Source organism: Hyaena hyaena, unplaced genomic scaffold (assembly GCF_003009895.1).
Source record: "Hyaena hyaena isolate Hyena2069 unplaced genomic scaffold, ASM300989v1 scaffold_1104, whole genome shotgun sequence".
Taxonomy (NCBI): domain Eukaryota; kingdom Metazoa; phylum Chordata; class Mammalia; order Carnivora; family Hyaenidae; genus Hyaena; species Hyaena hyaena.
This window is the reverse complement of record NW_024081738.1, coordinates 460,437-583,424: the sequence shown is the minus strand read 5'-3', so window position 1 is coordinate 583,424 and position 122,988 is coordinate 460,437. Positions and strand designations below refer to the sequence as shown.

At 40.1% G+C, this 122,988-nt stretch overlaps 2 protein-coding genes across 2 annotated transcripts in view; both read left to right on the top strand.

The window, feature by feature from the left end:
- The first annotated feature begins 1,450 nt into the window (after positions 1-1,450).
- PINX1 (PIN2 (TERF1) interacting telomerase inhibitor 1) lies at positions 1,451-88,142 on the top strand. Its single transcript, XM_039222335.1, has 7 exons — positions 1,451-1,547; positions 1,832-1,941; positions 3,619-3,711; positions 5,514-5,592; positions 20,932-21,024; positions 27,391-27,467; positions 87,463-88,142. Exons 1-7 carry the CDS (start codon positions 1,451-1,453, stop codon positions 87,916-87,918), a joined length of 1,005 nt encoding a protein of 334 aa, XP_039078266.1. The 3' UTR covers positions 87,919-88,142.
- Positions 88,143-119,447: 31,305 nt separating this feature from the next.
- The window catches only part of SOX7 (SRY-box transcription factor 7), a 7,005-nt gene continuing 3,464 nt past the window's right edge, over positions 119,448-122,988 (top strand). Inside the window, exon 1 of the mRNA XM_039222332.1 lies at positions 119,448-119,746. Coding sequence (XP_039078263.1) covers positions 119,509-119,746 — 238 coding nt within the window. The 5' untranslated portion in view covers positions 119,448-119,508. The remainder of the gene's footprint in view (positions 119,747-122,988) is intronic.

Here is a 122,988-nt window from a genome sequence, read left to right as displayed (position 1 = left end):
CTCTTCTTTCATGTTCCTGGATCAGTTTGTCTTTTTTTTTGTCAGCTTCTTGTTTTTCTATAATGGTGTCTTCTAAATCACTTATTCTCCTTTCTCCTCTTCAATCCGTGCATTGCAGGCCTCTAATTTGTTATGTATCTCATTTATCGCATTTTTAAATTCTTCATGCCTATTTTTATTTTCCATTCTGTCTGTAGCCATAGTTTCTTTGATGTCCCCTATGTTTTTTTCAAGCCCAGCTATTAATTTTACCATTATTATTCTAAAATCTTGTTCAGTTATGCTGCTGATATCTGTTTTGAGCAGTTCATTAGCTGTCATTTCTTCTTGGAGTTTCTTTGGAGGAGAGCTCTTTTGTTTTGTCATTTTAGTTAGCTTTCCGGCTCTTGTTGGTTTTAAAGACCTGTTAATCCTCTCTGTATCTATGAGCGCTGCTATATCCAAGAAGACTCTTTGTCCAGGGCCTATCCTTTCAGAGAGTGTTTTTTGAATGGTATCTCTTGGTCTCTCTTGTTGGGACCTTGGTTATTTTATTTTCCTATTCATAGTGATATTTGGGACTCTCCACCTTGTGTACTATGGCTTGTTTCTTGAGGTAGCCATTAGAAGTCTTTCTCAGTGGAATCTGCGTCCTTTCTCTCCCAATGTCTTGGGTGTGGTACGGTTTCCTATGGCTTCAGATCTTTCCATGTGATGCCTGGGCGCGAGTGCAGGTACGGAGCTCCCTACTTCTCCGCCATCTTGCCCCTTCCCCCGGTTTTTATTTATTTCTGAGAGAGAGAGAGAGAGAGAGACAGCATGAACAGGGGAGGGTTAGAGGGAGAGGGAGACACAGAATCTGAAGCAGATTCCAGGCTCTGAGCTAGCTGTCAGCATAGAGCCTGACGCGGGGCTCAAACCCATGTACCATGAGATCATGACCTGAGCCAAAGTCGGACGCTTAACTGCCTGAGCCACCCAGGCACCCCTAGTGTTTTCTGCTTCTTGCAATGAAGCATGAAAAAGGATAATACACAAATGTAAGCCATAAGGATATGATGGTCTCATAAGAAACATAAGAGATGGATATTAAGAGCCATAATACCGAAGAATATGTGTTAAATGCCAGAAAAGAAAGCAGATAATTATTCTGGATGTTCAGAGAAGGAGTCATGTGGCTCTAGGGCATTTCAGTGATAAGGGATGGTATCATTACTATCTGTAGATCACCTGTGTGGAGGGTACAGGTGAGTCTTCCCAAAATCATAATGACTTGTGTGGATTAAGAATATAACCTTTGATGTCAGTAGAATGTTGCTTTATGTAGAGGCTCTGATATTTGTTTGGGGACATTAAGTACATTTCTTTCTCTAAGCCTCAGATTTTCTCATCTGAAAAATGGAGGTAAGAATTTCCATCCTCAGTGGGTTACTGTGCATACAATGTATGGATAGCATTTGGCATGTAACCTATGTCAGTGGAAGCTATAGTGGCTGCTGCTGCTGCTCCTGGTGATGATGACACCGGTGTTGACACGTGCTTTCAGTTGCTGTCTTTAGCAACTGATGGTATATCACATATTTCTATTTGTCACGTTTGGAGGGGACACTGTTATTCTTTTCTTAGGCCCGTTTGTATATTGAGAATATAATTGTTATGAGAAAACCAGGGTGGGTGATCCAAACTGATGATATTTCATTGAATGCTGAATCTGATATCTGTATCTAATAAAACATATTGTTTGTCATATTTTATGCAAATATGTGTATACATATTAGCTTTTGTGTGTATTTGTGTAGTATTTTCCAGGTTTGAAGGATAAATTGCTGATGAGATACTTTGTCATTTGCAGGCCGGCGGAAGCAGAAGTGGGCTGTGGATCCAAGAAACACTGCCTGGAGCAATGATGATTCCAAATTTGGCCAGAGGATGCTAGAGAAGATGGGGTGGTCTAAAGGAAAGGTATGTTGGAGAAGAGCAAAGAAATCGGAGCCATACATAAAGGCAAATCAGGAGAATGCATCTTTCTTAGGACACTGGGAGAAATTTATGTTTTTGATCAGTTAAGTGATTTTGGAGACATAACTAATTTGTAATGATAAAATTAGAATTTAATATAAACGTGAATTTTCTTCGTTTTTCATTTAAACTGCTGTGATTAGTATCACTCATAGTTGTGCCTTTTAATTAGCTGCACTTGGAATCATACTTAACCATCAGTGTTTTATATTGATAAGGTAACATTTTGTTTCTTTTCATAGCTCAGAATACGCATTTTCCCATTTTCCTCACACTCCACTTATCCCTGGCTGAAATGGGATTTCTGCTGATACTTTTCTGTTTAAATAGTTCCTGTGACAGCCTTTAATGATCTTGTTACCAACTCCAGTGGGTCCCTTTCTGTTCTCACGTTACTTAATTTCTTAGCAGCATTGGACATAATGGACTATTCTTGAAATACTTGTGTCTTGGCTTCCATAATACTGCTCTTCCCTGTTTTTCCTTCTACCTCATTGGCCACTCCTCAGAGTGTTGCTTGCTCTTCCTCTGCCGAGCTTTTCAGCCCTGGAATTCCTCAGGGTTCAGCCCTAGTCCTTTTCTGTACTCTGAAAGGTGAGCATTTTCATTCCATACCATACTTCGAATGGTCTAAATTCTGAGAATTGTCAGGTTTCTACATCTGGTCCAGATCTGTCCTCTGAGATTCAGGTTTATAAATCCACTAGCCTGCTTGACATTTCCACTTGAGTAAGCATCTCAAGTTTATAATTTTTGTTATAAAACTCTTGATACCCACCTCCCAGTCTTTTCCGTCTCAAGTTTTCCCCATTTTTGTAAATGGTCTTGCTTGGTACCTCTACCTCTCTCACTTCTCGCATCACCAGTCATTATTTCTCTCTTTTCAGGGCCCCATCCTGGTCCACGCACCATCACTGCCTGACCTCTCAGCTGCTTCCGTCCCTCCTTTTCTTTCTTTCTCTGGACCGTTGGCCGAACAACAGCCAGAATATCTTTTGAAATACAGAAATTAGATCATAGTGTTCCCCAGCTTAAAAGTGGCTTTTCATTGTTTTAAAAAATTAAATCCAAATTCCTACCATAATTTTTAAGGTCTTTTGAGGTCTGGCTCCTTTATATCATCTTATTTTCTCTTTGTCCACTCACCTGGAGCCGCCCGGGTTACCTTTTAGTTTCTTCAGTATAGTAGGCTCTCTGGGACAACTTACAAATGAATGTTAACTGATTCAGGGGCTTGGGGTTTCCTTTCTCCACTCTCAGTGTTGTTTTATAAAATTATATAACAGAGACATAGATTTGTAATATCTCCAATGGGCTCCATTAGTTTGGTAGTAGTACTCTGATTTCGAGCATCACAAAAAGGCATGTTCTCCATGGTGTGTACAGGGGCTGTGAAATAGGTCTCAGGTTGAAGAATTAGCACTCATTATTGTAAATGCATCCTTGGTATTACAGACATACTTTGTAAGATTCCATTAGATTGTGTCCTTTTTGAGGGTAAGGATAGTGCCTCGCTCCTGGATATTTCATAATTAATCGAATAGTTGATGAAGGAAGAAAGATGTGATTCTCTTTATACTTGATAAAAATAATAATTCTCTTTGTGCTTGATCTCCACAGGGTTTAGGGGCTCAGGAGCAAGGAGCCACAGATCATATTAAAGTTCAAGTTAAAAATAACCACCTGGGACTTGGAGCTACAATCAATAATGAAGTGAGCAACAGTATTTGCTGGGGGTTTTCCTTGCATGATTGGCTTTCTTTGTAAATGCACACATTTAATCTAATCAAATTGATGAGAGTTTTTATTCAAGTATGTGTCCTCCATGCTCTGGTTAACTAAAGAGCCCATAACTAAGCAGGCTTTTCATTACATAACATGCCTTCTTCTTGCCTTATTTTCCTTAGAGGATTCTTTACTTGCTTATGTCTAAGAGATCCAAATTAGTTTTGTTCTTAAACTTTGAAAAAAATATTCTTCATAGAAATAATCATTTCGTTTCCCTGATGAGAGACTCTTGAATGCTGACAAAAACTGAGGACTGATGGATGTGGGGGGAGGGAGGGATGGGCATGGAGGAGGGCACTTATAAGTTTTTTCTGAAAGAAAGTGGTGACCTTTTTCTGTCCTTTTGTCTATTTTTAATTTTTTAAAAACATTTATTTATTTTTGAGAGAGAGAGACAGAGACAGAGACAGAGTCCAAGCGGAGGAGGGGCAGAGAGAGAGGGAGACACAGTATCCAGAACAGGCTCCAGGCTCTAAGCTCTCAGCACAGAGCCCGATGCGGGGTTGAACTCAGGAACTGTGAGAACGTGACCTGGGCCCAACTTGAACACTTACCCGACTAAGCCACCCGGGGGCCGCCCTTTTGTCTATTTCTGACTGTTGGTATACAGCAGTTGAATTTATTCAGGTTTCCCAAATACTGGTGCTTTGAAAATATAACACCATAATTAAAACTTATTGGCCTATCATGCTTTTCATTTTTAGTATCACTCTAGTGTCTAAGTATTAAGTATATAAGAGTGTAAGTATTCAGTATTCTAAGCTGAAAACTTTGTTCTTAAATTTTTATAGCCAACAGAATCTGATAGGAAATCTGGAGAACTATTTATCATTTTGGAGAAATACCCTAAATTATTTTGATTCGATATACTGAGCAATGGACTAGAAGTAGTAAGTGTGATGAGTGATAGACTAGAGCAGCTAAAATTTTCTGGACTAACAGCGAAAATTTTAAACCACTAGAGTTTATGCGAGATTGGTTTTGAAGGTAGCTGTTGAGAGATAGATGCACAGATACACTTAGTTTTTAGGAGAAGCCTTGCCCAGTAAACCTATTTAACATGCCTTAACCTTCAGCATTCTTAAAAAAGGGTGCATAAGGCAAATTTCTGCATTGATACTTGCTTCCCATTGGTTGAGATTGTTTTGCAGATGTCCATTCCCTTTTAAAGTCAGATTATTTTTGTTATAATGAACAGATTAGCACCACTTCATGAGGGTGCTGACTGAGGGAACTTGGAGTCTTTCCTACTCCTTCCTCAGTGTTGTTTGTAAAAATTAGGGTCAATGCAAGCATGTAGAATTGGGCAAAGTATTTTAAGTTCACATGAGCACAAAAGAGAGCCCTGAAGCCTGTCACTGGTTTTTTCCTTTGATCCACATAATGTTGCCATAATGAGAGAAAAGTAATGATTTTATTTTGCTTTGTTTTAATATTTAGCACGCAGGTTGCTTGTTAATTATTTGATTATAGCTAGACTGTTGATAAGTTATCCACATTTGAAATCAGGACTCAGTCTTCCAAGAAGCCCATTTTTAAAATTGACATAGATAAATTATATTTTAAATTTATATTATTTCTTCATTCAAATTTATACCATAGTATTTTGATGAAACATTTAAAATTTTGCATTAATGATAGATTTCCTTGATTCCAAAATAAATCTATCTCAACTGGTGTAGGTAAACTGTAAGCTTACCTTTAATTGATGTTTTGGGTATTTTCAGGATAACTGGATTGCTCATCAGGATGATTTTAACCAGCTTCTGGCTGAACTGAACACTTGTCATGGGCAAGAAACAGCAGGTAAGGGAAACCTTTGATTTAAAATATTCTTACCGCTAAAATGAGCAAATCAGAGAACACAAGATGCTGGCGAGGATGTGGAGAAACGGGCACCCTCCTACACTGTTGGTGGGAATGTAAACTGGTACAGCCCCTCTGGAAAACAGTGTGGAGGTTCCTCAGGAAACTAACAATAGAACTCCCCTAGGACCCAGCAATAGCACTGCTAGGAATTTACCCAAGGGATACAGAAATGCTGAGGCATAGGAGCACATGTACCCCAATGTTCATAGCAGCACTCTCCACGATAGCTAAAACATGGAAAGAGCCTAAGTGTCCATCAACGGACGAATGGATCAAGAAGATGTGGTTTATCTATACCATGGAATACTACATGGCAATGAGAAACAATGAAATCTGGCCATGTGTAGCAACATGGATGGACCTTGAGGGTGTTATGCTGAGCGAAATAAGTCAGGCAGAGAAGGACAAATATCATATGTTTGCACATATAGGAGGATTAGGAGGAACTTGACGGAGGAATAAGGGGGAGAAGAAGGGCGGAAATGGTAGGGGAAAAGGAGAGAGGCAAACCATGAGAGACTCTTGAATGCTGACAAAAACTGAGGACTGATGGATGTGGGGGGGAGGAGGGATGGACATGGAGGAGGGCACTTGTGGGGATGAGCACTGAGTGTTATGTGGAAACTAATTTGACAATAAACTATTTGTAAAAAAAAATAAAATAAAATAAAATTTTCTTACCAATTCTTTTTACTGTAAGCATCATATATCTGAAAGTTAATTGATTGAAGCTATTACAAATAGGCATTTCTGTTTACATTTTAATGGTGCTCTCACCATCAAAACCAAACACTTTTTCCCAGTAATAGTTTCAGAATGGCAAGATAAATCTGTTCAGTTCACAATCTCAAATAGTAAATTGACCTTTCTGGAGATCCTTGAGTGTGACTATAAACATGTTTTTAAAATACAAAGCAAAACCAAATACATCTACAAAGCAAGAAATATTAAATGGGACCACAAACCAGCAGCCAGCAAAGGCTTACTAGAAAAGCCTTTTTTGTGTTGATATTACCTAGTGAAATTTGTTTTACCTTTGAATGTATATAAGGATTAAAAATACTTAGATACAGTAAAGTTTGTTACAAGGGGCTCAGTACTAGAAATTGTATACCAAACGTGTAGGAACTGAAAATGAAGCAGTTGAGTAATGGGCATTCCATATTAACAGAACGATAGTACTGTTGAGGGGATGTGGATGGCATAGTCCTCAGACTTTTGGGCCTTTGGTCTAATTTTAGAGTTTAAGGGAAGTTTTTTGTCACGTGGCCATTTGGAAAGCAAGGACGTGGTGTCGGCTAATTCTTGAAGAAATCTAGACTGTTAGCTCTTCTGCAGTTTTTAAAAAAATAGTGATGGGGCGCCTGGGTGGCTTAGTCGGTTAAGCGTCCGACTTTCACTTAGGTCATGATCTCGTGTTCGTGGGTTAGAGCCCCGCGTCAGGCTCTGTGCTGACTGCCAGCTCAGAGCCTGGAGCCTGTTTCAGTCTGTGACTCCCTCTCTCTCTGACCCTCCCCTGCTCACGCTGTCTCTCTCCCTCTCTCCTAGAAATAAATAAAAATATTTAAAAAAAAAAATAGTGGTGAAATACACATAACATAAAATTAACCATCTTAACCATTTTTAAGTGTACAGATTAGGGACATTAGGTACATTCACACTATTGTGCAACCATCACACCATCCATTTTTAAAACACTTCATCGTGTAAAACTGAAACTCTGTCCCCATTCAATACTAACTCCCCATTCTTCTCTCTCTCAAACCCTTGGCAGCCACCATTCTACATTCTGTCTCTTAATTTGACTACCTCATATAAGTGGGATCATATGGTATTTGTCCTGTGTCTGGATCATTTCACTTAGCAAAATGTGCTCAAGGTTCATCCATGTTGTACCATTTCCAGGCATTCAGTTTTGTATCATTTACTTCTTTTAAGGCTCAGTAATGTTTCACTGTATGTACATACCACATTTAGCTTATCATTCATACATCAGTGGAACTTGGGTTGCACTTCTTGACTATTGTGAATAGTGCTGCTGTGAACATGAATGTATAATGTCTCTTCAAGTCCCTGCTTTCAATTCTTTTGGGTATATCTAGAAGTGGGATTGCTGGATCTCATGATAATTCTAAGATTTTGAGGCACCACCATAGTATTTTCCGTAATGTCTACACCATTTTACATTCACAACAGTGCACACAATGTCCAATTTCTCCATATGCTTGACAACACTTGTTATTTTCTGGGTGTTTTGTTTTGTTTTGTTTTGTTTGATAGTAGACATCCTGATGAGTGTGAGGTGATATGTCATAGGCTTTTGATTTGCATTTCTCTAGTGATTAGTCATGTTCGACATCTTTTAATATACTTATTGGCTATTTTTATGTCTTCTTTGGAAAAATGCCTTCAATTCCTTTGCCCCTTTCTGAATTGTTTGTTGTTGATGATGATGATGATGAGTTGTATTCTGCAAATATTCTGCAAACATTTTTGTAAGGAATTTCTTTTTGTTCCCTCTGCATAGTGTTTGGTGTATAGTGAACTGTCAAAAGATGTTTGTTAAACTGAAAGAGGAAAACCTTTGTGGAATTAAATTTAAAAGCAGCCAAGTTCAGCAGACATTTATTGAGCTATATACTGGATACCGAGTTAGACTTGAGGATATGTACATGTATGAGACAGTCTCTTCTTAGGAGGTAGGTAGAGGATATACTGGTAATTGGTAAAATAATAGTGCAAATCCAACTCTGAGATTTATTGCAGTACTGCCTATAGGATGGAACCGAAAAGCATGAAGGGAAAGGTGCTGTGTTTATATTTTCCCTAATTCCTTCTTGTTGGAATCTATAACTTGGATAGTTTTTTAATCCATGGGATAACTATTAAAAGTATCCTAGCAGTTCTATATAAAAAGATATATGGTCCTAATACAAAGGATGCCAGTTTGTTAGCCAGAGAAAAACATAAGGGAAATGTTTTGCAAAAACACTAACTGGACTGCTATTAGGAAATGCAGGATATATGCAATAGTAAAACTCAAGGACATTAGCCCTTACTAATTTTAAACAAAAACATCTTTACATTCAGGATTTTAGTTGAAATCAGTAGAACCACAGATATGAATGTAAACATGATTATCTAAGACTTGTAGGTTTTGACTGTAGAGTAATAGTATCATGGTTTAGAGATGAACACCAGAGCCAGACTGCCTGGATTTGAATCGTGGTTCTGACGTCTCTACTTGTGTGACCCTGAGTACATTACTGAACATCTCTGTACCTTGGTCTCCTATTTGGTGAAATGCAGATAATAGTACCATCCTCAGAAGGTTGTTGTGAGAATTAGTTATATCAGTATAACTAAAGCACCCTAACCGATAGTAAGTATTTAATAAGTATTAGCTGCTATAGTCCTTATGATTGTTATTTGCGGAGATAGAACTCCATAGTAGAATATTTCCTCTTGATTACTTTCAGTAATTAGAATATAGTGCCATCAAGAAAGAGTGATACTTTTCAGGTGGATAGATTTGGGCTCATTACTGAGGCTATTCCTAAGTGTCATTAATGAAATCAAAGGCAATAATATGCTTTCTCCCCAGATTAAAAAAAAAAAAAAATAGAATGCTCTTAAGATAATGAATGGTATAAATGGCCGTACTTGTTGACAGCAAGATATAAATAAAATTTGAAATCTTTACATGACTGATGGATGATCTGCAATTATTATAAAGTAAAAAAAGGAAGATTGAAAACTGTATATATGGCATGAGCTTGTAGAAAAATATAGAGAGGAAATACGTGTGTGTGCTTGGGTATGCATCAGTCGTTTTAAACTGGGGGCAATGTCTGGAGACATTTTTGGTTGTCACAATTGGGGGTGGGGTGCTTTTGGCGACCGGCAGATAGAGGCCAGGGATGCTATTTAATATCCTACAGTGCACCGGATAGCCCCTGATAACAAAGAATTATCTGGCCCCAAATATCAGTGGTGCTGAGGTTGATATACATAGAGTAGCTCCAGAATATGTTCTGTATATATTTTACATATATAAAATATCTGTGGAAAAATACTGAAGAAACTGGTAAGAGTGATTGTGTCTAGGAAGGGGGCTGAGTGACTGGGAGGAAATAGGGATGAGAAGAAACTGAGCTTATACTACAGTCCTTTTGTACCTTCATGACTTTGTACTACATGTGTTATGTCCTACTCAAAAAATGTTTAAAAATTAATTTTAAAATTGTTTCTTGAGCCCATTTACCTCATTTATGTCCACTTCCTGATGCTTCTGCTCTCCTTTGCCACAGAACTCAAATTTTCTATGCAAATTGATTTCAGTTCTCTCTTTTTAAAAACTTTTAACATGCCTTGAGTCAGTCTCAGACAGTCTGTTTAGTTGCTCCGCCTCTCTTTCACCTCTTCTATAGTTGGTGGACACTCAATGTGTGGGGTGGGGAGCCCCAAACATCAGACTAACTTCTCTGGATTTCCTTATCCTTACTGGGACTGTGTAATTCTCTTCTTTGCCCCACCATAATATCTTGGAGTCATCCCTCTTGCCCTCCAATATTTTTTTGCAGTTTTCTTAGCAAGAGAGACCATTAAAATGAGCCAGTTCACCATTACTGGAAGCAGGACTCTGCCTAGAATATTTTTTTCAAAATAAACTTTATTGAGGTATAATTTATATATAATACAGTATACCCATTTTTTTTTCCAAATGTTTATTTTTGATTGGCGAGAGACAGAGCATGAGCATGAACAGAAGAGGGGCAGGGAGAGCAGAAGACACAGAATCTGAAGCAAGCTCCGGTTCTGAGCTGTCAGCACAGATCCTGATGCAGGGCTTGAACTCAGGAACCGCAAGATGATGACCCAAACAGCAGTTGGACACTCAACCAACTGAGCCACCCAGGTGCCCCACGTGTACCCATTTTTGAGGGTACAGTTCCATAAGTTTTGACAAATGTATATACCTCTAATATATAATGTCATTGTAATAATCATGGTAAAGAAATTTTCATCATTATAAAAAATTATCGTGGGTCACTTCCAAGTCAGCCCCCTGTTCCTCTCCTTCCCATGCCTTACTTCATTCTCTGGCCCCAGACAGCCGCTGATTTCTCTATATAGGTTAGGTTTGTGTTTTCTTTTCTGCCTGGCTTTTTTTTTTTTCTCAGTAGGAGTCTGAGATTTATCCATGTTGCATTTATCAGTAACTCATTTTATTCCTGAATAGTATGCCATTATTTATCCGTTCACCTGCTGATGGACATTTGGGTTGCTTCCAGTTTTTGCCTACTATACCCAAAGCTTCTGTGAACATTTCTGTATACATCTTCATGTGGACGTATGTTTTCATTTCAGCAAGAGCCCTGCACTCTGTGTGGGCTCCCTTCCATGTGCCATGTCCAGAAATTGCCTCTTGACAGAAAGCTGGGGCAGTCCTTGAGCTCATGTCCTTTGTTGCCCCTCTGTCAAGGATGACAGTCCTGTGCTGCCTGTTGTCCATGTCTAATGAGTTGTTTCATATCTCTTGTTTTCCCATTGTTTATAGTAGAGGGGCATGCCCCATAGCAGTTACCTTTTGTGAGCAGAAGACAGGGAATCTTCCTCCTGTCTTGTTTAAAACCACGTCAGTCAGACTTTGCCTCACTGCTCCACAAAGTCTGCCCTTGCCAAAGTCACCAGTGACTTCCATGTTACTAAATCCAGCGGACATTTAAAAACAATTTTTTTTAGAGGGAGGGACAGAGGGAGCAAAGGAGAAAGAATCTCAAGCAGGTTCCATGCCCAGCATGGAGCCTGACATGCGGCTAGATCTCAACAACTCTGAGATCATGACCTGAGCCAAAATCAGGATTCGGATGCCTTACTCAGCCACCCAGGTGCCCCTCCAGTGGCATTTTTTAATCCTCATCTTCGCCCATGACATAGATGTTCATTGCTTCTTGGATCGCTCATTTTCCTTGGCTTCCCAGACCCCACCATCTCCTGGTTTACTTCTTGTTTCACCAGCCACTCCTCCTTAATCTCTGTTTCATTTCTCTTATCCCAGGCTTATCATGTCTGGGGCCCTGCAGTTCAGTCCTGGGACCACCCTTGTGAATTATCTACACCAATTCTTCATTACATCTTGGCTGGATGTAACAAACCATGGCTAGGATGTTTGATGACAACTGCCAGATTACTCACTACGTTGTCACCCTCTCTCCTAAATTCCAGACTTGTTTTGAACTCCCAAATCAGTATTCTTCATCAGCTATCAACTTCTCACCCTTAACATGTTCAAACTCCAGTTCTGACTATTTCCCCACACCCACTCTCAGATGGTTTTATCTACCATCTTCCCCATTTCAGTTGATGTCAGTTCCATCCTTCTAGTTGTTCGAGTTCAAGACTTGTGTGCACTAGGAAATGTTGTTGGTTCCACATTCAGAATATATCCACACCCTGACTGCTTCCTGCCCCCTGCACTGTAGCCAATATGATCTGATCATTTTTTCTTGTCTAGATTTATAACAGCTTCTGCAGCTGGCTTTCTCAGCCATGACACTACTGAAGTTTTGGGCTAGATAATTCTTTGCTGTGAGGTTGGTCCTGTGCAAATAGGATGATTAAGCAGCATCCCTGGCCTCTATCCACTAAATGACACTAGCACCTCTCCTACCTGCCCAGCTGGGGTAACCACAAGTATCTGCACACATTGCCAGATGTCCCTTGAGCAAAATACCCCTGGTTGAGAGCACTGCTCTCAGTTGATCTTTCTTCATCCATCCATAGTCTCCTTCTGTATAACAGGGTGATTCTTTCAGATTATAAGTCTGTGCTCTCCTGCTCTCCTGCTCAGAGCTTCCCCCCGACCCCACTCCCCCACCACTGTTTCCTCCTTTTCATTCAGAATAAAAGCCAAAGTCTTTCAGTGGACTTGCAGGCATATATAATATGGACCTTTTCCCTTTATGACCTCATCTCCTGCCACTGCTCTTCTTACCCATTCCATCCTAGCAACCGACCCCTGTGCAGGTTTGTGAATACATCAGGCATTCTCTTGCCTTAGGGTTTTGCACTAGATTCTGTGTCTCTCTAGAATACTCTTCACCACTTAGCTTCTATGCATTTTCTGAGCAAGGTCCACACTTATTGCCAGTTGAAAATTGCTTCTATTTTTGGAAGCCAGTTGGAAATTGGTAAGAAATAGCAGTATAAAGGCATTATTTAGAAATATGAAAGAAGTGAAACCCAGGAGAACCAGCTAAGAGTGGAGAGAGATGGGGCAGAGATTTTGCCATGTTGTTGTTTTTTAGTTTTGTTGAGATATAATTCACATGCCATATAACTTACCTATTTATAATGTACAATTCAATGGCTTTTAGTATATTCACAGAGTTTTCACCAGAACCAATTTTAAAACATTTCATCATCCCTAAAGAAACTCTACATAGTGGCAGTCATCCCCCATCATACCCTCTTACCCACCCTAGGTAACTGCTGATTTACTTTCTGTCTCTAAGGATTTACCTATTCTGGACATCTCATGTAAATGGAATCCTACAACCTGTGATCTTTTGTCACTGGTTTCCTTCACTTGGCATAATGTTTTCAAGGTTCATCTTTGTTGTAACATGTATCAGTAGTTTATTCCTTTTTGTTGCTCAGTAATATTCCATTGTAGAAATATACCATGGTGTATCTATTCATTAGTTGATGGGTATTTGTGTTTCTTCCACTTTTTGGTCTGTTATGAATAATGTATCTGTGAACACTATCAGTTTTTGTGTGGCCTGTATTTTCACTTTTCTTGGGTATAGACACAGAGTGAAATTGCCTCGTGATATGGCTACTGTATATTTAACTTAGTAACTGCCACACTCTTTTCTAAAACAGCTACACCATTTTACATTCCCGCCAGCAGTATATGAGGATTTTAATTTCTATTCATCTTTGCCAACACTTGTTAGCATCTGTCTTTTTTATTATAGCCATGCTAGTGGCTATAAAGTAGTATCTACATGTGGTTTGATTTGCATGTCCATGTCAGCTAATGATGTTGACCATTTTTCGTGTGACTATTGTCTGTGTCTTTGGAGAAATAGCTATTCAGGCCCTTTGCCCAATGTTTAATTGGGTTATGTGTCTTTATTGTTGTTTAGTAAACTTTTTAGTATTTTCAAGTACCAATCCCTTATCAGATACATGGTTTACAAATATTTTCCCCCATTCTGTGGGTTGTCCTCTCACTTTCTGTTTAGTATCATTTGAAGACTAAGGATACAGAAACAGGTAAAAAGACTCATCCCATTCTTGGAAGAAACTTAAAATCTAGTTCAAAAGAAAGAAATGAAACAAATACCAAAATAATTTGATACCCCGACTTTTTCAGTTCCTGAATAGTTGAGAGAGAGTAGCAAAGCTTTGGATGGTAAGGGTTTTCTTTGAAAATTTATCCAAATCTCTTTGTTTTCTAAGCTTCTTATTTCCTATCAGGTATTGCTAAGTTTGTATTACTGATGACTATGGCCGGTTTCTAGCACACATAGGCTTGGATGCCAAGTGTGCTACTGGGTTTATTTTTTTTTAATGTTTATTTTTTTTTTTTTTAGAGAGAGAGACAGAGAATCCCAAGCAGATTCCGTGCTGTCAGCACGGAGCCTGATAGAGCCTGACCCATGAACTGTGAGGTCCTGACCTGAGGCAAAATTGAGTTGGAGGCTTAACCTACTGAGCCACCGAGGCGCCCCCTATTGGGTATACTAACAAAGTGGACACAGATGAAGAAAGTCTAGAAAATAGACTAGAAAACAGTGATCCTGAATGTACTGTGAAAGGAAAACATGGAAAATATGAAACAGAAGTTTAAAGTGAGAAGGTCTAGTATCAAATAGAAGTTCAGCAGCACAAAGAAAAGAGAGAATGGGACAGAGGCAGTATTTAAGGGGATAAGGGCTGAAGCCTGTCTAGAATTAGTGATAAATCCACAGATTCAAAAAATTTAATGAATCCAGGCAGATTACATTAAAAAAAAAATCTTCACTTACAAACATAATAGCAGATGTAACAATGTAGCAGAACATCTCACACGAACACACATGCATGGACGTGGCGCATATGTACACGCACATTCACTGAGAGGAAAGAAGACTCTTAATGCAGCCAGAGAAGATATGCTGATTATCTCAAAGAAGCAACAGTTATAAATGAAAACAGAGTTCTTAACAGTAGAACCCAAAAGACATTGGAGTAATATATTGAGGGAAATATAACTGGCAACCTAGAATTTTACACCCAGCAAATAAATTTTTCAAGAAAGTGGATAGTATAAGTTTTCAGATAAAGCCTATCACCAGTAGACCTTCAGTAAACGAAATTTTGAAGGATGTATTTCAGTCAGGAGGAAAGAATACTTATTATCTGCAGTATTCCCAAACTGGCAGTAACCCAGCTGTCCATCAGCAATAGAATGGATAAGTAAACTGCCATGTTTGTAAATGCAAAGAAGTGAAGTTTACTTACATGCAAGAGCAGAGAGCAGGGGTTGGTCAACTTTTTCTATAAAGGGCCACATAGAAATAATTTGCAGAACATAGGGTCTCTGTCACAGCTACTCAACTTGGCTATGGGTCTGTAAAATCACCAATAAACAATATATAAACAATGGATGTGACTATGTTCCCCTTAAATATTATTTACAAAAACAGGTGGCAGATCAGAGTTGGCCTACAGGCCATTGTTTGTTCCCTGGTGTGGAAGAATCTCACTAACTTAATGTTGACAGAAAGACGCAAGACACGAAGATCACATCCAGTGTGATTCTACTTGTATAAAAGTTGAGAGGGCAGATGAAAATCTGGTATTTAGGTGCAATACTTGGGTGGTCAGGTTATTTTAAAATACAAGGAAGCGATTACTATGTAAGACAATAGTGATTACTTTGGGGGAGAGGCAAGGAGTTGGTGTTGAGAAGGGGCTCACCAGGAACTTTTGGGGTGATATTAGTGTTTCTTTTTTTTTTTTTTTTTTCCTGGTTGGTAATTACATAGGTTATTTGTGAGCATTATGTTTTATGTACTTTCTGTGGCTGCTACTCTCCCACCCTCCCAAAAGTAAATTGTTAAAACCAAAACCAAAAGCAAGAGGAAGGGTAATAATCACAAAAGTCAGGATAATGGTTACCAATAGGACAGTAACCGGGGGCTATTTTGTCCCTTGTGTGAGATGTGGCAATGTCTGGAGACATTTTTGGTTGTCACAGCTGGGGAGATGTTACCTCTGTCTAGTGGGTAGAGGCCAGACGGCTAAGCATCCTTCAGCGCACAGCATAGCACAGCCCCTCCCTCCCCAAACAAATAATTACTCACCCCAAAATGCCAGTAGCTCGAAGTTGACAAACTCCATTCTAGGAGGAAGGGACACAGGACACAGGGGTGCTGGATGCTTCTAGATAACAAGCAGTGTTCTGTTTTCTAATCCAGGAAGTGGTGGTGGGGGTGGGGACTGCTTTATAACTATGGACTTCAGCAGTTCCTATATATGATAATATGTGTCACAATAAATCTAAAAATTACATAGTCCCTTTCTGGTAGACTTAATTACTTAAGTAATTTATGTCATATTAAACCTGTAATGAAGGTTAACTAAGAGTAACATGCAGCAATTTCAATACCAGGGTATCAACTGTAAATGGCAGTCACTTCTCTTACACAGATTCAGTGACATGATTAGGGTGTTACATGGACTTGAGCTGGCTTTGCATGACCATAGTCATGGAGGCAGAAGCTTTTGAATCTGGAGCTCTTTTTCTTAGAGGCATCTACACGTTCTTGAAGAGGGAAAATGAGTTGACTTTGCACTTTGTTTGATATCATAACTTCCTCCTTCATGTACTGAATTAGGGAAAACTTCATAATTTCTTAGGTGATAAGGTTTTCAAGAAATCATCAGATCCAAGATTCATAAAGAAAGGAGCTATGAGATTCATTTTTGTAGGTACTAAGAAAAGAAAGCAGATTTTTGAGCAATTTGTACAATGATAGCTAGAAAGTTACTTTTTCTCTGATATCGAGATTACTCTTTTCTGAGAAATGCCATAGTAGTTGCAAAAACTCTGGTTTGGGACAGATGTACTTTGTTCTATTGCTGATTGCCAAGGCTGAGCACAGTGAGGTCAGGCCTTTGTGATGTATTCCCGGAAGTATAGCCAGTGAAATGTTTAAAGTGACCCAGGGAATCCTGTATTATTTGTCAGGAAGGTAGTGAGTGTGTAACAGCTTCCAAGTGGTAGTGCTTTGTCTTCATGCAGTCTGGTCCATAGATTTATCTGTGTGGGCTGATTCCTTTGTGCATGAAACAAGCAGAAGACAGCTGAAGAATTCCTCATCTGTAGATTAAGTTCCACCTCAAAACCAGTAGAGGGTGCTGGTAGCCCTGCAAATGGGACGGAACAGTTCACAGCTTACTGTCTAGTCCAGTACCGTAGAAACCAGGCCCTGCTCACTGCCGGTCCCACTATTGGAAAGCCTTTAGAATCTTCCTGTAAGGGAAGACCTGTCCAAGGAATGGACCTGGGGAACCAGTAGGTTATTTTTCTGCCATGTCCTCCTTGGTAAATACAGTATCTTCATCCAAGTGAATTTTTGGTCATGTTACTTGCAATAAAGCTGAAGAGCAGATAACACAATGACTCAGTAACATGTTTTTCTACTATAATAATATTTTTAGTTTGTTAAGACTGTGTACCAATTCATACAGTATGTGTTTTAACTAAGCAGAGATCCCATATTGTCCATAGAATCTTGCAAAGGTTCTAGAAATAACCCTTATCTTCTAGTGGGATATAAAACTCAGTATATTCTTCAGAATTTTATTTTTAGGAGTTATTGTATTAATTAGTTCTCTCTACCAGGCTCACTTAGCTTTTCAGTGGACTTCATGGTTTAGGAAATGTTTGTTACTTGCATCAGATATTTTGTCCCTTATGATTTCAGATATTTTTGAAAATAAACTGGGATGTCAATCACCTGTTTAGAACAGGTGTCTTCAAGTTTTTTTTTGCACTTTGATAAACAGTATACCCTGTATCACATTTTTAAGTTTATTTACTTATTTTGAGAGAAAGTGAATGTGCTGGGGAGGGGCAGAGAGAAAGGGAGAGACAGAATTCCAAGCAGGCTTTGCACTCTCAGTGCAGAGCCCATCACGGGGCTCAAACCCATGAACTGTGAGATCATGATCTGAGCCGAAGTCAAGAGTTGGATGTTTAACTGACTGGCCACACAGGCGTCTCCCCCATCTCACATTTAAAAAAAATTTTTTTAATGTTTTATTTATTTCTGAGCGAGAGAGAGAGGGAGACAGCATGAGCAGGGGAGGGTCAGAGAGAGAGGGAGATGCAGAATCTGAAACAGGTTCCAGGCTCTGAGCTAGCTGTCAGCACACAGCCCGACGCGGGGCCGGGACCCACAAACCATGTGATCATGACCTGAGCTGAAGTCGGACGCTTAACCGACTGAGCCACCTAGGTGCCCCATCTCACGTTTATGAAAGCAACATTTGTAAGGTTATTAATCATAGCTTTAAATCATTGCAAAAGATATAATTTCTGGCCTATTTGGGAAATACTAGCATTTTAAAATAAAACCATTACATTATTCTCAAATGTATCCAGTGGATACTATGTACCAGTGCAATTTGATATCCAATGTCATGTATTTAGAAGTATACCAGCAAGTCTTTTAATAGTCAGAAATATTATATTTCATAGTTCCTTTTCCTCTGAAATAATGTTTCCATTGCACATACCCATAATTATTTTATGCTTATACATTTCTTTTTGCTTAAACTTAAAATCCATCATCCTATCCTATTTCTGTGCCACAAAACAAATATATATAAATTTTTGGTTTATTTCTAGTAACCCCAAGATTTTAAGTGTAAATTTTTTTTATTTGGATGAAGTTGTCATTTTACCAGTAGATGACAATGAATAAAATGGGGAAATATAAATTTTGATAAATAATTGTAACAGTACAGTCTTTCTGGAAGTGCATCTCTTGATGAGATAGACTGGTGTGGGGAAGGGGCTGCTTTTGCTGCTTTGATTAAAGAATGCTTCCCAGTCCTTTGGCTTGTACCTTACTTATCCTTGCTGAGAGACAAGTCGTGCCCCTCTCATAAAGTGAGGGAAGGGCCATGGGAGAAGTGGAGACTCACCTGAAGGACAAAAAAACAATTTTTCTGTCCACTCACAGTCAGAGCAAGGTGGGGAAAGAGTGTATATGGACCTGTAGCTAGGGACTGATTTCCCCTGAGATCCGTCCATGCTCCATGTACTGAAGTCTGTGTCCTCGACAGGTGAGAAGCTCCTCTACTGAGACTTAGCATCCTCTGAAGGGCAGGAACAGCTCTGATGGGGACATGATGTAGTGGGCAAGAATGTGGACTGTCACTCATCTCCGCCTGGGTTTTAATCCCTTCATAGCCACCTTCTACATGTGCTTCGTTTAATCCCTCTGCCTCAGGGTCCTTCTGTGAAGTACAGTTAACATTCATGGCCGCTCCTTTGTAGGGCATGCTTAGAAAGCTCTCAGTCCAGGGCCTCGTGCTTCATAAGCCTTCAGTTGATCATAACTACTTATCTAAGTTCGGAACTTACTAAGTGACTTGTGTTTGAAACATCGATATTGAGAATATTATGTACCCTAAGAAGTGTCTGAACTCCAAAAGACAAGAAAAATTTAATCGTGGAATGTCTGGAAAAAAAATCCCCAAGCGCTTCGTGAAAAGTGGCTGCAGGAGAGAATGTTTTGGGTTGCTCATATGATTAACCCGTGCTAAGCATTGTCTGAAACTTTGAGACATCTATACATCCCTTGGAGCCTTATGTAATTCACACTTTGTTTTTAAAATCGCTGATTTCTAGGAGGGAAATTGCTAAACTCCTATAACATAGTGGACATGTGCCGGTTTTGCTCCACTATTAAGGCAAAGTTTTCCTTTCCCCCACTTTCTCTAACCTCGTGTCTGTATTTCTTTATGGAAAATTCAGGCTCTTTTCTATCCATGATGTTGTGTTTCTGTGGTACTCTGCTGCCTGACCTTGACAAATAGATAAAGGTGAGGGAATACAAGCAGCTACTTAACTATCCTCTAATTGATTCTAACCCCAGTTCTACTTGCTCTGATATTTTAGGCAAGGAATTACTTTCTGGCTCACATTTTCCTTTTTTATCAAAGGAATAAAGATGAATTTCTTCCTTAATTTGTTTTTGGTTTTGATTTTGTTTTTTTTTGTCCTTCAGGTGAGTCTCCAGTGAAATCTGGTATTTGAGGCAATGGCTCAGTGCTAGCTCTGCCCTTCATACTCTAACCTGATTATCATCTCTGATCTGTTTTTTGATTATCATTTAACTTGTCATACCTTTATTCACTTTTTAAAAGAATTTTTTATTTTGAAATAATTAGAAACATGTAGAAAATTGCAAAAAAACAATTGTCTGGACTGTTAATCAGACCATAGACCTCATTAAGTTTTCACCAATTTTTTAGCCTTCATGTGTGTGTACACACACGTGTGTGTGTGTGTGTGTGTGTGTGTGTAAGTTCTGTGGAGTTTTATCGCGTGTATGAATTCATGTGATCATCACTACATTTAACATACAGGGTTGTCTCATTACCACAGAAGAGCTGTCTCATGTTGCCTCTTTGCATGCACCCCTACCTTCCACCCCCTCCATCCTCCAGCACTCCTCGCTCATCCCTGACCCTTGGAAACCATGACTGTGTTCTCTGGCTCTATAGTTTTGTCATTTTGAGAATGTTCTCTAAATGGAACATGCAGCTTATAGGTTGACCTTTTTCACTAAGCACAATGAGGGTGTTGCATGTATTGATAGCTCGATTTCCTTTTTATTGCAGAGTAGCATTGCAGTGTAAGGATGTACCAGAATTTGCTTAGCCATTCGCCCACTGAAGGAATTTGGGGTTATTACTAGTACTTTACTACCGTAAATAAGGCTATTATAACATTCGTGTGTAGGTTTTGTGTGAACACAAGTTTTCATTTTCTTCCTTGAGGACTTTATATTTTTCGTGTAAATAGCCTTGTCAGATTCACAGTTCACAGTTTAAGGTGAGTGTTTCTGATCCTATGAGTAGAGTTCAGATAGGACTCCTAAAGATTTTATTTAAATAAGACCATGTCATGGTAAGAGAATAAATGAGGGGATGGATACAGAGAGTTTAATGTAATGCTTTTCTTTCTTTCTTTTTTTAAAGACTCTTCAGACAACAAAGAAAAGAAAACTTTCAGCCTTGAAGAAAAGTCCAAGATCTCAAAAAACCGTGTTCATTACATGAAATTCACAAAAGGTAAAATTAAGCATGTCTTTATCTGTTGTTGAAATCTCCATGTTCATACCAGGTTTCTTAAAGCATTTTCAGCTCTCACCAACATTACTTCTTGGTTTATGTGCAGAATGGACAAGTATGGGCAGCCTGCCTGGATTGATGTAAAACTAAAGTGCTAAACTTTTAGCATTTATTGTGAGTCACCCGTAGATCTTGTTAAATTGCAGATGCATTATCTCTGAGGTAGGGCCCCATTTTGGTTTAGATTACATGCAAGTCCTTTGGCAGAGCTGGAGGTGGAAGTCAGCTTGCTATGTGAAAAAGAATAGTGACTTTACATCGCTAAGTCATAAAATAATTTTAATTTGTTGCTCAGTATTTTTAGTTACAATTTCTTGTTTTTTAAGTTTAATATTGGTGTTGAATAGCTCCAAAATTATGCCAATTTACAGATTTGTACTCTATCTTGAGATATTCAGTATGAGAATTCTCACTCCCAAACTGAATTATATTATTTCACACCATTTCTTCATTGAATGGAGTGTTAACTTAGGCATTCCATGGTCATTGCAAAGTAGCATTAGAAAACATATTCGAGAACTGGATAGTGAATCCCATCTTCCTCCATTCACCACCTCCCCACTCCCTTCCCAATAAAAGCAGCCAATTGCTGCTGTCCTGTGTAACCACGAGGTGGCAGTCTTGTATTGGGAAGAAACAATTGAACTCCACTCCTCCAGATGTTTTCCTGTAGAATAGTATTATGCATTAAGTACACTTTCCAGACACAAAAGCTTATTTATTACATACCGTACTTCAAGTATAACTGTGATGATAATCCCGTTGCGGTATCTAGTCACCATACGATGGCTCTACTCTGGGAGATGGGATGTACCTTTCTATCTTGACATGCCAGGAAACACACATCTCTTTGGTTTAGTTTATTTGGCCTGATTGGGAATTCCCTAACTCCTAAAACTTCCCTCAATAGCAATGGGAACTGGAATTCCCTCTCCTCTTGGTGATAAATGGTGGTTCTTACTTGGACCAGAACCCCAGAGGCTTGTCTGGGTTTGGTTTAAGTGAGAGCCTGTGGCAGAGCTAAATGGAGTCAGGAGCTGAATAGCTTTGGGAATGTGTACAAGGAGAGATGGTCATTTCCCCCTTCCCTCTTTCAGCTGCTATGGTTTGTCTGGCTCTTCATGTTTTCCCCTCCTCTTTCTCTCAGCTCAGAACCATCTTTGTTGTTGTCCTCTGTGATTTCTGATCGGGGTTTCTCTCCACTCCAGTTCTGTTCTGGAGCAAAAGGCAGTCCCTGTCACCTCCTCAGTCTTTCTGAGGAGAGGCTAAATTGCAACTTTATAACCAGTCCTTAAATATCCCTCCTTTTTTCATTAGAACCTATAGGAAAAAAGAGAGATGTCGTAGAAAGATGCTGAGCAAATTCATGAAAAGTGGCCTATAACTTTTTAGATGGCATGGCAGCCTTTGAAGCTTTCACTTTTGCAAATCTAGTTTTCCTTTAGTATCTAGCTACACGCATGATTTCACCTGAAGCATTTGCTGAAGCTGGGATAAACCTCTTTAATCTGCTTTAATCTAATGGATGCTGGGAGTATCTGCTTTCTATTTCTAGTTAAGCCACTTCCTTGCCAGGTGACCCTGTCAGCCTGCTTGGTGTGTTGGGCCTAGGCTTTCTCTGAATGAGGTTTGCTCATTTATTAGCCTTGCCTGGGGTGAAAGGGAGCATTGGTATAGTGGGAAGAGGGTTCAAGATATATTGTCAGAAAGGAAGCAGAGGAGATTAAGTGGAAAAATAGAGGAAATGCAGATTGGGATCAAGTGGAAAAGGTGGGGAAAGGAGGCAGAAATCCAGGTGGTGAAGAAAATAATTACTTACTATCCATCTTAACAATCCATAGTGAAAGCAACATCCAAGGTTCTTTCATTTGACAAAAGAAGTCTTTTCCTGTAGAGCATTTGTTGTCCCTGGATATGAGTGATAAACTCTCAGTTTTCTCTAAGGTGGATATTCATAGATCAACAGGAAACCTGGATTCTGCCATCACTCTCTCAGATCACTTAAGCACTTACCTTCTTACAGACTCCGTTTCCTCTTTTAAAAATGAGGAAAGATTTCAGGGGCGCCTCAGTGGCTCATTTGGTTAAGCGCCTGACTCTTGGTCTGAGCTCACGTCTTGATCTCAGGGTTGTATGTTTGGGCCCCACATTGGGCTCCATGCTGGGCATGAAGCCTACTGAAAAATAAGTAAATGAATAAAGTGAGGAAAAATTTTTCAGTCATTGAGTTCTAAAGTAGGTTCTGTCTTAAATGACCCATTTTATGGAATTTTTGATTGTTCAGCATAATGAATGATAATCATTTTAACCTGTGGGTATGCTCTTAGTAAAAGTAACTAATTCACTTATTTGATGAGGGTGATTCGTGTTGTAACTCCCATCTGTGGTCCAGAGACTAAATCATAGGAAAATGTCATTTTACATAGCTTGGTGTGAAGAGTGAAGATAAAAATTTGACTTTAGTGAGACTCCAATAGCTAATAGCATTGTAAAATATACTGCTGCCTAAATATTGGCTATATCATTTTAGTTCTGATACATAATTATTCTTTTTTCTAGTCCCAAGTTTCTGATTTTATTTGAAACAATTTATTATATAACTTAAAAGTTAATTTCATCTGTTTTTGTTTAACAAGCCTAACTTCAGTGCGCTTTTTTTTAATTTGAAAAATGTTTGTTGAGGACCCATCTACAGAGAGGAAAAGATAGGGAGAATATGATTTCTACAAGACCATTTCGAAGTGCCAACATATGCAGTGGGAAGTTATCAAAAGAACGTTGCTTCCCCTGTCCCCGCATCGTGTGCTGGCTGGAAGAAAGCTTGCATGAATTGAGGTTGTGCACCTTCATCCCAGGAATATTACTCAGGCTTCTTATTCCTGTGACAGTTTGCAGTATCTGCTTCTTAAATAAGCAAACTGCACAGACAGCACATGTCCTGGTAGCCAGCTTGCTAGACCACGAGTGTGGTGACCTCCTCCCCACGTTGGATTCTGCTGGTGACAGGCATCCAGTCTCCTCTTGTGATTATTTTGCCATTTAAATATAAGATAACACCATGGCAGGCTTTTATAAAACTCTGACTCTCTTATTTGTTGTGAGGGTCTCACTTATTTCATCCCCTGCTCTGATTCCTTCAGTTTTCCTGTTTTTCTGACATCACCCTTTCAGTGACGTTGCCATGATCTTCGGTCCTAGGCTTAACAGTCTCATGTATTTTCATTAAAAACAGAAATCAGAATACAGTGTTTTATCTTCTTGATTGGAGAGTACAAATGAACTTTCTAAGCAAGGAAAGCTCCCTGCATACGCCTGAAGTGTTTTTGTATTTTAACAAACGTATTTCTCAGACCTGCATTTCCTTGCCCTTGCCCCTTTACTCTGAGGAGAAAACTCAGGGTTTTTTTTTTTGTTTTTTTTTTTTAAGTCTTTGTTACAATACAGTGCTGTAATACATTTAATACATTTTTTTCCTTGGAACTTGCTGGGTTCCGTATGACTTTTACCCTTAAAGTAAGAGGCTCCATATCTCTGATTCTTAAATTCTTATGTTTATTTTTTGTAGTTTCATCTGCTTCCCTTGTGGACTTCTTGATGTTGTAAAGTGTATCTGACTGTAGTGATAACATCCCTCCTTTCCAAATTGCCACTTGAATAGACTGGAAAACCTGATAATCATGATTACTAGAAAAACAGCCAAAAAAGATCATTAAGTACTCTTCTCTGAAAGTACCTGTTTATCCTTTTATAGACTTAAGTTATATCACCTTGGCTACTGGAAGCTGTTTTTCCTGGTTCTCAAAATCTTATGGCCAGTTGAAGACTAATAGATGAACCAAATTCAGATAGAGAACATGTATTTCCTTTCAGTTTTTTTGTTTTTTTTTTTTACAAATAGTTTATTGTCAAGTTGGTTTCAGTTTTTGATTGTCATTTTCTCTAACATCTAAGTTTATCAATAGTATTTGTTGTGATTTGACCTTAATTCAGAACTGAGACCAGTAAGCTTTCAAACTCTGTTTTAATATATCTATACCTTATTAAAAAAAATGGCCATAATTTTATAACATTGATAAACTTTTCACCCAGGACCATTAACTAATAACTATTTCAGTATCGCTTCCATCTTCACATTTTGATCTATCTTTAAGTCCCTTTCCATTGGTCTCTGACTCTTAATTCTTCTCTGTGTTTTGTTTTCCAGATCAAATCCAGAGCAAGGCCTGTAACAATCCTGGTTTCTACATTTACTTAAGTGAACTTTGCTAAAGGATAAAAATTTCTGATACAAGAACCCATCACCCAAACCTTAGAAACACTTGCACCTTCATTGGTACAGCTTACTGTCTCTCCCAGCTTGACAGTTTGCCCTGTGATGTTCAGATTTGTTTCCAATCTCTGCGTGTTCGTAGTTTGACATCCTGTTTTAGAGTTGTGATCTTGCATGTTCCCTCCCTTCCGTAATCCCTCCAACATTCCTTTTAGTGAAATTGCTATAAATCAGATCTTAATTTGCATCTCTTTAGGGTTTCTGTTTCATTCCAGAAGATAGGTTAGGGATAGATGGCCAATACATATTTTGAACTAAGTATAACTCCTTTTTCTGAAATAGAAACTGCCACCCTGAATGTGCTCTGCAGTGCAAAATGGGTTATGCTGATGACAAAGCTAAGAATAGATCTCTAGACTTCCTGAGGGTTTGTCCACTTAACCCCACCATGAACAGTGTTATTCCCCACTTTTCTGGTTCATTTTCTGAGTTCCTGTCTGGGATATACTTCATTTTGTTCTTAAGTGGGTTTCTTATGGGGTCTTTTGTATGGGTCTGCTTAATAATCAGAACCAGGAAGGCTTTGTTTCTAACTTGGAAGAAAGGAGAGAGTAACACAGAGCCGCAAAGGAACGTGTCTTTCCTGATAGGAACAGGTCATACTGACTGCACCATTGAATCTGGTACTGCTGCCTATGAAACTCGTTATGGTGCCTGGCTTTGCATTAAATCCAAGGGTGTTTTGTTTTTTTAATTTCATGGAGTCACTGAGCAATATCATATTTGAATGCCCCAGTGCTAGTCAGTGAACTAGAACCTTCTGGGTCATACCATTACTTTGCCAAGTCAAAGCTACAGGAAGCTAAGAAGACCAGTGAGTCCATGACATTGGAACTCAGGCTTCCTACTCAAAACAAAAATTCTTGTGTCTAACCCAGAGCCTAACTCCCCCAGAGCCTCAAGACTTCACATGTAGTAGTTATATTTTAAAGTGCATTTGCCATGTAGTTGACAAATGGGAAGAGATTCAGTTGACTGCTCATAGAGTATTATTGGTAGAAGTGGAAATTCCACAGAAGTAAATTTTAAATTAGTTGGTTTGTGGGTTTGAAATGAAGTTAAAGAGTTTACTGTTTTTAATAAGAGGTATAGATCCTTTGGATAGTGCTTTGCCAGAAGCCATTTCATTTCCTGCTCTTATGACGTATCCTTTTATTTAAAGACAGTAAAGAACTTTTTAAAGAGAAAAGTCTGAAATCCTTTCACCCTAATGTAGTAATTTTTATTTGCATTTATTCTTTTAAAATTTTTCATTCAGTTAATTATTGAGCCCTTATGTGTCAAATACAATGTGCTCTCATTCATGTGTGTTTAAAAGCTATATAGTTAACAGCATTTTTGTTCTGCATTTCATAATCCTGAGTAACTCATGTCTCCTTGAAATAAAAAATATCTGTTTTATAAATGGGGAACCAGAGGCCCAGAAATCATACGTGGAAGGCAACAGAGCTAGCTTTGAAATTCAGTTTTCCTCCCATTCTACACACTTTTGGTTGTTTCTACCATTAAGGAGAGAATGTCATGGGTTCTGGTTCTAAAACAGTCTTGAGTTTAAGTCATTTTTAAATTTTTTTTTTTTTCTAGGGGAGAGAGAGAGAGAGAGAGACAGCGTGAGCAGGGGAGGGTCAGAGAGAGAGGGAGTCACAGACTGAAATAGGCTCCAGGCTCTGAGCTGGCAGTCAGCACAGAGCCAGACGCGGGGCTCGAACCCACGAACCGTGAGATCATGACCTAAGTGAAAGTCGGACGCTTAACCGACTAAGCCACCCAGGCGCCCCGTTTAAGTCATTTTTAAATTTACTTAATTTTACTTGTTAACTAATGAGCTGTAGTCTGTGAAGGGGAGACAGAAAGTAGTTTGCAAAATTGTTTCTTTTCCAAAACCCATTTTGCTTTCAGGATTCTCATAGTTTATATTTGTGCTCCTTATTTTACAAAGAATGGTATTACTGAAAGGCACCATGTTGTTTTTCTAGGGAAGGATCTATCATCTCGGAGCAAAACAGACCTTGACTGCATTTTTGGAAAAAGACAGAGTAAGAAGACTCCTGAGGTATTAAGCCACGTACAATTGATATGTTTTGTTTCAACACTGCTTGATTTTCAGCCATGTGTAGAACTATTTTATATCTATTACTGATAGTATTCTTTAGCTAAAGCTCAAAAAAAAAAAAAAAAAAACAACTTTGAGAGGTCTCAAACAAAGGCTAAATGTGACCTTAATAATAGTAGTTGGAAGGTACAAGGATTCTAAAAAAGGGTATGTGTTCCCTGCTTTTTCCCTTGTGTGAGGACCTGGAGTAAACTTGAGGAAGAATGCCTTTGCTGACATATTCAGTGGGGAAAATGTCCCATCCCAGGATGCATCCAGCGGTTTTGTCTGCTCTGCTCAGATTGCATAACTGTTTGGGATATGGCTTGGGGAGGGACAATATCATCTACGTACTCCTGTCCTGGTCTGCTTCCTTTTAGAAGCATTTTGAAAGGGTTGGATCATCATGAGAATCTGTAAGGGAATAAGATGTAGTATTTCCTCCATTGTACAATATTGTTTGTTTTAAAACTAGGTGAAAGCAGTGTGACTACACTGTACCCTACATGAGATGAGTCAATAAGCTTCATTAGTAAATTGGGGTTTATAATATAGCACAGAGTTTTTTGTGCCATTTCCAAAGTAAGAGGCAGTCCTGAGTTTGGATGTCAAAATAGAATTTGTGAACTACGGGTTTCTGGAGATACAGGGGTAAAGATTTAAAATTGGTACTGCCTCCAAATATCTGCAATATGATTGCTATAACGATTACTCAATTAATCTGGTGTGTCCTACTTAGGTTTCTTTATTGGTTCCTAGCCAAGGCCCTTGTTGCAATTTTTACTCACGCTTCTCCAGACTGACAGGAATTTTTCCAGGGCAGTAGCTCTTTGTTACTTCATATTATTTTCAAAGACTCTAGAATAAGCAGTTATTAGAAATTTTGCTTGATGGTTTCCTTTGCAGGTTGGGACTAAATTCCATCTCTCAGGGTTTTTCTGCCCCTACACCTTTAGCAGTGAGGACTGAGGAAGCAGCGCTCCATTGGCTCGCTGAGGGGCGGTGTTTGTAGGTCTCTGCTGAGTCATGTCAAAGGCAGGTGGGTCATTAGGGAGGAGGCGTTCTGACATCAGGCCACACTGGATGCTTCATTCCCAGAGAGGCTGTTGGAAAGAGCAGAGGATCATCAGACAGCACTGCTCCTGGTCACACCTCTGCCCCTCAGTGGTGACTGTGTGACCTGGATTGGCTCAGGCAGGCTCCCGCCTTGTTCAGTAAAGACTTTGCACCTGTCTTATCTGAGTCTTCCTCTTGAATCACTCTCCTTTGGTCTGCTCTGTAATTTGAGTGTCCTAAAGGGTGTTTTATCACCTCTGCCCTGCCCACGCCCTCCTGTGGCCACACCTGGCACCTTTACATCAACCCCATAGTCCACCCTGGACCCCTGAGCATAACCTTTCTGTTCCAACGCTGTCAATCTTGCATTCTTACTGTGCTGGCATTCCAGATCCTTGCATTCTTGGATTACTTGAGCCTCCTTTTTCTCCCTATTGCCTGCAGCCGTGGTCTTTTGTAGCACTCGGTTTTGAAATTTTACAGTTGAACAGATCAGGGAAGGAAACTTTTGGTAGAACCTTAAAAGAATTTCTGTGGTAGTCACAGGAAAGCTCTTCATTATAGGCGATTAGAGGTTTCTAATCCTCTGGCAGACATCTGCCTGAGGACTTACTGATGTTAGGTGCCATGAGGTTTTCAACACTGTCTAGTACTACTTGGCTTTTTGATGGTGGTATCATTCATGGCCACGTTGACATGAGCCTGTATTTGACACAATTCCCTGGTACTAGCCCAGAGAAAATCTATTTTGGTGCAGTTGGTGTGGAGAAGGCCAGCCTTGATAGAATCCTGTGTTTTGTTCAAGATTTTTATCCAGGTGCAGCTCCATTTCTCATTCTAGCTTACAGTTTTCCCCTTGTTGCTGTCCTGAATATCCTGATTGTTTGGTGAGGCAGTTTTATATCAGGATGCAGCACTTGGTCTGTAGCAGTGGTTCTCAGCAGCTCTTGCACTCAGTCATCTAAGGAGCTTTTTAAAAAATGCTAATCCAGGGTGCAATGCCAGATAGGTTAAATCTCAATTTGGGTTAGGGTCTAGGAATAGGTATTAAAAAGAGAGGAAGAAAAATAGTTTTAATATCAAATAAAGCCTACCCAGACAATACAGGTGATTATTGAGAGTAAGGATTGAGAGCCACTAGTAGAAGTCCTGATATATGTGACATCTGGAGAGCTTCTGACTTTAGAATTATGAATATTGCCTAGGACAGGGCTTCTGAAATCTTAATATGGACACAGACCATCTGGGAATTTTGTTAAACTGCAGGTTCTGTTTCTTAAGGATGGGGTGGGGCCCAAGAGTCTGCATTTCTGAGAAGCTCCCAGGTGATGCTGATGCTGCCAGTCACCCTCTGCTGCATGCAACATAAGGACTAGATCAGACCTTGGTGGTATTTGACATTTACTATATGTCTGTATGTATTCACATATAAGATGGAATGTATTTAAATCTAATCACAATTTAAGACACCAAGTAAGAAGTATTTCTGTAAAGTACAGTCACTTTTGTTTAAGTTTTTATTTAAATTCCAGTTGGTATTAAGTACAGTGTAGTATTAGTTTCAGGTGTACAATGTAGTGAGTCAGCACTTCCATACAACACCTGGTGCTCATCACAAGTGCTCTCCTTAATCTCCATCACCTATTTAACTCATCCTACCTCCCCTCTGGTAACCCTCAGTTTGTTCTCAATCGTTAAGAGTCTGTTTCTTGGTTTGCTTTTCTCTCAAAAGCAGAATCACTTTTAAATTTAAGTTTTAGATATGTGTGGATTTTCATATATAGAGTTGGCTTTCATTGAGGCATACCTGTACCTTTCCTGAATAAATTGTTGCTATAAAACCTTCCCGTGTGAGTTACAACAGTCCTTATAGCCAAGGGCAGGAGGACTTTGATCAGATTTGTTTGAAAATACAACCTCTTTTGGCTCCTGTTTGCAGTTGGAACTAGAATCGCTTTGTTTTTACTCCCTTGACCCCCATAGCAACATTGGCCTGAAATTATATTTGGCATTGCCAAGGTAAAGGTGCTGCTAGAGGTCAAATACCCGAAGAATCTTAGACACCATGACAGTATTGAATGTTGAAGTAGTAATCCTCCCTGGGTGCTCTGGGTAAGGTGATGATAGTCTTTGCATCTGGAGTTAACCATGGGCATTGACCACATCTGGCTTGGGCAGTATCTATCTCTCACACTAAGCCTGACTTAATTAATTTCTATAACCCCTGACTGTTGTAGTGATACAAAAGAAACTACAACCTCATGAAGTATCTATGTACTGGACACTGTGAGAGACATGTATGATAGTATTTCATTTAATCCTTATAACACTTCTGTGAAATAGGCATTATTATCACCTCTTTAGCAGTAAGGAAACCACGACTCAAAAGGATTTATTATGAAGGTCCAAAGCAGCACAAATGGGATTTAAATCCAGGTCCTTCTGACTCCAAAGTCATTCTCCTTTTCCCTCTACCACAATGTTAATTAACTTATGTGCATTAAAAAAAAACAAAAAAACAAAACTATGTTTAAATGAGTCTAGTATTGCCTTAGAAGTTTTCTTTGAGATTTTGTTAAAGACATAAGTAGTTATTGGGGCGCCTGGGTGGCTTAGTCGGTTAAGCGTCCGACTTTCGCTTAGGTCATGATCTCGCGGTTCGTGGGTTCAAGCCCCGCGTCGGGCTCTGTGCTGACTGCCAGCTCAGAGCCTGGAGCCTGTTTCAGTCTGTGACTCCCTCTCTCTCTGACCCTCCCCTGCTCACGCTGTCTCTCTCTCTCTCTCTCTCTTCTAGAAATAAATAAAACATTAAAAAAAAAAAAAAAAAAGACATAAGTAGTTATTACTTCATCATAACTTTGTGGGAAAATGATTGGCTATTATTTTGCTGAAAATAATGGTTTAACTTTCAAAACCTCACTACCTTGCCCTCAGTCAGAATTGAACTATGATGGGCTCAGAAGCATATTACAAATGCCTGGCCCAGCTTTGGGAACAATTTACTGTGCTGATAGGAACTGAGTTAAGAGAGAGCCATCTTGGGGCGCCTGGGTGACTCAGTCGGTTAAGCATTTGACTCTTGGTTTCAGCTCAGGTCATGATCTCACAGTTTCGTGAGTTCTAGCCCACAAGCTCTGAAATCACAGTATGAAACCTGCTTGGAATTCTCTCTCATTTTCTCTCTCTCTCTCGTTCTCTGCCCCTTACCCACTCGTGCTGTAAAGGAAAAAAAAAAAAAAAAAAAAAGAGGGGTGCCTGGGTGGCTCAGTTGGTTGAGCGTCCAACTTCGGCTCAGATCATGATCCTGACGTTTGTGAGTTTGAGCCCCGCGTCAGCCTGGAGCCTGCTTCAGATTCTGTGTTTCCCTCTCTCTCTGCCCCTTCCCCGCTCACTCTCTGTCTCTGTCTCTCTCAAAAATAAATAAACATTAACAAAATTTTTTTTAAATAAGAAAGAGCTAGCTTGAGTTTCTGGAGCATACATGCTGTGTTGTGCATTTTTGGTTTCTCATATGAACTGAATGATCTGAGTACATTTATATTCAAGAAATATCTGCAACCCTTAATTAATAACAGATTTTTTTTTTTTACTTTTTGCTTTAAAATTTCTTATTTGAAAATAATTGCAGATGCACGGGAAGTTGCAAAGATAGTTCAGGGGGGTTCCTTGTACTCTTCACCCAATTGCACAATCACACAGTGATTACATCTTCCTTAACTATAGCACAAGACGAAAGCCAGGAAATTGACATTCGTACAATCCGTGTGTGTAGTTCTATGCCACTTTATCATATTTGTGGATCCTGTAACTACTGTCTCAGTTAATCACAGAACTATTCCCTCACCACAAAGATCTCCCTCATACTACCTCCAGTTGTAGTCAGCTCCCTCCCTGCACCTTCCCCAACCTCAGCAACTGCTGCTGTCAACACGATTATTTAATTCAAGATTGAATATTATATGTATGAACCATCTGATCTCTCACAGTTACATGCTGAGTCCACTCACATCTGTAACGATCCATACCCAGGTTTTAAGGGCTGATTGAAGTTTCCACAATCTACTTTGGACACTTATGCTTGCTAGATTTTATGTCTTCTGCTAGATTGTATGTTTTCTATCTTATGGATCTTTAGAAAAGGCTTGTAGAAATCAAATTGTTTGATGGCTTTAAGGTCCAAATGTATTGATGAAGTCATTTACTTTAGTAATTTCAGAATTACATGAAATTATAAAGTGATGGGTAAGTATAAAGTGGCATCGTTATTATGTGACAGGTTTGTCCTGTGTAACATGTCAGTGCAGAAGAGGTCCTTGAGCAGTGTCTCAGGGTACACTCATTACAGTGGGTTGGTGGACTCCTCTAAATTGCATGCAGAATTTGTTTGTGCCTTATGTACATATAGGTATGGATATATAAAGCCCAGTGCTTTCATCGGATTTTCCAGGGAGTCCTTGATCCAAAAAGAATTTTTAAAATCCAGAACTGTGTTTAAATATCTCTTCCCAGTTTAAAAAAATTATATAAAATGAACATTTTCTTTCTTTTTAAAAATTTTTTTTAATGTTTTTATTTATTTCTGAGAGAGAGAGGGAGAGAGAGAGAGAGAGAGAGAGAGACAGCATTAACAGAGGAGGGTCAGAGAGAGAAGGAGATACAGAATCTGAAACAGGCTCCAGGCTCTGAGCTAGCTGTCAGCACAGAGCCCAACGCGGGGCTCAAACCCACAAACCATGAGATCATGACCTGAGCAAAGTCTGACGCTCAACCGACTGAGCCACCCAGGCTCCCCTAAAATGAACATTTTCATTGTGAGGGTAGCAGTAGTGAGCCTTGTATTGTGTAGAAGAGCAAACTGTGCCAGACCAGGAATCTGATTCCTTAATTATTTTGAATATATAGAAATAAAAACCACATCAAAATAACAATCTAAGCTAAACCTAAGATGTCTGGGGCCCATTGATGAAATTTCAATTATGCCTTTTATCCTCTCTCTGACCTTGAAACATCAAATGAAGAAATCAATCCGTATTTTTACATGTGGAGTTTTTCATCCATCACACACACTGGACAGTAAACTACATGAAGACAGAGGATTTGTGTTGTATGCATCTCTGGGACCCTGGCATGTCCTTGAGTCAGTGGTTAGCACATGGTAGAAATTCAGTAAATTGAAATCTCATTGTACTTCTGTTTTTTAAAAATGGACTTAATTGTCCATTTGACATTGCATTTCACTCATCTTAAAAATCATGGTTTGTATAGCTTCAAGGTTGATATTTGAATAATTTTTTCCTTTTGGAATGTTTTAATTAATAAATGTCTCCTCTCTGAGAGCAGGAAGTATTCATCGGTTAACTTTTAATCCCGTGCCAAGCATAATCCACTGGTACACCTAGTAGATTCTCAAGAAGGGATTATTTAATGAATGTTTGCTTATGCCATTTTGTGGGGTTTTTTTTAAATTTTTAAATGTTTTTTACTTACTTCTGAGAGAGAGAGAGACAGTGTGAGCAGGGGAGGGTCAGAGAGAGAGGGAGATACAGAATCCGAAGCAGGCTCCAGTTTCTGAGCTAGCGGTCATCACAGAGCCCGATGCGGGGCTTGAACCCATGAACCATGAGATCATGACCTGAACTGAAGTTAGACGCTTAACCGACTGAGCCACCCAGGCACCCCTATTATTACCATTTTAAAGGTGAGGGCACTTGTGGGATGAGCACTGGGTGTTATATGGAAACCAACTTGACAATAAACTATTTAAAAAATAAATAAATAAAGGTGAGGCAACTAAAGCACAGAGAGGTTAGGTAATTGGCCCAGGAGCTCACTGCCAGCAACTGATGAAGCCAGGATTCAAACTTAGGCATCATGGACCACAATCTGGAGATCTTAACTTTGAAGACAGCCAGGAAACTTTAATTTCATAAATTATCTTGGAGAAAGTGGATTTCCACCTATTGATAAACCTAGACAGTCACAACCAATCAGACTAACAGACATGAATAAGTAGAAAGCATTTATTTTCTCATATCTAAAATCCTATATTTTTCTATCAACAATAAAAAACATAGCCCAAACAGCAAGAGCAGCAGAAAAGAAAAAGTTGGAAAAAATTACAGTCACACAAACTATAGTTAAAAAATGACTAAGTTTCTTTGATATATGAATTTGTTGGAAAACCATTTATCAACAGCCTGTTTCTCTCTAGCAGAGTCCCTCAAGCCGAGAGCCATGTCATTCCCCTTTGACTGATTAATTAGCCAATCAGGGGACATTTTTCATTGTGAGGCATGATGGTTTATTCCAGCTAATGTTTGGTCTCTAATGGCGACATATTAAAGCCAACTCGGCTATTTTAGCCCTGTGGAGTGACCAAAAGGAAAGGATAGAAGATAAATCAAAAGAGCTCCCTTCAGTTTCCCTTCAGTCCTTAACAAAACCCCCAAGGAGCAAATGGCTGGAGGAAAAATTCTCTACCAATAAAGAGAAAAAAACAAAGAAAAGAAAGGTGGAAATGCCTTCAAGCCAAGGGGATCCTTTCCTGTTTCTGAGGAGCAATAATTTATCCTCTGTTGATTAACAGACCACTGATAGAACAGGCACCAAAAAGTCAATATCTAGCTCTTCTTCCTTTTATCAAAAGCTGTGCTCAATAGAAAATCCAGCTCTGCAATGCTTCTTACTCACTTGGAATGATTTCACCTGCACACTGAGTTAGAGGAGGCTGCAAGCAGTATTTACACTCGACTCTCACTCTAGTCAGGCAGCTGCCCACTGTGCTCCAAGTTCTCTAAGCTTCTCAGCCATCCTTACACCTCTGACAGGCACCAAAGCATGAAAAAGTAGAAGTTCCTATAGAAGATAGATGTGAATCTTCACAAATGCAGGAGATAGGAAGTACCTCTTAGATATGTGTCGTATGCTGCCTACTGCGCTCTGCAAGGTGGTCTTAAGCAGCTGGTCTTTGCTATGCAATTCCACACTTGTCCACACTTACTTACATACATAAAACTCCCAGGCTTTCTCACCACCAGCTGAGCCAAAGATGCCAAACCAGCAGTCTGTGTTACTGAGATCACAAACACGTTTCACTTGTCCTGAACAAGATCTACTAACACTGCCATCATCAGCATCATGGTTATTATTTTATGAATCTTGGACACTTTCAGACTGGATATTGATTTCCCTGATTGCCTGTAATTTTACACTTAGACTATTCACACATTTACAATCAGATGCCTAGATCCCATTGACATTTGAGTTTGAGACCCAGGAAAATTTGTTCATGTCACACCTTTTTTTCTATGCTTTGTCCATTCAGATACTCTTGCCCTTTGTGCCAAGATCAGTCACCAGTTCTTTTCTGACATCATGGTAAAAATTAATGGTTCTCTGGTCTGTGTTTCCACAGTGTTTAAAACATACTTCAGTAACGGAGTTCAATTCAACAAAACCTTCACTGAGAACCTACTCCATGCCAGGTATGGTGCTAAATGTTAGACAGTACAAAAATTCCTGCCCTCACAGGGGTTCCAATCTACTGAGGAAAGATGGTAAACAACTTAGTACATCAGATGGCAGAACTGCAAAGGAGAAGGTATAAGAGTGTCACGGTTTTTTATTGTTTGTGTTTTCAGTTATAAATAGGATAAACAAGCAAGGCCAACTAAGATGACATTTGGACAAAAGTACAAAAGAGGCAGGGGCAAGCCAATCCATACAGAGGAGCCACCTTAAACTTGAAGTGGGAGCATTTCTATAGAGAAACAGCAAGGCAGCCAGTGTCATGAGGGGAGAGTGGGTACCCAGAAGATGAGGTAGGGCAGTAGAGTGTGTGTGTGTGTGTGTGTGTGTGTGTGTGTGTGTGTGGGCAGTAGAGTGTGCGTGTGCGTGTGTGTGTGTGTGTGTGTGTGTGTGTAAGAGAGAGGGCCTGGGTGGGGGTGGGGGAGGACAACATATAGGACTTTAGGCCATTGTAACGATTTGCCTTTTACACTGAGTGTGACAAGAAAACATGGGAGGGCTTTGAAAAAAGTAGTGACATAATCTCAATTACATTTTCAAAAGATCACTCAAGCTGCTATAGAAAAAATACACTGCAGAGAAGATTCTTTACACTCTCCTCTATAGAGAATTTATTACACTATATTCAAGATATTTCTATCCCCTCTAGCAGAGGACCATGAATTTCATGAAGGGGACCAAATCTTTGCAGCTTCAGCAATTAGAGTAAAAATTGGGACATGCTAGGTAAATTTTTGTAACCTTTGAAGTTTTGCCAGCTTTTCCTTTGTTAAATAAGTACCAACAAACTATGTTTATTATGGAAGAGAAGAAAACAAGTGAACGTAACCTGTAAGGATATCTTGTGTGTTTGGCTTCAAGAGTATTAATAGAGGGGTATCTGGATGGCTCAGTCTGTTGAGCATCTGACTCTTGATCTTGGCTCAGGTCATGATCTCACGGATTTTGAGATCAAACCCTGTGTTGACCTCTGTGCTTAGTGTGGAGCCTGCTTGGGATTCTCTCTCTCTCTCTCTCTCTCTCTCTCTCTCTCTCTGCTCTCTCTCTGCCCCTCTCTCTGCCCCGCCCCTGCTTACACGTATGTGTACGTGCTTTCTCTCAAAATACATAAACATTAAAAAAAAAAGGCATTAATAGAAGTGAAGAATGTACTAGGGTACAAAGAATCATCTTGGTTTAAATTTAATATCCTTGGTAAACTATTTAATATTTTATTCTTTCATATCTCCAAGAATGTCATGTTGCTCAGATGAACTTCAGTCAAAGAAAAGAGGAGGGTAATAGTCTCCTGGTGCTTCCTAAATGGACTGTCCCTCAATTCTCTTAGTTAGCATTTAATTCCACTTGTAAATATCTCCAAAAGTTAAATTTTCTATGACCGCTCTAATTTGTATTGTCTACTTCCTGTTTAAAGAACATTCTTTATATCTAACTTAATCTCTGAAACACACATTAAAAAAATCTGTTTTCCCTTTCTACTAATGGAACTACACTAATTTCCACAAGGATGACAGAAATAGTCCTGCTTGATACAGGGTTATAAACTAGATGATCTTAAGATCTATCTGTCCTCCAATCCTGTTATAGTTCCATAAACAAACAGGCTCTAACAGTACTAAACCACTGTGAATCTTTTGGGAGTAGGGATAGCATCAAATACATTTTGAAACTTATTAAATTCAGTACCGTCATCTCCATGAATACTTAATAAATGATGATGATAAAGAGCTTTTACCTCAGGTTTCTTTCTCTTTTTTTAAAAAAAAGCAGTGAATTCTTTACACACTAAACAAATGCCAATACCTCTACCCAAATTATACAGGACATCACATTACAAGGAAGATCACTGCCTTAGTTATTACTGATCTTAAATATTAATTAAAACAAAAATAATATGCTAAGAAATCCTCTATAATAGTAAAATGACAACAGAAAAGCCTCCCTGCGGGAGGATTTTAAGAAAGGGCTTATCAGCAATGAGTAAGTTTAGTCAGTACATTCATGTTAAACATTGCTCAGCATGTGACTATGTGCAAATGGATTAAAATTTTCTCACTTATGTATTAGGTTTATTTTCACCACCTTAAATTCGAGTGTGTTAACAATTATAATGATGACAGTGATCTTAGCAGAAGCAACTAAGATATCCTGGGCACTTACTGCATGCAAGAGACCTGCTGAGAACTTTACATGGCTTATTTAATCTTGCTAAATAATTTATTATGCCAGTTTTATGAATGGAGAAGCTGAGGCTCAGAGAGGTTAAATAACTTGCCTCAAATCACACAGTCTTCACTCTACTCATGGGCTCAACTGTAGGTTTCTCAAACTCTAAAGTGCCTCCTCAATGCCATATTCCACTGAATGAGCCTCCGTTTAGAAGAAACCAGAGAAACGGAACAATTTGTTAGATGACATCATTTCCTCATTCCACAGGTTAAAACAGACCTACCAGGTTCACCATCAATGTATAATCAAAGAACCACAGAATGACAAATCCTTAGAGAACCATTTCAGTTATCTGGGTAACAAATCACTGCAAAACTTAGCAGCTTAAAACAACAACTTTCATTACCACATGCTATTTCTGTGGTTCACTAATTCAAAGAAGAGTTTGGTTGGGCAGTTCTGGCTCCTGGTCTCTCTAATGTGGCTGTGATCAAAAAGTAGTTAGAGCTGGCATAGCAGGGAGTTGACCAGAACCTCTTTCTCTTCACGTAGTTTTAGGGCACCTGCCTAATTCTCTGTGCCATGCTCTCCACGTGGGCTGGTTTGGGCTTTGGGCTTTCTTACAGCTTGGGGGCTCAGAGCTACTGGACTGCTTATATGAAGGCTGAAGCCTTCAAGAGTTAAGTATTTTAGCTAGCAAGGCTTCTGAAGTCACACAATACCCTCCTGCCACACTCTACCACTACAAGCAAGTCACAGTCCTGCCCAGATGGAAGGGGAGAGGACTGGGCTCCACCTCCTGATGAGAAAGTGGCAAGGGTCAATCTAGAAGAGTATGTGGAATGGGAAATATCACTGAGAAGAATTTCCGGAAAACAGAATTTAGTGAAGGACATACAATTCAACGCTCTCACTTACTAAATAAGAAAATGGAGTTTACAGATTAAAAGATATCTAAGACAGCTAACTTCACCTTGACACTCAACATTTCTAATAACCCCTTTAAGGCTTGAATTGCTAAGGCAACTTGCTATTTTATCTTAATATTATTCAATTTCTTGTTTAAACACACCAAAGACTTTTCACATTCATCTTCTGGGTAAGGGACATAAGTATATGAAGCCAAAATTGTCCAAGTACAAGAGAATCAATAAGAGGAATCCAAGTAATGTTTTTCCTTTGTAGTCTAGTACAATGTAAAACTTATTTCAGGGGCACCTGGGTGGCTCAGTCGGTTAAGCGTCTGACTTCAGCTCAGCTCATGATCTCACGGTTTGAGCCCCGCATCAGGCTCTGCTGACAGCTAGCTCATAGCCTGGAGCCTGTCTTCAGATTCTGTATCTCCCTCTCTCTCTGACCCTTGCCTGCTCGTGCTGTCTCTCTCTGACTCTCAAAAATAAATAAAAAAACATTAAAAAGTTAAAAAAAAAAAACTTATTTCAAATGTGAGTACTTCATATGTTCTCTTTACTTCCGGATTAGGGAACCTTAGACTTGGAAGTACTCAAAAGCATTTAGTTCAGAATTTCTCACACAAACAAACCGCAGGGTACATCCTACAGCTGACCAGTCCATGCTGCTGCTTTTCTCTGGGTAGATATCTTTCTATAAGTTTCATCCACAAGTACTAGTTTTTCCTTATGAGGTATAACAAACAAATCTGCTCCTTTTTAGAGGACCAGTAGAACCATTTAAATTCAAGTCAGGATTTCTCTTTAGTTCAGGCAGAATTTCCAAACTGCTCATTTGCTGCTACTTCTGCATAACCTGCTTTCCTGATTCTTTCTTTGGTTCCTAGTACCAATCTCTAAACACATTCTTAAAATATAGCACCCAGGCCTGAACAGAATAGTTCAAATATGGTCACCAGTGCAGAGAATAAGCAAAAAGGCTGCTTCTTTCAGCACAGAGGCATAGCCGTTCTGATACAGCACAAGCCTATACGCAGGAGAGCTGCCATACTACACACTTTGGCTTATGAAAAGCTGTGGTCAGGTTGCATGTCCTAGCCTCTAAGTTAATTCTCCTCTAACTGCTACCAAATGGGATCTTTCCAGGATTAAATGGGACTTTACATATCTTCACAAAATTTCATCTATTGAGTTTCGGTTAAATAACGTGTCTTCCAGCTTAGAGAGATTATTTTGGGTCTGTTATCAGTGGTCAAAATGATGACAGGAATTACTGAAGTCACCAATGCCAGCAAAAAAATAAACTTTAGACTTAAATGTATTATTTGGCTTGTTTGTGGGCTTAGTTTAAATTTATCTCTAAAAAGTTCTTCATTAGAAGATGGCTTTAGCAAATACTAGGCTGGGAAAGCTGCCCAGCTTTTGAATGCTGATAGGGGTGAGGAGGGGGAGGCAGAGTGACAGAGGTTGCAGGAAGGTGGAAACATTCAAATTTAAGAGTTTGCATTCTGGAAACCATTTATAAAACTCAACCTAATTCAAGAATATAGGTAATTAGCATGAACATTTAGAACTAAGGAGAAATAGCCTTCAAGGACACTTGAAACAAAAATTAAAAACAAAAAAAAGGGCTCTTCTTTTCCCAATGATCTGCCTTATGAGGTACTGAGGGCAGTTTATAGAACTAATAGAATGGTCAAGAATACCCCCGTGAATTCAACTAGCCAAAAGAGAAGGGTCTGCTTGAAGTGAGTTTTCAGATTTGACAGTCAGTCAAAACTGGGAAAGAGAGGGAATTCATGATTACTGACAAGAAAGGGACATAAACCACAAAAGTCATGCTGTGGTTCAAAAAGCAAAAACCAGGGTGCCTGGATGGCTCACTAGGTTAAGTGTCCAACTTTGACTAGGTCATGATCTCACGGTTCGTGGGTTCGAGCCCCTGCTGACTGCCAGCTCAGAGCCTAGAGCCTGGAGCCTGTTTCAGTCTGTGACTCCCTCTCTCTCTGACCCTCCCCTGCTCACGCTGTCTCTCTCTCTCTCAGAAATAAATAAAACATTTTTTAAAAAAGGCAAAAGCCATCAGATTATTCAAGCAAAGTGATCATTAACAGGTGTATCCTGGGAGCATATAAGAAATAAAGTTTTTAATTCATTCAGATTATAGAGGTGAATAAATAGACAATTATTTTGTTAAGAGCCTATGCCAGAAACATGCTGTTTAGAGAAACAAAGTAGGAATGCTGGTAACACATTCTCAATCCTTGATATGGTTTAGGAGTATTTTCTCTAGTGATAAGGCTGAATCAGGAAACAAGCTGGATAGAGGAAGGAAACTAGAAAGGTGGGGGGGAGGGGGAATGAGAGAAGCAAAATAAAAAAATTAAAGAGGAGTATCAGGAAGTTCAACAAGATAGGAACTAATGGAATTTGTTTTTTAGCGTCTCTAACTCCCACTTGCACACCAAGTGAGAAAAGATACGTACATACATACATACACACACATGTATCTATAACTCCTGGCAGGCACTGGCCAACACAAGTGCATGCTGTAGGTCTCAAGGGGCCCTAGCAATCTCAGTTCAATATATTCGATCACTTCTTTGTCTCCTTAGAAAGTGCATACATCTTCAATTTAGGTGCACTCCAATCCAGAGTCATTGTCTTCCTCGTACAAAGATGATGGGGAAAGGAAGGACTTGGAAATTAGAAATGTACAACCAGCCATTCCCACACACAGCAGTTTTCTATGAGTAATCAGTAGTTTGTGATGATCTTTCACTATTTAAGCAAGTAGTTCTGAATAGCCAGATTCAGAGAGCAACGGTGCCTCTAGATAGTCTCTGTAGCTTGAGGAAATACTGAGCGCTGAGAAAGTCAGAGGGCAGTTCCTGAAGAGACAGGAAGCTTTAATTTCTATAACAATAAAACACAGTTAAGCCTATGAAAAACTATTCCCAGAGTGAAATGCAATGTCTGAAGTCCAATTTCTGGCAAATGGAATTGATTTTTATTTAAAAAAATTTTTTTTTTACATCTTTATTTTATTTTGAGAGATAGAGACAGAGGGCAAGCGGGGGAGGGTCAGAGAGAGAGGGAGACACAGAAACTGAAACAGGCTCCAGGCTCTGAGCCATCTGTCTGCACAGAGCCTGACGTCAGGCTCGAACCCACAGACTGTGAGATCATGATGTGAGCCGAAGTCGGACACTTAACCTAGTGAGCCACCCAGGCGCCCCGGTTTTTGGGTTTTGAAGCAAAGCATTAATTTCTCTCAGAAATAAAACATTTAAAATTTTTTTAAAAAAATAAAATGGTAATAATACTTAAAAGGATTGTTAATTTGAAGGTTAAATGAGGTCATCTGGAAATAGTCCCTGACACATAGTGATAGTGAGCATTCATTTTATTCGTTGTTATTTTCTAATCAAATTGATACGTGCACGTTAATTTAAATAGCTTATAATGAAAAGCAGTGTTCTTCCTTCACATTCCGTACTGCTCTACCTCCCAAGTGCTCCCTCCAGAACCTCCATGTCTTTTAAAATTATAGGGTATTTTCATATTTTAAAACATCTGTTACAGTGACATTCTTGATTTGTTAATTTTTTTTAACATCATCTGGACTTCTGTTTCAGTAGGTTAAGTAAGCCTTGTGCTGACATAATTATTAGGTAATTTAAAATTTGGTATTTATGTTTTTATGACTATGTAAATATTGTTTCTTGGTAAGCCAAATAGTATACTATAATTTCTTTTATAAGTGTATGCTTTCTTATATAATTTTGAGTTTCGTGGGACAAAGGGTGTATCCATGTAAGTTTTTCTATTTCTTTAATGGCCTTTGAATAGAAAACTTTTCTGCAGTGCAGAATATACTGGGTACTCAGCTCAGTTTTTTCCCCAGGGATCGCCTTCATTCTGCTTACTCTTGCCGTTGGGTTTGCTCTAACCCTGTCATCCCAGGTTTCCCCTCCACCCTGCTCCTCTTTTCTCTTCTGTCCTATGTCTCTTCACTTATCTTCCACCAGCTTTCTGAGAGGGATTACAGGTCTGAAAATCTCTATCCTACTATTATGGCAGATTGTGTGGGTTATAGCGTTCTAGTCTGAAGATGATTTTCTTTTCAGCATTTTGAAGATACCACTCTAGTCTCTTCTGATTTCCATTGCTGCTGTTCTTCGTGTACTCTTTTACATATATATGTTCTCTTTGTCTTGTCTTCAGGAGTTTTTGGGATCTTCTTATCCTATGGATTTCTAAATTCTCATGGAAATGTGAGTTGTTTGGGTGTTTTTATTCATGAGATACTTGGTAAGCCTTGCAATGTGAAGATTCATGTCTTTCTATCGGTTCTGAAAAATTACCTTTTATTCATTCTTTGATAATTTCTTCCTCTCTCTTTTCTCTGAAACTCACTCGTTACATGGTGGGCATCTTTGATTACTATTCAGAGTTTTTTCATCTTTTGTCTCCTATTTTTCTGTATCTGCTACTTTTGGAGAGATTTTCTTGATATTTTTTCTTTCAATCTTGCTATTAAATTTTATGTTTTGCTCTCATATTTTTAATTTCTTTTTTTTAATGTTTTATTTATTTCTAGGAGAGAGAGAGAGAGACAGCGTGAGCAGGGGAGGGTTAGAGAGAGAGGGAGTCACAGACTGAAACAGGCTCCAGGCTCTGAGCTGGCAGTCAGCACAGAGCCCGACGCGGGGCTGAACCCACCAACCGCGAGATCATGACCTAAGCGAAAGTCGGACGCTTAACCGACTAAGCCACCCAGGCGCCCCACATATTTTTAATTTCTAAGAGCTACTTCTCATCATTTGATTGTTCCTTTGTATTTATTTATTTATTTTTGAAAAGCATCCTATTCTTGTTTCATGGATACAGAATGTCCCTGTGTCTCTCAGTGCATTATTCTATGCTCTTCTTCCTCTGAGCTCCTTTTTTTCTTTTAGTTTGGGGTTTGGTTTCTTTCATGTTGGAGAACTTCTCCATAATCTGATGTTCCTTTGCTCTCCAGCTCTCATTTGAGTCATTCAGTGAACAGCGATGGGGAGCTCTGTTTGCATCGGCACCACTGCTTTCCTTCAGTGACGTTCAGTTTCTCTAGAAAGGCACTGTTGCTTTCTAGAGAACGTGGCCTGGGTTCTGGCAAGGGATGGGGTGGGGAGGTCATTGTGTACACACTCCCTCCGGCCTCCTTGTCAGTGGAGCCGACCTCCCTGCTCTCCAGCTGCAACTTCGGTTGTATAGGCAGATCCTCTCAAGGTCAGTCTTTCCAGAGAGTAAAGCTTTTGTGTCCTCACACATCTTCATTTTAGAGGAAAAATGGCCATTTTTACAAAACTTACCCATTCTGTAAGTGGATAGGGCCTAATGTACAGGATATTCAGCAAATCGTTACTAAATGAAAGAAGGTTAGAAACATCAAGATGAAACCCTTTCACATCAAAAGAAATATTTGTTTGGAAATTTAGCAACCCTTTTTCTCATCTGTTAATTCCAAATATAAACTATTTTATCTCAAAAGACTGGGCCTAGTGAGGGTGGGGATTGTCTTCTCATCCTGGCCCTAGCATTATTCCTGCTTTAAAACAAACCACAAACACTTACTTGCTACTCAGATTCACTTCCTTATAAGCTGCACTTAGGCAAGATTGGCCTGGAGATTAACTAAATTTTACATTATCCCTGGTCTCTCATGTGGACTCTCTCCTCCTCCTTCTCCTCCTCCTCCTGACTGTTTCCTACTTCAGCCTTTGGAAGGTAGGCCTGAAGAAAACTGAAGATGCCCCCACTTTGAATTGAAGGAGGTGGCATATTTGCCTTCACCTCTCTCCTTCAGCTCTGGTGTTGGTTCTTCTTGCAGGTTAAGCGCAGGTAATTTGCTGTGTGTCTCCATTGTCTAAAGTATATCATGGAAATACATTATTTCTAATTTATTATATGGAAATGTGTGAGTGGGTTTCAGAAAGTACCCTGAGCCTCCAGAAATACACTTGTTAACACTCTGACGTGGAAGCCTTTGGGTGTGATTCCTGTAGCCAGCAAGCTGCGTCTATTGTGTCATTTCTTCAAATCTTCAAATACATATGGCAGGAGGCCATAGGTCAGACACCATGCCCCTGGCTCCCATTTTCTTCTCTTACCAAAAGAATTCAAGGTGCTCTACCAGGAGAGACAGGCCTCACCTACTGACAGGTTTACCTTAGAAATTATAATTGCACTATTGAGAAAGATTAATGGAAACTAGTTATGATGTTGAAGTGGAAACAGTAATGAATTGAGAGATAGGAGTAGATTTCCATTTCAGTGTTAGATCTCTATGTTGGTAACTACCCTTGTGACTTTGAGCTAGGCCTTAACTTCTCTGGTCCTGAGTTTAGATGGAAGCATTTGTGGTGTCCCTTGTGTGAGAATGATGATGAGTGGATTAAACGTACCCAGAGCTGCAAGGGGAAAAGGGAAAAACACGGACTACCTTTTCCATCATTGTGTATTGTATTTCCCCAGCATCGCTGCATAATGAACTTGAGTATGATCTTTGATTTATTTCTCTCCTTTGACCTTATATCCAGTCAGACCATCCCTAACTCTTGTTGATTTGATATTCTTAATACCTATGGCATTCATCCTTCCATTTTTACCAGTATCATGGCTGTTATTATCCCTGATTGTTATTACCGCTGAACTACTCTCCTAACTACTCTGCCTGACAGCAATTTTTCTTATTTTCCAGGCATCTTATCTGTTTTCGTGAAATCTCTCTCATGTAACATAACTGTTCCAGCAGTTCCCCCGTGTCTACTGAATGCATCGTCCCTTAGCCTAGTGTATCAGGCCCTCTACCAACCCTCCTGCTCTGTATTCCAGGAGGATCCTGGATCCTGGTCCAAAATAGTCACCAGGACTGTGTCAGTCAGCTCCAGACATCTCTTGTCCTCTCACATCTTCGTTTTCCCCACACCGTTGCCTCTGCTTTCACTGCCCTGCCTTGTCCACTCTGCCTGCCCACATCTTCCACTGCAGCTCAAGTCCAGCCTCCCGCCAGTGAAGGGAGAGAAGGAATGCACACTTGTTCTGTCGAATAAGCATTAGTATTTAAATCCTAGTTCATTCATATATTCAGATTTTTATTAAGTGACTCTGGGCAGGGCACTCATCTAGACACTAATGATGCAGCAGTGAGCAAAACAGACCAGGATCTCACTGCCCTCCTGGAGTAACTTCATGAAAGAGTTCCCCATGATGCCTTCACTGAACTCTGCATTTGTCTGACTTTGCTGTCACTGTGTGCTGCCTTCACTTGTTACCTCTTTAATTATCCTTTTAATATTTATGTCTTACTGTTCTACCGCCATGACTTTGTGTCCTTTTATAGACCCTAGCTCAGTTTTTAATAGTTGCTCACTAGGAAACTGAGTAACTCTGACTTAGTTGGTATAATTAAATAGATAGATAGATTGAACTTTTGTAACACTTATGGGAATCAAGTGAATTGTTTTAATTGCAGGTTAATTTTTCCTGCTTCTTAATTGATAACTAAATATAAGGACTGTTACATTTTGGTTACTGCTAACAACCTTATACATTACCTGCTTTATTTAGAGGTACTTAATATTAACTTTCATAGTAATCTATGGAAATCTATTTCAACAGTAAAAGATGTTTTTTAGTGCTGATAAGGAACCTACTGTCACTGATCAATCTTAGTAATGTTAAAGGTAGATCAGACCTTGCATGCACCTCACATATGCAATATGAACCTATGAAGTAGTCTTGCTATAAAAAGTTGAATCAAAATCCATTCAAGTCTCTGGAAGTAACTTTCACTCTCAAAAAATAGTGTATGGTGGTACAAGCTTAATGACTTAGGGAAACAAAATTCCATAGTGTGGAAAATTATTTAAGAGAACTAACCCTATTTCTACAGTAAGTCATGACATGAAAAAACATGGGATTTTCAGGGGGAAGGAGACTCTAGAAAGACCCTAAGAGATATGTCACTAGCTACAATATGTAGGCCTCGTGTGGAACCTGGTTTGAACCTTGAGAAGATACACATGAGATAGTTGATAAATCTGCTTATAGACTGTGTGTTAGATAATACCAAAGAATTCTTGTCAGTTTTGTCCGGTGTGCTAATGGCTTCGTGATTGTGTAAGAAAAGTTCCTTATTTTTTAGAGATCTGTACTGAAAGGAGCAGGACTGAAGTGACTTGGTATCTGAAATTTGCTTGGGAATACATAAAGAAATACATAAACGAAGAACAAAGAAATGATGTAACAATGTGGCAAAACTTTGTTAATTGTTGATAAGAATTTTGGGGGTTCACTGGTTATGTATATACTTGAAAACTTTCATTATCTAAAATTTGGTAAAGAATCTATTAGTTACAATATTCTTTAACATTTATTTAGCTCTGCTCAAAGAACGGTATGATTTTGTGTGGTAGGTTCAAAATGTCATGGTCATCCTTCAAGTGCAAAGTTGTTGGTGCCCAGTTTATTTTTGTCCTAGTTTACTCCTTCTTTAAATCCTTTCAATAAGTCTTCTTGTCATTTATATTACTATTAATAGAAATCAGGGATGGAAGCCAGCAGAGAGAGAGAATAAAGGTGGATGAAAGAGAATTGCCATGAGAAAATGGCTAGTTTGATTGTTTCAGAGAACATAATTCCCTTGTTCTTTGAGCACTTCATCCTCTCATACCTACAGGTCTACCATATTCCTTGCTTATGGTATATCATCTTGATTGCATGAGATAGAGAATGAGGCATGGAGAGTAGAGTACCTCATTCCTCCTGGGTCCACTATCATTTGTCTACTCATGAGTGCTCAGGAAATGTAGATCTGGGAATAGCAAGCAGGAAGGAAGGTTTAGGAATATAGGATAACTAATAGGTTTTGGTCATCATCTGGGTTCTGGCAAAGAGACAGCAGTCCCAGAATGAGATCAGGTTCCAAAAGTGGTTGTTTCATGGGGTGAAGGAGTGGAATGCTAAGCTATTCCAGATCTGTAATACCCAAGTTTAATTGGTATTCCAGGGTTGAGAGTTGTTTTCATAAGTGAGGTTTGCCCTTGTATGTTGAGTGAGGAATACTGAGGAAATTGTCTTTAGTGTATGAGTAACTCACTGTGTAAGTCACAGAGGTTTGTCTCACTAGCCAAGGTGACCTGGCGTTGTCAGCTCCATGAGCTTATTCCTGAAGTTATTTTGTATGTTCTAAAGAAGCAAGATGCCCAGAGATATATATTATGGGATTTATGACTTGTTCCAAGAAGTTTCTTGATTATTCGAAATCTTATTCCTCCCCTACTGAAACTGCCTTTTTGTTTGTGCGCGTCCTTGAAGTCTTTGGGTTCTTTTCTTTATCTTCATTGTACATTTTTCAGTTTATTGGTAGGACACAGTTGTGACTCAAGGCATATAGAATGTTTTTTACTTCCCTTCCACTTTGGAGGAATAGTACTATAAATTGGCCATATTTCAGTGGCTCTTGTGTAAGACATGATGTTTTCTTTACCACTTTGAGTCTGTGACCAGCAGAGTCTCTCATGGGACTATGACGATATCCATACTCAGTGATAGGTGTGCCTTTATCTTTTAGGCAAACTTATTGGTCTAGCAGTTAGGATTCTTGAGATACTGATTACACAGGCAAAGAGTCAGGCTACAACAATAACAGAAGTCCTATTTTACTAGAAGTGGTTTGGCATAGTTCAGTGAGAATTGATTGTTTCAAAAGCCAGAGTACTTAGGTGAAAGTCCCAGTTCTGTCACTTAACTAACCCTCATTGTGACTTTGGGCAAGCAGTAAAACTTTAGAACTGAAAGAGACCATCTGGTTTTTTCTTTGACTTTTAAAAAAGGAAATTGAGGACTATACAGGTTGAGCTTGACCACCAAAGGGCTGGGCTGAGAGAATTCCAATCTTAACTTTTGGATAAAGGCATCGCACCACTTATCTGGCGACTTATCTGCTCTGGGCTCCTGCTTCTTCATCCGGAAAATATGGATAAAATAACTTGTGCGAAAGCACTGTGAGACTCACTAAGTCATAAAGCAAACATAAAGAGTCTAATTATCTTTCAAATGATAGGAAAAAAGTACAAGCAAATACCTGGAGTGATACTCATTTTCTCTCCCTTTAAGTGTGTGAGTGTAAGGTGCAATTCTGTGAGCTGCCAGCGGAAATCCATTCCATTCTTATATTTCCTCCCACCTTACCTTCCTGTCTGCAGCATGAGGTGTAATTAATCTATGATACTAGGAAGAATTCACTTAAGTTTTGATATGTTCTAGGATTCCAGTTTTTAGTAGCAGTATATCCATAACACCTATTTATATCTATCTTGCTGAGCTTGTGATGATAAAATATAGAGTTGAAGAGACCTATGCCAAGGATCCATCAAGAAGGTGACTGTCTTATGTGAGCTTGGGGTTTTGCCTGTGCAGAAAGAGAGCTGGGCCAGACTTGTCCACTTACTTACATACATGGGTCCTGCTAAGTCAGCACTTCAGCCTGGTGCCGTGGTTGGAGGCTGTGGGAGAGCACAGAAAAAGAGTAGTGCCCTTTTCTTTTGAGACTAGTATCACACTAGGAATTTGTACTTTATTCTCAACCAGATCATGTAGATAAACTCCGTTTTATTGTTTTAGTTAACCATGACCAAGAGAAACCTAGTTTACCCCTAACAGCACTTTCGGTAAAAGAACCACGAAGTAATTATCATTGACATTGTGTAAAACCCTTCAGTAACATCTGGTTGCATCAGTGCAGTGTAGCAACAGGACCTTAAATTGGGTAGGTAGGTTTATAAGTGCGCAGTGTTAAAGCATTCATTAAACCTGAAGACCTGTGCCAAATTCTGTATAGATCTTAATAGGTAATGTTCCCAAATCCAGGGTCTCACTTTGTGTATGAGACAATGTAGATAGAAAAATGTAATTAAAACCAAAACTAGGAAAGGCAAAAATCTGAAAGAACAGAAGTGACAAATGCAAAAACATGTTGGATAGTGGGAAGAGTCCAGGCTCTGTGCGTGCCTGGGACTCAGTCTTGACTAGGCTCTCCTGACTCATGCAGTCGTGGGCAGGAATTTAATCTTTCTGAGCCTCGGTAGTCAGCTAGTGACAAATAGCCCAGCAAGGACTAACCTTGACCCTAATTCAGAATGAGTTCCCTGTTCAGCTTGTCAGAAGTCACCCTAACTTGGAGAAAACCTGCTTTGCCCAATAAAATTCCTAAGATTCATGTTCAAATCCATAGTCCTTAAATATTGTTCTCTGATCTCCTGCCAGCTGACACTTATGGCCCATGACTGCTTGCTCAACTGTCGCGCCCCCTCATTCAGATGCCCGCGGACATCATGTTTTTCATCTACTGCACCCCAGCTGAGAGAGAGGCGGCGAGTGGTATTAGACCACTGTGGTGTTGCCCCCTCAGCTTTAGCCCAAGTGGCTGTATTTTTCGCTGCATGCTTGCTCTGGGTTAGGCCTGTCACCTGTGCAGTTCAGACCTTACCAGAGATGGACTTTTATAAGCCAGGCAGGTTTGGTTGGGAAAAAACTGGAGTCTTTTTTGGCAGCTACTGAAGGCAGAATAAGGTGAATGGCAGAGCCAGGCTGGAAAAAAATGAAACAGGAGCAGACATGTCTGTTCATCATCTCCCCGGCAACTGTCAGGCCTTTGGGGCCTGAAGGGGACTATTTGTCTTAAAATGTAAACGCAACAACATCAGAACACATCAGGAATGAACATACCTTTTTTAAGTCTTGTTGGTTTTATTAAGACTATCTTACATCAATATCGTATTCAAATGTATAATTAGTAGAAAATGTAAGTGCAGGTTTACCATCCATTTAACTGATGATTAACCTACTGTTTTTGTGTATTTTTTTCTTCTGTCCAAATATAATAGACTTTTTAAAAATAGTTTATTGTCAAATTGGTTTCCATAATATTAATAGACTTTTTAAAGATTAGACAGAAACAGAAGACCTTTCTCTAAATGTATTTTATTGAAAAGAATTTTAAATACCATGGTGCACATATCAGATTTCTAAGAAAGTAGGAAGGGTCTTCATCTCTGATTTCTTTATTGTAGAAGTGTGTGTACAAACTCACTTTCTTACAATTCATGTGATAGGAGGGACAACTTTTCTTACAGAGAGAGCAGAAAATGATGTACAGGCAAAACACATAACTCAAACATCATAAATATTCCCTAGCCACATAGCTAAGAAGAGGGGAAGGGGTTTTCCCCATTAGTGCAAGCAGATACCCTTTTCTGTGACTGCTGGTAACTGAAGGGGTCTGATATCAAAGGTTGTTCTGATATCAAATACAGTATCCCCCTTTATCCGTGGCCTTGCTTTCCATGGCTTCAGTTATCCGTGCTCAGCTGAAGCTCCAGAGCAGATGATCCTCCTGATACGCCTTCAGGTCAGCAGTTAGCCTACTCTAGTCACAATGCTTTTGTCACACATCCACCTCACTTCATCCTCACATAGGCATTTTGTCATCTCACATCCTTGAAAGAAGAATAAGAAGGGTGAGTACAGTACAGTATGATCTTTTGGGAGGAAAAGAGAGAGGAACCACATTTACACAACTTTTATTACACTATATTGTTATAATTGTATTTTGTTACTAGTTTTTGTTGTTAATCTCTTACTGTACCTAATTTATAAGTAAAACTTTACCATAAGTATATGAAAAAGTACCTATATATGGGGTTCAGTACTATCTGTGGTTTCAGTCATCCACTGGGAGTCTTGAAAGTAGTCCCCACAGATAAGGGGGCACTACTGTAATTGTTTCTTGTGCCCAATTTGGAGAAATTTGAATGTTTTCTGAAAAGCTGGCACTAGGAGGAGCTACTGAGCAGTAATTTAGTCACTACCTCCAGTTCTTCACTCCAGTTCTTAAGCAGAAGGATCACCTGATGAGCTTCTCAAAAATGCCTATTTTAGGTTCTGGGTGGACTCTAGAAATAGGCATTTTTATTTATTTATTTATTTTTTACAAATAGTTTATTGTCAAATTAGTTTCCACATAACACTCAGTGCTCATCCCCAAAGCTCATCCTCCATGCCCATCCTCCCCTCCCCCCCACATCCATCAGTCCTCAGTTTTTGTCAGCATTCAAGAGTCTCTCATGGTTTGCCTCTCTCCCTTTCCCCCACCATTTCCGCCCTTCTTCTCCCCCTTGTTCCTCCGTCAAGTTCCTCCTAATCCTCCTATACGTGCAAACATATGGTATTTGTCCTTCTCTGCCTGACTTATTTCGCTCAGCATAACACCCTCAAGGTCCATCCATGTTGCTACACATGGCCAGATTTCATTGTTTCTCATTGCCATGTAGTATTCCATGGTATAGATAAACCACATCTTCTTGATCCATTCATCTGTTGATGGACACTTAGGCTCTTTCCATGTTTTAGCTATTGTGGAGAGTGCTGCTATGAACATTGGGGTACATGTGCTCCTATGCCTCAGCATTTCTGTATCCCTTGGGTAAATTCCTAGCAGTGCTATTGCTGGGTCCTAGGGGAGTTCTATTGTTAGTTTCCTGAGGAACCTCCACACTGTTTTCCAGAGGGGCTGTACCAGTTTACATTCCCACCAACAGTGTAGGAGGGTGCCCGTTTCTCCACATCCTCGCCAGCATCTAGAGTTCTCTGATTTGCTCATTTTAGCCACTCTGACTGGTGTGAGATGGTATCTCAGTGTGGTTTTGATTTGTATTTCCCTGATGAGGAGGGATGCTGAGCATCGTTTCATGTGTCTGTTGGCCATCTGGATGTCCTCTTTGGAGAAGTGTCTGTTCATGTCTTCTGCCCATTTCTTCACTGGGTTGTTTGTGTTTCGGGCGTGTAGTTTGGTGAGTTCCTTATAGATTCTGGGTATTAACCCTTTATCTGCTATGTCATTTGCAACTATCTTTTCCCATTCCGTTGGTTGCCTATTAATTTTCTGGGTTGTTTCCTTGGCTGTGCAGAAGCTTTTAATCTTGATGAGGTCCCAACAGTTTATTAGAAATAGGCGTTTTTAACAAGCCTTGGGTAACAGTGATGTGCAACTTCAAAAACACTTGACTAGGCCTTTAGGCATGAAAGAATTTACTTCTTTCAAGAAGTTAGGAAGGGTGGCTTTCCCTTTTTGAAAGAGTTACAAAAGCAATTGATGGGGTTGTGGAAGCATTTTAGTTTTAACCAGCTTACTGCCGAAGGATTTTTCCCAAATACACGAATACGGCTTTTGAATTGCCTGGTTGGCTTTTATTAATCAGGAGTCCCAGCTATAGACTTGATTAATAACAAGAAATTACATATTTTTCTCTTCTTTACTAATTTCCATTTTATATTTTCTTTTATATATACCAAGTGAAAGTATGCCTTCATAGTGACTTTTTAACCAGTGCTGGTTAAAAACTGGTAAAAGTAATATTCTTTGCTTTTTTAGAATTAACACAAGAATTCTTTCTGAGTTGTTTCCAATGATGTTGAAGGCAAATGGATTTGGGAAGGCATGAAAGTCACCTTCAAGTGGTAACTCCTGGAAGCAAAGGATTATGTTTCTCTTCGTAATTCAGCAGTATGTGTACACACACACACACACACACACACACTTTCATAGGCATTTAAGTGTAGCCCAGCTCAGATGTACTCCAGGAGAAGTTAAGTTTTCCAAAATTGACCGACCAGTTTATTAAAGAAGGTCTACCTGTGTCTGCAGTGATCTCAGAGGCACACTGTTGATGGCACAGTTCCAGAATGGATTCTCTTTCACCTAATCTGTTCTTCACCTCTGGTTTATACACTTCTAGTTTTTATACCTGAAAAATCAAGGTAGACTCATTTTTCTCTCCTTAAAAACACTTGCTTTTATTTCTTATTAAATAAAATAGCAGTTGTTGCTTTGACTTAATTCATCATGTAGCAGAATTGTATACTTCATTACATTATTAAGATGAGTGACATTTCTCTGACATGGATATATTATTGCATATTTCTTCTCTCCATCAAAAACTGAAAGGACATTAATCGCTGTTGTACCATTTCCTAATGATCAAATGTTTAAGGAAGTTATTATGAATTTCTATGACTATTCTATGTGCATATTAGGGTTTTTCTTAATGCAGATTATTAGAAGATACCAAAAGATGTTTTGGGGAGCTTTTTGTCATGATGATGAAACACTAGAAATAAAAGTGATTTTCATGTGTCCCTTTTCCTAGATATCTGTGCTAAGATTTTTTCTAAATCTCTGATTCATAGGTTCTCTGTTTAATGTGAATAAAATAATGGCTTAATGCTCCCCAAACTTCAATGATCTACATGACTTAGACCCTGTTTGTCTTTAGAAAATTGTTTAACAACTGTATTGTTATAACCTCTTGTGTTTAGAACTTTAATTGAGATTGGTAGAGCACCACTATAGGCTATTTCAAGCTCTGACTGGCAAGTTTGAACTAAATGCAGAAGGTTCACAGTGTTAAACTGGGGTTTTTTTATTAGACAGGAAGTGGCTCAAGAGTAATAATAATTTTGGTTTAGAGAATACACTCTCAACATTGTTTCATTCTAGACTATCAGAGACTCCAACCTTGACAGGTAGACAGGACAGGTATCAAATATGAAGAAGATTCGGGGCACCTGGGTGGCTCAGTTGGTTAAGTGTCTGACTTCGGCCCAGGTCATGATCTCTCGGTTTGTGAGACCAAGCCCCATGTCTGGCTCTGTGTTGATAGCTCAGAGCCTGGAGCCTGCTTCAGATTCTATGTCTCCCTCTCTCTGCCCCTTCCCCGCTTGCATTCCCTCTCCTTCGCCCCCTCAAAAATAAATAAATAAATATTTTGGGGGAAAAAACGAGGAAGATTCAGAGAGTTTAAATGGAGTACCTTGTGTCATGACTATTCAAAAGCCAGGTCTTTTTTTTATTATAGCTCAGTAGCATTCTTGCTGCTATCTTGCTTTATTGTGCTGCAGATTGATATAGGTGGGCCATAGTAGGGTCCAAGAGATAGGGATTGGATCAACTTCAGTTCAAATTGTGCTGTGGTTTCTTCTTCTTCTTCTTTTTTTTTTTTTTAATATTTTTATTTATTTCTAGGAGAGAGAGAGAGAGAGACAGTGTGAGCAGGGGAGGGTCAGAGAGAGAGGGAGATACAGACTCTGAAATAGGCTCCAGGCTTTGAGCTGGCAGTCAGCACAGAGCCTGACACGGGGCTCGAACCCACGAACCGCGAGATCATGACCTAAGCGAAAGTTGGACGCTTAACCGACTAAGCCACCTGGGCGCCCCAGTGTCCTGTAGTTTCTTCTGCTTGGTCAGTCAGCATTGCTGTAGGGCAGGGTTTTCCAAAGATGTTCCGTGGGACAATACATGGTATTAATAGACATTGGGGGAAAATGGGAGGGGGGAGGCTGATGCTTATCATGTCACATGTTCAGATACATTTGGGAAACACTGGATTAAACATATAATTATATAACAAGTTTGTTGTTGTTGTTTAAACTGCATCCTTAAAAGCACTTTATGGGGTAATGAACACGGTGCATCTCTAAAACTTCTGTTACTTATTGGACTGCGGATCCCTTTTTTGAAAAACTACCTGTTTACATCTCATTGAGGAAAGCTGCTCCAGGTCACTAAGAGAAGAAATTACCAGTTAAAAATTTTAGGCAGAATAATGAGTTTTTATAACCTATCAGAAGTCAAGTTGGCTTTCTGGGACTCCTTATATCCAAAACATTTTATGGTTTTCAGGGTAACATATTACCAGGACAAAACTAAACAAATAGAAGAGGAGTGTAGAAGGCATACCTGGCTAGCTGAGTCATCACTACACTAGAGAATTACTATCATTATTTTTCCCCTTCTACTCTCTCAAACTTGATACGATAGCCCAAGTGGTATTATGATGGAGGCTGGAATATAAGGTAGGAAAGATATAATGCATCAGATTCTTACAGATCATCTCCACTGTGGTTGAAATTAACCAAATTAAAATTCCTTTAAGCTCTATTTGGTTCAGGATGCCTCTGCCTTAAAGCTGCCTGGGTCCTTTGACTACAGATGGAAGCACTCCTTGGCCTGATACCTGGTTTTTCCAGCAGTTCCTCAGGCTACTTCCATGCATTCAGTGCACTTAATGGATGTGCTTTTTCTCACCATCATTATCTGTAACCCTAGAAATTTTCTGTCTCATTCTCATTTGAGCCCACAAGTTCTTCAAACTTCAGAACTCTTCACCAGTTGGCATCCAAAGGCATCAGTCAATTCCCTTTATGAAATACCTTTCTTTACCTTTCTTCTGTGAGGGTAATGGGTTTTTAAACCTTTTCAGGCAGTTAAAGCAGTGGCTCTGTTTTATTCACCCATACAAATTCTTTATTCAGTTGAAAGGGAACTACAGCTTAGGCAATATAAAAAAGATTCAAATGATATTTATGAATAAATAAGGGCCCTTTTGTTGGGTTTTGTTGACTGTCATAATATCTGGAACTTCCTACTATAGAGTAGATAAAAAAAGTGAGATCACATTCATTTTAACTTTGCCTATTTAGTTAATAAAGTATGCTTTAAGAGTCTTGGGTTTGTTGTTGTTGTTGTTGTTAAAAGTAGTGACTATAAAATAAGTCATAAAATTAGAAGTTAAAGACTTTGTTTTATTTGAGGTGATATTGATTGTTGAAAATTTTTGTCACTTTTAAAAAAGACCATTTCTGCCTCATTGATTATAGCAGCTAAGAAAGACAGCATGGGAGTAAGCCAAGTCCTTCGTTGTTGGCTGGGTCAGAAAAATGCTATGAACTTAATTGGCTAAGGTGGAGGTTTGATAGCCCTTAGCCATGCATGTCTGGTCAATTTTCTTACTTCGATAGTAGCACTTTCACCCAGTCCAAGTGATTTGTGTTGTTGTTAAGAGAATTAATCTTAGAATTTTACACTTGTAAAATCAAGATACTTTACAGTTTTATTTTCTGATTCTCTAGTGAATATCTGCTTTCTAGATGAGCATAACATTTACCATGTTTAAATATTTGGGAGCACATGACATGTTCATTTCTAACGTGTATTCCCTGTATTAAGCCATGTCTCTTCATTAGTAATGTAAATTTCCCAATCTGACATGGACAAGGAAGCTTGCCCTGAATATATACAATAGATTAATGGTCTTTCTGTTCCTGGGAAAATTCAAAGCACTTTTTGTAGTTGATGTCACTAAAAACAAAATTCCTTAAAAATATTTAGGCACTCAGATTTTAGTTTTAAATTCTAAAAGTCTAATTTGAAGGCATCCATTATTTTTTCACTCATTTAAAAGTACTAACAAGGAAAAAGTTTGATCCTTTTTCTTTGTACAGGCTTATCTCAGAGATATTAAGGGTTTGGTTACAGAAAACTGCAGTAAATCAAATATCACTATAAAGCCATTCAGATGAATTTTTTGGTTTCTAGTGCGTATAAAAGTTATGTTTACACTGTACTGTGGTCTCTTCCTTGTGCAATAGAGTTACATCTAAGAAAAAATTATATACCTTATTTAAAAAATACTGCTTAAAAATGCTAACAACCATCTGAGTTTTCAGTGAGTCATAATCACTGACCCCTGATCACCATAATAAATACAATAATGAAAAAGTTTAAAATATTGCAGGAATTACCAAAACATGACACAGAGACACAAAGTAAACAAAGGAAAAATGGTGCCCATCGGCTTGTTTCATGCAGGGTTGCCACAAACCTTTAATTTGTAAAAAATACATTATCTGTGAAGTGTGAGAAAGTGAAATACAGTGTACCTATAATATTGTTTTGCAGCCTTGAGCAAATAGGTAATAAAGCTACTTTTTGTGAGAAAACAAAAGTTGCTTTCTTCATAGGTTAATGGAAGTATTTGTGTCAATATTTTATATGATCTGTGTGTTTTAATATATACTTGTAGGTACAGATTTTAGTTGATGTTAAATTACCAGTGAATGGGCATTAATATTTTGGTCCTTACGAGCTCATTCCTAGAAATACCCCTTCATTGCTTTTCCATAGTAGTCTCATTTTTGAAGAGAAAAATTAGTAGTTACTATGTTACTGACAAACAACTGCTAAGCAATTAGCAAATCCATTCTTTAATAGCTCACACTTGTTCAAATTTCAGAGCATTCCTAAAGCTTTGAATGCCATTATGCTCTTATATGAAAGCTGTTCTAGGCAGCATGTCTTTCACACATACCACCAGCTGAATTATTTTTGCTTCTTGTTTGCATCTGTTAATAAATACTCATTGCAATAATATTTGTTTTACATTTATCTTAAGTTAAATTTCTGCAGGTAATGAGGAATTCATTAAAATGCTCATATGTGAATGACTCACGTTATTACAATTGGTTATAACAGTATTAACTATATTCATGTTGCTTTGGCATATAACCCTGAGGCCAAGTGACTTATAAACACACCCTACTTTTATTTTTGACAGTAGAGCTCTTTTTGTTTGGTTATTGAAATTAATAACCTTTCTTAATAAAAGGTAAAACAAGTGCCTGCATTCTATAGGACTTCCTTTAGCAATAGCCCATTTGAAGCTTTCTGTTGGGGACATAATTGACTAGGTCAAAACATTTGAGGGGCACCTGGGTGGCTCAGTAGGTTAAGCATCCGACTTTGGCTCAGGTCATGATCTCACAGTTCGTGGGTTCAAGCCGCGCGTCAGGCTCTGTGCTGACAGCTAGCTCAGAGCCTGGAGCCTGTTTCAGATTCTGTCTCCCTCTCTCTCTGACCCTCCCCTGCTCACGCTGTCTCTCTCTCTCTCTCTCAGAAATAAATAAAACATTTTTAAAAATTAAAAAAATAACAACAAAAAACATTTGAACGAACCAAGCTCAGGAATACCACTCTTGGCTCAGAAAAGTCTTGTGCCATAGATAAGAATTTGGTTTGAAGTTTTTAAACTTTTTTTTAATATTTAGTTTTGAGAGAGAGACAGAGCATGAGCAGAGGAGACAGATAGAGGGAGACACAGAATCTGAAGCAGGCTCCAGGTTCTGAGCTGTCAGCACAGAGCCCAGAGCAGGGCTCAAACTCATGAAACATAAGATCATGACCTGAGCCAAAGTCAGATGCTTAACTGACTGAGCCACTCAGGTACCCCTAAAGTTTTTTTGTAAATCAGCAAATAGAAGATTATATAGATAATATATGCATTAAAATAGTTTGAGGAATGCAGACACTCATTGATTGGAGGGCAGGAACTACTTGTGCTTCTAGAAGCTCCTCAAGACTAATATCTCCATCCCTAGCAAACTACTGGCACAAAGTATGCACTCAACAGATTTCAACAAGGGGAGTAGTCCACTGAGGTACACATCTAGAGAGCATGATTTGGCAGATACATGTAAGAGGGAAGAAGATGGTGTGAAATAGAGCTGGGAGTGTGAATGGAGAGTCACCTTCCACATGGCAATGAGATGCCTAATTGGGGGGAAAAAAAGATTTAATCATGCATATTCTATATTACAGCTATGTATAAACCCATTACAATATAAGTAATTAATATAGGTTGTAGCTATATCATAATAATTACACACATATATATGATATACATACATATATATATATATATTTGAGTGCCATTTGTTTCTGACTCAGAGTTGTATATACTGTAGGCCATATATTACAACATTAAAGCTATCCTGTCCCTTAACTAATTCCTTTTTTTCTATTGCATTCACCCGTCGATATTACCATTAACCTGAAGATCCTAAAAATATCACTGAACCTTAACACAAGTACCTCTGGTCTGCATATGGCACACCATTTGCAAATCTCATGAATTCAATCACTAAGATTATTTCTTTTTACTGTAAATCTGCTTTACTTCATTCATTAATCCCATAAACAGTTCTCGAGCATCTGCTGTGTGGCAGGCACTCTTAAAAGCCGTAAGCTGGGAAGACAAGACATGGTCCATCCTCCCAAGTTGCTGACAGTGTCATGGAAGAGAGAAGTGATCTATCATTTCAGTGCAGTTTGGTAACTTGAGCTAGAGGTGCACACATGGGCTCCTACCTTCTTGGATTGGGTAGTGTCTTAGCTTAACCGTAAAGGACAAATGGGTTTAAGAGAAGAGGCAGGAAAGGTTTTTCAAGCAGAATTAGCAGTTTGTGCAAACATCTGCAGAGTGCTAGGAGAGGGCATTAGGAGGTGAGGTACAAGCCAGGTTGTAAAGGGAATGCACTAGTCTGATTAGAATCTGGTTGTCTGGGGTGCCTGAGTGGCTCACTCAGTTAAGCGGCCAACTTCAGCTCAGGTCATGATCTTGCAGTTTGTGGGTTCGAGCCCCACGTCAGGCTCTGGGCTGACAGCTCAGCCTGGAGCTGCTTTGGATTCTGTGTCTCCCTCTCTCTCTGCCCCTCCCCCACTCATGCTGTCTCTCTCTTTCTCTCTCAAAATTAAATAAATTAAAAGAAAAATTTTAATGTTTTATTTATTTCTGATAGAGAGAGAGGCAGTGTGAGCAGGAGAAGGGGCAGAGAGGGAGATAAAGAATCTGAAGCAGGCTCCAGGCTCTGAGCTAGCTGTCAGCACAGAGCCAGATGCGGGGCTAAAACCCATGATCCGTGAGATCATGACCTGAGCTGAAGTCGGATGCTTAACTGTCTGAGCTACCCAGGCACCCCTAATAAACATTTAAAAAAATTTTTTTTAAAGAAACTGGTTGTCTAAGTCTCTTTAGAAGTGGACCTTTATCCAGAGACTCAGACTCCCAGTATGATATAAATATAAACCAGCTTTAGTGCTACCTCTTGTTCATCCTGAGTGATAGAAGGGAAGAAGGGAGAAGCCCTGGCTAGAACAGGGAGTTTCTCCTCACACCAGGCAAGGTATAAAGGGCACCTCTGTAGAGATTGAGATTGGAAGAGGTTGTCTGGAGAGCCACAGGTCTTTCAAAAGTTAGCTTCTTTCTGGTCGGGCTAGAAAAGGACTCCACTAGGGGACCCAGGTAGGTACTACAATGGCATTACAGGCCAGTACAAGTCCTTTTGTCCTGGTCAGTGTTGGAGAGAGGCTGTGACCAACGTTGCCATTCTTTTAGCTGCTAAGTCAAACTCTTACTAGAAACTCATATTGGGCCAACAATTTTCTAAGTACAACAGGGGTAGCCACAAAGACAGGAACTGGGGCTCCCCAAATACTCTACCAGTTCTTTTAAAAGAATATAGTATGTTTCCAACTTTGCACTGAACCCTAATTTCTAATTGTAGTTTGACAAGCTATTTAACTAGCCAGCTTTATTTCTAAGGCTGAGTTTAGCAGCCAGTGTGCCATACATGAATGCATTGCAGGTGTGCTGAGTTACTGATCCCCTGGGCCCTTGGAGCAGCCGAGTGAGGTCTGGAGTGGCTTATGTCCGTGGGCTGGTCACCTGCAGCTGCCCCCAGCAAGCAACTGCATGCATTTGCCCCTGGATGCTAGATATGTATTACTGGTAATGTGTGATCCACTGAAAAGGGTTGGATGCCACTATTAAGGGGTTTGGTATCGAAAGAAAAGAAAGCCTTACTATAAATTAGTTTTGACTTTTGGACTGGGTGTTGGAGGAGGGTTCCTAGGGAACCCTGTTAAGACACACGCTAGGAGCTTAAATGGTATTCTCTGCATGCATTTGGGAGTAACTGAGGAATTTGAAGCATAGGAGGGGTGTGGTTAGTTTTGCAATTTAGAAAGATACAAAGGAGGAGCAAGTCTGTGGCGACTGATCAGCAATGAAACAGTAGTTAGCAGAATGTATGTGCCACCCTGGGCGTTCCATGGAGTCACACCTTTACTTTGTTCCCACTCACTGTACATTTGCTTGCTTATCATTTCATTGCCATTACTGTTAACTAGTTTATTGGGGTTTCTTTTTCCATACTTCATTTGATGTTGTGAGTTCCATACCTAGCTTTTCTCATGGATGTGGATGCACATCTGCCAAAACCCATTCTGCCCTGGAACCTTGTCTTCCTGATCAGCTTCCTTACTCTCATTTGGCTACTTTCTGCTATCATTACATGTGACAGAGGCTTTTTCATTTGGCCCCATTAGAATCCCTGTACACCTAAGCTGATGTGATTTGATGGGGGGAAGGACCCTGAGAGGCATTAGGACCATCTAGAAGTGAAAGAGATGAGGGAAGGAGCATGGAGCTGGTGGCATAAGGAACTCCAAAAATGCTGCCTGCTCTGATTAGTTCACCTGCTGCTTGGGCATGACTACAGTCTAACCTAAACATGATCATCCTGGAGGAAAGAGCAATCTGCCCTAAGCTTGTAGGTTTTTTCGTGTGTGTGTGTGGGGGGGGGGGGGGGGGGTGTGCGTCTTATTTAAATAATTTAAAAAAAATTTTTAATGCCTATTTTTGAAAGAGAAAGAACATGGATCTGGGGGCGGGGTGGGGGGGGAGGGAGGGTCAGGGAGATTGCGAGAAAGAATCCCTAACAGGCCCTGTGCTGTTAGCACAAAGCCTGAGACGGGGCTTGAACTCATGACGCATGAGATCATGACCTGAGCCAAAGTCGGACACTCAACCAACTGAGCCACCCAGGTGCCCCTCACCTGATTTTTTATTATAAAAGCAGAAAATAGGGGCACCTGGGTGGCTCAGTCACTTGGGCCTCTGACTCTTGATTTCAGCTCAGGTCTCTTTAGGAGCTTGCCTTTTTAGCTCTGCCACTGAGCCTGTGAAGTATGTTGCTTGCTTGTGGGCTGTGTGCTGGTTGACTGCATTCCTAAAATGCTCCTCGCTTTTAGGAATGACCACTGCTCTCTCTACAGTGAAAGGGCACATGCCCAGCATGTCCTCCTCTCGTTGGCCCATTGTTCTTCTCTTTACCTAGCATCTCCTTAATTCTGCTCATTCTTTATGGAGAAGATAAGGTTTTTCATTCTCTTGTCATATTCTGATGGCCTGGAAGTTACCTGGTAATCGAGGGAAAGACAAAACTGGCTGAAAGGGGTGAGGATGCAGGAAGTTGTCCTGGGCTTGATCCCTTTAAGGCCCCTAGAGAGGCTTTTCCATTCCCGCCTCCACCTTCATCCTGTCGCTCTTCTCTACCCCTCATCCTGCTTTTCCCCCAGTGTCCTCAGTTCCCTGGTATTACATAATATTCCTGTTAGGATCAGTTCCTGTTTTGCTAGCAAGAGGAATTGTGACTCTTTCAGGGAAAAACCCTGTTCTAACATTAGTAGCAGCTGCTGGTGGCCAATCCATGATCTCATATGGGAAACACATCGCTTTGCTGGCTTCTCTGTTCCCGTCTGAGTCAGCGCACAGATGGGATTACCTTGCTGCCTTGTTTGGGTTCCCCTCAGCCTGGTCTCTTCTGTGGGAGTCCACGATGGTTTCTCTTATGATAATGGACCTGCCAGTGTCAGGCCAGTTAGTGATCACTTTCACTTATGCACAGATGCCCTGGGTTACTTACTGCACTCCAGGAAAAATTGTCCTTATACACTAGCAGACATACATTCACTTTTAAAACCATTTCCTTGTGGTAAACTTAAAATGTAATAAAAGCCAAGTAACAAGAGTTCCTACCTACCCATTCCCAGCTTAACCACGATCCATCCGTGGCCAGTCTTGTGTCTGCTATACTTCACTCTCTCCCCAGCTACTGAAGCAATTTTCAGACATCATATCATTTTATCTTACTATCTTATTTTAGCATTTCATTATATGTCTCTTAAAAATAAAGATTCTCTCTTCTTAAGGATAAAGACTCTTAAACACACAACTACAGTACCATTATTATACCTTAAAAAAATTAACCACAATCACCTATCAAATCCAGCCAGTGTTCAGATTTCCTTTGCTGTCTCATAATCTTTTAGTATGCATATGTGTGTCTGAATTAGGATTCTAACATGATCTGTATATTGTAATTGATTGATAATGTCTTTTACTCTTAACCTATAGGTTCCCATTTCTTCTTTTTTCCTTGCAATTTGTTTTTGAAGATACTTTCATTCCTTTTCTTGTGGAATTTTCCATATTCTGGATGTTGTTTTTATCTTTAGAATATCCTTTAATACATTCACTTTTTTAAAATTTTTTTTAATTTTTTTTATTTATTTCTGAGAGAGACAGTATGCACAGGGGAGGATCAGAGAGAGAGGGAGACACAGAATCCTAAACAGGCTCCAGGCTCTGAGCTAGCTGTCAGCACAGAGCCCGATGCGGGGATCGAACCCATGAATAGCGAGATCATGACCTGAGCCAGTCGGATGCTTAACCGACTGACCCACCCAGGTGTCCCAACACATTCGCTTTTTAAAGAAATGCTTCCCTGAATCATTTTATAACATAAATTACCATCCTTGCTGGCCCCCCTTTTATCATTAATTTTCCTTGCATGGCTCTTTACCAGGTATACGGCTCCTGCCTTCATGTAATTTACAATGTAATCTGAGAGACAATAGATAGTATTGTAAGCTCTTCCAAGATAATAATGCCAAATATAAATATAATAAAAATATTATCAAGTAGAGGCATTTCTGCTATAATACAAGATATGTGTTCATGAAAAATTACATCTTGCAAATTCCCCATTATAAGTAATAGAGTTTATGGGAAAAAACGAGTGAGAGTCAGACTACTAAATCTATGCAGTTTTACTGTTACTGCCCCCACCACCTCTTTTTTTCTCTTACACACACACACACACACACACACACACACACACACACACACAGAGTAATTGTTGCCTCATGAGATAATTCACTCAGACCAGGAAGACTACTTAGGGTATCTTAAAAATGCTCAAAAACATATAGAATGAACACACTGGCTTGTTGGTGCTCAGTTACTAAGGATGGAAGTGGAGCTCTGAACTGTGGGCCACCCTTTCGGTGGACACAGGGGCATGGAATCTGCCACCAGCTGAGAGCTCTTTGGGGCAAGGGCCCTGGATGCCAGTGTTGTTGCAGATCTGTTCTGGGTGAAGCAAACTCTAAAAATGGATGCTAATTTAGCATGTAGGAAGCGTATTGGGAGGTGTTATCAGGATTACTAGCTGCGGGCGGGGGTGTGCAAAGACAGAGAAGGCAGGATTGGGCAAAGAGAGAACTTGGCCTGCTATTATATCGTCTCATGTCCTCAGCTGACTCCACAGAGGCCTCTTCAAAGCTGCCCTAGATCTTTGGCAGAGGCTGGGTCTTTGTGGCCCTGAATTGACAGTCACTGGGTCCAGCCTCCCTGTCCAGGAATGGGGGTGTAACCTTAGTCCAGGTGGCTATTCCCAGAGAGGACTGACAGCTGAAAGTTGTCAGTCCCTTGGGGAGCAGCCCTTTAGTCTGAAGGGCGGGTCTTGGGGGCGCAGCACACCATTCATTACCTGTGATCATTTTAATTTTCTGAAGATAGAACTAAAGGGATCCTGCCTGCACGGCAGCCAAACTGAGAGATTTTGGGGATTTTCCCTTGCCTTCTAGGGTGTGATTCTGCCCACATGGTCCTGACTCCCCTAGTCTAGGAAAAATCAGAAGGCTTCTACATTTTGCTATTACTAGTCCCCTGTTTACCAGTGATGGATGAACTACTAAGTGTGAAAGAAACAGATGTTAAAGAACAAACTAGTTTAGGAGAGTCAGCAAGGACATCAGGGCCTCTTCACGTATTCACTGACTGCAGAAAGGGTCCATACTGTTCACACTTGACCTTGGCAGCTAATTACCAGATTTAATTGCCTCAAGAAATTCACCTCCAGTTTAAGGCACTTCCCATGGTGGCACATGATAATTATACCTAACTTATTCATCCCCTCCCACCAGACTATCACAAACTTACATGGTTAGTTACTACAAAACAGCAGAGAGACAGAAAATGTTAGATTTCTCTGGCCATCAAAAAATTCAGCTAGCTGATTACTTTTAATGACTCTTTAAATATATTAACAAAGAAACAAATGACAGAGGATTATTGTATAGCATTACAGGGTATTTTGGATTAATGAAAATGTGGAAAATGTCACTAGGATCATGAATTCCAAATAGCATTTTAACAAATGCTTAAGTCTTGACTTCAGTAACCTAAATTTGGTGGGATTTCTATTTCTACAAATAGAAGAGCTGACCTGGGGAAGCTACTTTACCTAAGTACAATCTGAACATTTCACGTCATATAGAATCTGTGCACCTTCAGCGATAAAATGGACAGCCTTATCTTTCTATTTACTGTGTTCTATTTCTGCCATGTTAGCCACATAAAATCCCTTAATCTAGTGATATACACATCCCAGAGTCATTTTAGGTAACTAATTCTGCCATCTGGAATTTGATGTGCCTGGCAACAAATTTCAGTATAACTAAGGAGGAAAGAACTAGTCACAGTGCATTGTTTACGTTCCTTTATAACAATGCATTACTCTAACCTTACATAAGGTGTCTGTGTATATAGATGTAGATATACATACACAGGCAACATACATTCCAAATTAGGTACTTAAAAATTGACCTTTCAATACTAGTTTCTTCAGTGTTGTGAAAAGTATTTACAGTCAAGATTTTCTTTAATATCTTATTGAAGTTTGGAATTTAAGAGCCTATGTTCCACAGGGGGAAAAAAACCCACTTATTTGATGAGAACTAATTATAATTAGTACAGCAAATTGTTTGCATATAAGTGAACATCACTAAATTGCTTGAAGCTACCTGAAGGAATTTAAGTAAGTTAAATATTTCCCTTGGCCTTAGAAATTCTTTGTATTTAAAGGTATTTTGTAATTTTGTCATTTAGAGAATTTCACTGAAACACTGTTGGATCAAGCTTAAGAGTATTGTCTTTTAAGACTTTGGTTCTAAGGAAAATTTTGTTAATTTACTAGGGCCAATCCTTCCATAGAGATAATGTGAGAAACTTAAACACAGCCCTAAATTAGTAGGATCTCACTAATAGCTCTAAGTGAGTTTAGCATATTTCTTGATGCTTATCAGTCATTAAATTGTAATCTTATGGGGGCGCCTGGGTGGCTTAGTCGGTTGAGCGTCCTACTTTCACTTAGGTCATGGTCTCGCGGTTCGTGGGTTCGAGCCCCGCGTCGGGCTCTGTGCTGACTGCCAGCTCAGAGCCTGGAGCCTGTTTCAGTCTGTGACTCCCTCTCTCTCTGACCCTCCCCTGCTCACGCTGTCTCTCTCTCTCTCTCCTAGAAATAAATAAATAAAACATTAAAAAAAAATTGTAATCTTATGTATTTCCATTGGAACTGCCTTATAACAACCAAAAACTTCTGTTTAAAACTGAGTCTTTAACCTACAACTTTATGGGAATTTTCCAAATAATTTTTTTTCCAAAAGATTAAGTTATAAGTTCTCTGTGTCTGTCAGGAATCAGAGTACTTGCAGTCTTTCTGATTGTCAAGGTTCTCTTCATTCTTATCTGAAGCCGACTGAGCCTCTAGGAAGTTCACCCAGAGGTTTATTTCTTCTAATGGCACTCAGTCTCTGCAGACAGCACAAGGCTACAATGGTTGGGTTTTTATTTGTTTATCTTTTCTGCATCGGAGAGAGTTGTTTCAAGCAGAGTAGTAGCAGTTATGACAGCCAGCCTCCAGTTGCTACTGTCCTCTGACACCTGGGCCCCATTCTGTAATTGTAATTCTAACTCTTAGAATCATGTGGAGGTTCTAAGTTTTACTTGACTGGTATTGAAGCATTTTGTAAGCCTGAGCTCCAAGTCACTCTTTCACAAGTGCCTAAACTTATTTTACATCTTGATTTCAATAACCTAGATTTGGTGGGGTTTCTAGTTCTACAAACAAGAAGGGTGACCTGGGGGAGATACTTTACTTGAGTAAAATCTGAACATTTATATCAACACTCTTTCTGAAAGGAAGGTGGCTTTATATTATAGGAAATTGTTGAGTAGACTCTGGAAATCAGTAGAGTTAGTTTTTATTTCTGTATATCAATGAAACTTGTAAATAGAGTGTTAGCTTTAGATATTTTTCTGATTCTTATTTCAAAATTGTTCAAGTTCCAGATTGGAAATTGTGTGCCTGTTTACTTTGTGATCTTAAGAAAATCTTTTTTAAAAATTATGATATACTTTTTAAAGTTAAATGTTGACACTATTAATTTAGTTAACTCAATCATTTAATTTTAGATTATTATCCTTATGCTCAATACTCCCTTGTAAAATGGTAAATATATTATTAGAGCGGCAAAAGCATGGCATTCATATTATTTTGCTTTTAATGGATCCTGGTTACCTGGAATTGGATTTTGCATGATGTATGACACCTTATCATCATTAGTCACATTTTATTTCAGACTCCTTTTTCCTCATAAGGATCTAAAACTGATACCTTTCACTTTCTTAAAATTAATAGATAAAATCATAGGTCTGAGTTGAAGTTGCGAGTGAGCCATAAACAAGAGCCTGCTTTCCATTTATCTGTGCTTTGAAACCCCAGGATCAAGCTGAGGCCTGCTCGGCGTCTTTACATGAGGCTGAAGTCCTGGTCCTGACTCCTGCAGTGTAATCATGTCTCATTATTTCATCATTTGTCTAAGAAATATTATTGTAATTATTTTCTTCCTATGCACTTCCCCTGCTCGAGACTTTTCCAGTTCCTTCTTCTACTTAACTTGGATGATTGTCCTTGTCACCCAGTAGCACCGTTGCATGACAAATGATTAAATGAGTCAGACACAGTCTCTACTCACCGCCTAGGTGGGAAGTCAAGATGCATACAGTCAACTGGAGCAGAGGCATTGGTTGCTGTGCCAGAGGACTGGGGACATACGTGATGTAGTGATAAGTTCAGCGTGCAGGGATTAAAGAAGGTGACATGCGTGTGGTATCTTAGAGGAGTAGTGGTTGGCCAGCTTAAAAGCCCTCACAAGGAGGAAAGAAGAGCATCTCCACAAAGACACACATCTTTGAAAAAGCAAAGGGCCTTTTGGGGGGACAACTGATACCACTAGACTGTGAAGGTAGATAGAGAGGGGTACATACCCCAGACACCCCTCCCCACTGTGGGACTTTGAAATAAAGCCCTGAACTCTAACATTTCATCATAAATATTTCAGTAATTCAGCACATATGTCTAAAAGTTAAAGGACTTTTTATATAACTCCACAACTATTATTATACTTTACAAAAATTGATAATAATTGTGTGCTATCATCGATAATAAGTGTTTGGTTTCAATTTTCATAAATGTTACAAATTTTGTCTTTTGTTAAATCTCTTTGTTTAAATCAGGATCCAAATAAGGGTCACATCTAACAATTGGTTGATATAGGTTCCTTTCATTCTATGGATTCTCTCCAAATCTCGTTTTTTTTTTTTTCCAATTTTAGAATGAAATTTAGAATAGAAATTTACACGTAGCCACTAACTCTTTACCCAGAGGTAATAAATAAATAATAAATATTTTATTTGTTTTCTTTATTTACCAGTTTTCAAATGGATGAGGTTCTCTAGCATTCTCTGAATGTGACCAATGAGTTTTCCTTTTTGCATCACTCATGGAATGAAATATATCTGTTATGTTTCAGTACATTGGGTTTATTATTTTTATTGATGATCAGATTTTCCATCTTTGCCCAGTGGAAGCCTCTTGAAGTTGGTTCATGAATTCTTTTGACATGACCCAATAATGATATTTGATCATTCCTTCCTACCTGGTAAAAGATTTTCGAGGCACTTGTTCATTTGCTGCCCCAGACTTGGAGTCATCCATTTCTCTCTGGTTCCTTTTGGTGGTAAATGATATTTAGAGACCACAAACTGGGCAGTAGGGTTGCTCATTGACATTAGGTTGGTCTTTGTTCCTAGTTCTTGTTACATGGATAGAACTATAATTTTTTTTTAATGATAAACTATATTGAGTTTCTACTCATATTACTGATTCAAATTCAGGACCACAAGGACTTAAATTTATTAAGTTAAATCTGTTATTAAGTTAGAATTATTATTATTAAGTTAAAATTAAGTAAGAATTCCTGGAATCTATGGAGTCTAGAAATAAAAGCATTAAACTATTCTTTTACTCATTTGCTTATTTCTCATTACATACAAGTTAGTCACAGAATAATACCAATAACTTGATTATCAAAAAAAAAATAGATTGAGGGTTTTTTTTGGTTTGTTTTACCAGTTCTTTTTGTCCTTAGGGTGTATCCCATTAGGGTGTGTACAGTCAAGTTATAGTGTTTTAAAGTTATTTGGAATTCTGTTCTGTGCAGGCATTCAACAACTGGTGTAAAATCACATGTTTTTGTTTCATCTTATTTTTAGGAATTGCCCTCTTAAATTTTAATTTTATATGTTTATTGATTCTTGATTATGTTCTCCATTTTTAACCTCTTGATTATATTAAAAATTCACAATTCTGTAGTTTGAACTTTACACAGACTTTTTTTTTTTTTTACAAATAGTTTATTGTCAAATTAGTTTCCACATAACACCCAGTGCTCATCCCCACAAGTGCCCTCCTCCATGCCCATCCCCCCTCCCCCCCCCCCCACATCCATCAGTCCTCAGTTTTTGTCAGGATTCAAGAGTCTCTCATGGTTTGCCTCTCTCCCTTTCCCCCACCATTTCCCCCCTTCTTCTCCCCCTTGTTCCTCAGTTAAGTTCCTCCTAATCCTCCTATACGTTTACACAGACTTTTAAATGAAACCGGGTCCTAAGATCTTTCTTCAGCCTGGTTTTCCCACTGGTCAGAATATATAGCTCTTACATAATCCTAAAAACAAAATGTGATTAGATTATATGCCATTAAAGCTTGATCCAAACATACTTGTTTGATTTAGGGCATGTTATTTCTCTGTCACCTCCCATTCCAAGATGGAAGAGTGATATTTCTTTCTTTTTTTTTTTTTTCAATGTTTGTTTATTTTTGAGAGAGAGACAGAGCATGAGTGGGGGAGAGGCAGAGAAAGCGGGAGATAAGGAATCCGAAGCAGCCTCCAGGCCCTGAGTGGTCAGCACAGAGCCCGAACAGAGCTTGAACTCATAAACCAAACCATGAGATCATGACCTGAGCCGAACTTGGACACTTAACAACAGAGTCACCCAGGCACCCTGCAAGAGTGATATTTCTAAGTAAGCCTGGGAATGGGTATTCCCATTTCAGTAATGGGATACTAGGGAAGAGCTAGGCTGTTCTCCCAGGGTCACCTGCCATGCTGGTTGTTCATAACTGCTTTCTGGTCTTTTCACTTCCCTAATAGGTGTCTGCTAGTTTTGCATAGAATGTCTAGTTCATTGGTAGAAAGCCCATCCCTTAGATAGAACAAGATAAATCAAAGATTAAGCTACAAGATTTAATCAGGAGAACTTATCCAGATCATGGTAGTGTCTGTGTGAACAGACCTTCTTAAAGCAGGTTCAGCAGAACACTAATTCCATGGGATGTTGATGGATTTTATACCAAAACGGGTTCCAATGTGAAATAGTTTGGGAAGTTCCGAAGCTGAACAACTACTGGATATCTCAGATGATAGTGTGCTTTATGAATCAAAGGGAAGATGTATAAGTTTGTTTCACAAGCTTACTTAACCATGAATCTATCCCAGTTTTTCATAATGGAGCATGGCATATTAGAGAAGTGCTGTGTTAGAAAATAAAGCTGCCTCTAGATTTAACTTTACAGGACATGGCATGAAACAGAGGAATGTGCCAACCCATACCACACCACAGGGATAAATTCAGCAAAATTCAGACTCTGGGAGAACTTTGTAGCATGATGACTTGGTTTCATCAATAAGAAGTTGCGAAAACAAACAAAGGAATGAGAACCGATAGCCCAAAAGATGAGATATATCATCTAATCACAGTATATGAACCTTATTTGGAAGCTGATTCAAATGAACTGTAATAAGAAATAACTTAAAAGACAATAAAAATATTGTGAACACAGACTAAATATTTAGTGATGTTAAAGAATTTTCTGTTAATCTTTTTATGTGCTCATATTATAGTTAGGGATTTTTCTTAGAGCTGTTATCTTTTAGAGTTACACGCTAAAACATTATAGATGAAGGCATATGATATCTTTGATTTGCTTTGAATTAATGGGAGTAGAGTTGGTAATGGTTATGTGCTGATAATTGTTAAAGCTGGGTAATAGGTATCATTGAGTTTGTTTTACTGTTTTCTCTTTTCTGTGTTTGAAAATTTCCATGGTAAAAGGTTTAAAAAGAAGATTGTTAAATTTGTATTCCTTTTTCATGAGTTCATTAGAAATAACGAGGCCATAACTAATTTTAAATTTTTCTACTTGGTCTAGATTCTTCTCCAGCAGCTATCTTTGTTTCCCAGCCCCAAAAAGACCAGGATTTCTGAAGCATAGAATCCTTCTTGGATTCAGAGGTGTGATTTGTTGCAGAATGAAAGAGGTCACCAATGACATCCTTGTATATTTGGAGGAGTGTCTCATAGCCTTGCTTGTCCCTTTGCAATGTGGAAATGCAGTTGGCCCCAGAAAACACTGGTGGTCTAAATGAAGCACGTGTGCCCATAGAAAGCATTCTCTCTGCCGCCTGTGGTTTATAGGCCCCTGTCAGAGCATAGACAGCAGATGGGTCCTGTGCTACGTGCCCAAGAGCCAGTAGCACAAGGCAGTTAGGGGCAGGGCCCAAAGCAAGGAAAGTGGTGGTGCATTCCAACCAGAACGGAAGTTCTTATAAAAACTTTTATTCCTGTTACTGCAGTTTTAACAAAAAGAGATGTGTTTAGAAAAAGGAGGGGGGTTAGTTCTATTTGGGCCATACCATTTTAAGATATGTTCAAAACTCATCTCTTTTCTTCATTCTGTATCCTTTCCTACCTCACTCCCTCCAATCTCAAGCTGCTCACACACCCAGCCCCCCTTAGACTAGTTTAGTTTATTGCCAGTCATGATGCTGTCTGCTCTGGAAAGTAGCAGGAAAAGCTGATAAGGTGCTGAGGACAGAAATCTCTGGCCTTATCTCTCCCTAGCACACAGTGCCGAGAGTGCATCCTTTTCCTGTCCTAGGACAAGAGACATAAACCGACCATCTCCTGGCAGCAAGGACTTCAAACAGGGCTTGGGGGCCTGCCTCTACTTTCTATAAGAGCCAGAAAGGAGAAAGTGGGTCATTGCTTTTTTGAAAGTTGTTTTAGTACCGGTAAAAAAGTATATTGTCTTATAGTCAACAAACTAATTTATAAGAAGACACGCATTAAACAAAATGAAAAGAAGTAGAAATGGTGGAGTGAAGGGAAGGACTACCAAAACAGCCCAAGAGTTGTAAGTCATTGGGCTGTTTTTTTTTGGTTAGACTTTTGCCAGGGCGTAGGTTTGGACTGAGTGCATTAGATTTGGCTTTTCGTTTGTTGACAGATCAAGCACATGGTTTTGAGAGCCTTTGTGATAATAAGAAATTGACACACAGATGGCCCAGTGTTGGAAGAGAAGAGTATATTGGCTCATTTTTCCTTCTACCCCTCTGTCCTGCCAGGAAAACAGAAATAACATTCTCTCCCAGATTTTCATGCTGTGATGTTATGAAAATAGGATGAAGAGCAACCTTCCTTTGGGCTAGAGCACAGCCTTGGCTGGTGGGCAGGTGATGCCTTGCTTCTCCTGCTCTAGTCTGAAGGGACACCGGTGATGGGGTTCTGGGCATTATCATCCCCTCTGGACCTTCTTTGGAGCCAAACCACATAAAAGCAGAAGAGTCAGCCAACCTTGACAACATTCTGAATCATCTGGATCCCCAGAGAGGACATGCTTTGCAACCTAAGACTTTACAGTTTTGAGGAGACCAGGCTTGATACTTTGTTACTGTTTTTGAAAGACATTGGTCACTGGACAATTCTGATAGACAGCTAATTGTTGAAATTTTAAAAACTAATGATAACGTTAAGAATTGTGTGCATTCTATAATAGCAAGGCCTGATTTCATTCTTTTTTTAAATCTATGTTTGTTTGTTTGTTTGTTTTGAGAGTGAGTGAGAGAAAGAGAATTTCAAGTAGGCCTCATGCTATCAGCATAGAGCCCCACGCAGGTCTTGATCCCACAAACCATGGGATATCACCAGAGCCAAAATTGAGAGTCGTAAGCCATCCAGGAAACTTCCTCCCTTTTTTTTTTTTTAAATTTTTTTTTTTTTTTTTTTTTTTATTTCTAGGAGAGAGAGAGACAGCATGAGCAGGGGAGGGTCAGAGAGAGAGGGAGACACAGACTCTGAAACAGGCTCCCGGCTCTGAGCTGACAGTCAGCACAGAGCCCGACGCGGGGCTCGAACCCATGAACCGCGAGATCATGACCTAAGCGAAAGTCGGACGCTTAACCGACTAAGCCACCCAGGCGCCCCAACTTCCTCCCTTTTTAATGTTTATTTATTTTTGAGAGAGAGAGAGAGAAGCCTCATTTTATTCTTGAAAGCTTCTTACTCTCTGACTCTGAGTGCTGTGAAATTATCAAGGCTACACATTACAATGTTAGAATTGTAATGCACCTTAAAAATATAGCTGCCATTTTTCCACCTCTATTCAGAGAACCCTAGGGGTTCCTCAATGAGGCCTCAGGTGCCTTATAAAGGAAGAGGAGGTTTAGGACATGAGCTTTGGGTCCCCCTAATCCCACCTCCACCACAGTTCTGATGCATTACATATTGGCCCCTGTTTAAGATTGCATTTGAAGAGCATCACACAGTACAAAACTGTTTTTGAGAAAAGTCACTGAGTAGCCCTACTTCCTTATTTTGCACCTGGTTCACTTTGAGGCCCAGAAAGGCCAATAACTTGTCCAAGATCACACATTCTGTCAGATGTGAGTCAGAATTTTTTGACACTCAGGTGATGCCACTTGTACTACATTGAACACAGCACCTTTCTTTTGTTCCTTTGGTAGCTAATACTTTATACAACCACCACTCAAAGGATGGTCCACAAACCAGCCCATGACAAGGACAGAAATTAGAGTAAGCATTTAAGAACTTTTATAGCTTGATATTAAGTTCTATAAATTGGGATTTGGGTTTTTTATGTCTTTTTAGAATGTCCCTGTCCTAGGGGCGCCTGGGTGGCTTAGACGGTTAAGCGTCCGACTTTCGCTTGGGTCATGATCTCGCGGTTCGTGGGTTCGTGCCCGGCGTCGGGCTCTGTGCTGACTGCCAGCTCAGAGCCTGGAGCCTGTTTCAGTCTGTGTCTCCCTCTCTCTCTGACCCTCCCCTGCTCACGCTGTCTCTCTCTCTCTCTCCTAGAAATAAATAAAAAACATTTAAAAAAAAAAAAAAAGAATGTCCCTGTCCTAGTAGTTATTAATATTTTTAAATTTTATTTTACTTAGTATGTTGCAAAAGTCTTGGTCCACAATGGATTAGAGATTTTAAAAAGAAAAATAAACGGCCCTCGCCCCTGGTAGCTTGAGAAGCACTATGATATAGGGCATCGAATTTCCGGAGAGATGAAGTCAGTTAGGGGCAACAAACAGGAAGCAGGTCTTTAAAGAATCTTTTTGGATTCTAAGCAGGTAGGTAGGCAGCATTACTTCTTTTTTGCTTAAACTTTTAATATATTATCATTTTTCTTTATCAAATAAAAAATTATTATTTGTAAAAAACTAAGAGATTGTATATTTAATGTGTATAATGTATATGAGGATTACATTTTTAGTAGTAACAGTGTTTCTTTTTTATGAGCTCTTTAGAATTATAATCTCAATTTAATTGGTTATGGGTTTGTTGAACTGAGTTGTCTCGTAGTTGGTTTTCTTACCATTTAGTTTCTCTTTATCCTAAAAATAAATTCTCCCAATGTATTTTTTTAATTTTAATTTTCATTGTTATTGTGGTAAGATCATTTTCATGAGATATACCCAGGTCTTATAGTAGTAGTAGTAGTAGTAGTAGTAGTAGTAGTAGTACTTTCATGAGATATATGCAGGTCTTATAGTAGTTAGTAGTAGTAGTAGTAGTTTCATGAAATATATCCAGGTCTTGTAGTAGTAGTAGTAGTAGTAGTAGTAATTATTAATATTATTATTATTATTATTGTTTTATACTCTATCTCCCCTAGAACAGGAGCTTCTAAGGTACCTCCTTAGGTCAGTCCCTAAGGGACCAACCATACCCAGTCAGGTAAATAGTAGCTGCCTGGTGAATGTTCATGAGGGACTGGATGGCCAAATGTTTGGATCTGAGCCTTTTTAAAATATTATTTTTGTGTAATTAACTTTTATTTCATGACTCAGTGAGTTCAGAATTTTATTTAATGTACTCTTACTAGCTTAAATATCCTTTAAACATAGATTTTGCCCTACCAAATTTACTCCTAAAAAATATTTTTAGATGTTTTTCATTGTTATTTTGATTTCTGGTGAATTAAAAAGAGTATATAAAGATTAATCTTGTATAATATACAAGATTTTAGGAAGGGGCTTTTTTTAATAGTAATTTTACTTCTCGAAATTAACTTATTTTTTTCTTTAAAATAATCTTGACTATTCCAGATAACTATTCCTGTTCTAATCCTAGTTTCAAAATACTAGGTCTCTGAATTCTGCAAAAAGTGCTATGCTTTCTATAATAAGGGGCCTAAATTTGAGTTTTCATGATTCCTAAGCAACTTTAAAGTCTTGTGTAAAGATGGAAGAGACATCCCCTGTTCACCTTTGCTTCTGTTCTTTGAGATTCAGATACTAGCCTTCAGCTGTGGATAAAACTATTTGTCCTGCCTCCAGAGAGCAGTGAAGAGAACCAGTTGACCTAGAATTATAAAATGTAGTCAATTTGAATTATTTTTAGACTTCATTCAAAGAAGTTGGTGCTTATGTCACATTGATCTTTTCTAGCTTTGGAGGAGCCTCGTTTATCTTACAAGGGCCAGAATGTTGTGAAGTGTTGTCACGTGAGTCACTGCAACTTTCCAAGCCTTAGGACCTTTCAGGGAGGCAGGAAATCTGCTCCTTTTTTTCTTTCCCCTCTTTTTCCCCAGAGGCTGTATGACTCTTGTCAGTAGTTTTGATGTCAGTTACTTGAGAAGTTGCCATAGAGAACCATCCTTTTAAAACATGTTTATGTTGGCTTTTCTTAATGAATGGTAATTTGAGCAGCTGACAAGGCAACTGGAAGAAAAAAAAAAAAGAAGAAATGAACATCTTTGTTACCATTGGCCTTCCTATGAGGAATTTGGCATTATTTGTATTGCTCTACAGTTGTCCAGTGCCGAGTGAGATATTTTGTCCCTTCCAGTTCCCCATTATCTTCTCTGAGACATTCAGTTTATTTGTTTGAGTTTGTAAATTCCAAGCAAAATTTTAATGCTTAAATATTAGAAAGTTATCTCTATAGACTTATAGGGTATTGAAAGTTCTTTTTGATATCTGATCACTTCATCACCAAACTTTCTCCTTGTCTACCATCCTATGTTGCTTGAAGTCAGATAGTAGTTAGCAGCCTCTCTATCATTCACTAGCATTAATTCAGGAAGACAGAGATTCAAAAGTCCCATCAAACCCAAAGCTCCCCAGTTCCATATATATGTATATGTATGAGTCTCTGTGTGTGTGTGTGTGTGTGTGTGTGTGTGTGTATACCTCAGAAGCATTCAACATTTCCAAAAAGCAGATCATATTTTATGATAAATGTATTTATTTGTTCAGCAAATATTTACTTAGCATCTGTGTTTCTTTATATACTAGGGAAAAAATACACTTACAGAAATTTTTTACTGATGAAATTCAAATTTTTATTTATAGACACTGATATTTGACATAATATTGACATAATTTTCACATGTCATGACATGGTCTTTTGATTTTTTTCCCCCCTAATTTAAAATGTAAAAACTAGGACACCTGGGTGGCTCAGTCAGTTAAGCATCCAACTCTGGATTTCAGTTCAGGTCATGATCTCATGGTTCATGGCTTTGAGCTCCACATCAGGTTCTATGCTGACAGTGTAGTCTGCTTGGGATTTTCTCTCTCCCTCTCTCTCTCTCTGTCTCCCTGTCTCTCTCTCCCCTGCCCCTCCCCCACTTGTCCTGTCTCTCAAAAATAAATTTAAAGAATAAAATGTAAAAACCTCCCTATTCCGCCCCCCCCCCCCCCAGAGAGAGAGAGAGAGAGAGAGAGAGAGAGAAAGCACGGGTGGGTTAGATGGGCAGAGGGAGATAGAAAGGGAATCTCAAGCAAGCTCAACACTCAGCACAGAGCCCAAGATGAAGCTCAGTCCCAGGACCCTGGGATCAGATTAACTTGAGCCAAAATCAAGAGTCAGACACTCAAGCGACTGAGCCACCCAGGTGTCCCTAGAATGTAAAAACCTATTTTTAGCTAGTGAAGTGTACAGAGATCAACAGCAGTCTGGATTTGTCAACCTGTACCAGAGAGAACTCTACTGGAACCCCTCCAGAGTGGGCTTCTAAAACATGTCCCAGGTTCTTGTTTATACACGCACACCTGCCCCCCACATACACAGTGTCTATAGGTGTTTTCCAGTTGAGTTGTTGCCTAATTCCAGTTCTGATATTACATTTTTATTTTATTTAGTTAGTTTTTTTAATGTTTGTTTATTTTTGAGAGGAGAGAGAGCACAAGCAGGGGAGGAGCAGAGAGAGAAGGAAACACAGAATCTGAAACAGGCTCCAGGCTCTGAGTTGTCAGCAGAGCCCAACATGGTGCTTGAACCCACAGACTGTGAGATCGTGACCTGAGCCATAGCTGGATGCTCAACTGACTGAACCACCGAGGCGCTCCTTATTTAGTTTTGAGAGAGAGACAGAGAGAGCATGTGTGTGAGCAAGTGAGAGAGGGGGAAGGGCAGAGGCAGAGAAAGAGAATCTCAAGCAGACTCCACGCTCAGCATGGAGCCTGTTGCAGGGCCCAATCCCATGACCCTGAGATCATTACCAGAGCTGAAATCAAGAGTCAGATGCTCAACTGACTGAGCCACCCAGGCACCCCATTACATTTTTTATTTTTAACCCAACTTTTAATCAAAACTTCTCCTCAATCAGGTGGAGTTTTGCATTTGTTTTTAACCCTTGTGCTTGTGATGCTTTCTAATCCTAAAAGCAATTATGTTTCCCAGGAGGATTTCCTAAGGATGGTTACAGTTGAGACTTGGTATGTTTAGCCTAAATCCAGATGGGAGTGATGGAGATCTTGGAGGGAGAAAAAAAAAAAAAAAACACAAAATTTCACACATGAATAAGCCTTTTGTGAGTGCAAACACAGCGCTTTGTCAATAAAACACTGAATGTTTCCAATTATATGGAAACCAAAAAGGTATATTAGAAAGCAAAAGAAATGCCAGTATGGTGGGACACGTCCTGCTTTCTGTCTAATGGTATGGATCACTGCTTAGCTTACCCTTTAGAAGCAAACCCATTTAGATGACTCCCTAGAATCAGAGGCTTTCCCAGGTTGTATTTTCAGCTCATGATACAACCTGGGCTGTACCTTAACAGCTTGCAATTGGGGGCTTATAAAGTGGAACTTTTATCCAGCTCTTTGTCTTCTCAGAATAAGCCCCTACCTTTGCCTCTAATATGCCCTAGAACTTTCTTGCTGTCCCACCTTTTATTTTACAAGAACAGTTCAGCCCCTGCATGCTGTTTTGTTGCTGTGTCCAGCCAGTCCCACAGAGGTGCATGTGACCGTTCTCATACAACACAGCACCTATTTTTTTTCCAACTTACTTACGTCCTGGGAGGTGACTATGGAAACATGTGTAGTAATAGACCAGAGAAGTGTGTGGATCAGTTGACTGAGCTCCTCCACATCACTAAGAGCCACAGGAAGTAACTGGCTGATTACTCTGAAAGGCACTGAGCTATACTTTGCAGTAGTTAGAGAAACAGTGTGCACCAGGAGGCATGGTGGCATCTGATGAGAAGGGAATGGTTTCGTGTAGATGGAAAGAATATATGCTGCAAAATGCTGACTGTCTCCTTCCTAACGTTCCAAGTGCCTTCTGGTCATTAGGCCTGCCTGGCATGTGACACACCGGTATCAACAAATACAAAGCTTATGGCTCAGTGGGTGGCAGTGGGGGTGTCTCCCAAGCTTTGTGGGCTTGGTGTCTTATGTGCTTTCCCTGAGCACTCACCATGTAGTTGTTCTTCATTAGAGAGTATGTGTGCCAAATATAAATGAAATAGAAATGGCCTCTGCCCTCAAGGAACTTAACATTTCCTTGGGAAGATGCTTATGAAGCAAATTACACAAAATCAGAAAACAGAAGTCACTAATTAATTGCTAGTCACAGACAGTAAACAAGGGAGGATGTCCTACAAGGCATCAGATTTGTTGAAAAGAGCAGTTTTGCACTTGATCTTCAAGAAGGTGATGCACCTGGGGCGCCCAGGTGGCTCAGTTGGCTAAGTGTCTGACTCCTGGTGTCAGCTCAGGTCATGATCTCACAGTTTGAGTTCGAGCCACATATCAGGCTCTGTGCTAACAGTGCGGAGCCTGCTTAGGATTCTCCCTCTCCCTCTCTTTCTACCCCTCCTCTGCTCACTCTCTCTGTCTCTCAAAATAAATAAATAAACTTAAAAAAAAAAAAAGGTGATGCACCTGACTATGTGTTAACGATCTGCAAAAACATCATCAGCCCACATACTGAGTGATGGCATCAGCCCACTCTGCCCCTCCACTGGCAGAGGGTTTAATGGTACACATTCCGGCAGGACCTTCATCTTGACAAGTGATGAAACCACTTCATGAATGTATCTCTGTCCAAAATGATTGGGTACAATTTCCACAACTCAGAAGTACATCAAGACTTAATTTGTGCTTGTCAGAACTGTCCTGGTGAAAACTGGGAAAAGATAGAAAACATTCTTTCAAACCACTCACTTGCCAAGCTTTCTTAACTTTTCACAGACAAATCCACCACAGGCTGAGGACAGACAGACAAGACTGAAAGTGAGCATTTGTTCATCACAGGCAACAGCTATCAGAGCTGATAACTCCAGTGGCTAAATCCATTGCTCTTGAGCTCTGGAGGTCTACTTTTTCTTTCAATGAGGAAAGTTCATTGAAGGATTACTGTTGCAGCGTTGCTCTGTGTTTTAACATGGAAATCAAAAGGTTTCAGTCATCTTATCATTTAAGATCAGCAGTGACAAATGAGAAAGGCTGGTGAGCTGAAAGGCTTTTGCCTTTGAAACCCCACCCCTGGACTAGTTTGCTATCATTAGTTAAGATTTGATATTTATGATGCATTTGCCCCCAAACACCTCACTGAATCTTCAACCCAGACTGCTTTGTTTTCCTGCCCTGAAAGATTCTAACAATCTTCTTTTGAGAGCAATAAAAGAGAATCCTCTTTATTTGGGCATTCTGCTGTTAATCCACTTGGTACACTTGTTTGAAAGGCACAGAAGATTGTGAACCCAGAAGTGCTTGAGCATATAGCTCATTGAGCTGCAAAGCCTCTAGAGAGAAATACTTAAGAGAAACAAAGAACAAACTCATAATTCTGTAGACGTTTGAGAAAAGTTGACTCGCATAGCTTGGGGCATCTTCCGGGCACCTGAGATGGTTGTATTATATTATAATTGATGTCTTCAGGATCTCTCTCTGCAAGGTCTTGTTTCCTTTGCATCCTTTCTGCCCCACTGTCCCTAATCCCAGTGGTAATTTGGAACTGCCAGAGGTAGGTTTAAGTGCCAAGATTCTCCAGCTCTCAGTGTGGCACACAGTATAGTCTTGGACCACTTGATCTCAATGTTGCTGAGAGAAAACTGAGACAAAGCAAGTCAGCAGTCGGAGGGGCCGCCTGCCTCACCAAGCGATCACCGTCTGCATAGGAAGTGTCCACGTGGAGGCTATAAGACATCTGTCCAGGAGGGAGTCTTGCCTTAAGTGGAAGGTTGGACTTGGCACTTACTTCCTGCCTCAAAACACTCACATTTTGCTAAGTGAATTTACATGCTAATATGACTAATTATAAAACTCTCAAGCCTGGCTTTGGGCTATTTTTTCTTTATATAAATTGCAAACTAGACAAGAGTCTTTTTTTCTGTTCAGAAAGTAGTGTCTATTTCTGGTGACACTTTTTCCTACATTGAAGCGTTTGCATCAGTTAACTTCCACCCTCATCAAAGGCGAGCACAGATCTTGGCCCATGGATTATATGACCAACTGACATATATTTCAGTATTGGGATGATTTCTGAAGAGAGAGACAGTGACAAGTGAGTCTGTGACAGGCTGTAAGTTAGGATGCCGTAGCGGGAAGAGAAAGGGCTTTGTGTCTGGTAGCCGTGGGACTGAATCGCCCTGCTGCCAGTTCCTGCCACAAGATCTGCACAGTTAAGCACTTTGAGTGGCCATTTCTACCTCTGTAGAATAGAATGCCTCTCCTCAGGTTGCTGTGAGGGTCACATGAGATGACTTATGATAATAAGTGACTGACATGTTGAAGGCGTCCAAGAAATGATAGCTGCTTCCTTCAGTACCCCCGGGTATGGCCACTTTGGGGAAAGTTTCCTTATGTGATTGTGTGGAGGGTTCCCACAGGGTTCTTCTGGCTTGAATCCGTTGACGTTCTGTGAAGTGAGGAACAGGTCCTCCCGAGTTGAACACTCAGGTTTTCTGGGAACAGACAGTATTAACTCATGAAACAGTTTTTAGAGCAACACAAGAGTAGTTTCTAAAATACATTGAAAATATTTCAAGAATCTAAATGCACTTTGGATCTTTCTGATTGACGGAAAGGAAGGTAGTACAGTGGGTAAGTTACAAATTTAGGAAGAAGTATTTTTTTTTTAAACTGTTTTGTTAATTCCCTTACCATTTCCCCTCCTCATTCACGGGCCCCTTTCTTTGAAAAGCTTCTTCATCTTAGGTCCTGGGCATGCACAGTTACACTGGACATGTCCCTGCCCTGGCTGAGTGTGGAGTCCTGTGACCTGACCAGTCATGGTCAGGCACAGAGGCTAGGGGTTCCCATGCTCCCAGCTGCCTAACTCCCTCACATATGACTCTCCCACCTGCATCCGTCACTGGACCCAAGTGAAAGCCTGCATTTTTTCTTGCACATGCCATTACGAGATAGCTATTCAAGCGCTGGGCACACTCAAGCCAGAACTTAAAACATTCTAGATTGTGGTGGCATAAAAGCCAAGGGAGAGGTTGCCAGGCTATTCATCCCAGAATCCCGCTGCATTTTTTATTCCAGTCAGGTAAAATCATTAGCATTTCCCCTATGCTGTGCCTTTGGAGAACACAAGGTTAGGGTATGTGAAAGATCAATGGAGATTTTCAAGCCAAGGTCTAGAAAAAGAGAACCTTCAAAATCGTTAAGTACGAAATGAGAGTTTGTTATCATTTTTAAAGTTTTAGATTTTTACTATCTTTCTTGGAATTTGGGATGATTTCCAGGATGTAGGTGTAAAATAGATGCATCCTCCAGTTAATAGTTGCTCCAATTTTTTGTTTTTGTTGATTTTAGCCTCTATATAGTGTCTGTTCTTTTAAACAAATTTTTCACAGCTGTTCAACACAAAACAGCGTTTGGCTCTTTCAGCTCTTCTGAATGGTCTTACTGGATCTGCTGCATGCATTCTTACAAGTGGTGTAAAAATGTTATTTCCACAGGTAGACTGTAGGATTAGTCTCACTGCTGCATCTTGGCTTAGCAGTGGGTTAGTAGTTTTCAATGAACAGAATTGATCTGTCTGCTTATATACTATATACTTCTCTCGTATATCATAGAGAAATGGCCAGCACAAGCATCTTTTCAGAGATCAGTGAATTTTAGGGCTTCAAAGGACCTTAGAAGTTACCTCATTTTGGGGTGCCTAGGTGGCTCAGTTGGTTAAGCGTCTGACTTCAGCTGAGGTCATGATCTTGTGGTCTGTGAGTTCGAGCCGCACGTCGGGCTCTGTGCTGACAGCTCAGAGCCTGGAGCCTGCTTCGGATTCTGTCTCCCTCTCTCTCTGCCCCTCCCCCACTCACACTGTGTCTCTGTCTCTGAAAAGTGAATAAACCTTAAAAAAAAAAAAAGGAGTTACTTCATTTAATGTCCTTCTTTGAGTTGATAGTAGGTAATTGAGGGCTAGAGAGGTTATGGGATTTACCTAAGGACCTCAATTAATTAACAGCAAGAATTAGAATTTTTTAAAAAAGTTTCTGAATCTCTAACTTAAATCAAATGTTTACTAAGATGACTAGCTAACCATATCTCCCTTGGTAGTATTTTGTATGGAACTAGAAGTTTTCAAGCTATTTGTAAATTTATTTTACTTGTTTTTAGAACACCATTAGCAAACTGGTGTATTCCCAAAGCTTATGAAGTAGTTAAAATGACATTTGTTATTACAGATTTTTTTTTGAGGTTGTATTTTGTGTTTAATAGAAATGTTGGAAAGATGCAAATTGTCTGTGTTTTAAACAAGAAAATAACTCTTGCTTTTTTCAGTACTTACTTACTTTGAAGTAGAGACCAAATATGAAAAGTGCTGGTTTTCTTGAAAAGCTGTACATTTTTAATATTCATGGACCAGAATGTAGAAACTGGGATTATAATCACTGTAGTAAAACTAGGTTTATAATTTGTAAATTCATAAAATATGGACTTACAAAGTATGAATCCTGGGCACTGCTCCTACAGGAATTCAGATCAGCAACTGATTCCTGCAGTTTCTATGGTTTTTAAAACAGATACAGTCCTGTAGTGTGGGAGGGTGGCTGCCCTTGGCATTAAGTGGCTCTGCCCATCAAGTTTGTTTTGCCTACACTTCCTTTGAGATAAATAGGATTTGTGTGCTGGCACCTCTTACTTGTCTCCATGCCCTGCTAAGCTTGGTGTGCAGTGGCCCGTGGTTATTAAAATCCTTATCACCATAAGGAGTTAATTATGAGCATAGTTATTTTCTGGGATTAGAAAGGCCTGCTGAATTCAACAAGTGACTCAAAAATAGTCTTACATTTCCTACTAGTTAAAAGTGTGATTAATACCAGCAGTTAGTTCCTGTGATTAAACTGCTAAATGCAGGAATTCAGGAGGTAATAAATAGGTGAGCAAGGTAAGGAGCCATAAGATATAATTTAAATTTGAGTTCCTCAGACACAGAAGAGTTGGCCTGCATAAGATAAACTCCTTTTAATGCCATGAAACTAAATGAAATCTGTTTTACATAAAGGGGCCACTTTCACAGACTGCTGTCTGGGTGTGGCTGTGTGCCCTTAAATGGAAGGCAAGACCATTCTTGTCCATTAAACTGGGATCAGTTAACACCAGGAGACCTTGAGAAGACTTTTCATTCTGCTCTGCAGAACTTCAGCTTTTTCAACATTTAAGAAATAAAAAGACAAATGAAATGGCCTTGTTTTTTCCTCCTGGGGCAGCTATTTTTAATTTTTTTGCACAATTACCTGATGGGATTGTAGCCAAAACTGAATGCTGATAGGTAACATTTGAACTTCTTCCCAAGGCTTAGTTGGTTTATTCCATATGTTCTGCATTTTGCAGTTCAAATTTTTTTTTAAATTTTTTTTTTTAATGTTTTTATTTATTTCTAGGAGAGAGAGAGACAGCGTGAGCAGGGGAGGGTCAGAGAGAGAGGGAGTCACAGACCGAAACAGGCTCCAGGCTCTGAGCTGGCAGTCAGCACAGAGCCCAACGCAGGGCTCGAACGCACGAACCACGAGATCATGACCTAAGCGAAAGTCCGACGCTTAACCGACTAAGCCACCCAGGCGCCCCTGCAGTTCAAATTTTTAAAAATTGACTACATGATGAGGTCCCAACAGTTTATTTTTGCTCTTGATTCCCTTGCTTTTGGGGATGTGTGGAAACTAATTTGACAATAAACTATTTGTAAAAAAAAAAAAAAAAAATTGACTACATGATTGTGTGTCTTGGGCCCTGAATAAAATAAGCTGTGTGTTGACTGGATATGCTGTGATACAAGGTGAGGTACCCTTTAATGAGAGCTCTCTGGGGCAGTGGACACTCAAAGCTCAATTGTTCATCGATGGAATATTAATTCTGTTGGAATTTCAAAAAGGATGCTACATTAATTCCACTGAGCTGGGTTTTGGGTTCTGAATCAAGAAAATGCATGGTCCGTTTATATGTGTTGGGTTTATAATAAAGTTCGCTGCACAGGCAGAACTTTGCCAGTTCAGAATAATTTGTAAAATCCCTAATTTGGAAACTGATTTATTCAGAAAACCATTTACCCACCCTTCCAACATGAAAGGGTCAGACGACTAGTCTCTTCCTGTACAAATAAGTGATTATGAGGGAAGAAGCCAGGTAATTATGAAAACCTAAGTTTAGCATTATTTAATGGCTTGATTACTTTAAAAGTTTCTGTGGGCATAGTTCTTCTAGATATTGACATAACTTAAAGCATAGTCCTTATATTCCTTATCTTGTAGTTACTTTCTTCTCACATATTTTCATTGCCTTACTGCCAGCCAGCCACAACCCATATGGTGATACTAGCATTTCATTTTTTATTCTGGCCGATTAAGTTAGGAATTTTCTCGCTTCTGAAGCCTTACAGCTGAATGTATTTATTTAAAATTAAAATATAAACCCCACTTAATCCCAGCTGTTATGAGTGAGTAAATTCTTCACATTTGCAAACAAAACTAACACAGCCATGAGTATCTAATCTATGTCAGAGTAGGCATGGGGCCATCTCCCTTCTTTCCACTCCCAGCCAAGGAGAGAAGGGCTCCTCACGCTAACCTGTTCTCTCTGAGAGGAGGAAGGAACACCTTCAACTTCAGTCATGGTGCATTCTCTCCTGGAGGGCCACCTTCTGCCTTCAGAGGAGACAGGTGTTCCTTGACACACCAGCTTCTAGTTGGTGTTAGGCTCCTGTTATAGAAGGGTTAACATACACATGTGTCATCTGTGTTTCTAGGTCAATGCACAGACTTGTCTAATCGAAAACAGAGCTGAAATAGGTGTCCAACAAAATCACAGAGTTGGAGAACTTCAGTGTCCCTGTTTTTTAAGGGAGATTCTGGGTACTTAGTCATCGTTTATAACATTGTTGCTAAGGAGCTGTTTACTCAGAATTCCAGGGAAGTGACTTATGTAGCTAACATATGGAGTTAGCTTCTGTCTCTTTGAATACATATAGTGTTCAAGCCAGTGTCTGGCTGCCTTGTTCTGTACTCTGCAGTTCAGCTCTGCCAAAGGGGAGAGAAGGAGATAAGGGGGAAGTCAGGCACACAGCCTGGTCTCCTGGTGTGTGAGAATAGCTCCATGTGCAGGCCTCCGGGATGCTGTGAGGAGTCAGCAGCTGACGCCTAACTGGTTGTAACTATTTTCCCCACCGTAGGATGATTCCAGCCCTGCCACTCCAGATGGGAATGCACCCTCCACTACGACGACCAGTGCCTTCACCATCCAGGAGTACTTTGCCAAGCGGATGGCGGAGCTAAAGAACAAGCCACAGGTCACAGCTGCAGGACCTGACCTCATTGAGACCCAGATGGAAAGGAAAAGGGGAAAGAAAAGAAAGAAGGAGGCAAAAGATAAAAACGTGGAGAATTACACCGAACCCAAGACCAAGAAGAAGAGAGACCAAGTTGATTGGCAGCTCAGAGACCCTTGTTGGGACGAGAATTCTGGTGTTTCTCCTGAGGATGGAGAGGATTGTCCTGTGGGCCAGGACATTGCCCCAAAGCCCAAAAACAGGAAGCAGAAGAAAAAGCTACTAAAGCAAGTTGAGAGAGCAGTGGATGCTACATTAGATGAAATGCCAGTGAAAAAGAAGAAGAAAGGTCCCAAATAAATTCTCTGGAGCCAGGGCCTTCCAGCCACTCAGATGTCAGGGTGCGGTGAGCAAACACCTTTGGCCTGAAGTCAAAGCAGAGTTCACCCAAGGGAGCTTTGACATGCCCAGGGGTTGCTGAGTCTCGCCCTCTCACCAGGTTTCCCCAGCGTATTCCCAGAGAACTTTCTAATGTTCCAAATCATGGCTCTCATAAACAAATAAATTTTCTTTTTAGACCATGAGCACTTCAGCACGAGTGTTTCTTCATATTTATTTGAACACATGGTTATGTGTGCGCACATGTGTGTGTAGGTATGTCACAGTCTGTATTTGCTCTTGATTTCCTTCAGTAACAATGAATTTTGCTTCCTCCTTAAGGATTTGGTCTAATTAAAGGATTAAGAGACAATAGTTTAGATTCAGATAGTTCTTTTTGTTCTGTAGCCAACCATACGTTTTTGCCAAGCAGGTATTATATGATTACATTCCCAAATCAGAGTTTTGTTTGGTTTAGTTTGGTTTTGATGGGGAAATTGTTTTAATACCCTCTCTTCCACTGAGCGATGATGGCCCTGTGTTCTGAGGTCTTATCCCCAGAACGACAGAGTTTAGGAAGTGAACAGACTCTGAGGACAGTGTGACCTTCCAGGTCTCTCAGGACGCCCCTCAGCTGTTCCTCACTGGGTATGGGCCATCAGATCTATTTCCATGTGGTTGTGCTTGAGGATAGTCCCCTGTCGTGGGCTGTGCCTTATTTGTAATGATCATGAGTTTCAAAAATACTGAGAATCTAAGGTCATGAAATTAATTTCCTCTGGAAGTCAGTCAGTCTCTAGCTTGGGACTGCCTTATGAAGTTCTTAAAAGTATAAATATTACATACATAGTAAAAGGTATCTTTCCATCCTGCTCAAACCAAAAGGTGTCACCTCGTTGTGTTTTTCCTGATGTCTCCCACACCCTGGCAAGTCTCCCTGTGTGCTGGTTAATCTTTCCCTGCGCAGCTTTGCTTCAGACTCCCTCGCGCCCTCTTTGGGAAACAAAGTGAAAAAGAAAACACTTGATTAAGTTTTGGGGATACAGGCCTCCTGTTTTCCCAGCCTCTTTGCCCTCTTCTACTTACTGTCTTCTCATCTCTTCCTTCTTTTCTTCTTCATCCTTTTTCCCTTTTACTCCCTCTTCCCTGCTCTCCCCTTATTTTTGCCCCCCCACTTTCTTGTACCCCCTTTCTAGCCACCTGCTCCCTGTGTCACTCTTACAGTTTGCTACTGTTTGGCCCACTCTGCCAGACCTGTGAGCGTAGCTGGGAGGGGCGGTGCGGTGGAGTAGGCTATATACTGTCCTCCACCTGATTTCTAGATTGCTCTGGGGTAGCAGGAACCAGAACTCCCACACAGGTTGATGACCTTTTGCACTTGATTCTAACTCTTGGGTCACACCTTACATATGAACCATGGCCCTGAAATGCTTAAAATTGAGAAAATACATAACATTTGGTTTTAAGTCTTATGAATTCTGAACAGTGCTGCTAATTATTTAAACACACACACACACACACACACACACACAGAGAAAAGTCTCAGGAATTCAGAGTTTGGGGTCTAGTTTCTATGATTTATCTTGGCCCCTAGAATTTAGAATCTCAGGCTATGGTCCAGTTTAATAAAGTACCCAAGACTATTTTTAAAACAGTTTTTCCATTTCAAAGTTTATTTAATTTTTAAGAGAGTGTGAGAAAGGGAAGGGCAGAGAGAGAGAGAGAGAGAGAATCCCAAGCTGGCTCCATGCTGTCAGCATGAATCCTAACTTGGGACTTGATCTCATGAACCGTGAGATCATGACCTGAGCCAAAATCAGGAGTTGGACGCTTAACTGACTGGGCCACCCAGGTACGCCAGACACCCAAGATTTTTAAAGTCACTTTTCTTTACAGAGGCACATGCTCAAGTTATCTCTTCTTGTTCTATCTTGTTTATGAAACTAGAGTTCCAGAAAGGAGTGGGAATGTATGAAACCTAAAAGAAACTGTCTTTTAAATATATATTCATATATATAGTTTTTTTTCTTTTTATTAACTTTTACTTATTTTACTAATAAAAATGAATGCCAGGAGAATACACTGAATTGTGTGCAGGAGGAGGAAGAAAATGGCTATTTAAGAAGCAGGGTACAGTGCACCTAGGTCAAATGGCGTGAAGGGGCCAGCTGGGAAGACCAGAGCCCAGAGGTGCTGAAGAGGCATTCTTTGGAATTCCAAGAAATGTTATGTATTTTCTCAATTTTAAGCATTTCAGGGCCATGGTTCATATGTAAGGTGTGACCCAAGAGTTAGAATAGCCACACCGCAAAATGAAGCACAACTTCCATAAAGCGAGACTGTAGACTGATGATATTTTATTATCACTTTTTGAGAGAGAAAGCATGAGCAGGGGGAGGGTCAGAAGGAGAGGGAGAGAGAATCTCAAGCAGGCTCCATATCCAGCACAGAGCCCACCATGGGGCTCCATCTCACAACCATGAGATGTTGACCTGAGCTGAAATCAAGAGTCAGACACTTAACTGACTGAGCTACCCAGGTGTCCCTGTGATGATTATAATTTTATTGGGCTGCAGAAATAAGTCCTAAATGGTTTTAATCATCAAATGGGTAGCCTGAGTTATAAGGCACATCTTCGGCAAATAGCAGACAGTATGACCATTTGCTTTGAAGGACATGAATATTTATTTTCTCGAGACATCCTCAGCTTTCATTTTGACATCCTCAGCTTTCATTTTTCCCAAGTGTCTCAGAACACTTAGTTTTTTGTATCTAAGTGGAAGTCAGAACAATGAAATAAATCCTTGAGAATTCATTTCATAGGCATATTTTTTAAATTGTTAACATACGAATCCTATTTTTTTTTTTGCCTTAAATTATCTTGGTAAAAGTATATTAACTTTGTATCCTTAAGTACTTTTCTTCAGTTTTAAGAGGGAAGATAGGTTCTCAGGAGATTATCCCACAAGGAGGCTCCAAAATGTTGTCTTGTGGTACCCTTCTATTCTTTTTTTTAATGTGTTAATTTAATAGATAATAATTATTACTATGTGAAGTCCTGTGTGACAATTCATGTAGTCCTCACACAACCCAGTAAGATAGCCATTACTGTAATCCCCTTTAACAGATAAATTCTGTTTTGTAAGAGGACCTCTTTCAATTTGTTTAACTGGATTAATGCTGCTTTCAGAAAACCAGATGCTTCAGTCCCCTCTCTACGCTGGTCACAAACCCTTACTCCTTTTGGTCTTGCCTTTGCTACACTCAGTTTCACCTGTTGTTAGCAAAATTTTCTATTGCTGTTGCTCTTATCACATGTCACTGTTACTTTTATTTATTCTTGATTTATTAAAAAAAAACACATGTCACCCATTTCTTCCATCCTCGCGTCTTGCAACCACCAGTCTGTTTTCTGTATCCATATGCTTGGTTTTGTTTTCTTTGTTTTTTATGTTTTTTAGATTCCACATGTAAGAGAGATCATATGGTATTTGTCTTCACTGACTTATTTCACTTGGCATAATGCCCTCAAGGTCCATCCATGTTCTTGTAAATAGCAAGATTTCATTTTTTATGGGTGAATAATATTCTTCTCTGTGTGTTTATAAATTTCTTTATCCATTCATCTATTGATGGACACTTAGGTTTTTTTCCCCCATCTTAGCCATTGTAAATGCTCTAGTGAACATGGGGTGCATATCTTTTCAAATTAGCGTCTTTGTTTAGATAAGTGCCCAGAATGGACCTGCTGAATCATATGGTAGTTATATTTTTAATATTTTGAGAAACTTCTATACTGCTTTTCATAATTGTTCCCCAGTTTACATTTCCACCAGCAGTGCACAAGGGTTCCTTTTTTCCTACTTCTTCAGCACGTGTAATTTTTTGTCTTTTTTTTAAATTTTTACAGAGCTTTTTTTTTTTTAAGTTTTATTTATTTATTCTGAGATAGAGAAAGAGAGAGAGAATCTCAAGCAGGCTCCACACCATCAATGCAGAGCCCGATGCAGGGCTCAAACTCATAGAACCATGAGATCATGACCTGAGCTGAAACCAGGAGTTGGATGCTTAAATGACTGAGCCACCAGGCACCCGTCTTGTCTTTTTGATAACAGCCATTCTAATAGGGGTAGGTGGTAATCTCATTGTAGTTTTGATTTGCTTCTCCCTGATTGATGACATTGAGCATCTTTTTGTGTACCTGTTGGCCATCTGTATATCTTCTTCAGAAAGATGTCTATTCAGATCTTCTGTGCATTGTTTAGTCATATTTTTTCTTTTTATTCTTTTTTTGCTACTTAGTTGTATGAGTTGCCATTGAGTTCTTTATATGTTTTGATATTAGCTTATCAGATACATGATTTTCAATTATTTTCCTCCCCTTCAGCAGGTTGCCTTTTCATTTTGTTGATGGCTTCCTTTGCTGTGTGGAAGCTTTTTAGTCTGATGTAGTCATACTTGTATATTTTTGCTTTTATTGTTTTTTGCTTTTGGTATCAGATGTTTTAAAAATCATCACCAGGATCTACGTTAAGGAGCTTACTGCCTATGTTTTCTTCTATAGTTTTATGATTTCGGGTCTTATGTTCAAGTCTTTAATCCATCTTGACTAAGTTTTTGTCTATGGTGTAATACAGTGGTGCAGTTTCATTCTTTTCTGTCTGGCTACTCAGTGTCCTCAATACCATTTATTAAGGAGACTGTCCTTTCTCAATTGTACATTCTTAGCTCTTATGTCATAAATTGATTGAACATATATATGTAGGCTTATTTTTTTTTTAATGTTTATTTTGAGATAGGGAGGATGGGTTGGGGCAGAGAGAGGTAGATAAAGAATCCTAAGCAGGTTTCATGCTCAGCACAGAGCCTGAAATGTGGGTCCTAGATCATGACCTGCACCAAAATCGAGAGTCAGACACTTAACCAACTGAGCCACCCAGGCACACCTGTGTGGGCTTATTTCTAGGCTCTCTGTTCCATTAACCTGTGCATCTGTTTTTATGACACTATCATACAGTTGTAATTATTACAGCTTTGCTAATAGACTTTAAAATCAGGGAGTGTCTTCTTCCAACTTTGTTCATTCTCAAGATTTCTTGACGAATTCAGGGTCTTGGGTGGTTCCATACAAATTTTAGAATTGTTTGTTCTTTTTCTGTGAAACATAGGACTTTTGAGAGGGAATGCACTGAATCTGTACATTGCTTTGGGTAGTGTAGTATGGACATTCTAACAATACTAATTCTTCCAATCCATGAACATGGAATATCTTTCCATTTTTTGTGTCTTCTGGGTCTTTCATTAATGTCTTATAGTTTTCAATACATAGGTCTTTCACCTTGGTTACATTTATTTCCAGATATTTCATTCTTCTTGATATAGTTGTAAATGGGATTGCTTTGTTAATTTCTTTTTCTGACAATTTGTTCTTAGTGGAAAGAAATGCAACAGTTTTTATGTATTGATTTTGTATCCTGCATCATTACCAAATTTGTTTATTAGTCCTAACAGTTTTTTTGGTGGAGTCTTAAGGGTTTTTTTTTTTTTGTATATAATATTATGGCATCTGCAAATAATGACCGTTCTACTTTCTTTCCAATTTTGAGTGCTTTACATATTTTCTCCTGCCTAATTGCTCTGGCTAGGACTTTCAATACTTTGTTGAATGAAAGCAGTGAGAGTGGACATCTTTATCTTGTTCCCGATCTTGAGGAAAAGTTTTTCAACTTTCCACTGTTGAGGGTGATGTTAGCTGTGGCCTTGTCATATATGTCCTTTATTATGCTGAGATACGTTCCCTCTATGCCCACTTTTTTGAAAGTTTTTTATCATGTTGAATTTTGTCAAGTGCTTTTGCTGCATCTATTGAGATGATCCTATGATTGTTATCCTTCATTTTGTTAATGAATTGTGTATCACATTGACTGATATGCAGGTGTTGAACCATCCTCACATTCCTTCAGTAAATCCTGTTCATGTTGTATGATCCTGTTAAGATATTGTTGAATTTGGTTTGCTTACATTTTGCTAAGTTTTTTTGCACCTTAGTTCATCAAAGGATTGGCCTGTAATTATTTTTGTGTTTGTGGCATCCTCATCTGGTCTTGGTATCAAGGTAATGCTGGCTTCATAAAGTGTGTTTGGAAGACTTTTCTCCTTTTCTATTTTGTGGAAGAGTTTGAGAAAAGTTGGTATTAATTATTCTTTGAATGTTTGGTAGAATTCACCAGTGAAGCTGTCTGGTCCTGAACTTTTGTTTGTTGGAAAGTTTTTGAGTACTTATCCAATCTCCTAGTAATCATTTTGTTCAGACTTTCTGCTAGTAATCATTCTCTTCAGATTTCACATTTCATGAAGATTCAACATTGGTACACTGTATGTTTCTGGAAATTTATCCGTTTCTTCTATGTAGTCCTATTTATTGGCATATAAATGTTCATAGTAGTCCCTTATGATCCTTTATATTGCTGTCTTATCAATAGTAATATCTCCTTTTAACTTTTGGATTTAATTTATTTCAGTCTTCTCCCTTTTTTTCTTGGTGACCCTAGCTAAAGGGAAGAAACTCTTGGTTTCATTGATCTTTTCTGTTGTTAATATAGTCTCTATTTCATTTGTTTCTGCTCTTATCTTTTGCTTTTTTCCTTCTTTCTGCTAACTTTGAGTTCCATTTATTCTTCTTTTTCTAGTTCCTTGAGTTGTAAAGTTGAGTTGTTTATTTGAGACTTTTATTATTTATGGAGGTAGGTATTTAACATTATGAGCTTCTCAGAACTGCTTTGTTGCATCCTGTAAATGTTGGTATGTTACATTTCCATTTTCATTCTCAAAGTATTTTAAAATTTTTCTTTTGACTTCTTTGATTCATTGGTTGTTCAGCAGCATATTGTACAATGTCCATGTATTTGTGAATTTTCCAGTTTTCTTCATGTAGAAAAGATGCTTGGTATTTCATTTCTCTTAAATTTGTTAAGACTTTTTCTGTGCCCTAACATATGACCTATCTTGGAAAATGTTCCATGTGCATTTGAGAAGAATGTATATTCCATTGCTTTTGGGTGGAATATTCTGTATATATGTGTTAAGTCCATCTATGTCATTTAAGGCCAATATTTCCTTACTGATTTTCTGTATGGATGATCTATCCATTGATGTCAATGAGGTATTTAAGTCCCCTACTATTATTATATTGCTGTCTATTTCTCCCTTCAGGTCTGTTAATGTTTGCTTTATTTATTTAGATGTTTCTTTGTTGGGTGTATAAATATTTCCAAAGTTATATCCTCTTGTTGAATTGATGCCTTTATCATTATCTTTCTCTCACAAGGGTCTTTGTTTTAAGGTCTGTTTTGTCTGATATAAATACAGCTACTCCAGCTTTCTTTTGGTTTCTATTTGCATGGAATATCTTTTACCAGCTCTTTACTTTCAGTCTGTGTGTGTCCTTACATCTAAAGTGTATCTCTTGTAGGCAGAATATAGATGGTCTTGCTCTTTACCCAGACACGCTATGTCTTTTGACTGGAGAATTTAATCTGTTAACATTTAAAGTAATTATTGATAGGTATATGTTTATTGCCATTTTGTTCATTGTTTTCTGGCTGTTTTTATAGTTCTTCCCAAGTGCTCCTTTTTTCTCTTGCTCTCTTGCTTTGTGGTTTGATGACTTTCTTCAATGGTAAGCTTTCTCTTAATATTTCTTTCTCCTAATCTTTTGTGTATTTGCCATACGTTTTTGCATTGTGGTTACCATGTGGCTTACACATAACAACTTAATATCTACAATGAGAATATATTTGAAAGCAACTGGCAAACTGTAAAGAGTTTTACAATTAGCTTGAGTTAGTTACTATGAACTGTATAAAATACTTTACTGTACACTGCACGTTAGAAATTCTCAGTGGAGCTCTGGCTCAGCTTGCTGTCTGCACCAGTCTGAGAAAAAAAAATTCTCAATGGATTTTCCTCTCCAACCTGGTCAAGAGATTGGTGGAAAACTGGATAAGTCACTCAAATTCTTAAAAAACCTGTTTGCCAGTTTAAAAAACAAATTCTTCTAATTTACAGAAAATATTGATGCTTCTGAAAAATGAAATGAAAGAAGCAGAGGTATGCTTCTTTCACCTGTTGGCTGACACCAGCAGGAGCAAGCCAGGACCTGTTTTGTGTGTTTTGTTGTTGTTGTTGTTGTTGTTGTTTTTGAAACAGTGTCAGAGAAATGTTTCAGCACAGTCTGCCCAAGCAAACTCAGCTCTTAGACCAGCAAGCAGCTGCTGTATTTGGATTTCAGTAAAAAGTTCTCCACTATCACCCTGTTTATCTTTTGGGTTCTGCAGCCACTGCAGTTTGGAGCCTGTTGTGTTGACGTGTGGGGATGGGAAGGTCAGATTAGGTGCTCTGATGTATAGTTTTATGTGCTCAGCCATTAGTGAGCAAATTAGTGTCATGTCATAATAAAGTGGATGACTAGACTCCTTGCATAAAAGTGTACTGTCTAGTTAGGACATATTGAATATACTAAAACAACATACACGAAGCCTTTAAGAAACCAATAAGAGGAAGTGGATGGGTTGGGGGGAGCCAGAGAGAGAAAGCAGGTGAAAAAGGGTATGTGGGAACAGAGTTGCATTTGGGTTGCCACATGTGGATGGTTGCAGTGTGTGGGCTAATGCAGACATGCTCACTGAGCTCTTCTCTCAGCTGAGTTGAAACTTTTCTACCTATTGGCCTTCAACAGCTGCCTCAGATGTCATCAACAATTTCTCCAGCCTTTACTCAAAAAGCTCCCAGAAGCAATCTCTCCCTTCTCTGAATTTTCATATTGCTTTCTGACTCATCAAAGTCTACCCTGTATTAGAACTTATAGGGGCACCTCGGTGGCTCAGTCGGTTAAACGTCCGACTTCATCTCAGGTCATGATCTCGTGGTTCGTGGGTTCAAGCCCCGCATCAGGCTCTATGCAGACAGCTAGCTCAGAGCCTGGAGCCTGTCATTGGATTCTGTATCTCCCTCTCTCTCTGGCCCTCCCCTGCTCACGCTGTCTCTCTCTCAAAAATAAATTTTAAAAAATTTTTAAAAATTAAAAAAAAAAGAACTAATAGATGTATGATTTTCCCCCTTCAAGTCTGGCTCCTCTGAAGGTAAAGTTAATCTTTCTATCCCTACAGCACCCAGGACAATGTCTTGCACATCACAGGTACAGAAGGACTCTTTAGGGAAGAAGCAAATGAACAAACTACAGCTACTACAGCTAGGCCAGGGCCCATACTCTCAAGACCTAGTGTTATCTCAGGATGAAGATGAAAAATCAGGGATGCACTGCTATGTCCACAGCATCTACTTTCCTTCAAATTCTCAACACTATAACATGGTATGTGTAAAACCTGCTCACACAACTTGACAGCTTAATTATGAATTCCTCCCCACTTCTCCTCTAGGCCTTCCTTATGACTGTTACCTTGCCACTGGAATCTCAAATGACCTCCTCCCAGGGCCCAATTTGCAAGCCTTCTTTCCTTGAGTGGAAGTTGTGGCATTAGATTAAAAAAAGGACCTAACAAAATACCTGACAGAAAGCTCTCGATGCATTTTTCTCTCTTCCTCCAAGCACAAGGGGGAAAAAGTAATTCTTACCAGAAAGCTGAGGACCCCATTCATGGGAATGCAACTGGTATCCTCTCAGATGAGGAAGTTCTGGCATCAGCGGTCCTGCCAGCACTCTGCAGAGCTATCACTGGGGCTCCTGAACCACTTTTTATGTGCTGCAGTGATTTTTTCTCATGACTGACAAGCTCCAGGATGAAACAAGAAGGTGTGGTCAGGTCATCCTGAAGACATGAGAGTCCCAGGAATGCTTAGGGCTCCTCACTGGAGGAGGTAACCTGTGAGCAGGCCCTGGGGCAGGGTGGGGTATGGTCACATTGACTCAGACTTCTGAGGTGACAGGTTTCAGGATCCTGCCCTTGTCTGGGTCTCCTAGGCAGCTCTGAGTGGAGCAAGTTGTTGCAATTTAGCTTGGAGGGTTTACAAAATCCTGCTGTGATGAGGCAAGGCACTATCAATCTGCAATGAACAAATGTTAACAGGGTTGGAAGAAGGAGGATGGGTGTACTCTGGCCACATAATCCAGTGGGTTTTTCAAATCAGAGGATCCTTCCAAATGTCCTTGAGACAAGCAACCCTGCTCACCTCAATCCTGTAGGAGCTATATCATTACATTCCTCATTTTATAGATGATGAAATAGGCTCAGTGTTGGGAAGTACCTTGACCAAGGTCACCAGTTCATATAGTGCAGATGGAATGGTTATCTCCCTTGGGTCCAACCCCTTTTAACTGCTGGAAGGGTTTTGGATACTATGTTTTTGTTTTAATAATTGAATTAGTCCAATGTGTGATTTAGTCCATTTGGGGATGGAAAGTGCCTTCATAGCAATTACAATGTAATTCACAGGTAAAAGGAGACATACAAAATGATGTGGGAGAGCATCATCAGAGGTGCTTATATAGTCATTCCACAAACCTTAAGTGGCTAAGGCTCAATGCTAGAGGCTAGGAATACAGATATGACAAAGACGTGATCCCAGGCCTTTTGCTTCATTTGGATATTTACAACTTTATGTATCTAAATTCAGGAGAAATTTGTCAACTTTTTGCAAAGATTTGCAAGCCAAGGAATGGCCATTTGGTGTCCATAGGTAGCAAGACACCTTTGTATAGAGACATACATGTGACAGGTCAGAGTTAGAGCTAGTGCCAGAGTTTATACTCTTCAGAGAGCAGTTGAGAGTGCTGACCTTGAAATCTTTTGCTGGACCTAAACTTTTGTTTTGAGTTTTGCTTCATGGATCTTGGAGTTTTAGAACTGGAAGAAACTTTTGTAATTTCACCAGAAATGGGAATGCTAATTGGTGCAACCACTGTGGAAAACAGTCTAGAAGTTTCTCAAAAAGTTAAAAATAGAACTACCTTAGGATCTACTAATCGCACTACTAGGTATTTACCCAAAGAATACAAGAACACTAATTCAAATTAGTGTATCATAGGATGATAGATTCATCCCATGTTTAGAGCTGCATTTTTTACAATAGCCAAACTATGGAAGAGCCTAAGTGTCCATCAACAGATGACTGGATAAAGAAGATGTGGTGTATATACACAATGAAATAGTGTTCAGCTTGCAACAAGATGGATAATACTAAGTGAAATAGGTCAGAGAAAGACAAATAGCATCTGATTTCACACGTGTGAAATTTAAGAAACAAAACAAATGAGCAAAGGAAAACAAAAAGAGACAAATCAAGAAACGGATTCTTAACTATAGAGAAGAAACTAATGGTTTCCAGAGGGGAGGTATGTAAGGAGATGAGTAAAATAGGTGATGGGGATTAAGAAGGAAAGCACTTATCATGAACACTGAGTAATGTATAGAATTGTTGAATCACTATATTTTACACTTGAAACTAATATAACACTGTATGTTATTTATACTGGAATTAAAATTAAAAACTTAATTTAAAAAAAGGCAAGGAAATTTCACCAGAAAAGTGCAAGTCAGAGCAGCAATTTGGTGTAGAACCACCCCGAGTAGAAGGAGAAGGTTTAGATGAGTTCCTGTGTCCTCTTCCAGGTCCTGGGCTAGGTCTTTCTCCTGACTGATTCCTGAGAGGTGCTCAGGCTGCAAAGACCACTATACCAACTCTGCTGGTCATGTGTGGCACTATGAAAACCTTGAGTTTCAGGGGTCCCGGTCCCTTCTTTACTCATTCTAGTATTTGACTAGGATGGTAGAAAGAGGTTTATGGTAACCGGGGGGGGGATAGTTGATATGCGTATCTCATTATCAGTTATTAATGACATCCTTTATTAAGCTGGAAGACTTAAAATTATTTTTTATTTATTCATAGGTAATGATAATTACCCAGATTTCAAGTGTGGGGGAAAAAAAAAAAAAAGAGATTCTGCTTGATTGGCATTTTTCTCAAGGTCACACAGCTAGTAAATAGACCATTACTGGAGCCCACATCTTCATGACTCCAAAGCCCCCACTGTTTCCTCTAGGCTACATAGCCTCTTAGCTATCCCTGAGGATCATTATGTGAACATGTATGGAAAGAAGCACAATATAGTCATCACGCAAAATCTAGCTTAGAGTCCCCTACTCTCCTGACCACTCTTGGTCTGAGTTACATGTACCTTTTCTGTGTTCCTTTTGGCACTGTGTGCTTTTTTCCATACTCACCATGGAAGAAGCTTTTTCTCACTGTATCACTAACACGAACACAGTACCTATTCCCTAATACATGTTTAAGAAATTTACTTGAATAAATTATAGACAACATGTGAGCAAATGAAATGATTTCCTCTTATTCCCATATTTATCTGTATTTGGGGGCACTTGTAGCCCAAAGAAACCCATGTCTTGTTCTCTATTTTGTATTTTTAAAGTCAGACTTATTAAAGTATAATTTACAAAAAATAAATTCACCATTTTTAAGTGTACAATTTGATGAGTTTTGAGAAGTGGATGCAGTTGTGTAATTGCTACAACTATTGTGTTATAAAACATTTCTATCAGCCAGTAAGTTTTCCTGTGCTCCTTTACAATCAGTCACCTCCCCCCATGCCCTGGCTCCCTGGCAACTACGGATCTACTTTCTACCATTATATCTCTACTGTTTCTAGAGTTTCATAAAAGTGGAATCATTTCAACTTAGCATAATGTGTTTGGCATTCAACAGTGCTCCTCTATTTGTCTGTAGTTTGTTCATTTTTATTGCTGTGTAAATTACACTTGAGGATAGATCAGTTTATCCATCCATCAGATGACCATATGGGTTTTTTTCAGTTGTATACTCTCATGCTTAAATCTTCTACTAACATTCGAATACAAGTCCTTATTTGGACATACACTTTCATTTTTTATGGAGACATACCTAGGAGTGAAATGGCCAAGTCATATGATAAATGTTTGCTTAACCTAGAAACTGCCAGTTTTCCAAAGGCTATAACTTTATATTCTCAAAAGCAGTTTATAAGAGCTCTGTGTTCTCCACATCCTCACCAACACTTGGTATTCTCAACATTTTTAATTCTAACCATTCTAATGATGTATAATAGTATCTCATTATGGTTTTAATTTATATTTCCCCCTAATAACTAATAATGTTGAGCATCTTTTCATATAGTCCTTTGTAAGTGTTCAAATCTTTCCCCCACCCTTTCATTGCATTTTCCTCTTTATATTGAGTTGTGAGATGATTGTCTACATAAAACTACCCTCAAGAAGTCTATCCCTAAACTCCTTGAACTGTTAAGAGTTTAATAAGCTCACAGGATACAAGGGAAACACACCATTATATTTTTATCTTTTAATGAACTGTTGGAAATAGAAATTTAAAAAAATACCAGGTACCATCAGTCAGAAAAATCAAGCACTCGTGACCTCAGCAAGGTACAGACTAGGAAGCTCCAGGCCCCAGTTTTTCAACAAAACCATCAAATAAGCAACTATAAACTAACTAAGATAATTTTGTAGAAGCTCTGGAAATCAGTCGAATATCTACAGAAACAAAATGAACACCCAAAGCAGAAAAAAATATACTCAAAATGCTAGGAGATTTCGTGATGTTTTTACTTGCCTTCATCCCACCCCACCCCTACAATGAAATCACAGAAGAAATGACCCAATCTTTAGTTCTGTCTCTTGGGCCAGAAAGAGTAGAAGGGAAATTGTACCATTCTTGCCTAGCTGAGGACTGACCAAGGAACTCATATCTGTCTTGCCTGACTCAGAGCTCAGACAGGAAATAGCAGCAAGGTTTGGATCTTAGGCTGGAAGTTATAGAAGGAAGTGGTAGGTGCCATGGCAAGTAAAACTTAGGGGGACTGCAGATATACAGATGTCTGAAGGGAAAGAGATTGTGGGTAGAAGAGTATAACAGAACATCTAAAGCCCTGAGAAGAAGCTGAGACTCTTTTTTTTTTTTTTTTTAATATTTTTAATTTATTTCTGAGAGAGAGAGAGACACAGCGTGAGCAGGGGAGGGGCAGAGAGAGAGGGAGACACAGAATCTGAAGCAGGCTCCAGGCTCTGAGCTGTCAGCACAGAGCCCGACACAGGGCTCGAGCCCACGAACTGTGAGATCATGACCTGTGCTGAAGTCGGATGCTTAACCGACTGAGCCACCCAGGTGCCCCAGAAGCTGAGACTCTTAGGGAAATTAAGATAGTTAAAAGCAGCAAAGGAGGGGCGCCTGGGTGGCTCAGTCAGTTAAGCATCCAACTTCCGCTCAGGTCGTGATCTCAAAGCTCATGAGTTTGAGCCCTACGTCAGGCTCTGCGCTGACAGCTGTGTGCCCAGAGCCTGCCCTGGATTCTATGTTTCCCCCTCTCTCTGCCCCTCCCCCATTCACGCACTGTCTCTCTTTCTCTCAAATATAAATAAACATTTAGAAAAAGTTTTGGGGCGCCTGGGTGGCTTAGTCGGTTAAGCGTCCAACTTTCGCTTAGGTCATGATCTCTCGGTTCGTGGGTTCGAGCCCCGCGTCGGGCTCTGTGCTGACTGCCAGCTCAGAGCCTGGAGCCTGTTTCAGAGTCTGTGACTCCCTCTCTCTCTGACCCTCCCCTGCTCACGCTGTCTCTCTCTCTCTCTCTCCTAGAAATAAATAAAACATTAAAAATTAAGAAAAAAAAAAGTTTAAAGTACCAAAGAAAAATGGGGGCAGGAGGAGGGATGGACACAGGATAGCATATGCATATAAGCCCAGAAGGATACATGCCCAGAAAAGACCTATAAAGCTCTTAAAACTTCACCCTATGCTGATCTTCAGGCTCAGGGACCTGCTAATTAGTAAAGGTCTCCTATGCCAATCTGCAAAGCAATTTTCTCAAATGCCCAGTTTTCAACAAAAGATCACAAGGCATACAAATAAACAGGGAAATGTGCCCTTTTTGAAGGAACAAAATAAATCTCCAGAAATAGTCTCTGAAGAAACACACACAGTGGACTTACTAGATAAAGACTCTAAAACAACTGTCTTAAATATGCTAAGAGCTAAACGATAACACAAAGAACTAAAGGAAATCAGGAAAATTATATGTGAATAAAATGGCAATATAAACAAAGAGATAGAAATTATAAAAATGAAACAAACAAAATTCTATGCTGAAAAATACAATACCTAAAATTTTACTAGAGGGTAAACAACAGCAGATTCAAATATGTTAAAGAAAGCGTTAGTAAATTTTAAGAGTGGACATTTAAAATTATCAAGTCTAACGAGCAAAAAGAAAAAAGGAGAAAAGTGAACAGAGCCTAAGAGACTTGTGAGACATTAACAAGCATACTAAATAAACATTGTGAGGTTCCCAGAAGGAGAAGACAAAAAGGAGCAGAGAGAATAATTGAAGAAATAATGGCTGAAAACCTACCAAATTTGAGGAAATATATGGATATAAGTCCAAGAAGCTTAACAAACACCAAGTAGGATAGACCCAATGAGACATACTATAATCAAACTGTTGAAAGCCAAAGATAAAGAGAGAATCTTGAAAGTAGCAAGAGAAAAGTGGCTTGTTCATACAGGAGATCTCCAATAAGACTGTGAGTAGATTTCTTAGCAGAAACCTTGCAGCAGAAGGCAGTGGGATGATATAGTTAAAATGATGAAATTGGAAGGGGAGGAGGCCTGTCAATCAAAAATTATATACCCATTAAAATTGTCCTTCAAAAATGAGGAAAAAATTAAGATATTCCCAGACAAACAAAAGCTGAGGGAATTCACTGCCACCTGTCCTATGAGAAATTCTAAAGGGAGTCTTAATAGTTGAAATATAAGGATACTAGAGAATAACTTGAAGCCATATGAAAATATAAGATTCTCTAGTAAAGATAAACACAAGACAAATATAAAAAATAGTGTTGTTGTAATTTTGGTTTGTAACTTAATTTTTATTTTCTACAGTATTTAAAAGTCAAAGAAATATAAATTTATGTTAATGGTTATACAATATATAAGGATATAAGTTGTGACGTCAATAACAGTTGTGGGGAGCAGAGCTGTTAAAGAAAAGAGCTTTTGTATATGATTGAAATTAAGTTGATATCAATTCAAGGTAAATTATAATGACTTCAGGATGTATATATAATCTCCATAGTAACTATCTAAACTATCTAAAGAATATGCAAAAACGAAATCAGAAGAGAATCAAAATGTGTCACTACAAAAAGTCAACTGAACACCAAGGAAAGCAGTAATGGAGGAAATAAGGGACAAAAAAAAGCTATTAGCATACCGAACATTTTTTTAAATGTTAAAAGTAAGTTCTTCCACATCAGTAATTACTTTACATGTAAATGGGCTGACTCCTCAATCAAAAGACATAGAATGGCAGAGTGGATACACACACCAAAAAATCATGGTTCAACTATATATACACTGTCTATAAGAGATGTACTTTAGATCTAAGGATCATAGGTTGAAAATGAAAGGATGAAAAAAGATATATTGTGAAAATAACCAAGAGAGCAGAGGAACTATACTAATATTAGACAAAGGAGACTTTAAGTAAAAAAAAACTTACTAGAGACAAGGATATTATATAATATTAAAGGGGCAATTCACCAAGAAGATATAGCAATTATAAGCATATATGCACCAAACATCAGAACTCTAAACTATATGAAGCAAATATTTACAGGATTGAAAGGAGAAATAGACAGCATGTACAATAATGAGAGACTTCAATGCCCCAATTTTGATAATGGAGAGAACAGCCAGACAGAAGATCAATAAAGACAAAGGGGACCAAAATAACACTATAGACCAATTGCTCCTAACAGATGTATACAGTTCACCCTACCCAACAGCAGCAGAATACACATTTTTGTCTAGTACATAAGGAACATTCTCTGGGAAAGACTATATATTAAGCCATAAAACATATCTTAATAAAGTTAAGAAGACTGAAACCAGGGTGTCTGGGTGGCTCAGTCAGTTAAGCCTCCGACTTCAGCTCAGGTCATGATCTCATGGTTGATGAGTTTGAGACCCACATCAGGCTCTGTGCTGACAGCTCAGAGACTGGAGCTTGCTTCAGATTCTGTGTTTCCCTCTCTCTCTGTCTCTCCCCCTCTCATGCTCTGTCTCTCTCTGTCTCTTAAAAATAAATAAACGTTAAAAAAAAAGTTAAAAAAAAAAGAGGAATGAAATCATGCAACATTTCGCCAATCACAATTGAATTAAACTAGAAATCAATAGCAGAAGAAAAACTAGTAAATTCACAAATATGTGGAAACTAAACAACACATTGTTAAGCAACCAATGAGTCTAAGAATAACTTATAAAAGGGAATATATTTTGAGACAAACAAAAGTTAAAACACAACATACCAAAACTTACCAGATGCAGTGAAAGAAAGTGATACAAGAGGGAAAATTATAGCTATAAGTGCTTAGATGATAAAAGATAAAAGTCCTCAAATCAACAATCTAATTCTACACCTTAAGGAAGTAGGAAAAAAAAAACATACTAAACCCAAAGCTGGTAGAAGGAAGAAAATAGTAAATACTGGAGCAGAGATAAGTAAAATAGAGAATAGAAAAACAATAGAAAACACCAACAAAACCAAGAGTAGGTTCTCATAAAAGACAAACAAAATTGGCATGCCTTTCACTACAGTGACTAATAAAAGGAGAGAGAGCATGCGTGCACAAGAGGAGTCAAATAACTAAAATCAGAAATAAAAGAGATGATACTACTCCAATTTTACAGAAATAAATAGGATTATATATAATCTCTTATGAGAGTAGTATGAAAAATTGTATGCCAACAAATTGGATAACCTAGATGAAATGGACAAATACCTAGAAACACACAAACTACCAAGATTGAAATATGAAGAAGTAGAAAATCCAAATAGAGCTATAGAGGAGATTGAATTAGTAACCAAAAGTACCAAGAAAAGCCCAGAACTAGATGGATTCACAGGTGAATTCTGCCGAACATTGAAAGAATTAATATTATTTTTTCTCAAACTCTTCTAAACATTGAAGAGGAGGAAACACTTCCAAAATTATTCTATGAGACCAGCATTATTCTGATACCAAAGCCAAACAGAGACCCAAGGAAAACTACAGACCAATACTCCTTGTGAATATAGATGCAAAAAACTCTTAACAAAATACTAGCAAAATGAATGCAGCAGCATATTGAAAGGATTATACACCATAACCAAGTGGGAGTTATTCCTGAAATGCAAGGATGGTTCAATATACAAAATCCATCAATGTAATACACATATTAACAGAACAAAGGGGAAGAGAGCCCACATCATCATTTCAACTGATACAGAAAAAATGTGATAAAATTCAACACTCTTTCATGGTAAAAACACTCAACTAATGAGGCATAGAAAGGAACTATCTCTGTATACTGAAGGCCATGTATGAAAAACCCACAACCAACATCATGATCAATGGAAAAAGACCTGAATGCATTTCCTCTAATATCAGGAACAATTCAATGATGTCCACTCTCACCATTTCTATTCAGCATAAGACTGGACATCATAGCCAGAGCAATTAGCTAAAAATAAAAGTAAAAATAAAAAGGCATCCAAAATTCAAATAAGAAATAAAACTTTCTCTGTTCACAGGTGACATGATCTTATATGTAGAAAATCACAAAGATTACACACACATTTTTAAAAATGGTTACAACTAATAAACAAATTCATCAAAGTTGCAGGGTGCAAAATCAACACACAAAAATTGGTTTGTTTCTATACACTAACAATGAATAATCCAAAAAGGAAATTGAAGAGACATTTTCATATAGTTTCCATCAAAAGGGATAAAATACTTAGGAGTAAACAACCAAGAAGGCTGGGGTAAGTACCCTGGAAACTACAAAATATTGCTGAAAGAAGTTAAAAAAGACAAATTAATGGAAAGACATTCCATGTTTAAGGATTGGAAGATTTAATATTTTTAAGATGTTAATACTACCCAAACAATATACAGATTCAGTGAAATACTGATTAAATACTAATGACAGATTCTTTCAAAAATAAAAAAATCCATCCTAAAATTCACATGGAAATTCAAGGGACTCAAATAGTCAAACAAATCTTGAAGAAAAAAAGTTGGAAGTCTCACACTTCCTGCTTTCAAAACTTGCTATGAAGTTATGGTAACCAAATACTGTGGTAGTGGCATAAAGACATATCTGTAAACCAATGGAATAAATAGAGAGCCCAGAAACAAACCCTCACATGTATGGCCAAATGATTTTTGACAAGGATGCCAAGGCCATTAAATGGAGAAAGGGCAGTCTCTTCAACAAATGATTTTGAAAAACCTGGATATCCACAAGCAAAAAAGTAAGGTTGGACCCTTGCCTTTCACCATATGCAAAAATTAACACAGTGAATCAAAGACCTACATGTAGGGCTAAAGCGATAAAACTCTTTGAAAGAAAACATATGGGATAAATTCATAACACCAGATTTGGCAATGATATCTTGAGAATGACACCACAAGTATAGGCAACAAAAGAAAAAATAGATAAGTTAGAGTTTGTCAATTTAAAAAAATGTATATGAAAGAACATTATGAAAAGGGAACTTGTGAAATGAAATTAAATATTTGCAAATAATATATCTGATAAGCAGTAGATATCCAGAATATATAAAGAGATTCTACAACTCAACAACAAAACACAACTCTATTTAAAAATGCCCAAAGAGAGGACCTTTGGCTCAGTAGGTTGAACATCTGATTTCAGCTCAGGTCATGATCTCACAGTTTGTGAGTTTGAGCCCCACATCAGGCTTGCTGCTGTCGGCACAGAGCCCACTTCAGATCCTCTGTCCCCCCCCCCCCGCCCCCATCACTACCCTGCTTGTGCTCTCTCTCTCTCTCTCTCAAAAATAAAACAGTTTTTTTAATGCCCAAAGGACATGAATATATATTTATTCAAAGAAGATATGCAAATGCCCAATAATCACATGAGAAAATGCTCAACATTTTCATTAGGAAATGCAAGTTAAAACTACAAGAAACTGTTTCACACCCACTAAGATGGCTTTTATATATTAAAAAAAAAGTAACAAATATAGTGAGGATGTGGAAAACTTGGACTGTTTCCAAGTGGACCAGATTCCACTCTCTTCCTGCTTGGGTGAATTCTAAAGAGAAGTCCAATGTGATTCCTATCCTTGCTCCCCTATAGGTAAGGTAAGTTTTCCTCTGTCAGGAAATCCTTCTGTCAGGATTTTTTCTTTGTCTTTGATTTTCTCCAGGTTGAATCTGATATGCCTAGGTATAGATGTGTTGGCATTTATCCTTCCTGGTGTTCTGTATCTGTTCTTTCAAGTTGTGTACTTTTTCCACTAGGGCCCTTCGCATATTAATCATAGTTATTTTAAATTCCTAGTCTGATAATTCCAACATCCCTGTCATATTTGAGTTTGGTTCCCATGCTCACTCTGCCTGTTCAGTGTTCTTGCTTTTTAGTATGCCTTGTATTTTTTTTTCTTGAAAGCTAGATATGATATACTGAGTAAAAGGAACCTGTTACCAGTTCCTATGGAGGTTTCTCCTCATGGGCTTCTGCTCTAGTAAGTGCTTCTTTGTATCCACTTATCTAGCTCTCCAATCTTGGGGACAGCAGTTAGCCTTGTGTTTGGAAAAACCTGTTCTCTTCCTCTTGAAAGAAAGGGGGAACATAGTTCTTCCCTACTGTATGCTTCTTCCCTGTGAGTCTCCTTTACTGCTCACACAAGAACTGCACTTTTGGTCACTAAATGTATGGAAATTATTCACCACATCAAGCAATTATCTGAAACGCCTATTGACTGTCCTGTAATTTAACTAAACTCTGACACTATCTAACAGAGATAGCATCAGGTCCCACAGGTTAAGGGCTCAGTCCCACAAGACTGACACCATTCCCATGTGCACACATTTCAAACACCAGTTGCAAGCCCAGTTTATCACCTATACTTCTGAACGACGGATTATACACCAGAGGTTCCAATGACCCTCTACTTGGTTTCAATCAATTTGCTAGAGTGACTCATAGATCTCAGGAAAACTCTTACATTTACCAGTTTATTAAAAGATATGATAAAGCTTACAGATGAACAGCCAGATGAAGAGGTAGATAGGGTAAGGTCTGGGAGGACCTCCTGAGCACAGGAGTTTCTATCCCTGGGGAGCTGGGGAGTGTCACTTTCCTGGTATGGATGTGCTCACCTACCTGAAAGCTTTATGGACATCATACTTTAGGAATTTTATGAAGGTTTTCTCATGTAGCCATGATTATTAACTCCATTTCCAGCCCTTCAACCCTCGTTGGGGAAGTAGGGAGTGGGGCTGAAAATTCCAAACTTGGTCTTTCTGTTGACCAACCTCCACCTAAGAGGCATTCAGGTGACAACCCAGAATCCCCTCAAAAAACCAAAATATTCTCCCAGTGTTCTTATTAGGAAATTACAAGGGTTTTAGGAGCTCTGTCCTAGTAACCAGAGGGAGAGACCAATATGCCTTTTTATTATTTCATATTCATGATCCTTCATGACCTCAATTCTCTGATGGATCTAAGAAGAGTTGTTGATTTTCAGTTTATCTTTTTTCTTGTTAGAATAGGATTGATGATTTCTAAGATCCTTACATACCAGACTGGAAATTAGATCTCCCATGCTTTTACCTTTAATCTGTGTATCTGTGTCTAAAGTGAATTTCTTACAGACACAGTATAGTTGAGTCTTGCTTCTTTTCCCAATCTGACAATCTCTTCCTTTTAAATGGAGTATTTTTAGGTCATAAATGTTTGATGCAATCATCAATATGGGTGGGTTTTAATCTAATATCATACTTTATGTTTCCTATTTGTCCTTCCTTTCTTTACCTCTATTTTCCTACTTTCATGTCTTGGATAAATTAGATTAATTAAAGTTTTCATGATCCAATTTTTATCTACATTAAGTCTCTGCTCTTTTTTTTAAGTGGTTGCTGTAGAGTTTACAATATTTATCTTTAATTGATCTGTCTACCATTAAATAATGTAGTATCACCTCATATATAGAATAAGAACATCACAACAGTATATTTTCATTTCTGCCCTCATGGTCTTTTGGCTATTAAACATTTTATTTTTAAATATGTTATAAATGACATAATATATTGTTATTCTTTTCCTTTAAACAGTCAATTACCTTTCAAAAAGGTCTTTAAAGTAGACAAAATATCTTTTATATTTACCCCATATATTATCATTCCTTTATGTGGATCCAAATTTCCATCACTTTCCTTTGCCTCAAGGACTTCAAAGTTTTTTATAGTGCCAACCTACAGACAACGAATTCGCTTAGCTTTTGCCCGTTTGAAAAGCCTTTATTTTGCTTTCATTTTAAGATATTTTGGCTTGATATAGAATTATAGGTGAGAATTTAAAAGTTTTTCTTATAGCACTTTAAAAATGTTATTCCATTGTCTTCTGGATTGCATAGTTTCAAGCATGGAGTCTACTATAATTCTTATCTTTGCTCTTCTATATGTTATGTGTCCTTTAAACTCTGGCTGCTTTTAAGATTTTTCAGTTCAATTATGATGTGTCTTTATGTGCTTTCTTTATTTTTCTTCTGGTTGAGGATCGTTGATCTTTTTGAAGCAATGGATTTTTAGTTTCCATTAACTTTGGAAATTTTCTTAGCCATTATTTTCTCAAATATGTATTTTATTTTAATAAATAAAAATTAGTATTTAATATTAAATATGTATTTAATATGTTTTGTGGGGACTTCAATTGCTTTTATGGTAGGCCACTTTGTCTCACAAGTTGTTGCTTCTCTAATTTTAGTCTTTTTTCTCTCTGCTATTTATTGTAGATAGTTTGTCTCTTGTTCACTAATATTTTCTTCTGTAATGTCTAATCTGATGTTAATCTTAGCTGGTGTATTTTGTATTCCACATATTGTATATTTCACCTTTAAAATTTTTATTTGAGTCTTCTTTAGATCTTTTATATCTCTCGCCATCATGTTTTTGTTTTCCCCTACATTCTTGAACATATGGAGTGTATTTAAAATAGCTCTTTTAATATCCTTATCTGCCAGCTCCATTATCATTTCTGGTTCTATTTTTATTGACTGTTTTATATCCTGGTTATGGGTTGTACTTTTTTTATGATGCAGTACTCTTCTGGGGACAATACCTGATGCCCCCTGTATTAAGAGATCTTTACTCCTTGGCTGGTGGGAACAGAAACACTTTCTAGCCCTGTGTGAACTCAGGAGATTATTCCTCCTACTTTTTTCCAGATTTTTTCCCCACAAAGCTTTAGAATTTTTTCACATACATGTGGGCAGATGAGTACTCAGCCAAAGATCAAGGATACTCTTCTGCAAATCTCTGAGGCCCTTCCTTTGTACAGTCTCTTCATTGCTTTGTCCTCCTTGAGCTGAGAATATTGTCTCCTTGACACATCAAAACCCTGGTCTGTGTCTCAATTTCCCTTCCTGTGCTATGGTCTGGAAACTTTCTCCAGATGGTGAGCAGGGGAACTTATTGAATTCATCTTATTTATCTTTTCCAGGATTATTGTTCCACACTCTCTGTGTACAATGTCTGAAACTCTTATTTTATATATTTCATCCAGTTTTGTAGTGGTTTAAGGTAGGAAGATAAATCTGATCCCTGTTTCTCCATCATGGGCAGAAGTGGAAGTTTCTGTAATTTAAAGTTTACTTTCTTACGTGTTTGTTTGTTTGAATCCAGCCTCATTTCATTCAAGCCCTACATCTTGTGGAGAAGAGAGCCATAGTACTAGGGCTTAGTATTTTACCTGTTCTGCCACTCACCAGCTGTCATTTAATTTCTATGAGCCTAGTTCCTCATCTACAAAATAGAGGTAATAATAATATACCTTCCTTGCTTTCCTTGTAGGATGTTTGAAAATGAAATGAGATGTGATTTGTAATTAAACAGGTAAATTGCCTGTTTATACAAGTAAAGAAGACTGTGATTAGTTCTGCTCCAAACATTACGTTGACTAGATCCAGTGTCAGAAGGGAGAGGATGACTACAGTTAAAAACCCAGTTGAAGAAGGCCTTAGAAACCATTTTCCCTACTTGTCTTTCAATCTTTGCCAAATGCCCCAACTGCCCTTTCCAATAAAATTTTACATATTCTAGTTCTAAATGTGGAATCCATAACTCATTAAGCTTTTTTCAAGTGCAACTTGGAAGCCACCATGCTAAAAGGGAGCCAAAACAATGCAGAAAAGACATGGACAGACACTCTGGTTAATAGTCTCAGTTTAGCAAGACTTTCAGTGATCCCAGCCCTGATGCCTGACACATGGCTGAAGAAACTTCCAGATAGTTCCATCCCCTGACCATTCAAATTACTTTCAGTTATTCATATCTTTCCATCTGAGACCTCAGACATCATAAAGAGAACAACCTCACTGTAAACCATGCCAATACCTAGCATAATGGGATAGTTAACCACATAGCAATAGAAACCTGAAGCACATCATTTCCTAGATCACTGTCAGATGCTAATGGAAATGTGGGGGCAAACCATTCAAGGACCAATTTAGATAGGCTGTGTGAATGGATATGTTGAATGAGTGGTATGTTTCCCAGGGAAGTCTTCATAAAGGGACATCTAAGACTGCTGAGACATCCCATCTTTCTGAATATAAATCCAGGAGCTGTTGAATGCAGTCTTTTCACATGAGTTGTGGGCAGCTCACTTCAGTGCTTATGGAAAGTAAGGCTATTGAAGACAACACTCTTGTTGCCCAACTAGCCTGCCCACTGCACATTGTTTCCATTGCCCTCCCTCCCTCCCTTCCTTATTTCCTTCCATCTTTCCCCTTTCCCTGAATACCCATTATGTGCAACACATTATTTCAGATTCTGGAGTGTCAAAGGTAACTAACTGTGAATTAACAGAGTCTTTTATTATTTATATCTTGGTGCTTTGACATCAGGGGCCTTGCTTACTCTGGAGAGAGTGTCCCTCCCAAGTCTAGCCAATCTCTAGAGATAGTGAACAATGCAACTGCTTGTGCACTTTTCAAATACAAACCCACACCCACAACCACATCCTTTATGGAGCTCTCACACTCTGGGCCACTATCCACCTGCCCTAATCACCTCAAGGCCAGGTACCAGACAACCAGGGCTTTGGAAAGCCCACCCAAATTATTCAGATTAATCAATCCTAAATTTGCTTCCCCTCCCCTCTCCCCATCCTTCCTGAGGAAATCACAATGAAGGCTCTTGCTGCTCTATTATTGCTTTCCCATGTGTGCCCCAGAGTACAGAGTGCCCTCTTGGGAACTATGAGTTACTAGCTTTTCAATGGCAATCATTTCCTCATCTTTTCTATTAATATACTATATTTCAAAACAGAATGATATGCAATCCTGTCCTAAGGGAACTTGCAATTTACTAGGGATGGGAAGCCTTAAAATGGTAGAGCAAGTAACATTCTGTTTCATGATCTGAGCCCTACTTATGCAGGTGTGCTCACTTTGTGAAATCTCAGTCAGCAGTCACCATGTGCACACTTCTCTGTAGCCATGTTACACTCCAATTTAACATTTTATTAAAAAGCAAAACATAAAATAATGGTAGGTTAAAATCCATGAAGACAATCTCATAAGCTAAACAAACAAGATATATCCTTAGCTTCTCACTCCAGAATTGTTGGCTAATTATAGAGTTCTCCGTGACAAGATCTATACCAGTATTACCTCATGACATCAGTCATTATCCTGACACTATTTACCCAGAAATCAGACCTGTGTACAGATAGCCTAAGAAAAGACTTATCCCTATTTCCATTTTGTATTATTTAAAGATGACTTCTAGTCAATTTCTCTTCTTCCTCTTAGGCATTTGGAGAGAAGAGGCAATAGCATAAAGAGATAGAAACATATCCCCTTGCACCAACTGTTAGCAATTTGTTGATTTTTCTATCTAAAGTCTGAAAGTTTAGCATCTGACTAATTAAATAAAGGTCATTTCAGTGCAGCAATCTTGCATACATATTCCCTTACAGAAGAAAAACTGGTCATGTTCAGAGTGGAGTAGAAGAAAATTAACATAGAAAAGGTGAGTTCTTGGCTTGGAACTCTCCCGGCCCTCATTGCTAGAGAGAAGCAAACACAATGAGCATTGGAGCATCTCTGCCCAGCCCTCGAGAATGCACACAACATAGGCAAGCTCTTCGTCTCACTCGTCTCACGTGATTCTCCACCCTCTGCATTGGTTAGGTGACTTGCTCATATGTGCGTAGCCAGTAGAAGCTGATGGGACTGGACTTAATGTCTTCTGGCTCCAAATCAGGGCTCTTCTCACCATTCCTTGGGAGACATGATTAATCAGAGATGAGCCCATTTATATAGAGAGGGGATTCTGTGCACAGGAAGTCTGATCTATATACCATCCCAAGGAAATTTGGGTTTTTGTATCCCAGTGTTTTGGTACTATTAAGTCCCTCTTACAAAGGGGTTTTGATGTCATCAGGAGGTCTATACCACCCACATTCAGGAACAACGCAAGCTGGAAACCCTAGTCCTCTTCCCCTAGTCCCTGTAGAAAAGCAGTTATATCTAAGATACAGTGAACCTCTGTCTGGATTTCTTTGTGCCCTGCCTACTTCCAGCCCACTCCAGTAAGCCATCTTAAATCAAGTACAGTTTCAATCCATGTTGTGTAGTTTAATCCCACCCCCACCCCCAAATTATTCTAAATTGGGGGTCTTGATGAATTTCTGCTACGAAGAGATCCCTCTGGGATAGAAAAGAGAATCTCTGAGCACAGCTTCTGAGAGGGAAGTCAGGGCTTCTTGTTGCTGGACCAGGCTTGAGGAGTTGGAGGAGAGGCAGCTGGCAGGCCTGGGCAGGTCTCCTGGCTCTCCAGCATGGGCCTCACCCATGGCCAACAGGGTTTGCTCATTTGCTTTTCACATTTCTTTGAACTTCAGGCACCCTTTGGATGAGGAAAGGTCCAGGGGAAGTTTGAGAGATCTGACTGGAGAGGGCACAAGGACAGAGGGATACATGGCAGCTGGTTAGAAGCCCTTCTCTCTGGCCTGGGGTTCTGCTGAGGGTGGGGGCAGCGGGGAGCTGACCCTGGGGAGCTCAGGGACCAGGAAGCAAATCCAAGAGATGCATGTTCAAGTCTCTGTTCTGCCACTTGCATGCTGCAGCCTCACCTGCCTCATCAGGGAAAGGGCTTAATAATACAACTTGGTGGGGTGTCTGGGTGGCTCAGTTGGTTAAGTGACTCGCTCTTGATTCCTGCTCAGATCATGATCTCATGGTTCATGAGATCAAGCCCCATGTCTGGCTCTGTGCTGACAGTGTGGAGCCTGCTTGGGATTATATCAACTTCCCTCTCTCTCTGCCCCTCCCCTGCTGGCACTTTCTCTCTCTCACTATCTAAATAAATAAATAAACATTAAAAAAAAGATAATACAACTTGGGCTGCCTGCTTTGCAGAGGATTTGTGTGGAGGCCCAAATGAGTCATCAAGTGACCTTTACAAACACTGTCAATCAAGTACAGATAAATTAGTGTGAGCAAAGATGATGGTGGTGATGATGATTTCTACCTCCAGCCTGGTGTGAGGGACAAAGAGCACCAGCAAAATAAGTACACAAAAACACTGCAGAGGTGAAAGCTGGTGGCTGTGGCTCTACCAGCCTAGTGCTATGCTTGGTCCAAGGGCAAAGCTCTGGTGCCAGAGCTGCAGGTCAGAGCAGCGAATGTGCACCTGATTCCCCACCTTCTCCTCCTAGAGTCACCAAAATTCAGAGATTTAGAACAGAATAAAGAAAACTCATGGGGAAAGTTTTGAAGGCCCGGCCCAATTAATTTCATTTAAAATGTCATCCATTTATTGTAACATTTATTTCACAATTCTTTAAAGTATAGGAGGAGATTACACAAATACTATATTAGTAATCCTCATTTTATCTCCATTTTAAATAAAGAAATATTTAAAGATAATAAAGAAACCGAGGCTGAGATGAAGTAAATGAACTATCATGACACCGCTAGTAAGTTGCAGCAATTTACACTCGGGGTTTCAGTCTTTAAGTTCCGTGTTTCTGGAAACTGAAGTTCAACGAACTACAGAGCTAAAGAAAGACTGGGGAAGGAGGGCAGAGCAAGGGGAAAGGGGAGGGGGGAGGAGAGGAGAAAAAAGGGGGAAGAAGGGAGGAAGGGAAACAGTGAAGTAGGAAAGGAAAAAGGAAAAGAAGGAAGGAAAGCAAAAGTCTTTTGGGAAAGCAGAGGGTGCAGTTCATGCAATACACACAGGAAAAGGAAGCTTTGCATCTGTATGCGGACAGGTCTCGCACCGTGTCCACCGTGTCCCTGAGTCGACACACACAGACCGCTGCTGGAACTCTCTGCTCTGATTTCTGCAGAAGCCCCCGTCTCAGCCCGCTGCCCCCGCTGGAGGCTCCTTGGTTCGTTTGCTTGCGGATTCACGGCGCGGAGCCTCTACCGATAAGCCTCCGCGCCTCTGCACCAACAACTGGCCCGGTCTTGGGACCCCCGCGGGGGCCAGAGCAGGTGTCGTCGGGGATGTCTGGCGGATGTAGGGCGCCGGCCTTGGCCCTCCCGCGCAGCCCTCCGAGCCCCGGGCTTTGGCGATGCTTAAGGTCTACACGGAGTTCTGGAGGACTGAAGGTCGCAGTGACCGGAGAGGCAGAGGGGCCACAGGGACTGGCATCCCTCAGCACCGCCTGCAACAGGGTACCTTCGCATCAAGTTGCCCAGGTGAATCGATACATGGGTACAAATTAAGATGTGAAAAACGTTTGGAGCGAGCAAAAGAGCTCAGGTTCCCGTGAGCACATAGCTCACACGCTGAGAGCGGCGCGCGTGCTAGCCATGTGGCCGTTAATGCCCAGGTTCTGGGGAACTCGGTCTCCTGCGCTCTCTCCAGACAAAATGCAAGAAATTAAACAACTGGAAACAACAATCACAACTTGTATTCTCTCTGCGCCCGCCCCCACTGTTTTCTCCAATTTTGCCAAAGGTCTCAGGAACCCAACTTGACCGCTCCGCGCTACCCGGGGCCGGCGCCTCTTCCTAACCTGGTGCCTGGGCGCGGCCCCATTGCGTGCGCGCTCTGCTCCGGAACCGTGCAGGCAGGGCGCCAGAAGCTGGGGGCGGGAGTGGGAACGCCCGCGGTCGGCAAGGGGGCGCTCTCCTCTAACGGCCGTTGACCCGGATGAGCACAGTCTGCGCCCTGCAGCTGCAGTGGGCTTAGAAAGGGTCGAAACCGAATTCTTCCAGAGTCCACGACTGCAGCTCAAGTACCCCGGATGAGATCCCTTCTCCTTACCCCCTTCCCCCAACGAGCTGCCCTCCCCCTGCCTCGCGCGGCCCTAGCTCCCCGCTGCTCTTAAAGAGTATTTCTGGCCTGGGGATTTTTCTTGAGGAATTTCTGGCAGAGGGGTCCAACACGGGAAATGACCTAGGCTTCCCGGGGTAGGGAAGTCCGCCTAGACCGTGGACACATTCTCTCCGCACCCCGCCTTCTCCTGCTCCCTGATCTCTCCCTGGCGCCAGCCAGCCCCGCCGCTCCACCTTGGGTTCCAGGATGCTCTCCCGGTTGCTGGTCACCCACTTTCCAGCCAGCACCGCGCCCTGCTCCCTTTGCTGATCACACCGGCCCCGGGAGAGTAGCTGGTGGAGCACCTAGGCCTAGCTTGCTACTCCTGAATCCTGCCCAGAAAGGAGAGGGAAACTAAGCCATCTATTTATGTGCAAAGCGGGATAAAATTATCCTGGGCTCTAGAGGTTAAAACCGGGACTTAAACACGGAGAATTTGCTTTTCTCTATCCATTTCCCGTGGGATCCGCAGAGCCCGTTCGGGAGCAAGCGTTGCACACAAGGTACCTGTGAATTCAGTGCGCACTAGCACATTGAAATTTGGTCTTAGAACTTACAGGGCTTTACGTGTAAAGTTATATTAACATCTAGCATCATGTAGAACTTAAACTTTCATATGTATTATCTCACCAATCTTCACAACCATGTGAGTTCAAGTCTTATCATCCTCATCAGGTTTAGGAAAAAAGGCCTAGAGAGGTATCTGACTTGCCCAGAGTCTCACGTTAAGTGATCAAATACTGAATACAGGTCCTGACTTCAGACCTCGAGATCCTCCTACTGTCCTCCCACAACGATTCTACCTCCTTTCAGGGTCACCTCTGCTAAGCCCTGAACAGGGATGGCGCTCAGTAAATATTTGTAGATTGAATTCCAGGATCTGATCAAACTGTATGATTGCCGTGTTTTATCCAGTAGGGTGTGGCTAAGCCTTATTTACTCACCCACTTATTCACTCACTTATTGGGCAGTTCCTGAGCGCCTACTGTGTGCGGGAGCCGAAGTAAGAGCCAGGAGGACAGCCTGCACACACGACTGGGTATGGAAGGAGCTGTCCTCTGGGTCAGGGGGCAGGCATCTGGCATCTTGGAGAGACTGCCGGGGGCTCCCAACCTTCAGCCCTGCAGTTCAGCTCAGGCCCAGAACCAGTGGCCTATCTCTGGGGTGTCAAGATGAGAAGAACTCAGGAAGTCACAGGGCAACACCAGAGCAATGATTGTGAGGAGCGGGACAGAGAAAAGAGAAACTACAACCAGAAGGAGATTCCCTTAGAGAAGAGCTAGAGAGGAGGGAGCTGGAGCACTTGCGGACATCTGAGACGAGGATGTGGTGGGACTAGGGGTATTAAGGGAGAGACATTAGCGGCAGAGGGAATGAAGGGGAACTGAGACAAGCAGGGAGCCTCTTGGCTCGAGGAGGCCCTCGGTGATCGCTGCATAGAACCCCATGCGTGCAGCCCCAGCCCACGCCAGTGACTGGCCGCCAAAGTAGGCTGGGGGCGAAGCTGTTGAAGCCCGGGTCGTTTTAGAAAAAGAACAGAAATGTTCTCTCAAGAATAATTCACGGTCTGCTCGGTGGGGTTTCATGGTCGTGTCTCTTGCGCCTGGCCCTGACCAGAGAAACCTGTTTGGCTTCGGTTCTCCATGGGCCAGGAGGCGGAGGAGGTGGTGGAGCCTGGCTCGGGGAGGCCACCAACAGTCGGGACGAGGGGCTGGGGTCTGGCTCCCGCTCCGGGGCGAGGTGACAGCGGGCGGCGCCAGCCTCCCGGCTCTGCGACACCTGCACCGGGAGCGGGCGGAGCGAGAGGCGGTCCCGGGGGCGTCCGGGCGCGGATTCCCGGGAGGGACTCTGGAGGCAGCGGGGCGGGCCGGGGAGGGCGCCGGGAAGTGGCCCTCCCTCCCGTCTCCCCTCCCGGCAGGTCGGAGCGGGGCCGCGGGGCCCTGGACGCTGGGAGTGGGCCCGCGCGGAGACGGAGGGAGGGGCCGCGCCGCCTTCGAGAGTCATTGGAGGACGCGGCCGCCCGAAGCTGATAAATAAGGGGACGGGCCCGCGGCTGCCAGCCAAGCTGGACGCCCGACCCGCGCGAGGGCCAGGTCAGCGCCTGCCCGGCGAGGCGAAACGAGGGGAACCCCGTTCGGCCATGGCCTCGCTGTTGGGAGCTTACCCGTGGCCCGAGGGGCTCGAGTGCCCGGCCCTGGAAACCGAGCTGTCGGATGGGATGTCGCCACCGGCCGCCCCCCGCGCACCGGGCGACAAGGGCTCGGAGAGTCGTATCCGGCGGCCCATGAATGCCTTCATGGTGTGGGCTAAGGACGAGAGGAAACGTCTGGCCGTGCAGAACCCGGACCTGCACAACGCCGAGCTCAGCAAGATGCTGGGTGAGTAAGCCAGCGGCCGGGCGGGACGCCCCGGGAGGTCGGCAGGCCGGGAGGAGGGGGAGGGGGCTCCTGGTTGGGGGCCCCGCGGGGGGACCTGCGAGCGCTCGGAGCGTGGGTAGGAGGCGGCGAGTGGGTCTGCTGGGGGAGCGCGGGTGCTCGCCGTGCCCGCGAGGTTGGGCATCTGTGCGAGCGTGGGTGTGCGCGCAGCGTCCGGGGTTCAGAGCAGGGACACCTCGACGGGGCCCAAAGCGAAACCGCGCGGCCCGCTGGGGTGCGCCAGGAAGCCCGCTGGCGGGAACGGGAGCGGAGTTTGGGGTCCCAGGGCAGAGCCCGGCGATGGAGACCCGCGCGCACCGACAGGTCGAGACCGAAACGCCTGGGCCGGGTGAAACTGGTGTTTGCTGGGAATGCCGAAGCGGGAAACCCGCCATTCCCTGCACGCTACCACTGGCACAGTCACGGAAGGTGGTTGTACCATTATCAACGAATATTCGTGAAGAGAGAGCTTGTGGGAACGCAGCCCTTCTTTAACTAAATTGTTAAGCCAAGAGCGAAAAGTACGCACAGAGACTCGATTCGATAGTGTATTTCTCAATCGCAGGAGCGTAATTTGATTGGGATGCTCGGGCCGCCCGCGAGGTCTGTCGTGGCCGCCACTTTCCCAGGGCTGCTGCGCAGTCCCAGCAGGGGCAGCCGGGCTGGGGACAGGGACAAGCCAGACGGGGGGAGTCCAGAGAAAGGATGTTAGATCACGTCGGAAAAGCCTGAGTTCCAACGGGTTTCCTCAGGGCTTCTCTCCCGCATCTGGAGCTGAGCACTTTCAGCTTGGCTCAGCTGCACGCTCTACTCCTAACCTTTCGGCCTTTCGACTTATTTTTATTCATTTTAAGTGGTGGAAACCTTTCACATCATTTCGTAGGCACAGTAGGCGCCAGGCCCCGAGAGAAGGGACAGTATGGGGTTACCGCAGGCTGGCCTGACCCTCCACAACCCCACCCTGCCCAGAACTGAGCCTTTTTTCCTTTTCCCTCTAGAGCTCAGAACTGAGGCTGAGAGCTGACACCCACCTTCCTGCTGGCCAAATCTGCAGGCCCGCAGAGAGGGTCCCTCCTGCAGTCGAGGCGCCCTTTCAAAGCAGCTGGTTTCAAAAAGCCTGCTACCCATGGCCCAGTCCCCTGGCTAGATGTGTTGAGGATACGCTGGTGGGTCAGTGTCTTAATGAGCCCCTTTCTTCATAAAAATATTTAAAATTATATTTAATACTGCGGTGGCATAAAGACAAATATATTAATATATACAACAGTAAAGCATTTATCTAAGAGTTCATTTTTTTCTTCAGGTTTCTTCTTTTAAAGCTTATTTATTTATTTTGAGAAAGGTGGGGGAGGGGCAAGGAAAGGGGGAAACAGAATCCCAAGCAGGCTCTCCACTGTCAGTGCAGAGCCAGATATTGGGCTCGAACTCAGGAACCATGAGAGGATGACCTGAGCCGAAATCAAGGGTCCATCGCTTAACTGATGAGCCACCCAGACGCCTCTTTTTCTTCAGGTTTCTAAAGAAATGAAAACACTTTGTGTGTGTGTGTGTGTGTGTGTGTGTGTGTGTGTGTGTGTACCTCTCAACATTTTTTTCAGTGGGCCCAGGCTCTGTGCCTCTTGCTGAACTGCAGCTCTTGTGATCAGGACAAAGTGAGGTTTCTGTTGGGGGCCCAGGCCAGAGGTAGGAGAGGAGCTCAGGCTGGGGTATCCTCCCGGACTCAGGCTGCCTGCTTCCATGGAAAGGGCAGGCAGAAAGACCTGCATGACAAATGCCTCTAGTGAGCTGATCCCTGTTGGCAATTTGCATTTAGGCCTCCAGAGGTTATAGTTTATTTTGCAGGAAAGACACTGATTCCTTCCTGCTTAACCACACAGCCCCTGACCCTGGACAAGAGGAACCAACAAATTTTTAAAATGCAGACTGTCTACACCTGTTAACGGGGGAGGTGGTGGCAGGATGATTGACTTCCACTCCATGATCTCGCCCAACCCTTTCCTTTCTGACCTAGGAAAGAGTCCCAACTCTTTTGACTGTAAGCTTTCCCATCTTTAACATTAAAAACATCACCCAGTAGCACTGGTATTTTCAGTATGCTATGAATGAGGAGGAACATAAAGACAGTTTTACATTTAGTGGTATTTACAATAATTCTTTTATTAATACTATGACAATCCATATACACTTAGAAACTAGAGTTCCATTTTATATTCAGTTCACAGACAGGGTGTGGGGTGTGCCTGCATCTTGGGCCTCTTGCAACAACTTTGCAGTCTCAGTCACAGGCTGGGAACTGCTGACCAACTCCAAATCCAGAGTTCCTGACACTTTTCAAGTTGCCCTTTTAAGTGACAGCTAATTATATTAATTGATGACTCTGTCACAATGGTTATACACTTTCATTCCAGTGGTGGGGTGCTTTTAATAATCATCTTCCTCCTTTGAGGGCCAGGCATGCAGAGTCAGCCAGTGTGGGTACCCAGGGAGCAGTTACACACACCTCTGCACTGGTCTCTGTGCAGAGTGCTCTGGGCGGGACATGTGGCCCCTTTCCTTATAGAGCTTGAGGATGGGGGTGCTTACCCTCTGGACCAGTAGTCTCAAACTTTAGGATACATCAGAATCATGTGAGGAACTTTCAGATTTGCAGAATCCTGAGTCTACCTTAGGAGGTAACAATCTAAGGGGTCCAGAAATGACCTTCAGAAAGCCAGCAACCAAAGAGGGATGTGCAGTGAATATACTGATAGGTGAAAGAGAGGTGCTAAAGCAACTTACAAAATGATACAAAAGGGAGTAAGGATGCATAGAAAAATCAAGTGAAACCATCATTTTATCACCAGTGGGATACAAGTGTGGGATTCTTCTTAAAGATAGAATTTTGAATTGGATAGTATCACATTTTATAGTGTGGAAAATAGAGTCCCAGGGAAGTTAAAGAATTTGCTTCTGCACGGATAATCAAAGACTGAGAAGCTGCCCTCTGCCACAGTGCAAGGGTACTAAGTAGGTGACAGGGGGCCTTGGCATGAGTGTGTGCTGGCATACATGTGTGTGCATGCATGTACATGTATGCATGTGTGTGCCTGTGCATGCATGTGTGTTCGTGTGCACGCATACTTGTGTGCCTGTGCATACATGTGTGTGCGGGTGCCTGTGCATGCATGTGTGTGCGGGTGCCGGTGCGTGCATGTATATGTGCATGT

What these genes read in the sequence shown, in the direction of transcription:
- PINX1 (XM_039222335.1), top strand. Translation starts at nt 1,451, where the DNA reads ATGTCAGTGGAAGCTATAGTGGCTGCTGCTGCTGCTCCTGGTGATGAT. An exon ending in GCTGTCTTTAGCAACTGATG is followed by an intron (nt 1,548 to 1,831) that starts GTATATCACATA and finishes TGTCATTTGCAG; the next exon opens with GCCGGCGGAAGCAGAAGTGG. An exon ending in AGAGTAAGAAGACTCCTGAG is followed by an intron (nt 27,468 to 87,462) that starts GTATTAAGCCAC and finishes TCCCCACCGTAG; the next exon opens with GATGATTCCAGCCCTGCCAC.